At 42.9% G+C, this 144,179-nt stretch overlaps 2 protein-coding genes across 15 annotated transcripts; one reads left to right on the top strand and one right to left on the bottom strand.

Annotated features, from left to right (window-relative positions):
- The first annotated feature begins 62,134 nt into the window (after positions 1 to 62,134).
- Positions 62,135 to 120,290, top strand: SYBU (syntabulin). Of its 5 annotated transcripts, none has more exons than XM_081117367.1 (8): positions 62,135 to 62,280; positions 66,009 to 66,083; positions 67,814 to 68,015; positions 83,691 to 83,888; positions 108,699 to 108,801; positions 114,962 to 115,165; positions 116,791 to 116,940; positions 118,461 to 120,290. In XM_081117367.1, the coding sequence occupies exons 2-8, from the start codon at positions 66,060 to 66,062 to the stop codon at positions 119,563 to 119,565; spliced, it is 1,986 nt and encodes a 661-aa protein (XP_080973493.1). In that variant the 5' UTR covers positions 62,135 to 62,280; positions 66,009 to 66,059; the 3' UTR covers positions 119,566 to 120,290. The 5 variants fall into 5 exon arrangements, with proteins under 5 accessions (XP_080973493.1, XP_080973492.1, XP_080973495.1 ...); XM_081117366.1 differs by lacking the exon at positions 62,135 to 62,280 and adding an exon at positions 64,579 to 64,796; XM_081117369.1 differs by lacking the exons at positions 62,135 to 62,280; positions 66,009 to 66,083 and adding an exon at positions 67,278 to 67,500.
- A 9,448-nt stretch (positions 120,291 to 129,738) lies between these two features.
- EBAG9 (estrogen receptor binding site associated antigen 9) lies at positions 129,739 to 143,839 on the bottom strand. 10 transcript variants are annotated; one of them, XM_081116368.1, is made up of 8 exons: positions 143,569 to 143,801; positions 142,364 to 142,448; positions 139,863 to 139,960; positions 136,890 to 136,968; positions 135,966 to 136,124; positions 134,201 to 134,308; positions 133,022 to 133,113; positions 129,739 to 130,250 (listed from the first exon to the last, which is right to left on the bottom strand). In XM_081116368.1, the coding sequence occupies exons 3-8, from the start codon at positions 139,943 to 139,945 to the stop codon at positions 130,130 to 130,132; spliced, it is 642 nt and encodes a 213-aa protein (XP_080972494.1). In that variant the 5' UTR covers positions 139,946 to 139,960; positions 142,364 to 142,448; positions 143,569 to 143,801; the 3' UTR covers positions 129,739 to 130,129. The 10 variants fall into 10 exon arrangements, with proteins under 10 accessions (XP_080972494.1, XP_080972498.1, XP_080972493.1 ...); XM_081116372.1 differs by lacking the exon at positions 143,569 to 143,801 and adding an exon at positions 143,040 to 143,356 and having other exon boundaries at positions 141,205 to 142,448; XM_081116367.1 differs by lacking the exon at positions 143,569 to 143,801 and adding an exon at positions 143,040 to 143,356.
- Between the last annotated feature and the right edge of the window lie 340 nt (positions 143,840 to 144,179).

Below are 144,179 nucleotides of genomic sequence, written 5' to 3'. Positions count from 1 at the left end.
AAAGCTTCCCTGCTGGTTCTATCATCTTTGTATCACGGTCTCATCTGGTGTCTTCGGCAGACCCTCCTTTGTGTCCTATCCTGACTCTCATCCCCTGCACATCTGCTCTGGAATGATCGCTCAGTTGCAGAGGCATTTCATTTTTCCTGAATATAATGCTCACAATCATCACTCCAACAGTTTTTATGAATGACATGTTTATAGTTCTGCTCGTTTCCAGTCTTATTAGTTACCACACAGATCTGTCTAAAAACCAAAGCAATGGAGATCTTGTCTCCTCAAATTCTCTTAAAAACAACTGCCTCAGTTACCAATTTTTCTGGAAATGAGTCCTTTAACTGGACTGCATCATCCAGGCTTTCTGAATATTGCTTTCCTCTCTTCTGAGAAACCTGCTCTGTAGGAGGGTTTTTAATGTGGCTTTGTTGGAGAGAAAAAGCCTTCCAAGAAAAAGAACCCCACGCTCAAGATGCCTACTCCCCTTTTTTAATCAACTTTGTGCACCCTACATTCTCTCAACCTTTTTTTTTTATAGCTATGTCTATAAAATTGGAAAGAAACAGACTCCCTAAAGGCAATCATCATATACCCAAAGGAAAGGAGACTAAACAGAGCCTTTCAATTTAAACAAATCTACATGGAAAGCTATGGCCATGGATAATGACATTTGAAGGTCATGAGAAAAAACTGCACAGCAAAGGCATTTAAAGAACAACTTGAATGAAGCATGGCAGAAGACTGCTGGGAAGTACTCGCTACGTTCTATAAAGGATGGCTGGATAGGTTTCCCTTCTGTCATTAGGAGGCATGCACTTACTTCTCCTGGGTATTATACCAAGTCGCATATGGAGACAGGCCTCACTATCATTCTTGTCAGTACAAGAATGTTAAAGATTGGCTCTATCAAATTTTCAAGCAAAGGTGTAAATGATAGAGTTTTATTTTATTGTTGTTAATTCTCATCTGAGAATATTTTTTCTGTTGATTTTTAGAGAGTGGAAGGGAGGGGGAGGGGAGAGAGAGAAAGAGAGGGAGAGAGAAGCGAGGAGAGAAACATCAGCGTGAAAGAGGCACAGTGATTGTCGATTGGTCGTCCCCCACACACTCCCTGACCGGGCCGGGGATCGAACCTGCCAGAAACAATAAGTTGAAGACAGTGATGAGATTAAAGTACACGTCGCGAAGTCATATATATTTTGCTAGATACAAACCATGGATTTAACTCAGAGCTGCCTAGAAGCTAGTGTGAAGAGGAAAACACAATCAATTATATGACTTAAAAAATAAAAATACAAAACCGTGTTAAAAAGAAACCCAGATATTCTGAGAAATGTGTGTCACACCTCTAGGTCCTCAAAAAAAAAGACACTGTGTAAGGTGTAAACAATTCCCTCATTACTTATTTACTTGTTTACAGTAAAGCACATTGAAAATAGTTTCATTTTCTTATACTATCCCTCAAATCTGGCTAATGTAATCACACGAAAATGCAGTTTAGTGAAAGTAATTGTGAGACTGTGCAGCCTGGGTGCCTGGCTCCCTGAACAGAAACAACGCATCGATAACCTTAGTAATAACTAACTTTGTGCAGCATTGTGAAATCCATGACTATTTGTAATTCCGAAAGCTAAGTGGAGCAGGTGCATTCACCCTCCCTTTACTAACTTGGAAGCTGAGTCTCCAAGAGGCTCAGGGATTTGCCCAGAGTTTTACAGCAGAAAAGTAACAGAACAGAGACCGAAGCCCACCTTGTTTTTTATTCTTATTAAATTCATCGGGGTGACACTTGTTAATAAGATTATATACATAATTTTCAAGTGCACAGTTCTCTAATACATCATCTGTGAATTGCACTGTGTGCTCTCTACCCAAAATCAAGTCTCCTGTGACCAGAAGCTTGACCCCCTTTACCTTCATCGTCCCCAGGCCTCCCTTCCCCTCTGGTAACCACCCTCCCACTGTCTGCGTCTGTGAGCGGTGTGCCGTTTGTTTTGGCATTTTTTGCTTTCGGTTTTATATTCCACACCAGTGAAATCACACGGTTCCTGTCTCTTCTGGTCCGATTTTTCTCATCTTGTCTCTTAACCTCATGCCCTTTCGCTGCTCCCACGCCCTCCCCGCAGCGCTGCTGTGAGACGCGCTGACCGCCGGGGGAGCGCAGAGAAGGCTCTGGCCTCTGACCCTCTGGGCAGACACCATCCTCGGCAGCCTCGGTTGATATTCAAGGGCCATCTGGAAAAGTTTCACACAAGCAGAGTTGTTTCCATGATGCTACTAACTTGGACGGCATCCCAAAAGTAATCCTTAAAATGCAAGTCAAGCATAAGAAAAGAATGACAATAATGTTTTTTTTGGTTTCATATCACTACATTTCTCAGAGCACTGGCCTATGATAGTTTGTAGTTCCCTAGAGAAATCTGCCTCCGTAAAGCAAATCAACTTGTTTACACCAAATGAGTTGCTAATCAAGTTTACCTTTTGCAGAGAACTGCAGATTAAGCAAGAGAAAATAAAATCTGATTATGGGCACTCTGAAACGAGCTCCCCTTCCACAGAATAACCTTAATTGGGGGGCCTTTCGCAAATACACTCACACGGCATAGAAATTACTCAGATATGGAAAGAAGATAGTACATAGCAGCTTACCAATTTGCAACCTGATATTTTATAGCACATAACAGAAGCAATGGCAAAACTGAGCAAAGAATAAACATTTTAAAAGGGAGAAGTAATAACCTAGGTTCAGACTCCAAAAAGGTTGTAAGATCCTGATTGCAGTTTGAAAAACTTACACTGCTATTTTCAAATGCAACTCGCAACTAAGTGAAAATCTGGCTTCGGGGAAAATATTTGCTAAATTCTTAAATTATGGAATATTCTGGTTTCTAAGGGATGCAAATATTTGTTTTTTGCAAATAATTAAGTTTCTGTGTTTCCTGTAGACAGCTGGTGCAGGGATAAAAAGTGGTGGTATGAAATTCAATAGTTACTAAAATTGAGCAGCTCGGAATGAAAATGGGCTTTTATAATCTCATCTAATATCAGATCGGATGTAGCAATGACCTGAGGATTACGAATATGAAAAACATCTCATTTTGAGCCTCACGTTTTGATGCTGGCACCTCATCTTTTTCCAAGAAAACCACATAATCGGTTTGAGAGAATACAGGCAGAGCGAGGATTAGCCAATTTTAACTAATGCTGTCTGGAAATGGTGCCGTGTACGAAATGGGCCTCCGTGCTTGGGGTGACAGGTGCTTGGTGACAGGCACCTGACATGGTTAATTACCTCAGGATTCCACCTGGTGGCAAAGCATGTTCCTTCTTCATTCTACCCAGGCTGAGATCTTAAGCCAGCATCTGTGGGACAACTGTCTTGGAAAGAATCAATCCACCAGAACCAGGACCTCTCAGAGCAAGACGGGGTAAAAACACTTTCCTTTGTAGTCAATCAAAACTCCAAACAATAACCCCCCAATTTTTTTCAATTTTTAAATTTCCAACTGAGAAAGCAAACCACTACCAAAATTGCATTTTAGAGATTATTTTAAAAGGGTACGTTGCTTTTGTGCTTAAACAACATTTAGCAAAATATACACTCAACCCATAGCAATTCCTCATGACATTATACTTGCAGTCCCAGGCCTCCCCATGCTCCTACACTTAATCTGGGACCTATGAGAGTATCATTTGTTTCCTTTGCTTGTAATTTTCTCCTGCTTTGTTCCTTTGTTCCTCGTGTTTGCTTTGTTCGTCTATGAACAGAGTTATGTAATTAACAGAGTAAATTTATCAAAAATTTAATGTTTTTTATCTAAGTGTTCAAGAAGCTGTTTCCAAAGGTGATAGAAAGGCTCATGGAAACACAAGGGGTTCATTTTGTATTCAAAAATCATTTGGGTTGCCAAATACTGTTTTGACATATGATACCACTTCTTGATCGAAATGCAGGCTCTGCTCCTATGACAACCTAAGCACAAAAGCTTTTTCTTTTCATGCCACTGAAATAAGTTCTGAGGACTCTTTGTAAGGTACCATCATTGTTCCCGTGACCCCTGGTCTGGAATGATAAAGTGCAGGTGACACCTTAAAACTGGATGACATTTTCTAGGCTTTATTTTATTGGAATCAATATGAAAGAAAGGCGAATAGAGAGAAAAGTGTTCGCCCCACCTCTAGGTCCTGAGGTTCCAATGTTAAGAAGAAAGCACAGATCTCCACTTAAGGATTGAAGGAGAGTAAGTACCATAAAGGGGAGGCCAAGTTGCTCTTAGAAAAAGATGAAGGGGATGGAAATGGGCAAAAATAAGATGAAGACAAAGGGAGTTTTTGTAATGGCAGAGCACACAGCGAGGGTTTGGGGAGCCCGTGAAGAGAGGAAAATTGGGTCAGACGATCGAGGCAGATGAACACGGTCTTGGAGCAACATGGAGATGAGAGTCTTGGTGATGGCAGCTGAGGTTCTAACGGTGACTAATCAGAAAAGAGATGTGAGTCATGATGGGCTCAGTCCTGAGAAGGTCCGGGGACATGTCAGGCATGTTCATGTTGGATGTTTTGAGACCAAGGGATGAGTGAACACCTTCTCAGAGGACTTTGGTTGGAACTACCATTAACTGAAGATCCTCTCTCTTCACAGTGAAGGGGTGCCACAGCCTAGGAAGGGGCAGATCCTAATGGGGTGCGGGGCCAGGATCCACCTCTTCCCTTAGTGAGCCTGGTGTGGTCGCTGAAGCACTTACATCGCAGGGGTGATGGGAGAAGTAAACCACTGCAGGGTGACTTGTTGTTGGACTAATGTGTATATTGTTTTCACTAACACAGAAGGCGCAAAGAATGAGTGTTAGTGTTCCCTTCTCTCCCACAAAAGTAACCAAAACTTGGCCTTCTGCTTCTGAGCACCTCTGAGATTTGCAAGTAAAATCTGCTGTGCATGAGCAGTAATGAGCAATAATTCCCCCACAAGTTTAATTTGAGGGGAGGGCCCATAGACTAAACAGAGATAAAAACTATTGCTGGGAAAGGAGACCCGTGAAGAAGTTTCTTCAAGCAGGGTAAGGCCCAGGGGTTTGGGGAGATACTGTAAGTGCAAGTAATGTCCCTGATGGCAATTCCTTGCGGGACCTCCACGGAGGCCAGGAACTGACCAGCAAAGGTCTTCAGTGACCATGACCATGCCTATGGTCAACGAATAGGATATTGGAGAAGGCACCTCTGAGCTTGCAGAGGGCATCAGTGTGTGGGGAGTGGTGAAGGGGAAAATGGAAAGTAACTCCCCTCCCCCAAAAAAAACAGAGCTATAAGAACAGGGAGAGCCATTCCACCTCCCATGCCTTTTTATATGCACAAAGCATCCTTTCCCCTTCAAACTTGGAATCCAAGGAGTGAGAAGACACTAAAACACATGATGAGTTTTAATTCCTTATCTCCTGTGCTGAGAGTTGAGTGCATAGATAGATTTTATTTGACTTAGAAAATTAAATCAAGATAACATTTCTTATACTGATGTGTGAGGGGAAAAAATCTATTACAAATATAAAAAGTCCTTGCAAGTTATTTATTTCCATTATTATTACAACTCCTCTTAATCTTCCAAGGTTGCCATCAAACCGGGAAGTACTGAAAGCCAATCTTGGACCAGGAACAGCACACACAATAAGTGATTTAACTGTCCCAACTTTCCTAAATAAGTAGCACTCCTCATGTTTATATAGAGGAAATGAGCTCAGACAGATTAAGAAGCTTGACCATGGCCCATAGATGGGAGGATGCTAGTGAGGATTTAAGTCTAAGTTTGTCTAACTCAACAATTCATGCTAAAAACAAAACAAAACAAAAATGTGGAAGTATTTTTCAAATGCATGAAATGATACATAAATGCAAGCATCATTATTGTGTTAGAGGCTCTGGGGAATCAGAGAACATAAACACAGTGCTCTCAAAGCTTTTTCTCACTTCCAGAATAACAAGGGTACTGTGCTTTTGAAGGGCATACCTTTGGGACTAGGATGTAAAGAACATGTATCTTAAAAAATTATGTAATGGTCAGATATGGTGTGATAAAGTCAGGTATTCAGACAGGCTGTCATTAGAATAGCTTCAATTCTCTTTGAAAAGGTAATCAAATCAGAGCCACTAATGGAACCAAGGTTATATAAAATTAAATTTACCAGTAAAAGTCAGTTTTAAACTTAAGCTACGGGGGGGGGAAATGCGATAAAAATCTCTCAGTTCTGATTGAAAGTGCAGGGAAAGGAGCGTTGTTCCTTGTGGAGAATACATGTAAGATCTATCATTGCTCCTAATTCAATACTGAAACTAGACTTTTGCTGGTGAGCACACTACAGCGTATACAGACATGGAATTATAATCTTGTACACCTGAAATTTATGTTATAATGCAATGTTACCTCAATTTAAACAGAAAAAAACTATAAGTAAATATGAATCTTATTTCCGGATGGGAATGTACTTACTAAATATAAATTAAAGACAAAGGAAAAGGGGGAAAAAAGATGTTTCTGACTTTAAAAAAGCTTGTGAAATTGATACAACTTCAGTGAAAGTGAGCATGAGCCTCAGACAGGGATTTAAAATTGTCTTCCACTTAAGTCAGGAAGTTAAAATTTAGTATTAGTTAAAAATCCAAGTTTTATAGTGTGTGAATGTTAGCATATTTATATTTATTAACTCAAATTATCTAGATGATTGAAAACCCACATATTCCAGAAGGGAAGTGGAGGGAAAGTAGGAGGTAGAATGACAGCACTGAGCTCCGAACAAGGCAGGCAGAGCCTGGGGAACAGTTTTCCCGATTGTTCCAGAGTGGACCCCCATGTGGTCAAGACATAGAGTGTGAGGACCCAACTCTCACAACAGAGGGTCTAGAACTGATTAGCACTATCATCTCCAATCAAGAAGGTAGAACACTTGATTGTCAATCAAGAAATATTTTATTTACAAGAGATCTATAAATATACAGTAAGATCCTCAAGCAGAAGTATGGTCCGATCTAAGGAGCACTGGTCCAGCTAGTGACATGATGTATATTAAGATCAGGACTCCAGTTCTGAAAGTAGGGCACTAGACTGGGACATGACTTAGGTTGAATGAGAAGAGAATTTGGGTCAATACCTAGACATGGGGATTGGACCAAAAAGGTGGGAAGAGGTAAAAAGGTGAAGATGTTTGGTCTTCAGAGCTATTGAGACACCAGGGTTCTTCCCTTGTGCCCCAGCTCCCAAGCCTATGGGCAGAGAAGAGCAAAGTCAAGCTGAGGAGGAATCATGGTACATAGAGAACAAAGTTGAAATCGAGAGCTCGGTAGTCATCGCTACCGAGAATGTCAGATTTATTCCAGCCTCCGATAAATCATGTAGAAGATGGAGGAAATTAGAGAATGGGGAGCCTTGATGAAGGTTTTAAAGCCATGCACTGGTCCTGTGGAAATTTATTCACATTCCAGGGAGAATGTAAGTCCATCGCCAGTGGCTGTCAGGGGGTGTTGACTTGGAAGAGCTAGAAAAGCCAGAAGTTGACCACAAATGTGTTATACCAGATGAGACGAGCACATGTTAAAGCACCTTATCTCCTCTTCGGATATTGCTCATCATAGATCCCATCTTCATTAAGCTAAATTCCATTGTTTCCTTCAGTGTTTCAAATGTAAAAGTGTCTGCAGAGATTTAAAGGCAACCACTCCCCAGTACTGTTACTAAGCAGGTGTAACAGGTGGGCTCCGAGTTCACTAAGAGAACGAAAGGTTAAGGAGCTCTTTGCAAAAGCCCTGGTCAAAGGCTATGTCTATGGCCCAGGCTCCTGACTTCAATCCAGTTGCCTAAATTTGTCCATTACTGGGGCTGCTGCCTGCCGCCTATCTTGTTCAGAATGAATTAGCATCTTCAGGGCATTGTTATGCCCTTTTTACTTTTTTATCACATTAACTTTCTCCCACAAAAGAAAACTCTTGCTGACATAAATGTTTGATTAGAAGCTTTCATATATTCCAATATGAAATGTTCCCTCCCAACCAGGGCTCATGAAATATACATCTAACAAGTTCTTTGTGCAGCATAAAACAAATTTCAACTCCTCTTCAAATAAAATAATAACAGAGTTAGACAGTTTCTAATTCTTATAATTGGCTTCCAGAGGTAGTTATTATAGCCTATGGGTATACATGCAAATTCAATTTTTCAATAACTGCCCTGCAGCCCTGTGAATTCCAAAAACCAATGATAATAACTTTTTTTGGCTTTGGCCCCAATTATTTTACCAGGGAACATTTGACTAGGGTGTTTTTTAATCATCTTACTTGTAAAATTTTGCTAAGCAATTCTTCAAAATCCATTTTATTTATAATAACCTTAGCTCCCAACTACATTTAAAGTTGTGGTACAATACAGTTCAGTCCCGAGATCTTATCTCTTTTTTATCTGCACTCATTCTTAGGAAATCTCTTCCACTGCCAGAACTTTAAATATTATCTAGGGGAATACAACTCATCCTTTATACGTCCAGTCCCAGACCCTCTCCTCAACTCCAGATTCATATATCCAGTCATCTACTCAACAAGTATTTGAGATACCTCAGGCTTAATAAGTCCAAAACTAGGCTCCTGGTCTTCTCCCAAAAAGCATCCTCTTTCCTCATTATTCTCTGATTCAGCAAATGGTAACTTCATATATTTAATTAATACCTCCCAGAAATGTAATCTTAACCAACCAGTCTGGAATTGGCCGGTGAACACCAGTGCAGTCATCTGTCACCTGGGTCCTCTCCCTGCCCCCACAGGAAGAAGAGGCAGTCTGCAAGATGAAACCTTTTCTGTTTCCTTCCTCCCAAAAAACATGCCCAGGCCTAAAAATAATCCTTTCTTTTCTCTTGTTAATAGTGCCGTTAACAAAAGTGCCCACCTTTCTTCCTATAAATATGTTCTATTTTATAAATCCCTCTAAAAGCCCTTCTATTTGCTAGATTCAAGCTACCTGATTCATGAATAGCTTAAAGAAGCCAATTAGATCTTCAAATATACTCAGTTGAATTTTGTTTTATTACAGCTGTGTGTGCGATTGGCTGTCCTTAGGTTCCCATTCCTTGGCTTTGACTCATTGCAAGCTGAGGTTTTGGTTTGCGTACATAGATTACTAAGACCTTAAAGCCACGTCAGTGTAATGGCCTCTTTGTTTAAGGAACACTTCTTTTCTATTTCTCTTTTGGAATGAGAATGTCTATCCTATGTCTGTCACAGCAGTGTACTTTGGAAAAACATGATTTAGTCTCACAGATTCACAGCCGTAGAGAAATTTTTTCTCAGAATAAATCACACCTCAAGTCTCTGACTTAAATGATATTTTAAAATGAGACTTTGGACTTTGGCCCTTAGAGTTGATGCTGGAAAGAGTTAAGACTTTTGGGGTTGTTGGGGTTATTAAACAAATTAATGTGCTTTGTATGTAAGAAGAACATAAATTTGGAGGTACCAAAGGCAAAATGCTATAGGTTGAATTTTTGTGTCCCTCCCAAATTCATATTTTGAAACCTAACCCGAAATGGTGGGCCTTTGGGAGATGTTTAGGACTTGAGGGAGAGCTCTCAAGTGTCAATTCTTTCTGTTTCTCTGTCTGAGAGCTTTCTCCAAAGCCACAAAAGCTTGTTCATCTTGGATGCCAGGTAGCCTAAAATTCCAAGTAATTACACCAAAGAGGGATGAGAGTTGATGGGTAAATAATCCAGTTCTCTCTTCTTTTGTGAGACAATACTGAAGTACATTCAACATAGCTTCTCAAAAGACCCCCAGAGGAATTGAGCCCCAATTGTCCACACTGGTAACCCACTCAGTCCTGCTCTCATAATTGGCTTTTCTCATTTCTCCTCAATTTCCTCACACCTTCTCTTATACTTTATGGGATCACCTCTTAAATAAAATAAATGTAGTTATTTCCCTGCCTCACCATCTGATTTGAGGTAAACCCAAACTAAGAAAATATCCTTCGTTCCTTGATAAACATAAATATTTCTTAGGACTAAAAGTTAGATCAAAAGAAAATCGCCTGGGACAGATTCAAAAAATACGTGGGTCTGATACATTACCTAAAAGCAGATAGCTTTAGTGCAAGTTTCATAAACATCTTTGTATCAGATGCCTACTTATAGACAAGGTAAATTCAAAGCAGATACAGGAATCTTAATCTCAGACTTTTTGCCTTTGAAGTTGTCATGTTTAGACCACTTAGCATAAAGGAAAACAAAAAGTATTCCAGGAACCAGTACCATGAGTTTGAGAAAAGGCTATGGTTTGGGGAACCAGAAGACTTATCTTGTTTTCCCCATGCCTTTGTTCAATCATTTTAGGAGGCTTGTCATTTTCTGTGGGGCGTGTGATTCCTCTCAGAAGCTTTCTCCAAGCCAACAGAAAATGGAGATGACTTTAAATTTTCATTAGCTTCATCATGCCTCATCCTGCTTGCCTGCTATTACAGGGCAATTACTTGATGAACTGTTTTAGAAGAATGAAAATGCTAAATGATGTTCACTTAGCAGCGACTTAAAAATCTGACCTCATTTCAGACCCAGAGTTCCTGCTATAGGAGAAACCCAGAGAGAGGTTGGAGGCCCTTTATCAAGGCGGAAAGAAGTTAATTCCTGCTGGAATAAAACATTGTAAAAAATTCCTAAAGGCATCTATCTCTGAAAAATTTGACGTTGATTCTTCTCATAGTTCAAGAGATTCTTTCATTGGTTTCTAGATTATTCTAATGTTACAGTGACTTTATTTCATAAATTAAAATTTGCTAAAACACATCTTCATTTTATCCCTACTTAAAATAGACTTACTCTTTAAGTTTGTTATACCCTGTTAGCAACTCATCATTTTGACTTTTCTGTGACTTTCGGTGACTCCCCCAGGACATTGCTCACAGTTTTTATTGTTGAATTGACGCCCCTCCCTCTTTTAAAGCAAAATAAATAGAAATTGCTAAGCCAAATGAAAACAGAGAAATTAAACTGAGAACTATAAGAAGACTCCTCAGAATCTGCTCAGCTAGAATGAGAACATTGCTGCACCAGCTTGGACAGATGCTGTGAATCATTAGCATGTTTAAACTTTGGGGAAACCCATTTCAGTATTTGCTGAGTGCTTAAACTTGCCTGGAGACTCCAAGTAAAAGGAGCACACACAATGAATAGACAACCAGTTGGAAAATAGGTATTATACACCCAGAAAAGGAAAGAAAATCAGGACCAGACCCATGGAGCAAATGTGCTGTGCAAGGTGTGTGTCATTACCAGGGAGACTTCCGTATGGAGACAGCACAAACGATCCTGTGCAAAGAGAAGTAATATTAACTGCATGCCCACCCAATCTGTCTGCACCTCAGAATTTCCAGTTAATCAAATATAAGAAGAATCATTCCATTTGAGGCAGGACTTCTGAACCAAAGTCTTTTTATGAATGTTATTATTTTTTAAGGCAGTGATCCAAACATTGAGTGTTAGAGTAGACTAGTGATTATACGAACAGCTCCAGCCAAGCTAGAGAGAAGGAAGGATCACACATGTGCTCTGACTTTCACGCCAGCCTTCATTCCTGACACCAGCCCTCAGAGAGCAGAGAGTGGGAGGGCTCGAATTGGGTACCATATAAATTAATTGGAGTCAGCTAGCTACAAAGTCACCCAATTTGATATACCTCCATTTTAGCAGAAAATGAAAGAATGAAACTAAATGAGCAATGGAGTTCCATTCTGTACAATATTTTATTCACTCTATGAATCTTTAATATTTTAAGTAGTGTATAGATATAATTTAAATTTTTAAACTCATTTAAAAAATACTTTCCTCTATTTATGAGATAAATCTACTGCATTCATGGGGTAAAGAGGAAAATGTTGAGAATCATGTTCTTTTTTAAGAATGAGCCAAAGTGGAGCTCCCTACCTTGCTGCTCTTTAACTGTATAACCATGGACAAGTTGTGTAACCTCTCTAGGACTCAGATGACTTTTTTTTTTAAATATGTCTTTATTGATTTCAGAGAGAGGAAGGGAGAGAACTGAAACATCAATGATGAGAGAGTCATTGATCTGCTGCCTCCTGCATGCTCCCCACTGGGAATCGAGCTCATAACCCGGGCATGTGGCCTGACCAGGAATCGAACTGCAATCACCTGGATTATAGGTTGATGCTCAATCACTGAGCCATACCAGCTGGGCTCAGATGACTTATTTTTAAAGAGTGTAGATGATCCTAGATCATATGTATGAGTCCCACTAGCTCTAACATTCAATAATCATTTTTACGTCTCACAAATTTTTCTCTTTTGACATCATACTTCAAGTTATTTCATTTCATTCCAAGTCAGAGGCAATAGTTTCTTTACAAAACTGAAAACAGAATTAAATGTTCACCCAGAAGTATTCTGCCCAAGATCATCTCCACATGGTTTTGATACAGAACAAACATTCACATTTTTTAGGTAGAGTTATAATTCAAGAGGCATAACTCATAGTTATATCTGTGCCACTCTGTGCCCAGCATCCTGCAAAGTGCTTTACACATATTGGCTTGTTGGATGTGTGTGACAACTCTGTGAGGAAGTCAACTAAGAAAAATGAAAAACTCACCCATTACCTTGGTTTTAGAAGGTGACTGGGACAGGAATGGCTCTTCAGTGCTGCATTCTAGTGACAATAAAGGGAAGAAGAAAAAACTTACAGTGGGCACAGCCTTTCATGGGACAATCCAGCGGCTCATTTGAAAGGTATGTGTTGGCATTTCCTGAGGAGTCAAGAAGTACTAACAGTGTGCAGTAAATTCAAGACAGACATCCTCAAGATGAATTACTAGAGTTCTCCTAATTCAGAGAGATCCAATGGCAGATTGTAAACAATGCATTGGAACGAGTCACTTAAGATATGAACTATTTGAAAAATGCAAGCAATTCTACCTGATACATTAACATTCATTTTGATTCCATAACTTCAGGAATAGACACTTGTATTAAAGGAACTCAGATTTTTTCCCATTACAGACCATGAGAATGATAAGAGCTTAGGCTGAGTTTAAAAGAACAGGCAACAATAACAACAAAATATTTCCTATAAAACTTAATAAGAGACAGGAATTTTTAGTAAGATTGATTTATTTCTGTAGATAGGACTTATTTTGAGAATCACAGTTAATTTTCTTTAAATTTGGGACAGGGCAGTTGTTGAGAGAAGGGCTGAATCAAGAGGTGTATATGGTGGGAAAAGGGAGTGTGGTGGGGTGTTCATGGCACTAATAATGTCTAGTTCTTCAATTTTGTTTTTTGGAAGATATATAACATATTTGTATGTAAATTTCACAATTTAAAAAATCTTAAAATATAATTCATCATATAAAAAAGTCAAATCTTTTAAAAAAAGATTTTTATTCTCGTATCTTTAGGGGATTGCTAGATTGACTTGTGTGGCTAACTTGAATAACAAGTGTCATTAAACACTAACTGGTTTTGTTTTCATTAAATAAACATATTAATTAAATCTAATCAAGATGTTCAAAATGATCGAAACAACGATCTGTGTAGAGTAGGAACTAGAAAAAAGTAAAACAAAAAAGTAGACAAATAGAAACACATCTCAAATAATCTTTCCAAATACAAATGACTCCTAGGTAGTTGAGATAAATTAAAAGTGGCCAGTCACTTGTGCAATTAGGAGAGTGAGACATGTAAGATCCCTTTTAGTCTAAGTCTGATATGCTTTACAAATAATTAAACCACAAATTTTCTAGGCACACAACACTGCTTATTTCTAGTTGTAGTATGTTGATAAATTCTTGTTCAGATTTTATTTTCTCCCATTACAGACCATGAAATTCAAGCTGCAATTAAAGGTTAGCTCTCAGGTATAAATGTGTTATCTATTACTAAAAACAATATTCCTACTACAAACCAAATTCCCTATTGAAAGCACTGTGGCTTTATGACATAGTCCTCATAAAAGAGCTGAATAATTACCAATTTTATACCTAAGTCTTTTAAGTAAGGTGCCATCTCTCAGCAGCTATGTTCTAGGATAAGACTGTTGGAAACACTAAGTACCTATATGTATATCACAGGGAAATCCTGCATGATAATAAAATTTAGAAAAAGCCTCTAAGATATTTTCAAAGCAAAATATCTAAAGTCAAGATCAGGGGAATGTAAAGTGGTTTCTTCCACTGTGTGTGAGAGCCACTCTCCACCCTACAACCCTTATTTTAAGGACATGGACAAGTCAGAAAATATCCAGGAATATATTTGAGATGGTTATGGATATAGACACCACTATCTTAATTTCTTTTTAAAAAGCCTGCATGGCCTAAGAATATTTATATTATAGAATAGGAAAGAGAATACTAAGAGGAAACTATAGAGATGCCCTCAACTATTCAAAGGACTATAAGAAGAAATACATATTTTTCTGTGTAGCTCCAAAACATAGTCAGTGTATCTTTAAAGAGATGTAAAAAGGACAGGTTTCAATTCAATAAAAAATAAGAGAATGACAGCTGTCCAAGAATAACTGGACTCTCTGATGAGATAGTAATCTTCTAGACATGGGAGAGGTTTAATCAAAAACTGATAGACCATCAGGCACATTGTAAATGAGTTTTCCTCTTGGGTGGTAGATGGACTTAAATGACTGCTAACATCCTTTTGTAAATCAAAGATTCTCAAGTTTCCTCCCATGATGATTCATTACCCTATTTTCAGATGCTGCTTACCAAAATGCTATGAGTTTACATAAGAACTAAAGTTGTGTTATCAGAGCATTCATTTTCGACAAATAAGTTAGAAAATAGGTGGTTTTCATCTGATCATTGTGATTGCACTCAATAGTGTAATCATCGTTACCAGATTTGGAAAGGATTGATCTGGAACACAACCTGTGCCTTTTAAATAAGAACTGCCATCGTTTTTAAACAGCGCAGATGAAAAAAACACATTGCAATTTCAATTCAAAGGGGAACTGACACTAGCGAGTACCTGTGTGCTGATGGACGCGTATGTGCAACCCTTGTCTGGAGGTAAACACTTCAGTCAAAGAGAACCACAAGGACAGACTTCTCTCCTTACAGTGTGAAATCTGAACTTCGCTGTCAGCGACAAGGTTAGAGCGGCACACCACCCACTCGGAAAATGAATCAGACACAAAGAGCCAGATTCTCCCAGGATTTAAAGCACTTCTGAAAGCTGCCTTAACTCTTTCAGGATACTAGGAAACAGCAGCTACAGAAAAGCACCCAAAAATACTTCTGTAGCTATAAAAAGTTAATGCATTTAATGCTGCTACTCACGTTGGGACAACGCAAAGCATCCCAAATGTCCAACAGTAGGGGATAATTAAATAAATTATAGTTTGTCCCGGTAACGCATCACAGCATTCTACAGTCATTATGCTCTGTAAGTGTGAGAACTGTGAGCCTTAAAATAGCAATGGCAGGTGCTAAGTAGACAATCAAACATTGCAAAACTATAGGTGTGCTATGTTTAGAAAATCCTATGTAGAAATATTAGGAGGTCAGATAAGCTGGCAGACTACCATGGGATGCTGTTTCTGCCCTTGTTTAATCCTAGAGAAACTGCACCAATGAGAGAGAGATTGGTGGATCTCAGAACATAAAACTGCAGGTGACACGATCTTAGATAGTAAGCCTTAAAGACTAACAAAACCTGTTATAACTAATTAATTAATTCAGTGAAGTTCAGGATACAAAATCAACATAGAAAAATCAGTTGTGTTTCTATACACTAACAACCGACTACCTGGAAAAGATATTAAGAAAATAATCCCACTTACAATAGAAAAAGAAAATTTGAAATAAATGTAACCAAGGTGAAACATTTGTACACTGAAAACTATAAAACACTGATGAAAAAATTGAAGAGATAAATGAAAAGATACCCTGTGTTCATGTTAAAATGTCCATTCTACCCAAAGTGATCTATAGATTTAAAGCAATCTCTTTCAAAATCCCAGTGGGATTTTTCATAGGGAAAAAAAAAAAAAAAAAAAAGAAGCAATCCTAAAATTTGCATGGAGCCACAAAAGGCCCCAAAGAGCCAAAGCAATTTTGAGCAAGAAAAACAAAACTAGACACGTCACATTTCCTGTGTTGGGAAAACTGGATATCCACGTGCAAAAGAATAAAGCTGGACTGAGAGGTCAACAAAGAGGTGCTGGCCCACTATCTGCATCTCCTGTTTTCTGCTCCTCAGCAGTTCCAGGGTCCATCCCTGGCTGGATATTAGCCTGAAGCTGCTATTTGGCTCCGACTGGCCCTGGTGGGCCTTCCTGCTGTGATAGTGCCTGGTGGTTCTGACGCATGTGAAGCTGTAGAACCGCTGGGCTAGGCGATTCAACACAGGAGAAGCAACTATCAGAAAAGAGCAGTGCCCTGTGGAAGAGAGCGAGTGTCACTGAGAGGAGGGGCCGAGTCAAGTGTGGGGGAGGGGAGAGTGGAAAGAGGGGGGCTACCCCAGCCGTAACACCAGAGGCTCTTCACCAAACCCACTCCCTAAATTCCACAGGAGGAGCCCAAGTTCCATAGAAGGAACAACGCTGTCAATACTCTGTAGTAGAAGCGGCCAAATTAAAGGACTGGCTGAAATAAGAATTTTAAATACAAATTTGAAAATGAAACATACATCCTCAAAGAAACAGGGTGACTATTAAAAACATGAGCCAGGAACAGAGTCACAGGGAGGTAGAATCTGGAGCTTCGGAGTATGAAAAACATAATAGTTGAAATAAAATACTCAAAAGGGGAGCTGAAGAGCAGAAAGAAGAGTGCTATGAAGAAAGCATCTTAAATACACAGGGCGAGGTGAATGAGTCCTGTGCGGCACCATTTAGGCGAAAGGAAGCCCCGATAAACAACCAGAACTGGGTGGCTTTCCAGAACGTGCACATGCACCGTCTCGGGAGCACAGATTAGCGTGACGAAGGGGGGTGTGAAATCAGCGTGAGGAAGAAAATTAGAATAAAATGAAATGCGAAAGGCCTCGCACAAGCCACTGATGTCCTCGGCGACGGCAAAGGGTGTGACGAACTCAGTCCTCTGCCTGTGAGGGCGAAGATGATGATTCTTTTTACAGAATGTCATTCAAACAAGCCTCAAGGAGATACACAAAATCATACTACTGGTTGGGTTAATATAGAATAAATTTATGGGTGTGTTTTTCCATGATTTAAAAATATTCTCATTTTTTTGTTTTATAATAATGTTTAAGGGGGAAAAAGGAATGTTTTCCTCCGGGAAGCAGTTCACATGCTGGATAGCCTGACACTAATCAATTTACGCATTTGCAATATTGAACCGACTCTTTTTTTTCCGGTTATGAGTCACATGGAAAACAATACCCTCCACGACGCAGTGCCGTTTTACATAACCCTCCAGATAACCGCACACACTTTGCAGTCAGTGAATGTCATCAGAAAAAAAGGGAGATGTACCTTCATTTAAATTACATAAGCTTCTGAATCTTGTGTGTCAGTTGCTTTGTTTCATTCATCAAAATTTCCATTTCTAGTTTCCAACCAGGTTAATCATGAGCAACCTTTACATTGTTAAGATTCAAAGGCTCAGAGAGTAACCTCAAGTCCTCTTCTTATACCGTTTCCTCTGTTTATAATAGTCTTTTCGTGGCTCCCAGAAAGGCTCTGAATACCTTCCTTTTCATCCCTGTCTCCTGAAACTCTTTCTAAAATAGGGCCTGTCCTTACCATCTACCTCACTACTTTGTGTTGGGCACTGTTTGTATTAATTATCTATTGCTGCCTAGCAAATTACCCCAAAACTCAGTGGCTTAAAACTATACAGTGCACATTACTTCTCTCATAGTTTGTGTTGGGTCAGGAGTCCAGACATGGCTGAGATGGGGCCTCTCACAAGTCTGTAATCAAATTTCAACTGGGGAAAAATCCACTTCCAAACTCATTCAGTGGTTGCTGGCCAAATTCAGTTCCTTGAGGACTGGACTGAAGGCCTCTGGGCCTTTGCAAAATGCCACAGTTTCATCAAAACCAGCAAGGGAGAAAGTCTGCTAGCAAGACGGAAGTCACAGTATTTTGTAACTTAATCTTGGACATGACATCCATTCACATTCTTTGATTAGAAGTGAGTCACTAGGTGCAGCCCACAAGCAAGGGATGAAGTTAGCACAAGGTCATGAATACCAAGAAGTAGAATCATTGGGGGGCCTCTCAAAGGCTGCCATTCACATGGTCTTAAGCATGTTTCCTGTGCGTGACTGTATTCCTGCAAGGGAGCTATTTTTCCCATTTTAAGACAAGGTTGCTGAGATAAATGAGGTTAATTAATTTGATCAAAATCACATAACTAGTAAAGATGTGGTCAGAATTTGAACTCAGGTCTGCCAGATGCCACCATGATCATCTCAAGGGTGACATATCTAATCCATGGATTAGATGTTTCCTAATTCACTCTTGAGTGTCATTTTCACCACTTAGAAATAGTCTTGTCCCAGATCTTAACTCCTTTGGGCCCCTTTTCTGTCATATGTTTAAAACTGAATTAAAATTCCTCTTAAGACTTCTATGAGGAATTTAATGATACAGTGTGATGTTGAAGACATAAATGGATAATAAATTCAACCAACTCCCCACTCCCACCCTGACCCTAATTCTGAATCCATTAGGACTATTCTGCTCCTTCCGTTGAGGGAGGTTGCAAAGGATATAGTTATGCACAGATATACCTCATGGATTTTTTAAATTATTTACCAGATCAACAGAATTTCAAGCAGATGGTGTCTATGGCCTTATGTCCGGTGTAAACTGAACAGGGAGATGACGTTTAGCTCTTGTTTGTTATTGTTTCTAATTTTCTGTTTTATCGTATGTCCTGGGGAAATTCCCATATGCTTTTCCATGGAAAGAAGCTTCAGGCTGAGGGACCATTACTTCTCCTGCCTTTGAACTCTGAACTCTTCATTCTCGCTTTTCAGAAATGTATGTAAGTCAGATAAGGAAAGAAACAAAACTACGTTATGAAATAAAAGGAGACCACCACTGCATATGTCCTTCAATAGTCTTCAATTAAATTTCTTGGAACATTTATTTCAGAGACCATATGTATGGATGATCAGGCCCAAATGGTTATTCACAATTAAAATAAAATCCAACTTGAATAGACTAAACTTGGTCTTCCTGAAAGTGATATTAATTTCTGGTTTTTCAAAATGATTTATGTGTCTTGCACATAGTAAATGCCCAATGAACACGGAATATTTGAAGAAACGTGAGAAAGGCTATCAAGGGATTTGTGATCTAAAGTCAAAGCTTTTGCGTGTTTATTTCCAAAAATGTCTCTGGAGTGCCTATTAAATACTAGCAATTTTATAGTGCTGGGAAACTAAAAAAAAAGTAATAATAAAAGAATAATAAATAATAAAAATTAATCAGTAAGACAAGGACACTGTCCTCAAGTATGGCCAAAAACAGAGGGTAAAAAGCAAGTTCTAGAAATACCAAAGGCCAGAGCTTTAAACAATGTGGCACATTATTCAAAAACGTGTTTATTTTGCCCTGCTGGTGTGGCTCAGTGGGGTGAGCATCTTTGTGCACCGCAGGGTTGCCGGTTCTTCCATGCTTTTTTCACGCATCTCAGCATCCCCCCCCCGAAACCCAGCGAAGGCAGCACCGGCCCACCTTGTGCCAGCGAGCGGGCCGGGAGGAAGGGCCCGCGGGTCTCCTTCAGCCCCAGGCCCGGCCGAGGCCCGGCCGGAGCTCCTCTGCCTGCAGGAGGAAGGGGTGGAAGCTGCGCTTGCCGACAGCTTCCCGCCTGCTAACCCCTTCCATTTGGCAGGGGCGCTCCGTGTTGCTGACAGAGCCCAGAGGCTGGTGAGTCATAAAGAAGCATTTTTTCCCCTTCTTTTCAGAAGCCTGGGCCGCTCTTCCTCAGTGGATGGCTGTTCAGATGAGATGAAATGATGACAGTGGTGGGCTGAGAGGGTTCACCCCGTTCGCCTTTTCCAATGCTGGCGAGAGCATCTATCACCCGCTGAAGTCCCTGAAAGCGAGATCTTAACGCTTCATCCGAGTTTGAGGCAGTGTGAGGACGGTTCTGGAAGTTACCAGTTGGGGTGTCTGTAGGCTTGGGGCCTCCCCTCCCTCGGGCCCCCCCTTCCCCTCAGCTGCCTGAGCTCTGCTGTGCGTCGCTCCCCAGCAGCCAAGGAGCCCAGGGCAGCAAATGAGACCTGCAGACAGCTGTCAAAGCGCCTCCTTTACCCAGACGGCACATCACAGGCTGGACCCCGGTCCTGATCGGGTTAGAACCAAACGCGAGTGAGCACAACCTCGAGGGGAAAGTGTGGATTAGCAGGAAAAACTTACGTCGCTGCTAGGAGACAAAGGTCCCCTACATTTATGCAGATTGAGTTGTCTCTTTGCCTCCCTCCGGAGCCTTGGAGGCGCGTATCCCATCTCATTTCTCTCTCAGACCCTGGCAGACCCCGGGTGTGTGTGGCACGTGGTGAATGCTCAAAATCGGCCCAAGGAACCCATGGGAATGAATTAGTGCACGCGCGCCGTTTCCTTCTCTGACTTGAAAGAATCTCTTTTTTATTTTATTGTTTGATTGTGGCCTCACGGCCAGAAATGTCAGCTTTCATTCTGCTTTAGCGCTCGCTACCTCAGTTACTACTCGAGCTGTGCTCTAGGTAACCGTCAGAATTTCCCTATCCTGGTTCTACATTCCGGCACCAAATTCGTCTTCTCCAGTCCTGCCCGAGTCATGTGACTTCTCTGCACAGAGGCCTAGCCGGGTCCCTCACCCTGTGGCAGATGAAGTCCAAAGCCCCACGTGCAGGGGCGGGACACACGGCTCGCCCGGCCCGTTGCCTGTCTCTCCCCCCTGCCCCCATCCAACCAAGTTCCTCCAGACTTGGCATCAGTCTGCAAAATGCCCTGAGATGCCCATTTCACTCTACTTGTTCAGCAACAAAAATTTACCAGTGCCTGTTATTGGCAAAGAGTTGTGCTAGATGTTAGTGTTCCTGAAAACGTATTTACTTTAATTTTTCATCAGTAAAATCGTGTTATATTCACTAATGTCATTTGATTTCAAGGGGATCGACTGTGAGTCCTGTTATGGATAGGAGGTTCCTTATGTACTTTTCCCTTACTTCTCTGTGTGTATGTCTCTCTTTTTGTTACTTAATTTTTACCTAATATTTCCTATAAAGAATGATTGTGAGGTGGCTTTTATTTATCAAGAGTGCTGGAAGCTGACTGTGCATCAATAAAAAATGGAAATCTATAAAATATAGAGAAGTGGAAACACAAAGACAGGGTTAGAGGTGAAATTTCCCCAAAAGCAAGTTTCAAGATTTATAATCTTTGAAATGTTTTACACCAAATGTAAAATTATAACCATGTCAGAAATTAAAACCTTTAGAACTCACTCAAGAAGCAAGAGAATTTTTAAAATAGAACCACTCAGAATCTTAAAATATAAATATTTATTTGCAAAGTGTATCAGATATATCAAACACCGAAGAAAAATTCAGTATCGTTACTTAGAACAAATGTTGTTTACTTATCTCTAGGTGAAATAAAATGAGTATACATCTCAGGAGCAATGAAAAGCCCTGCACAACAGCTGTAACAGTGAGCAGGAGGAACAGGGATTTTCACAAAGACGTATTAGTGATACCAATTGTTGTTTCCTGCTTCATTCTCAAATCTGTGGCTTTCATGGCTCTTTGTAGGATATAGGAAAACTCTGGATATAAGAATCTATTTTCAAACTATAAATACTGCTGACCAAAACACTTCCAGAAATTCAAAATATTCCTTACTTGTGAGTTTCAAAAGGATCTAAGGGATATTCTTCTAACCAATTCATTTAGTAAATATTTATTTGATACCTATTACATCCAGGCAGTTGATAAAATACAGTCTCCCTTTTCAACGAGCTTAGTATCTAGCGTGATAATTAGAAACTCACAAGACAGTATCCACAGTCATATCTGAACAATGAGCGCTTGGCCTGCTGGGAATATCTTACATCAGAAAACTGACGGTGATTAAACCCATCAGTTCACACCGAGTCGTGCGGGGTATGAATACTGATTCTCAGCCGTACTCTCTGTGTGACCTAAGCAGGTCACTGGACTTCTCTGGTCTAAGTTTCTTCACCTGAAAAATAAGAACTTAAGAACACTTACCTTGTAGGGTTGTTCTGAAGGTGAAACATCCCCAGGCACGAGGTAATTGCCCCGCGTATCTGTTGGTGTCTTCTGCTGCTTTTTTGGTGGTGGGAGTGGCAGTATTTCAGAAAGTAGCGCTGGGCTCTGGAAACATCTGGAGTTTTGCCTAACAAAGAAGAGAGGGAAATGCATGTCAGATACAGGGAACAGCAGGGAAAAGGGGCTTAAAAAAGTATGTATGTAATTTTTTTAAAAAGAGGGAAAGAAAGAAAGAAATTCTATATTCTCATAGTGGGTCCTGCCAGGACACTGGCCTGAGAAGAGATTAAAAGGTAAGTTAAAGCAAAGTTGTGAAAATTTAAATTGTCACACTCTCCATCCAGTTCAGACTGGATTTCCAGTTGTTAGAGAGGAGACACTGGTGCCTAGAAACGTTGCTCCACTCAAAGCAACAGAAACTTTGCGGGGTGAAGGGGGGCGCATGCCAACTCCATTCCCTCCCTTCCACAAGGCAGGTTTTAAAAGCACTTGGCATCTCCAATATTTTGAAGAGAAAGAGAGAGACAGAGACAGAGACAGGTATGGCTCTTCCTCAATTCCCTAATTCCTGGAGTCTGAAAAATCTAACAGCTGGACCTCGCAAAACCCCTGGTTTAGCAACAGTGCTCGAGGAGCGCCCCCCAAGAGGCCTGCTGACCTCCAAGAAGCTCTCGGAAAGCCTGCCTCTGAGTGATTACGGGATAAAATTCAAACTCTGTGCTTAAGAAGCCAGAACCCTTGTCTTCAAAAAAGAAGCCCTTTAAGATTAGAAAGATAAATTTTGAAATGAAGGGAAGATTTACTGAGCAAAGAACAATCACTGGGAGAGAGAGCAGAGAGCCTAAATCACGCCTCTCAAGCACGGGGCCCCTGCGTGGTTGTCACCCACGCTGATGAATTCTCCTGCACGAACGGATTAGGAAAGTGGGGGCTCGTTCCCCAGGTGCTGCCTAGGACCTGGTTGTGTTGCCGTATGGGGGGGGGGTAGGTTTTCTGTTTTTAAAGGAATAACTTCAGCACAGCACCTTGCTCTTTGACCACCCCCTTGAGAGTATCACGGAGAAGTACTAGGGCTGTGGGTTCAGTCCTGCTCCTCTGCACCCCCCACCCCGCCCCACCCCAAAACCTGCCAGTGGGAGAGGGCCCAGCTGAAACAGGAGGCTTCCTGAGCCCCCGAAGCCACTGACACTCTATCCCCAGCTCAAGTAGAAAGCAGCTGTAAAAGGCTTCTTGAATTAGGGAAAATAATTTGTGCTTTAGTATTTAAATTGTGCGGGCCTGGGACTGACTGGTTTTCATATCTGAGTCTGTAGCATCAGCCATGTGATTCTTGAGAATCCGTTATTTAAAATTATAATTAGAAATACAGATACGGTGACGGACAAAAAGAGGGAAGTGGAAGAATTAGGGAGAAGACAAGCACTTATAAGGAGGGCGGGGGAGGCGAGGGCAGGAGGTAACAGGAAACTAGGTTTTTCTGTTAGAAACCAGGTTGAGTTTTGTATGTTGTTCACTCCTGCCATCTAGTGGTTGTCAACAGTAATGCTTAGCTCTGACCTGTGAAGTCACAAAGCAAGAGAACTTTAAAAATAAAGACGTGATAAATCAGCCACCCAACAGTTTACCTGTGGGACAAGTTCCATTCTTTTCTCTCCCGTTTAGACATGATTTTAAATGTTCCACATCCATTAATGTCCAGAGAATTTCAGTAGAAAGCCAAAGCTCCAAATACAGAGTGAATTCTAAGAAGTTCCATGATTTCCACTTGCCCAGTGTCCAGCTCAGGCTAGTTCCCAGAAAACTGTTCCATTATGGAACCTAGCATTTCAACAAGGTCCCTTTCCTAAATATTGAATGACACACTATAACTGTTTCTTTCTTGCAAAATACTATTAAACTCCAGAGTTAAATATACTAATAAAAGAGAGCTGTAGTCTCTAAGTGCTGATTCAATAATCACTAGCATCTCCTGCCTTTTTTAAGCTTGATGTAAAGAAAGCCTCAATTGTATACAATATAGTCTCTAGTTTCAATTTTTTTTTAATTTTTCTTATGAAAAACTGGCTTCAAAACTTCTTTCTCAAAGACAAGTTTTTTCCATTATAGGGGAAAAAATAATGTTTCCTCCTAGGTTCTTGGCTGAGACCCCCTGTAATAAAAGACAGATTAACAGGAGAAAAACAGACAGAAATTTAATAACACGTATACCTCCTGTGCCCATGAGGAAGACCCAGGGAAACAGTCACTCCCTGAAGCAGCCCAAGCCACCACCTTAAATCCCATCTCCAGCAAAAGATGACAGAAGGTGCTGGCAGGGGAGGGGGCACAGTTATGGGGGGGAGGGTACTGGAAAAGCACAGTAAACAAGGGAAAGGCTGTTTGCAGATTCAAGCCTTCGTCTTCTCCACTGATTAGAGTTTTTAGAGATTTGGATCTTCCACTCCCCGGCACAGAGAGGGGACACCCTTACAAATGGAGATTTCCCTCAAGGCAACTGTCTCTTACCTAAGGGTAAACTTCTACCGGGTTTTCAGAGCCTCACCTGTGTTTGGTGTTTCTTGAAAGTAACCAGCCAAAAACAATCACTGTGCCCGGGAGGCAGTCTGGGTGGTATATTTTGTTCCACTTCCCCGTCTCTGTGGTCGTCGGGACACTCAGGAGGTCCTGTTGCAAACGCAGAGTAGACTCAGCCGCTCAGCCAGTGTTGGAGGCCCCTGTGTGCTGTGGTGTATTCATTGCATGGGGGCCAGAGGGCTGAGATCCCTGCAGAGCGGGGCCTGGTCTCTCAAATGGACTCAGAGGCAATGCTTCTACCTCTCCTAAGGGGGAAAACACACGGGAAGCTCAATCTGAGAGGTAATGAGCTGCAAGTGAAACGAGGGTCCTACTCATTTTGGTTTGATTTGTGACTAGAGCTTTAAAAATCATCACCACCCCACCCCGTGTATACCTACCCCTTCCCCTGGACAATCAGTAACCCCTGAGGCAGAGAAAGACAATAGCCAATCCTGACTAATGGCTAACAATAACATCTTGGCCTGGGTTAAGTTTCAGCTCCTGAGCCCCAAGGTGAAACAAGCCTTTCGGCTTCTTTCCTGTGAAATCAAACGGAGGGAAGCAGGGTCAGACCTGAGAAGTGCCTAGGCCTGAAGAAATTTTATTACTCTCACCTCCCCTCCCAATACAACCCAAACCCCAAACCCACAGCATCTTGTGATTTTGTCCTATATTATCTGTCTTTAGACATGTAAGCGAAAGTAAAAGTCTGTTCTCCTGTCTTTCATTTTTTAAAAATACCAGCTTAAAACCATCAGTATCCCAAAAAGGCACATTTGGGGGTCACAAAACTCTGTTTCCCCTCCAGCCCTCAGACAGCAGCAGACTAAAGAGACCTACTTCCCAGGAAGGCAGGAGGAGGGCAGGCTAAGCGGCGAGCCGGGGACAGATGTGGGGTGGTGCAAGTATCAAAGAGGCCATGGAAACCGAGCTGAGCTATCGGATCGTGAGACATCTAACTTGGAAGAGAGTAGATTAGATTAGAGAGTAGAGTAGGCATTTCATTAACACTATAGGCATCTGTAGAAGGCTTTGCAGCTCACAGAGAACCCATAGGTGCTGCCTCATTCAAGCCTCGAAGTTTCCCAGCAGACAGCAAACCATGAGGTCATTTTACAGATGAAGAAAACTTGCCCTGGTCAGGCTTGGTGTCTTGTCAAGGTCGTTCAGCTGGACAGAATACATAGTCACACAAAGAGTAAGAGAAAAGCACCTTTTGGGTAAAAAATAAAAATAAAAATAAAAAAATCCTTTAAAAAATGTAGGCGGAGGCAACTTGAGGGAAGACCTGATCTGACCAGGAGTTTTAATGTACTGTTCTCCTATTCTATTGCAGTAATTGCCTACTTTCATGAGAGTCTTTAAATCAAAAACATTAGGCTGCAAAGTAAAAATAAAACAGGACAGACAGCACGAAAGAGAATAAATCAGGAATCCGGAGCAATACAAAGCCTGGGGAGATGGCACCTCAATAACCAAATGCCTCTAAAGCTGCTGCTGTCTTTCCTGCACCTAAATCTTGGCCCCGGGAAGAAGGTAGGACACAAAGAAGTCAATTTTAAGTGACAGCGACCCCTATGAAACAGAGAAGAAGCAGGACTTCTACTTCTCAGATACTAAATCTCTTCCAGTGGTGAAACTCCGAACGAGGAGGCAAGGCACTGAAACAGAAAACTCATTTTTTAACTCTTTGTATTCACCTTTGGTAATAGATGATATGCTTTTCCTCATTACCATGAAGTCAGAGTGTTATTTTTCATATGCAAGCTGTGGAAGGCACGTAAGATATTCTTACTAGGACTAACCCGAGCCCCTCCAGAAGAGCTTTAACATTCCTGCCTGCTCTGAGAAAACTGAATGGGAAGGAACCCCGCAGCACGATATCCTGGAGATTCTGATGGCCGTGGCAATGAGCCATGGTCTCAGCCCCAACAGTTAGGATATGAGCTCCAGAGTAGCCCCCGTCACTAGGCTTCTTGCACCTGCCTCAGGCTTTAGGGCCCAGGCTTGTGGGTCGGGGAGATAGATCCCCCCATGTTCAGCCATCAGTGAAAGCCATTCATGGGCTAACACTGACTTATAATGGGGGAAAAATCCCCCCAAATAGAATAACTAAATGCACTTTCTTTAAAAATCTGGAGGTAAATCCTTGAGGACATTGTTGAAAACCTCCTTTAGAAAGGATTCAATGGAAGCGAGTCTCGCATCCTGCCTCGCAGTGTGCAGGGTGCTCTGTCCCGATGGCTCTGAAACCCTCGCTCCCTGTCTCCCCGGGAGTGGATGGGGCAGGAAATGAAACAGCTGGAAGGTGAGCCCTCCCGCTTCGTTGTTATGAGCTGCCTCCCATCGCGGGGTCCATGGGTAAGTTCCTTCTGAGACCCAAAACGATTTAGCCCACAGACACTTCCTTCTGAAGCGCAGCAATGGGATCGAGAAACTCACCCCAGACCGAGCAGAAGCCTGACGCCGCGAGGCTGCTCCTCTTCTTGACCACGTAGCCCGAGCCTCTGTCCCTGCCCCTTCCCACCTGCCAAGCCGATGACCTGGTTTACCACGGTGTTCCATACAATATGCATTATTCCTTTTAGCTTTGGTTGATATCTCCCTTCAAAATAATGTTTAGTTCTCTGTCATTAACAGATAAAGGGAAAGAAAGAAGGAAGGAAGGAAGGGAGGGAGGGAGGGAGGGAGGGAGGGAGAGAGAGAGAGAGAGAGAGAGAGAGAGAGAGAGAGAGAGAGAGAGAAAGAGAGAAAGAGAGAAAGAAAGAAAGAAAGAAAGAAAGAAAGAAAGAAAGAAAGAAAGAAAGAAAGAAAGAAAGAAAGAAAGAAAGAAAGAAAGAAAGAAAGAAAGAAAGAAAGAAAGATAGGAAGAAAGAAACTCCTTCAAGCGCGCCTCTAACTCTGACACTCACTTCCCTCTCCTGCGCGGCAAAGCCTCCCCAGTGAACACCAGTAGGCCATCACCTCGTTTCACTCTTCAGGCAGCCGTGGTGTGACTTCTGTCTCCATCTCTCTACCGTGTCAATTAACCTGGTGGATATTTTTCAGTCTCCTTCCTTTTGTCTGACCTGTCAGCAGCTATTGAGATAGTTAATGTTATGTGTCAACGAGACTGGGCCATGGGATGTCCAGATAGCTGATTAAACATTATTCCTCATGTGTTTGATAGGGTGTTTCGGTATGAGATTAATGTTTAAATCCAGTAAAGTAAACAACCTTCCCTCGGGTGAATGGGCCACATCCAGTCAGTTGGAGGCCAGAATACAACAAAAAAGAACGACCCTCCCATGAGCGAGAGAGAATTCTTCCTGCCTGACGGCCTTTGAACTGGGACATTAGCATTTTTCCTATCTTTGGAGTCTACCTGAAATATCGGCTTTTCCTGGGTCTCCAGCCTGCCAATGTCTTAACGGGAAGTACCATGAGCTTTCGACCCAACTTGCTGACTCATCCTGCAGGTCTCGGGACTTGTCAGCCTCTATAGTTTCATGACCCAGTTCTTTTAAACAAACAAACAATTGGTTCTGTTTCTCTGGTGAACCTTGACTAACAAATTCAGTAACTTTTCTGTTCTCCATTTCCTTGCCTCCTCTCTTTAACACAGTCTACTATCTGGCTTTCATCACCCCCCACACCACTGAAACTTTCTTGCTAAAACCATCTAAGACCTTCATGTAGCTAAATCCAACGGACACATTCAGCCTTACCTTCCATGACCTTCTACCTTTCAACTCCTTTGTTTCTTTTGCAAGCCCACCTTCCTTATTTGGCCATTAAATGGTAGAGTTCTTCCAGGCTCATCAAGATCCCCTTCTTACTATGCTCTCCCTAGGCAATCTCATCCACAGCCATTTGTACTTCAGTGACTCTGGGGAGACCTTCTCCTGTTTCCAAGTGTGAGATAGAGAGGGACATGACAGAGAAGGGGCTGTGTGTTGTATGTAGTCAGAAGCTAGGCTTCTAGCCTGAGCACTAGATGAGCCTTTAAAGTTTAGCAAGACATTAAGGACTCAGATGACAGAGCCAGGCTGCCTGGAGTCAAATCCTGGATCTACAATCCACAGCTGTGTGACCTTAGCAGGTTACTCAACCTCTCTCTAGGCCTCAGGTTCCTCATCTATAAAATGAGGTTAAAAATAGGCTCTACTTCATAGGGTTGTTGTGAGGACTGAAAGAGTTAATGTATGTAAAATCCTTAAGAAAGAGCCAACCATATAATGGCAATGATTATTTATTTAACAGTGTAGACCACTGCTGCGTGCGCTAAGAATTTCGTGTTTATTTGTTCAGATGCATTTATTCCACCAATAAGTTGAGTGGACTGAACTGGATTTTTTAAAGAGCTTTTGAGTTCCACCATTTCAGACTTATTTAAGCCATCGATACAAATCACACCGGCTTTCTGCTGGGTCACCTAATATTTCTGCTTCCTTGCATTTGTACTGAGTGCTTCTCAGAGCACTCCTTGTATACTTTCTGATTTGATGTTCACCACGTAAGGAGAGAGCCCTAATGGAAAGGCCGTGGATGATAGTAGAAAGAGCCAGGGCTGGCCAGAAACCCACAGGCTCTGAGTGACTTACTGGCCTTTTTCTTTGGGAAAGCCACTCAATCACCCCAACCCTCAGTCTCCTCACTTGTAAAATAAAATAACTGGGTTACACAATCCTTATTGTTTCCTCTACATCTTAAAAAAAAGAAAATCCTTAGTCTTCAACCTCATATCCTTCATGCTTTAAATCATCATTGAAGGACAACCCCCTTCAGACGATTGCTTGCCAGGCAGTTCCAGCAATTCCCTGATCAAAAGAGCAAGAATTTCCTACTTCCACATGGAGCCATTGTAGGTTATTTTCGTCATTGTTGTTAGTATTGTGAACTTCAAGCCCAAACCATTTCTATTCTATGAGCCTGTACAACTAATACTGAGGTCCGTACATTCTATTTGAAAATGTTGGTGGCTGATGAGAACAGCATTATGCCAAAACATTCTAAAAATAAGCCCTTGGCCGGCCATCGTGACTCAGTGGTTTAGTGTTGACCTATGAACCAAGAGGTCACGGTTCGATTCCCAGTCAAGGCACATGCCCCCCGGGTTGCGGGCTCCATCCCCAGTGGGGGGCGTGCAGGAGGCAGCTGATCAATGACTCTCTCATCATTGATCATTGATGTTTCTATTTCTCTCTCCCTCTCCCTTCCTCTCTCTCTGAAATCAATAAAAACATAAAAAATAAAATAATAAAAATAAGCCCTTGGGAGAGAAAAAAATCATGCCCCGCAAATTTAAGACTTGCCACAAGAGGGCAGGGCTGATCCAATCCTGGACACCTCTAGGGTTCGTTGTTAATTCTGAAAAGCAAGCAGCCAAAATATGATCCCATTTACTGAAAATGTAAATACGTACGTGAAAAAGCATAAAGAGAAGACTGGAGGTTGCAAGCCAATTTATTCGCCCTTCAGTGGTTTCCCCTAAGGAAGGAATGTCCCGTGTGCCTTTGTACTGTTTGTGTACAATTGTGACTGTATCTTTTAGGTACTTTTCAAAGAGCTTCAGCGCTCCCCTCAAGTGAGCTTGTTTTGCCAAAATATTTTCACCCCACTTGTTAAACACAAACACATCGTTCTTAAGAAATATAATACACACGTTTATATAAAACTTGGTTTTGAACATAATGTTTTTGAGAAATATTTTTGAAGAGGGGAAAGCGTGTTTATACCTGAAAAGCTAGCAGTGAAAAAACTTCTTTGGGTTTAAATAAAAGTCAGTGGGGCTGCCCTGGCCAGGTAGCTCAGTTGGTTAGAGCGTTGTCTCAATGTGCGGGTTCAGTCCTGGTCAGGGCACATACAACAATCAGCCAGTGAATGTGTAAATAAGTGGAAAACAAATCAATGTTTTTCTCTCTCTCCATTTCCTCTATCTCTAAAATCAATAATAAAATTTTTACAAAGCCAATACGGCTAACACTTCTTGCTGCTGTAGTTTCCTGCCCACTAGAAACTCTAGCATAAAAGCAAAAGTGGGGTCACCATAACACCCCTGAGCCCTAGCGCCCATCTCCCAGCATCTACAAAGGAGACACTGGGTTGGGGCTTTGCAGACTGCAGCATGCCTCCCGGGCAGAAGGAAATCCTGCTAGCAGAGGTGCCTGACGGATCAGCTGAGAGCCAGCAGCAGCCAGGTCATGAGACACTGACCCATCCCCATGAGGAGTGTGTCCCCATCTGTCTTCTCGGCCTCGCTGCCTGCTTCAACAAAGAAGGAATTAAATGCAAGAGTTGCACTAACCTCAAGATTAGTGTGTGTGTCATCAATACCTTCTCTCGGTATTGCCTACCCTTTGCATCCTAAACCTAAGAATTTTACATTTAACCTTGACTCAGAATTAAACAGCAATGCAAACAGTACTGCTTATGATTTAGGGACAATGGGAGAGCAGAAGGGACAGACAGAGAGACTCCAGGATCAATTAGACACAGGTTCAGTTTCAGACTCCAGCTTAATGCCTGTGTGTCCCTGGAAAGTGAACGTAATCCCTTCATTTCCACATATGTAAACGAGGTAGAGCGGACTGAAAAGTAGCCCCCACACATCCACAAAACTATCCATGTTCCTAGTCCTGGGACCTGTGATTGTTACCTTATGTGGCAAAGTCTTTGCAGGTGTGATTAGGTTACGATTTTTGAGATGGGGAGATTATCCAGGTGAGTCTGAAATGCAATCACATATATTCTTATAGAAGGGAGGCAGAGGGAGATCTGACACAGAAAAGGCACCAAGACCACGAAGGTAGAGCTTGGAGTAAGGTGACCGCAAGCCAAGGGGTGCCAGCAGCCACCAGAGGAGGCAGGCACAGGTCCTCCCGAGGGCCTCCAGGAGTGTTGCTGGCTGTCCTTCACCTTGACCTCAGCCCAGTTATGGACCGCTGGCCTCCAGGACCTCGAAATAATAAATGTTTATTGTTTCAAGCCATCCAGTTGTGACCACTTGTTACAGTGACCACAGGAGACGAATACTGTGAAGAACACACCAGCTGTCTTGCAGAGGGGCTGTGAGAAGTTCACAGCACAGCAACAGCCACCGGATAATCAATACACTATTGATTATTGAGAGAGGGGAGTAGCCAGAGACAAACTGAAAAAAAAAAAAAAAGTGTTAAAAATAAGAGAACCCAAGGACTTCCAGGCCCTGTAAAGGCATTTGTTTTGCTGTTTGAACTTTGATTTTTTTTCTTATAAGAGAAATGCATACGTATTCAAACCATTCAGGAAAATACAGAGAAAAAGAAACTGACTTCCCATGTCCCAACCCCACTTCCATTTTTTAATCTTCATCTTTTCATGGTTACTTGAACCCCAAATAATGCATATTTATTCCTATTTCTCAATAAAAAAAAAAATAAAGTAGTTTAAACATTATTTACCGGTGCCTCACTGTAAAAGATGTGAAAGCTAACATTTCGCACTGGCTGCCTCCAATCCCGTCCCTACATCCATGAATCACATCTTCAGTTATTTTACTGTTTGTTGATGCTATTTATAATCAGCTAAAACCTATTTTCTTGATCCATCAACTTTAGAAGAATCAGGCCACCTCCTCTACGCGATGAGTTTAAGCTCCACGAGAGAAGGACCGTCTGTCTTCATCTTTTAACAGGAACGCATCACAGTTGCCTGGCTCGTAAAAGCGGGTGAGCTAACTATATAATTTAGAACATATCCCCGTACATTCCCCCCTATATTTCTCCCCCTCACGCACAGGGGTTCCAACACTTCAGAGCCTTTGATTCCGTGTGTCCATCCTTCCTGAGAACAGGAGCAAACCCACGGAACCAGGCCTAACCCAGAGCAAGTCCGACCGCAGCAAGGGAAAGCTAACGGGCCTAGGGATGAGTTTAAGAGAAATGAAGAAATGGCGACATTTCTCTCTGAGAATGAACCCCTCGATCTGAGCTCCAACTAGAAATCCATCCTCAATTCTTTTTTTTTTTTGGTCTCCCATTCTCCAATCCCTTCATAATGTCATCGCTTTAATGTGATTTCTGAGGGTAAAGAGCTCCAGAGGAACTTGAATTAAGCATTACCCCAGGGACCAGCAAACACAAGCTTGTGATATTTACTTAAAATTCTCAATTCTGTGGATATGTCAAAGTCTTTATAAACAAAACTGACTTTTTTCAGGGTTGGCAAATTAACGCCGTGTCTGGAATAATCATTTCCACGAGGGGCATGGCATGTCCTTATTTTCTGTCCCTGTTCATCGGTGACAGGTGCCATTTCAAGTAATTTGCAAAATAGATTCTGAAAATTGTATAGAAATGTTGCTTCGGATATCTTGTTCATGAAGCAAAAAATTCTGTGTCATGTTGAAAGGGAACAGGGTCTATGAGATCTGCAGTGGAGATAAATCGAAAAGGAACGATCTTCTCGGGTGGATTTGGTTTCTATGTGTTTTGCAGGCAAGGCCGTGAGAGAAGGCGTCACTGGAAAGCAGGAGGTGGCAGAGACCACCCAGGTGGCTTCACATCAGAGAAGCTGCGGTCAGCGAGCTGATCAGGGAATGGCAACCGGCTTTGGATAGTTCTGTGGCAAAACTCTTCTTGATGGCGAAACAGAAGAAACTGACTTTAGAATTTTTAATCTAATGAAAAGAAGTATTCCCAGCAAGTCCACCCTTAGGCATAAAATCCAAAATAACTGAAAGCAGGGACTCAGAGGCTCGTACACCAATGTTCACAGCAGCACTATTCTCAGCAGCCAAAAGGTGGAAGCCACCCAAGTGTCCATCAACAGAAGAATGGATTACGAAATGTGGACAATCCACATAAACAGCATTATCCAGCCGTACGCAGGAATGCAACTTTGATATGTGCCACAACATAGATGCTCAGTGAAATAAGCCAGGCACAGAAAGACAAATATTGTATGGTTTCACCTATACGAGCTACCCAACATAGGCAAATTCATAAAGATAGAAAGTAGAATAGATGTTTGCAGGGGCCGGGGTGCAGAGGGTAGTGAGAGTTATTGTTTAATGGGCACAGAATTTCTGTTGGAGGAGATGAAATATTTTGGGTGTAGATGGTGATGATAGTTAACACACCATGGTGTACGTATTCCATGCCACTAAATTATGCAATTACGAAAGGTTACAAAGATAAATATTATGCTATGCATATTGTGCGTTAATATATAAAAAAAGAACTCTTAGCAATCTCACCATAAAAAGATTTAGAGTCTCCATAATGTGGAGGCAGTCGCTCTAGTACTTGCAAATTAAAGCAAAACGAGACATCACAGAAGCAGTTCTCAACCTTTTAAAAATGATCGGACCCTTGAGGAATCTTGTGGAAGCTATGGAAACCCATTCCTCAAGGGGGAAAAATAAAACACTTTTGTGTATAATTGGGGGGTATAGAAATTATGGCGCCCCAAGGTGTCCCCACTGACTTCTGGGCACGAGAAGTCATGTGAGAGTCAACAGCACTCTAGGGCCAGCTGCTGAGGCTGCCAGGTGGCTCTCACTGAAGGAAGGAAACCTCACTGGCATGTGATCTCCCTCTTCAGCTAAAGGCCTGGAGAGATGCTGAAATCACAGACAGACTAACAGGACAAAGGACAACCGTCATCGGCCCCAAAGCTCGGTGGACTCCTGAGTGCAATTTCAGCTGAGTCTAAACTAAACGCCTCTCTCCCCACCTGAGGTCACAAATGGTGAATGGTAATGAAATTGGAAGGAAGGATAGAGTTAAACAGTGTGACTTCATCTCATTAAAATATTATTACATTCGTCTTTGGGTCCATTTTTGAGGCCTGCCTGTGCACAGCTGCTTTTTTTTTTTTTTTTTTTTTTTTTTTTAAGGAAAACTTAATAACATCCTTTCTGAATAAAAAGAGGTTTTTGTATCCGGTTGTAATTTGAAAAGGAACAACTAAAATTATACATTTGGGTGTAATGCAGGAAATAAACACCCCTTCATTACTGGTCACGAAGTTCTATTTTTATATTTCTATAGTACTAGCTAATGCTTACTCTTCTCTCTGAAATTTCTAGGATTGGCAGCACTTTTACGCATTTAGTAGAAACTGGTACTTTATCACCCTAGGATGAGAAGGGTAACAAACTTGAAAAGTTTTAAATAATAATTTTCTTTGTTTCTAGCTCTCTACTTATTAGATGTTCAGCTTCTATGCGGAATCATTCTTAGCAAATCAAACAGCAGCAGCATTCGAATGTAGGGGATCAGCACCTAGAGATGAAAAGAAAACAAGAAGGAAGAATAAAAATTAGTGTGAATTGTATACTTACAGTTTTACAATAAATAATGGACCCCCTTTGCGATTTTTATTAACAGTGAAATGGCACAGGTAGTTAAGTCTAGCCCAGCAAAAATCCTTGACCATTCCCAAATCTTCATATATTATATTTATATCATACTGTGTTTTATTCTAAGGTCATTTTCATCCCACTATATAATCAAACAAATTTAGCCTGACAGAGTTTTCTGCAACATCTGTCCCCTGAGGCACAACATCCCACTTTCACTGCCCTGCTGATCTCATTCCTCTCCTCTGTATTTACTACTTTCCCTCCTGAATTAAAACAAAGGCCATAGGAAAAACGCCCTAAGAAACATGTGGAAAGCTTTTCATAACACCGCTTAAAACGGAGTGAGTCAACCAGGACTTGCTCCATTTCCACATGGTTAAGATGAACACTTCTTACTGTGACAATAACTAGAAATAACTGCGATTATTTAATGATACGTCCAAACCCTTTTACAAACTTGTGTCTTTTATAAGCTACAATGGTCTGTAAATCTGCTCCAGAAGAATCTCTCTCTCTCTTTAAAAGTCTGCTTTTGGGTGATTTGATAAGCGGTACAACTGAGCGGTGCTTTCCAAAAGTCAGTGTGTGCTGACCGGCGCGATGATTGTACATGGGGCACAGGAAGACGGCTGTAGTGGTTATGCTTTTATTTTTATGGTCTTCAGTCTGTTGCAAGCAACACTGCATCTCCATTTACAGCAGAGATATACAATTTCCTTTATGATTAGTTTTATTTAAATTAAGAATGGGTGTATATTACAGAAAGCTATTAAGTAAGTCAGACTACAGGTACATTGCTACAGCAGAAATTGGGAAAACACAGCAAAGGAGGAATATGCACCACATGATGGAGTAAGGAAAAGAATAACACTGTGCTGGAGCTGGGAATCATGAGCAGGAATCCCCTGAGAAGACAAGGGAAAGGGAAATCAGGGGTGACACGGGGACGGAAGTGTTTACAGACTCTGACATGAGCTGCATGGGGCGATGGGAGCTGGTAGGGGCGAGTGGCAGACGGAGTCGGAGGCACCGGACCACAAAAGACCTTCTCTGCCGTGCTGACATCAGTGTAGACTTTCCCCTGGGGACACTGAGAAGCTACTCAAAGATCTTTGTTGTTGTTAATACTCACCTGACTATATTTTTTCCATTGATTTTTTAGAGAGGGTGGAAGGCAGAGGGAGAGACAGAGAGAGGAACACTGATGTGAGAGAGACACAGTGATCGGTTGCCTCCTGCAGGTGCCCGACTGGGGACCGAGCCTGCAACTGAGGCAGGTGCCCCTGATCAGGAATGGAACCCGAGACCCTTCAGTCCACAGGCCAACGCTCCAACCACTGAGCCAAACCAGCCAGGGCACCCCAGAGATTTTAACGCCAAAAGTAACAGGGCTGATTGTGCTGTGAAAAGACATCCGTGGGACAACCTGGTGTCCAGGAAGAAGGCAGGGAGGCCCCGGGAGAGAGGCTACTTAGACGGTGTTGTGGAGACACACAGGGAAAGACCAGGAGACCGCATCAAAACTACACACAAATTACACAAATTACTTCTGAGTGACAAAGCATGAAAACGCAAGCGGCAGAGTAAAAGGAAAAGATTACTGCACACACACAATCATCCCAACAAGGGTTCATATACGCAACCTAAAGAGCTCTTCCAACTCAGTGGAGATGGTATTGAAATTTTATTCTATCCTCAAGAAAGATTCATGAGGTAACTCACATAATAAAAAACAGAAAGAAATAATAAAATGTATAAAAATGCTAGAAGTTATTGATGATCATGAAAACATAACTTCAAGAGAAACAAGTACAGATTTTGCCCATCAGCTTGTTAAAAACTAATGGTTTTTAGAGTTGGTGAGAATGTGCATAAAAAGGACACTTTCATATCATGTTGGCGGGACAATTTATTGAGGCAAAGAACTTACCATCAACAGGTAAATAGCTAGTCATTCAGTTCAAAGTAATGGACAATCTTCTGAAGTTATATTCACTGAAGCTATACAGGAAGAAGAAATATGGCCATGTTAGTATATTCAGGGTCTTAACCCATCTACAAAGGGTGTGTATTATGTCTGTGAAAAACACTCATCTCCCAATCCTCTCACTCCCTCCTCCAAAAAATAATAAAGAAATTCACTGACTTATCTAATGTGGTAGAAGTGGTCATGGAAAACAGAGGAATCTGAGATATGTTTAGGAAATAAAATGTATAGAATTTAGTAACCTGGATTGGGGGAGGTGACAAGAGGGAAGAATCCATTAGGGCTCCATTTTCGGCAATTGGATGCAATCTCTCCCTCAGATAAGAAACACAAAAGAAGGCGGATTTGGAGAATACAGATAATTAGTTCATCTGAGATGTGGTGGTTTTGAGGAACAATGGTGAATTCAGATGGAAATATCCAACAGTGTTGAATACTGGAGGCTGCAACTCGGGAGAAGGTGTTTTTGAAGAGTCATCAGATGACAAAACCAAGGCTTTGGTGGAATTATCACGGAGTTTATGTAGCATGGAAAGAGAGGGAAACCAAGGAAGGGGCAGACGCCGTAAAGGGAAGGCAGAGGAAGAAAGCACGCTGCTATGGTCTGAATGTTTATGCCCCCCCCCCAAATTCATACTTTGAATCCTACCCCCTCAGGTGATGGCATTAGGCAGTGGGGCTTCTGACGGGTGACTGGGTCATGAGGGTGGAGCTTCATGAAGGGGACCAGCATCCTCACAAGAGGCCCCATAGCGCTCCCTCGCCTCTTTTGCCAAGTGAGGACACAGCAAGAGTGTCTGCTCTTGATTCCCTTGTAATAACCTGGTTGTTATTTAACAGGAAAGGAGGAAGGGGAAGACATATAGACCAGTAAGGTTGGAGGGAAGTGGGAAGGTGCTTGCCCGTCAATCACACCTGAAAGCAATTCAGTGGCCAGAATAGGCGTGGCCACTGCAAGTGCTCAAAACCTGAATATTTAAAACTTCCAAACAAAGGAAGTCCCCTTTCTTCTCTCTCTGGCTCTCAGCATTCCTGGCTCTCCTGTGCCAGGGAGATGTGGTCCCCTGCACTCACACCCGACTGCCACAAAGGCCAGCAGCTCTGGACACTGGCCCTGCTTCTGGCTCTGCCGGAGCCCCAGCTGCACCTCTCCCAGGACCAGCTCAAGGGAAATGCGACTCTGGAAGCCAAGAAGTGTAACTTCAACCAAATAAAGCCTGCTCCCACATCTCATTCTCCTGTGTGAATCTTAGAAAATTCATTTTCTAAAGATATCGCAAGAACCTCGCTCCACGAGCGTCGGGGAAGTTTAATTCTCCGGTAACACTGTGAACCGGGAAGAGGGCCCTCACGGGAACTCGACCACGCTGGAAACTTGATCTTGGACTTCCCAGCCTCTGGAATGGTGAGAAGTGAATTTCCGTTGGTTATAAGCCACCCAGTCTGTAATATTTTGTTATAGTAGTTCCAACAAACTGAAACAGACACCAAAGAGGTGTGTGAGAGGCCTCAGGAACCCACACCCAGGCCCAGCCAGAGGGCATGTCCTTCCCTCCGCCCACTGGCCTGAACACCCAGGCCGTGGTTCTGCCACCTGGTGGCCCAGTGGGACCCTGAGCCTACAAGGCCGTCGTCACTGCTAGACAGACAGGTGTGAGTGAAGGCGAGCCAGTGCATGGTCTTCTTTGTCTGAGCTAGAGGCTGTATCCTTGTTTCTAGAGGAAGAGAAGGCATCATTTCTAAGGAAAGACTTGGAGTTAGCAGCCACAAGGGTTCTCAGCTCACAGACACTTTCTTCCCCAGATCCAGATGCAAAGAAGCCGGGAGAATTGTCATCTCCCTTTCCTCATATGTTATTAAACAATCTATGGCCTTTTGCATACACACACAAAAATAATCATGTTACTCCAACTGGATTAGTTCAATGCATATCATTTGTAAATCTCCTGGGAAAAGGTGAATACTTTCCTTTGTTTTCAGGAAATCTGATTGAGGCAGATCATACATATGTTTACAAAGGATAAAGAGCCAGATTAATTTAAAGAGGTGAAGCCACAGGGAGCATTAGTCACAGACACTCATCAACAAAAGCCATCAGAAAAGAGTAGAATAAAAAATCATCAATGGGTAGTTGAAATTCATTAAAATATACCCTAAGCTACAGTCCTTACCTGGTAAATCCCAAGGTAAACTTACTTATAATATCAAATCCTATTCCACTATCCTTTTATAGTAAATCCCAGAGTAAATTTAGTTGTAAAAATCGAACTCCAGTGTGAGGAAAAAATATTGAGCATATTGAAAATTAAGTACAGGTTTAACAGTTATGGAATGGTATGAGTAACAGAAATGAAATCAAATATTTCAATCATACAGTATCTATTCTTTTTTTTTCCTGTTCTTAAACTTAAAAACCACATTTTTGATCATCATATTCAGTATTTGCTGTTATATTAAGTAATAAAATTAAAAATATTAGCTGTTAGAACCATCACTATTTCTACATATAGATTATCTAGTCTTTTAAAATAAATTCTAGTAGAAACAGGGCTATGGAAGCTTGAATTTGGATAGGATTCTGAAATATTTTATTACACAAGATGTTTGTTATGATGCACTTTATTGCAACTTTACTTAATGTTCAATTCTTTATGAAAAAAAAGATTTTCTTTATCCAGGAACATACTGAAATTCTATGCCAAATTATACATCCCCTTCTCCCAAAAAAACACAGATAAAAAATTCTTTTAACTCTGTTAAATCAAGAAATTGCACTATTGCTATATTTCAAGAAAAGACAATGGACTTCCATCTATGCTGGATGACATTTAAAATCTCTGTGTCCTCTTGGTCTTCCAAACATATGTCGCTCACCACGTGAAAGAATCAGAAAAGAATTAAAGACTAAGCGGGGGAAAAAATTGAGGCAGGATGACAGGCTCATTAAAATGTGCAGAAAGCAGCTCTGACTCCCTCGAGAAAGCTGTTATCGTGAAATAATCACATGGATGAACATGGAAAGAGTGGACTCCGGCAGGGGCCTTATATTGCACCCAAGAAGTTGGTGATTACATCCTGGAGATGTGACCCCTGTGAAAGCCTGGCTGCTTTGTTGCTTAATAGAGTTCACAGAAAATGCTTGTCTCCAAAATGAGATTTCTCTCCCCTTCACTGTGCAGCCTGGGAGTCCAGACAGGGTGAGCAGGAGGCCATTTCTCCTGATCAAGGTGGGGGGCAAGAACCCCTGGGGGTGGAAGATTGTAAACAATCAAGCTCAGCTCTTGCAGGGGAGAGCTCTTGCCTTCTGTTTGGTTGTCAAGTGGTCATAAAGGAAGGATTAGGGAAGCTGCTAGAATTTGCTAGAAATAAAGGATAATGGGTGAGAAGGACCCCTTTTTCTTATCAATTATCCCATTTCCATCTCCAAGGCTACAACAAATATTCCCTTGTTGCCTAAGTAGCCTATCTATGTATGCATGCTTAGCTCTTAATTGAAATATTTGTTAGTGTTTCCTTTTTTTCACTCTGTTGGTTAAAAAATCTTATTTATCCTTTCATCTAAAGACACAAACAAGGCTTTCTAAATTGTTGCACTGAAGAGAATGTTTTTCCTCTTGTTGCAGCTGGACTGGGAGGCAAAGCGAAGGACTATGGGCAAAGGGGTTGTAAAATGAAATAGTACTGTCTGGGCCACAGGTGAGGGAGGCCTTTGGAAAACTCCAACTCTGGGTTTGTAAACAAGGACCTATCCCAAATCCTGATGGTCTCTGGTTTAAATATAATTGCTTTTTATTTTTAATAAAAAAGCAACACCAAAAAAAAAAACAGCATACTCTGTGATTTCTTTAATAGTTACTAAACTAAGTATTTGTATGTGTTTATATGCATGAATGTAAATGCATTAAAAAGATCAGAAAATGATGTTCTGCTCTCAATGACGCCATTTAGGATGAGGTCATCAGGAGCGAGCTTAGAGGGCGAAGTAAAGGGAGACTAATCATTTACTCTTGAATATAGTTCTTCGCTGTTGGAAATAGTCCCACAAGATTGTATTCACATATTATCTGTGTAAGCTAATAAGTGATTTTTATTTTATTTTTTAAAAATATATCTTTATTGATTTCAGAGAGAGGAAGGGAGAGGGAGAGAGAAATAGAAGCATCAATGATGAGTCATTGATGGGCTGCCTCCTGCACGCCCCCTGCTGGGGATCAAGCCCACAACCCGGGCATGTGCCCTGCCCAGGAATCTAACTGTGATCTCCTGGATCCTAGGTCAATGCTCAACCGCTGAGTCACGCCAGCAGGGCTAATAAGTTCTTTTTAAAAAGATTTTTTTAAATGTGGTTAAGCCTTGGCTGGGTACCTCAGTTGGTTAGAGCGTTGTCCCCATACTCCAAGGTTGCAGGTTTGATCCCTGGTCAAGGCACATATAAGAATCAACCAATGAGTGTATAAATAAGGGGAACAACAAATTCCCTCTCTCGCTTTCTCTCTTTCCCCCCCTTCCTCTCTCTCTCTCTCAAAAAAAAAAAAAAAAGAAATCAATAAAGTAAAAAGAAAAATGAAGAAAAAAACATGATGAGCCCATGACTAGATCTGGGCATGGCTGTGGAAGAAAATTTTACCATAGACCCAAGGATTCACAAACACAACTATAATCAAGGGAATTCTCAAGTGAGTATTCACCCCAAGCAGGGTCCTGTCCCTCTGAAACTAGGTCAGACATCCCTATAGTGCTTAAAGACCACATGCCTTGGCTATCTGTTAACGAAAATAATCGTATGTGCCCTGGAATCCCACAAATGTCCCCGAGCTACAGTAAACGAGCTCTTCTACCAATGTGTGAAAGTGCAGGCCCAACCTTGACATGCTGCCTGAGTGACTACCACAACTGGTGTCATCTCCCTGTTGTGGGTACACACTCTGTATATTAGAGACTAGAAATGTCCTGTTAGTTCACTCCAAAACCTTTACAGTCCTAGGGACTGGCATGTCAGGATGAAGATAGTTCAGGACACATCCTGAAAATTCAGGTGCAGCTCACTTCCTAACATAAGGCTAAAAACTGCCTAACAAATCTCATACAACACTCGGAAATGCAAGCTAAGAGGCCAAATGAAATATTTTTGGTGTGGGGTTTCAGCCTGAGAATTAAGCTCCAGATTTAGTGCACCCCGGAGTTAATAACTTCCTACAAATACTTTTGTTTGTTAGAGGTAGGCCAGCCCTAAGCCCTGCACATGCCAGCCAGCATGTTGGGTGGCAAATGAGTCGGGAAACGTAAATAAGCAAGCCAAGGGTTCCAGGCTTTCACACGGTCCTCTCTCCGATTTCAAGGGGCAGATTCATACGATGCCACATGCAGCTTCTAGAACAGGGGGCCAATTTGGCCCAAATGTCTAAAATCCTTTTAGCTGAATCCATTATACTAATATCTGACAATTACGAACTAAGTCTCATTCAACATGCTTGGATGCTCTCACTTAAAGGCAAAATCACTGAAAGGAGTTGAGTTGTAGACGGCTGGTCCCCAGCATGTTGGTTGAAAAGACACCCCACTGGTTATAATGCAACCATCAGGCTGAGCTTTTTATATTTAATGTTGAGCAAATTATCCTTTGTAAATGGCAGATTGAGGATTCTGTCAATCTTGTGCTCCACTCAGCCACATTTAATTTCACAGAACATCTTGCATCTAGCTGATGGAGGTAGGAGCCCCTAAAAATACAGAGCAAGAACAAATCCAAAAAGAACAGGGAGTTATAAGAACCACTCTGCTAAGCCAAGGACAGTAAAGTACCCTTTGGGCAAAAGTTCCCTGCAAGGGTGACTGCAGGACCCTTAGGTGTCTGCCTCAGCATCCAGGGCAAAGACCTCAAGAGGACTGGGGCTGGGGGATTCCACCTCCAGGGAAGAATTGTTTGCGCTGTATCCGGGTGTCTTACCTTATAGAATATAGAAATAGAAATACGGAAGTATAGTCTATAGAAGCATAGAAAAATATAGAATGTAAAGCTGCAAGGCCCTGTTAGAGGTCATCGCATCTGACCTACTATGGAAATTTCCATCCAAATGGAAATTCCAACTATGTGCAATTACTCATGGTAAAGGGTCCTCCAGGCATCCTGGAAGGAGTCTTGGCGCCGTTGGCACCTCCCTCTACATGTTCTTGGTCATGAGCCACAACCTGCGGCCTTTTAATATCTAATTTGTAACCTTCAGGGCTACACACCCCAAATGATTGTGTGTGTGTGTGTGTGTGTGTGTGTGTGTGTGTGTGTGTGTGAGAGAGAGAGAGACAGAGAGAGACAGAGACAGAGACAGAGAGAGACAGAGACAGAGAGACAGAGAGAGGGACAGAGAGAGAGACAGAGAGAGAGACAGAGGGAGACAAGAGAGGGAGACAGAGAGGGAGACAGAGAGGGAGACAGAGAGAGACAGAGACAGAGAGAGACAGAGAGAGAGACAGAGAGGGAGGGACGGAGAGAAACATCGATGAAACCGCAACCGCGGCGCACCGGGCGGACGCTCTAACCAACTGCGCCGCCCGGCCAGGGCTTATTTCGTTTTGAAACCCCAGCCACTGTTCTCTCCTGAGAGCAGGGAAGGGAGTGGCCATGCTTATCCCCAGGGGCAGGACATTCGGATAAAGTCACCTTGTTTAGACCGGGCACCCCAGGTCACTGGGTGTGGGTAAGTCTGGCTGTGGCCAAGTCTCCGCCCGGTTTTGGAGCCGCGTCTCCGTGGCTGCTCCGGGACGGGCTGCGGGCGGGAAAGGCCTTTTCCCGGGGCCACTGGCCTACGGGGTGACCTCGGGCGCCCCGCGGTTTCCAGGGGTTTGCTCCCGAGCGGGGGCGGTGGAGAGCCCGCGGCGGGCTCCGGCCGCGAAGCGCACAGCCTCCCCACCCAGCCGCTGCCCCGCGGGGAGGGCCGTGCGTCGCCGCGCCCCGGGTGGCCTCGGGCACAGGGGCTGCGCGAGCGGCGGGGCCCCGCGGACGGGCGCCGAGCCTGCAGGTGCGGAGCTGGGGACGCGCGACCCCCTCGTCGCTGCGCCCCACCCACCGGCGACCGCCCCCCCGGTCCCCGCCCTTCTCCCCGCCCGGTTCGCGCCCGGCCTGGGCGGGGCTGCTGCGGGGCTGGAGGCGCCCAGGCCTGAGCGCGCGGCGGCGGCGGCACGTGTCCGGCGCGGGGGCGCAGGGGGCGCAGGCCTGGCCCTGCTCCCCGAGCCGAGCGCACCCCGCGGGCCTGGCCCTGCTCCCCGAGCCGCGCGCACCCCCGCGGGCCTGGCCCTGCTCCCCGAGCCGAGCGCACCCCCGCGGGCCTGGCCCTGCTCCCCGAGCCGAGCGCACCCCGCGGGCCTGGCCCTGCTCCCCGAGCCGCGCGCACCCCCGCGGGCCTGGCCCTGCTCCCCGAGCCGAGCGCACCCCCGCGGGCCTGGCCCTGCTCCCCGAGCCGAGCGCACCCCGCGGGCCTGGCCCTGCTCCCCGAGCCGCGCGCACCCCGCGGGCCTGGCCCTGCTCCCCGAGCCGCGCGCACCCCGCGGGCCCCCGGCCCTGGCTCCCCGGGCGCGCGGAGGTGCCTCTCCCTGGACGGCGGGATGGGGCTCCCCTGGGAGAGACCGGGTAAGACCCGCGCCGGCGAGGGCTCGGGGTCGGCGCCCGATCCTCCGCAGTTCAGGGCGGGCGGAGACGGACCCGCCATTCCGGGCGGGGGCGGGGGGGCCGGGGCGCACAGGTGACCCACAGAAGGAAGTCCTGGAAAACGGGGGCTCTCAGCCGAGGAGCCGAGGGGACGGTGTCCCTGTTTGGCTGGTTGTCCCGGCGGTCGGGCTGGACGACTCCGCGCGGCGGGCGAGGTCTGCCCAGCGGCCGCCGGGGGTCGCCCTTCGCGGTGGTCCTCGCGCGGCTCGGCGGCGGCGCCTTTTGATAAGGGAAGTTCGGTGATGAATTGATGGCCGCCCAAAGGAAGGGCTCTGCAGATCTGCGCAAGGACGTGGCTGGTCCCAAGTCCCCAGAGGGACTTAATATATAAATAAAATAGTTTTACATATATGTAATTATTTTGAAATTTAAAAAGGTTTTTTTAAGTCATTTTGCTAGTACATCAAATTCCAACGTTGGTTATCCCATCACCAATACGGATGCAAAAGCAGAACTGGGTCAGAATAGACTCCTGCCAGCCTGTCAGTGGTTTACCGTTTCCCGCCTCCCTGTGCATCACAGTCTGCTAAGCAGGCGGCGATTTATAAACCAAGACGAGGTGTTTTTCCTTCGGGGCAGTGATCCTGATGCTGGAACAGCGCTGTCAGATGGCGGACGATTTCGTCTTCTCTGCTTTATGTGGGTTTGTGAAAGGATGGAGATAATGCAGGACTTTGGGGCTGTCGAGTCACCGGAGTCTTCAACACAGTGGTGCACGTAGAGTGTGACCATATATCCCAGGCTGCACCTGTTCCCTCTATATCCCATGGGGTTTAGCATTTGACAGGCGTATGTATAATATTTAGAAGTAAAATTTAAGTGAATGAATAAATGTATTAGCTAACAACATCCATTTCTCACAGTGTAATGTGCTTTTTTACCCAACAGAATTTCATCTTATGCTGAATGAATAGGAAAATGTGAGTGTTCATATAACTTAATGTCCAAACTGGGGCAAATATAAAATATAAAGGCCTTTAAGAGCAGATATTTTATTCCCAACACTTAGAACAGTGCTTGACAATAGTAGGGGGTTTTGTTGTTTTTGTTTTAAATATTTTTAAATTGATTTTGAGAGAGAAAGGAAAGGAGAGGGAGAGAGAGAGAGAAACATCAGTGTGAGCGCAAAACATGCGTCGGCTGCCTCCTGCAGGCCCTCTATAGGGAGTCGAGCACCTAACCCAGGCGTGTGCTCTGACCGGGAAACTTTCCGTGTACAGGACAACGGAGTCATACCAGCCAGGGCAACAAGAGTAGGTTTTTAACAAATATTTTCAAATAAATGACTGAGTATAAGGAGACATGTATATATACAAATAAGTACATTCACATTTATGAGAAAATATTAATATTAAATTCAAAATCCAGCCCTGGGGTTTTCCGTATGATCATGTGAATTGCCAAATTGGGGCTACGGTGAATACTTCTAGTTAGTGTAAGAGCAGTCTGTTTCATCAATGGGAAGAGCCAGTTATCCTTACATTGAGATTAAATTAGAATTTACCTAATTGTAATGTCTCTATTGCCACCCAACCAGAAATTCTCAATAATGGTACCACATGAAACTTTGCCAGATGCCTCACCGAGCTCCATATGCTTCTCCACAGGTCCCAAGCTGGCAGTGTACAGGCTAGATTCAGTCTACAGATGTAGTTTGTTTTGTTTTAAAAATCAGAGGAGTATTTATGAATAAAAAAGTCACAGTTAAAAATTTTTTTAATCAAAAAGGTTCACCAGCATAAGGAATATGGTCAATAATATTATTATAACTCTGTGGTGCCAGGTGGGTAATAGACTTATGAGAGGGATCACTTTGTAAGTTATATAAATGTCTAATCACTGTGCTATACACCTGAAACTAATATAATATTGAATGTAATTTAAAAAAAAAGATTCATATAAAAATCTCAGATTTCTGGCTTTCCTGGGAAAATAAATAATAAAGTTAGGGCTGAGTGGTGGTAGCTGGGCACAATCTCTTTTATTCACAGTGCCCATTATCATTTCATTTAATAGCATACTGGGCCACTTAGCTCATGTGTGTTAATGATCTGGACTAAGTAAGCTTCTAAATTGGTGACTTCTGTCCTAACCATTTCTCAGATTCACTAGTCTTAATCCACTAGTCTTGTCTTCTTAAAAAAAAAAAAAAGAAGGAAAACAACAACTAGGCTTTCCCAAATTATTATTTGGAGGCCCAAGCTGATCTTTAAGTATCACATTTTGCTTTTCTAAGTGCTCAGAAACGATCCTTTTATTATTTTTCCCCAGAATATTGCCTAATATTTCATTTCAGTCTTACCAGTGTTTTAGAGACTTTTCTAACTTTTGAAACTCAGAACTATACATTTAATTGCTAGATTTCTAACCTCATGGCATTTCTCCTTATATCCAGGATTCTTAAAAAACATTAACAGTGTTATCATAATCCTATTTGTAAAAGGTGAGATTATAAAGCCTGGACATAATTTATCTGTCAAGTGAACTAAAAGTTTTAGAAAAAGTTAGTAGCCTCACCTGGCCTGAGCTAACCCTTTTAGTTTGGAGATTACTTTGCCCAATAGAGAAACAAAAAGAGTAGCTACAAAGTCCTGGCTTCTCTTAGTCACCCATCAACATTAAATAAACTGCAACAAGTGGTGAGCTTGTACTTTTTTTTCTACAAACATAATTAAAATGAATATTTTTTTCATTCTTAATGTTTTTGCAAATCATGGTTCAAAATTAGATTCTAGTCTTCCTGATACTATGAACCAGCGTTTTGATATTTCAAGTGCTCCTGGGGTCAGAACCTTGGGTTTTTCTATTTTTCACATGAATAATAATAGTATTATCATAATATTTAACTCATTTTTTAAGTTGATTAAACACCACTCTTTTGTGTGACACATGCTGATGCTGTGAGGGAGAGATTACAAAATAAGAATATCCTGAGTGACCCCTAAGCTGAATCTGTAAGATGAATTCGGAAAGGGAAGGAAGTGACAGGTATCTGTTTCTCTGAAATCATGGAATACAATATCAGTTTCATCTCAGAGGTGCACATATTTTCTTATTCCCTGAAGAAAACTGCAAACCTTTGGTGACCCAACCAAAGACAGTTACCTGAGTTTAAAACCATAAAAATCAATTTAAGTTCAACTTACTAACAGTGAGCATTTCTTTCCCAGGGGCAGGGTTGACAGCTTTTGTAGCACAAATGAATGGGGTGGAAGGTAATTTTAACCTGTCTTCTTCCTTCTTCCTTGATTTAGCTTGTGCCCAGGGAAGCTCAATTCATAATTTCCTCAATTTCACACCATTAATACGCATTAGATTAACTTTAAAAGGGCTGGTATAAGAGTCTGAGAGGGTAGGAGCCATTAACCCTAATGACACCTAAATGCATTTATCACAGTGACGCATGTCTTCAAAGGGGCCATTATGTTTTTTCCATAAGATACAGAGGGTTTGAAAGTGTAAACTTTATATTATCTGGCTGAACATTCTTTAGCATTCATTGGGTCCTTAAAATATATGAAAATGGAAGGTGGCTACTCTAAAGTTATTTCTTATATTTTAACATCAGGGGAACACGTCCTGTGGCCCCAAGAGTAAGGCGGAGGGACTTGTCCTTGGTGCTGAAACGGGCTCTCTGTCAGTGGTCCCAATACGGGGTCAGACGGAGGGATTGAAAAGGAACCATACTTCTTTCAGTTAATGACTTGTAAGAATACAAATACTGACTCAGAAATGAATGTACTGCTCAACTTTACAACCAGCAGAGCAAGAAAATTCGCACACATTGCAGGCTTGTGCATTTGAATGAGGTGCAGCTTGGAGGCTGAATTGGTGAAAGCTTTTTCATATTCATAGCCTATTTGAACTACAGCTTGGGAATTTCCATCATTTTGCTCCTACACTTGATTTATTGAGATATACCAATAGCAACAATATTCAACAGTGGTCCGTTTCTTTTTGATTGGCAAAAACTTCATTTTGTATTTTCTTGGGCCTATAATAATGCCTTTTCTCTTCGACTTGCTTTATATTCTCCCAGTACGATGGGAAACTAATTAGCATTAAACTAATTAACATTAAACTAATTTGAAATTAAACTTCTTCTATACTTTAAAACACAACACGTTATCACACGAATAAGTCACTGTTAGTTATTTTTCTCCGATGGCCTTTAACTTTTTCACAGCATTTTTCATTCCATTAGCTATGCCTTGATGTATGTTCCACTGCCCTGAGGAACTTCTTCCTCTTTTTACACCGCCTGTGTGTGCCTGCCCGTGAAAATCCCGCACACCGGGGAGGAAAAGGTGGAACAACTCAGACACACACAACTCCCTTGGTGGACATTCACAAGGAGTGGAAAATTTCTTTTCTCGGTGTCTCGAATACATCTTTCAAAAGGAGGTGAGATACCACTAATTGACTACACATTTCCATCTGCTCAGATTTACACATTAATCGTGTGGCTTGTTTTACTAGTACACAGGGAGGTTCCATCTCTGGGGCTTCTTTTTGCCCCATTAGGGTATTTAAGCTGGAAGCTCTGTCAGACTGCATCAGTGCTCCCCCAGCAAGCAGGCCTTCGAACTGCGGTATTAGCATTAGCATTCTCCTTAGAACAAAGGGAGGCTCCAGGAAGCTCCACACACCAGCAGACTCCTCTGGCTTCCCGGCAGAGGGTAGCCTCTGCCCTCTGACTCGGGTTCATTAAACAAGTCTTCAACCTTCGGCTCCAGAACCGAAGCCTCACAGAGCTCTTTATAGCTCCCTGAGCCAGAGCTTTCTGATTGCTTCTCCTTGCCAATAGGTAAGTTTGCTTGAGATGAGGGAGGAATATTTGTTTTGCTGGGGGGGTGGTTGATTTTTGTCAAGGATTTGCCATAAAAATATTAAGGAAGGTGTCGTGAACAAAACCACATTTGGGAAACATTGCTGATTTTTCCAGAGAGCCTAAATTAGGAAGTTGGAAGGGACCTGAAGAAAATTTGAGTTTACAAAAGAGCCTTGAAACAGCAAAGAACTTGCTCTGTTTGATTTACAGTTCCTGCAAAAAAATTACAAATCATGTATTATAAAAAGTAACCCTAATTTTTCACTTTGGTAGAATGCAGCTTGCCTTTTATCAAGCCATGCAGAACAACTTCCTGTGTTCTCCACTGAGTAGTTCTGATCTGGTTGACAGGAGGGCTCTGCTAACCACAGTAGCATGGAGCCATTCCTGTGCCGCTGGCTAAGTGGCAGTTATGTGAGTGATCGAGTTCAGTGAGCTTCTATCCAGAGTTTATTCTAGACTGCAGGCTTTGTTTCATCATGTAACAGAAAGACTTCTCTTGGTCTAGAAGCACTGTAATTAAATTAATATTAATGTGATGTTAGCTGTATTGTGGTTGTACAAATTGGATGCTTCTGTAGTCTATGAGAGTTTATACACATGCTTGCCTGGTTGGAAGTTGTCACAAATTAGGATTAAAGAGTCATACCCGCTGTTAAGTAGAAGTGCTGTACTATTTATTGCTAAACTATCTAGTATGTATTAAATTTTATATATTCATACTGTGTAAACGTAATGATTTTATGGGTATTTATGCCAGGGCCAATAAATATCTTCAGTCTCATAGATCAGTTGCTGCATAGAGTAATTAAATAAGTCAGGGAAATAAGCCTGCATGTGGACGGATTTCAGTCCATTTGTACCTAAAAATCTAATTAATTGAATTACATACACATATTTACTATTTTTCACAAAATACACAGAATACTAATTAAGAGGATTTCAAGTTACAAATCATTGAGCTTGAGTAAGCAGCATAATCTTTTCCACTGTGACTCTTTTCAAAGACTATCCAGCCTTTCAGTGTTACCCTGGCTCGGCCTGAATTGCAACCATCTTGGGAAACCTCTAAAATATAGTCATCTTTGCCAGCAATGGTCTGAAAGAGTAGATACTATTTTGCTATTTTAAATGATACCATGAAAAGTATGGGGTGTTTTTTCTTTTCTTTTTTTGCTTCATTTTTCTTATTGGAAAACTGTGAGGTGACATGCCCCTTGAAATCACCTCTTACCCCTACCTCCTACCATGCATACACACGGGCTGAGGCTTTTACAGAAAGCATGCAAAGTAAACAACAATAGTAATAAAGTTCAGTTAATCTTTGAAAATTCTTTAATTTGGCTATAAATTCACTATTTAGCCAGTTTTCTCTGAGCATAAAAATAGGCCACTTTTTGCTAGTTATATACCAGAGATAAACATGTTGGTTTATAGTCAAAACCCTTGTATAAAATTATTTGTATCTTTAAACACTAGAAACACACATGGTTCAGTGAGACATGAAAACTAAAGAAATAATAGATTCACGTCTCCCGTTTCACTTTAACTCCCAGGCCTAAGCTGGAAAATGCCTACACTATTAAAAATCTCTCTCTTTCTGCCTCTCTATCCCTTCTCTCCCAAATTGAATAGTTGAATTTGATTAATTTAAATGAGAATATGACAAGACTCCACTGTTTTGCCAAAAAGTCCATTAGCCTCTTCAAATGACAAGGCTCATGGTATCAGGCCAGCTCTCGTTAAGAGTTGTCCAGGAAGCAGTAACACACACGATGAACTTGAGCCTTGAATTTGGACATCACTTCTGCCAGACACATCAATTTGGACATGTTTCTTCAACACTTTGAGCTTCAGTTTCCTTAATTTTCAGATGTGGGTTATAATACTCACCTCAAGCAACTGTTAAGGGTTAAATGAGAGAATTTTCATAAACCTACTGTCATGTTTACCAATGAATAGTGGCTATTGATATTATCAGGGATTAGAATAATGGTTATTTTTTTTTAAACTGTTTCTTTTTTTAAACAAACCACCAGAGGGTAGTAGAGAACAAATAGTTTATATATGTTGTTCCAGGTGCTGCCTCTGTGAAATCACCATGTTCTTGTCCTCATAATACATCTGCCTGCCTTTACTGTCATTTCAAAATAAATATATAAGCCTAAAAACGTGGGATATGCTTTCACTATTCTTAAATTCTCCGAGTTTTACATATGACGAAGAATAGGCTATACTAGTTATAAGATGGTGTATTTCTGAACTGTTTTAAGTGAGAAAAAGAAATATAAATCTTGCTTTGAAGAGTTTTATGTGGTCGAAAAGGTGTTAGGTACTATTTAAACCTTGAATTACTGCATCTTCCTTGTGGTGCTATTGAAAGACACCAAATTGATGGTGGTGAAGTTTTAGTGCCCATCTTGCTTGCTTAGGGGGTGCAGGTCATTATAGAAACAACTGCAGTACACATCCTTGAAATATATCTAAACAATTTCAAGCTGCTACATCTTTTCGCCCTCTGTTGCGTGTAATAATTGTGTGTGAAAGTTGATATTATCATGATAATATACCAATATCAGGTAAAAATGAGGTGGGGTATTTCAATTGAGGGCAAGCTAAAACAAGATCATTGAGATTGAGAAGGTGGGACACAAGAGAAATCCATTTTTCAAAGGCTACAAGCTCTTAGGAAAAGCAGATGTAGATATTAATATTAATGGGTGTGTTCTCTGAAACTAGAGCTCATACTACATTTGTACATATATAATCTTCAGATTTTGAATAGAGCAGTGGTTTTCAATTAGGGGCAGTTTCGTCCCCAGGGGACATTTAGCCATGTCTGGAGGTACTTTTGATTTGTCAAGACCTGGATGGGAGCGTGGAGGGAGGATGCTATTGGCATTCGGTGTGCAGAGGCTAGGGATGGTTTTAAACACCATACATTGCAAAGCAGTCCCCATAACAAAGAATTATCTGGCCCATTGTGTTAATAACACTGTTCAGAAACCCTGGAATAAAGCCATGAACTTTCAAAGACTCTGCTGTGTTGTTGGGTGTTTGTCATTCCTATTTCACGTCATTTAGAGACGAGCTCTCTACTGAGAAGCACAGCAGTTGCCTTGGCACCCATCTCCCATTTTTAAAGCAGCAGATTTTGCAGAGCTTTTATTTAAGGAATGTGCCATGTTCACGCAGCTTCTGATGGGTATTAAATGTGCTTTGGAAACTAAGCAAGAAATGTACAAGCTCTCAGTAAAGAAAATTTGTAGAAAACAAAAACAAGAGCAGGTTTCTCGTTTCTCCCCCCAATATGGCCTTTATGGATTCCCCAAAATGGGAAGTGTGAATAGAAGCATTTGGAAGTTTTGGTACAATGCCTTCAGGACGTGAAATCTTCAGTTACATGACCACTTATTTAGAAATGTGACGAAGTGCGAAGAAGCTGCACCAGCAGGAGGAATCATTTAAAATTTTAAAAACCTGAAAAATAGTTTCATAGAGTGTGTACATGGTTACAAATCAGTGGTATGTGTAGTAGAGCCTTCGTGTTTAACTGTCACAAATCTACAAACTTTTCTTAACTTGCTGATAGTTAAAAGAGAGCCAAAAAAGAGTGAGAAGGTAATTCATTTAGATTAATTAGTTGACTTGGAGGGAAAATTGAGATTTTTACTTTTAATTTGTAGTTATACCTGATTTGCCTATTTTAAATACAGCTAAAAATATTTCTGAAACCAGTAAAACACATCTTAGCCATTTAAAGAGTTTAAAATTTTCATTTGTGGTTAACATTGCTAGAAAACTATCCAAATTGACTGTTTTGTCCAACTAATTTATGTCCAGTGGGGTAGGGTTAGGTGTGTTATAAATGTCAAAAAGAAACTGGATTTTGAAGGTTAGGCTAAAAGAGAGAAAAATCTCATTAATAATTTTTATATTAATTACATGTTACGATGATAATATTTTGGTTATGTTGGGTTGAATAACATATTGTTAAGTTAATCTGTTTCTTTTTACCTTTTTTAATGTTCCTGCTTGAAAATATTAAATGTACAATTGTAACATTATTTTTATTGGATAGTGCTGGCCTAGACCGTTCAAGTTTTAATTAAGTAATCACTTTTATGACCTAAAAAGAATTTAAGAAATTATAATAATATGAGGGGAAATACACAAAATAGTTTCCTAATCATTCTATTATGTGGCATAATTTATATAACGTTAACATTTCTCCATTTACATAAAATTAATATTTCTTTGTTTCCCCATTTCTGCCCTATAGGAACCTTCTGATTCCCCAAACAGGTTCTTCCAAACAGTGGCATCAAACATTGTGTTGAACCAAAAGAGTGGTTGTGTGTTTTTTTATTTCTATCTCAGAAATCAAGAGTGTATCTCAGAACCTAAGTTTCCCTTAATCCTGGATACATATCATTCATGGCTTTTTCTGTATTGTAAAATATATTAATCAACTGGCCGACAAGTGTATATTTACCATCTGTTTACTATATTTGGGGACAGGTGCCTTGGGAGGGTAAAGAGGAAATAAAATACTCCCTTCCTTTGCCTTCAGGATTGAGAAGAAAAGACGACACATTATTAGAAAACAAACAGAGACTAAGTGCTAAGTTCTGGGGCACATATACTCCAGTTTAGAAATGGGGATTGAAAGCAGGCTGGAGTAGCCAAGGAAGTATCGAAAGGAAAGCCAACTTCGAAGGTTATTAAAGCCAGAAGCATGGTTCACATTATGTTCTAGTAGACATCAGAGATCCCAGGAAGATTTTTGAAGAAAGGCCACAAGATAAATCTTATGGAAAGATCAGACTCGGATAGCCCAATCTGGAATTAGATTAGAGTTGGGGAGAGGCTGCTTAAGCAAGACCAAGTCAGGGACTGTTGGCTTCGGCCTAAGTTGGAAGGATGCCCATCCCTCTAGGGCAGTGGCCATGCACTAGGCCAGGAGCAGCTTTTGAGAGAACAGACGGAACTTGGTGACTGGCTGGAAACGGGAAATTAAAAGATGTGACTGAGATCATCAAAAATGACCCCAGGGTTTTGAGGGCAGATAAAAATAATAATAGCTAATAATGTTTTTGAGCATTTGTCCTGTGCCTGACATTGTTTTACGTTCTTTGTGTGAATTTTGCTGATGTGTTTATTGGTGTAAGCACTATATTTTCCCACTTTATAAACAAATTCATAGAGGAAATGTTCCTTGTCCAAAGTCACAGCTGAGCACAAATTTTAACCCAGACAGCCTAGACCCAAATCCTATGCTCTGAGCTTCTGTGCTATTCTGTCATAGTTCAGAAAGTCTGTGATATACTCATCTTTCCAATATATAAAAAAATAATTAAATTGGTGTTAAAATAGCTTGTAATGCTATCAGGTGCTGATGGAAGCCACTTATGATGACTGTAAATGGAAAAAATTAAAGAATTTATGAATAGCTGTGGATGAACTTTCTTCCTTGACCAGTAGGAAAAAGGGTTTTTACTGTTGGATTTGTAAACAAAAATATGGTTCTGTTTTTATTTTAAATTTGATATCAATGTTAGAAAGATGTCTTTCTCTATATATTTTTTTATTAAAGTAAATGCAGCCAAATGGATAGTGCCAGAAGATGACTCAGAATTCAGTGTATTTTAGTCATTTCATCACAGCTGTCCAGCTAATTGGCTTTTTGGCCGCTTGATTGATAAACACTCAGTTGGATATGGAAGTAAAATTAATTGTTCTCTCCTTTTCCATGTAGCACTTATATTTTCACATTTCAAATGAAGTTAGGATCTTACCAATGTAATTTTTAAAAAACTGACTTGATGAGCATCTTTACAAAAACACCCACTTCTCTTTTCTAAAACTAACTAATAATAGTAAATGCATATTTTCCCCTTTTCATAGGAACAGTTCACTAGGTTGCACCTGTTTACAGGGAAATGGAGTTGTGGTTGATAGAATTTATTGTTCTCTGTGTACAAAAGAAAAAGACAAATTGGGCCAAGGTAGAATATAGTGCTGCTTTTGTCAACGAAACAGTGGAAAAGGGCAATGTAAATAAACACTTCAGCAGGGAAATGCAACAAAGGGCTATCAGCTTCGACAAGTCCCTACCCAGGCACACCAGAGAGCTGCAACTTGGCACTCATGAACAGACGGTAGGTGCCGAGGCAAGCAAGGCCCCGGGTTGCCAAGCTGTTTGTTACTCCCTACTCGATGGCCAAACTGGAAATTCCTTTGGCTGATTTTCTCTCCTTGCCCAACCAGATGTTCATCCTGGAGTAGACTTGGGGCAAGACGACCTTTCTGAAAGTAAATATAAGGCTCACCCACATCACTGGAAAAGTCATCAAACATGATCTATGATCACTGTTCAGCAAGCTCAGTACTTTTCCTTCCATCTTTATTACTGGATCTGAAAACACAAGGACTGGTGACCACAAAATGATGTATACGTTTCTATGTGGGTAAGACAGCTTTGCCAAATGTTAAATTATTGAGTTTAAAAGAGGCCAGGCAATCGTTCAATATCCAATCCAGATCCCCTTCTTTGTCATCTCTTACTGTCTTTCTGTCCACCACTGATCTCTGTCTGTGCCCCAAGCTGCCCTACGTCCCACTGTGCTGCATCGTGAAGGGTGCTGCTTGTATGGGGATGGAGAGGTGATTTGCAGAGTCATCTGTCTCTGACCACATTGCCGTGTTCCATCACACTAGTGATTTCCCCCTAATTTGGTTTGTGTGGACTTGTAAAAAAAACAAAAAACTTTTCAATTACAGTTGACATTCAAAAAAAAAGAGGGCAGGCAAGTGAATGCAGAAGGTTTGAAGAACATAATTCTTAACTCAGTCTTGGAACTTGGAATGGATGTAAATGACAAGCATATTAGTTTAATGGGTAAAAGCGTTCGCTCCGATCTCCAAATGAAGACAGAAGCGTCCGACCTGCTCAAGCGGGAAGTGCCCTTCATAATTACAATGCCTCATCTTAGTCACCATTTAGAGAGCTAGCAGCTATGGACACATTTAAAACACTGGCTCCGTTGATGTCTTAACCACACTTCTCTTTATAGCTCATATCAAACTGCCTCTTTTTTGTGTGAGTTAAAAACCTTAGCAAAGTTTGTGGAGGACCGTTTAACAACACTGAAGAAAGCAGATGGAACACACTGGTTATAGCATAAAAACAAGACAGGCACAGCCCTCCTCCATATAGTTCCTGTGTTAGTGCCTCGTTTTAAAGGCATGGTCAATGGGCCCTGGTCGGGTGGCTCAGCTGGTTGGAGTGTCACCCCGTACACCAAAAGGTTGTGGGTTTGATCCCCAGTTGGGGTGCATACAGAAGGCAACCAATCAATGTTTCTCTTTCACATCGATGCCTCTCTCACATTGATGCTTTTCTCTCTCTCTCTCTCTCTTTCTCTCTCTCTCTCTCTCTCTCAAAACCAATAAACATATCCTCAGGTGACGATTATAAAAAAAAATAATAAAAGCATGGTCATCAGGAAGAAAATCACAAGTCCAGGCCTACAAATAAGGATGTTAAGTAGCCTAAAATTTGTCCTACATCTTGTACTTGTCATTGAGATATTAGACCTACTCTCCAGATGGCATTGTCCTCCTGAAGGACAGTGCTGTTGGCTCTTTGCCCCATCACGTGTAAAAAAGTGCTACTGTACCCTCAAGAGGATCCAGAAAGGGACCTTGTACGGTGCACTCAGCAATTTACTGGTGAGGGCAGAAAGAAACCCAAAGGTAGCATCTTTCAGCAGGATCAGACTAAATGGGGGATAGCACTGTGTTTAAATATTTTAGAGAAAAGTGTCCTGCGGGTATCACATTTTGAGGGGCTCCATAAAGAAGATGCATCCCAGTGTTTAAAATTATTGGATATATATACAATCCAACAAATAAACCCTAAGAGAATATGCAGTCAGAGAATGTGAAATGTTTACTAATCCCTGTGAAGGGCTGCTCCCCAGTTGACTAAAGAATGGGATCGCTCAAGGGTTTCAGATTGAAAAGCCTCACGCAGCTCTCTAGGCAAGACATTTGGCAGAAGTGCTGGAAAACTACAAAGAGCAATTCCCAAATATTTATCATATGATTTGTATTCTGCAGTCATTTCCAGTTTCAGTGGCAACAGTGGGAAGGAAAGGATGGCATCAGGTTGCAGAAACAGGATGCTTCAGAAGGGCTTGACTATCTAGTGTCCATTTGTACAGAAGGCTCAAAGCCGGCAGGACACAGCTGCCGAGCTTTTCATATTAAAGCTCACCAGAGCAGGCACGTTACCTTTCGGCAAGAGGCTGTCAGCAAACCTCAGTTTTGAAGGAGAATCATATTCCTTCTGATAAAAAAACAAATAGAATTTCCTGCTTGACCCCCCTCTGTAAATCACCATTATTTCTGGCTATATTTGTAAATTATGGAGAAGCGACTGTTCTGTTGTTAAGTGTAATAATAGAGCTATTATGGGCAGAATAAAATGAAGAAGTGAGTACATTTCCTACCACCAACGGGTTGTTGTGTGTCTGTTTAGGTTTTAATGTTTATAGAAACAGCAGAGCTCTGTGGGAAAGGAATTCAAGGGATCCAGCCAAGGGGAAAAGGCCTGCTTAATTTTCACTTGACCACATTTCTTCATTATAAAGATAAAAATACAGCATTGGTTCTGTATTAATTAATAGAGTTCTTTTGTCATGTTTATTTCTGTGTTTTTATTCTTGGTTTATCTTAAAATAGAATTTAAAGCTAGAAACTGAAGTATTAGTATTAAATGAGTCGCCATTATCCTGTGTTAAAAATGATCATATTTTATTGTGTTATTTAAAAATTGTCCAGAAAGGATGCTTATGGCTTAATACTCCGTTGGAGTCCACCATGCTAACCTTCTGTTAACTGACCATATAACAGTCCAAACACTGCTCAAGGCACCATGCAAAGGCACAAAGTAAAATTAGAAAATCACACCTTTCCTACTACCTAGGCAAACTACTTACAATTTTTCCCAATATTTACCAGAGCTCTTGGCACATAGCAAGGAAAACCTCGATTAGTATTTGTTGAATAAGTAAAATCACTTATTTACAAAAAGTCTGAAATTCACATGATAAAATTTGCAGCTGTAAAAGTAGAGCTCTGTAAGGCAGTTCTTAGGTGAGCATTACAGAAATTGCCTAATTATTACTTGCATCAGATCCACAGTGTTTAGCAATGAATAATCTTCATATTTTAAAGATATCCATTATTGCATAATTAAAAGCCAAAAATGAAAAACAGAAGATTCTTAATTCTATATTTAGTCCCCATTTGCAACATTTCACAGTCCTTTCCTATAGAGCTGTTTCTGAATTTAGAACTCTGGAGAGGACTACTGACATTAGTGTAGGCAGAAAAAAAAAAATTGAGTAATTGATGCAAAAATTATAGGTGTTTACTATGGGAGACATAGCACATTGGTTTTAACGAACTCACACTTCTATATTTAGTATGTTAAGCATTAGGAAATTGGCTGCTCTCAAGTGTATTTAAAAAGATTTTGTAGTGTTGGGGTTGTAATGTTCTCTTTCCCAAGTAGCTATTCATTATAAATCATAAGTTTTGAAATAGATCTACCTAAATCATATATACATTTGAAAAATTTGCATTTCCTGAGTTTATTAGAACATTAAAAACATAGCCATGCAACCATATGAATATTTAAAAATATGTCACTGTCTTTAAAAAATAAATTCTCATTTAGAACTGTTTTTTATTTTAATACTAAAAGTCAAATAAGTAGTAAGACAATATAAGAAGAAAAACTATAACCAGGAATCATGGGAATACTTTTTCTTTTTTTTTACATTAAATTTATTGGGGTGATATTGGTTAATAGGATCATATGGGCTTCAGGTGAGGATTTCTAGGACACATGACCTGTATATGGCAGTGTGTGCCCACCACCCAAAGTCACATCACCTTCTCTCACCATATGTTTGGCCCTTTCCTCTGGCGACCACCATAGTGTTGTCTGTGTCTGTGAGTTTCAGTGTTACATCCCACATATGAGTGAAATCACAGGTTGCTCAGCATTTTCCGACTGACTTATTTTTCTTAGCACAGCATTCTCACGTCCGTCCATGTTGTTGCGAATGGCAGTACTTCATCTTTTCTGTGGCACACAATACAATATACGGGAATTCCAAGAGACTTTACCCGTCAGAAGAAAAAGTCACTAATGAACCAATAGGTGGCAGTATAACAACGCGTTCTTGACATTTTAACTACTACTGTTAATTAACAAAATATTACCAGGTACTGTGCTTGATGCTGTGCTAGGTAATCAAAACTCTGAGACAAAATGCCTTTCTTCCAGAAGGCTACAGCCAGACAATAAAGATTCCCTCTGCATCATTCTATTGTGGACCTATGGGGGGGGGGACGACTTATCAAGTATATGATTTTCTAAAAATATTGAATGTAAACTGTAATTGAAAAATAAAATTTAAAAAAGATATCATGGACCAGTATGTAGGGCAGCAGAAGTCTCTCAAAGTGGAAAGAAGATCTGGGGGTGTGGAAAGAAGAGGAAGGAAGGGGAGGAAAGGGGAGAGAGAAAGAGAAAGGACTCTGAAGGAGCCAAAATTATAATAGGACTTCCTTACCCTCCAAAGTTCATCTCAAAACAGCCCTGGAAGCCTCAGATCTCAGTCTAATTCAGAAATTAACAAGCCCCCAGATCGCTCATCTGTCATGGGACTAACCCAGGGAGTAGTGTAGCAGCTGATGGACATGCCTGTGCCTCGATCAGACTGAGATGCTTGAAGGGAGGAAACACTCGTCATCTTCGAATACTCTGAGGCCAGAGGCTGATCCAGTGCCTGGCTCAGAACAGGAACAAAACAAACATTGATGAATGAATGAATGAAAGATAGGTATCAGGACATTTATCATGGCTTTTACCTTTTAAGTCTACCTTTGGGCAGGAAAGTTTCTTTGTATCTTATAAGTCATCTGAGAAAAACTTATAGTTTCCCTTTAATGAAAGTTAGAATAAAAACCTTTAGGAGGTGGAGAATGTGACACAAGGAAGCAGGAGGCAGCAATGATGGTTGACTCCCCAGGGTTCCTGTGGCCGCTGTTACAGTAGTTGGCTTCTAGGGGTGTTGTGCTCCACTTTGCAGCAAGTACTGTACTGCCCTTGTCCTTTCAGTAGAAAATCTCGAGTCTTCCCCTTCCCTACCCAATCTTTTAGCAGGAATAAAGGCAGAATTATTATTATTTTTTTAGCAATTCAAAAGCATGTTCACCAGAAAGTTGAAGGGAAAACAAGTACAAAACCGTGGAAATAACTGATATAATGGAGAATAGATTTCTTTATTTTAAGGTAATTCAAATCTACTCACAGAGCTGCTTTCTGGGAACCCAGATTATAAATTTCTTGTCTAAGCCTAGACGGCTGTGGATGCTAAATGAAGCCCTCAAAGCCTCTCACCTGGACTACCTGCCCCGCCCCTGCAACATCTGAGAAGAGTCTCGGCCTTCATCCTGAGTCTCTCTAGGGAGCTACCTGCTGGGTTCAGGTAGCTTTCACTGCTCCGACCTTCTCATACCTTCTGGTCTCTTGATTTCTTGGGAAAGGAGGGTGCTTTTCTCTCAGGCTCACACGCCAGCCCCCAGATTTAGGCCTTCCTATGCCTACTCACAGGTAGCATCCTTTGCTCTTTCTGTAAGTCTGTAAGACCCACACCTCCCTGTCTTGTCCAGTCGGTTGAAGCATCCCATTAGGTAAATGTCAAGATTCAGTTTCTCCTACCTGGATGGCAACCTTTCCACTCATACTTTTCAGAACATATTAATTTCAGTCATTCTAATCTACTGTTCCAATAAATCAACACTTATCCAACCGTGTGTCCCCAATTTGTTCAATACAATCACCGTACTCATGTCTTTGGCTAGTATCTTCCCCTATTCTCACAAATGGACAAAAGGTCACAAATAGCAGATGGCATTCTGGAAGATACCCCATGTCGCCCGCCCCCCCCCACTAAGCAAGCAGAAGACTGTATTCTGACCAATCTTCAAAGCCCCCAGCCCCCATCCTCTGCCTCATCACGTGGACTTGCCCTGAATTCCTGTTCTTCTGAGAGATGCCTCCGACTTATTTGCAGAACAGAGATAACTGACACACTCTGAACCCAATGAATGTTTGAACCAGCCTTGCCTCAGGTTACCCACTCCCCTCTCTACCCCAGCTATTCTTTGGGTCCCCTCATCAGGGAGTGATCATGCAGAATTCTACTCATTACATTTTTACAACATCAAAATCCCTTAACTATATAGTAATAATAACACACATACACTAAGAGGAGGGTTAATCACTCACACGCTCTCCTATGGGAAAACGGGCTCTTCCTGGTAGGAAAAATATGGGTCTGTCCCCTCCCCCCAAAAATCCCAGGATGCCCAGAATGCAGTTTCTTTTCTTCATGACGTGTTGTAAAGCACGTCAGCTGCTCCTTGTTGCTGTGCAGATCACCCAACATCGGGTCACTGAGACAGAAGGCAGCTCTTGCTCGCACAGCTGATAGGATTAGGAGATGGTGCCTTGTCAGCCCTGACTGAGTCCCAGAAAGCCACCAGCATACTCAGGTGAGCTGTGAGGAAGAGGGGATGTGGGGACCACGCTGTGTCTGGGTTGCATGGTGCAGACGTTTTCTGTTTGGCAGTGTATTTGTATTGTCTTTTCTGTGAAGTTTGCAGTCTGGTTGGGGGCGGGGTTTCCTATACATAAAAACCTGTCCTTTATCACTTATCTGGTTTCAGGGGTGGACCACATACACCTCACAGGATTTTTGTGAGTCTCAAATAAGATTATATGTGTGAGAAAGCTCTAAGATATATAAAGTTGTGGGGAAATGAAAGGTATGAATCATTTAACTACAAATTTCACATAAACAAAGAATCACATAATTTATACCAGATTTGGAGGCATAGTTACATTGACACATTTCTTTCTCCCCAATCTGCAATGCCCTGTTCCTTCCTAGATCTGGACAAGGGTGTTGTTTATAATCTTGAAGGGTTCTAGCCCTTTAAAGCAGCTGATATTTTCTAAAAACCAGCATGGCATTCATTTCTAAAGGAAAAGCCACAAAATTACAAAACCAGACCATAAAATAAGTATGTAAGTAGAAACTAAAAATGATGCATGGGAATATTTTAAAGCAGATGAAAGATGAATATAATATGCTGCATTAGATTATATCTCTTTGATGGTATAATCCAAACGCTGTAAGACATTTCTCTTAATGACACAGGAAACGAATGAAATTAAAGGCAACATAGATACTATCATTTGTAAAACTTGCCTTTCAGAACAGTGGAAAAACAGGGTTGGGTTCCAAAAGTACAGAGCTAAGAGGCATTTGAACACTAAATCATCAGCCTTTCCCTCCGCAGGGTTGCTATGGTGACAACAGGGAGCCTCTCACCGCACAGCCTCTCACTGCCTGCACTTCTGCAGTAAAAGCTTTCACTGAACACATGTTGGATTTTTTTAGGCACACACCCCATCATCAAATACAAAGGCATAATGGAGGCAGCTTTCCCTGGGTCATTTTTCAGAACAGAAGTTGTATCTATGTTCTTTCTCCTGTACTGATGGGCCCCTTATGGGGTAATAGAACTCACTCATTCATTTCACTGGTCTATGTGTGTGCCCACTGGGTGACAGGACCTGTACCAGGCACAGCCTACGATCCCTGGTGAGGACAGACAAATAAATAGGGAATTCTAATGCAAGAGCGTAACAGCTCTCCTGGGGTAAATTAAATGCAGGTGTCCTCGAAGTATGTAAGGGGGGGGGGATCTGCCACTTCTTGGGGGATCAGGGGAGGGTTCCTGGAAGAAGCTGTCTCTACTATGGAACTAAATGTATCTTTAGGAGTTGAGAAGGATGGGTGGGTGGGGTACAAAGGGACCGGCATGTGCAATAAGAAAAGAGAACAGATACCTCCAGGGAACTGAGCATTCTACAGTTTGAGGGTTATCCCTTTGTGGAGGGAGGGGGTAGTGAAGGAGGCAAGGAAGGGGGAAGGATACCTGGTAGGAGAGAGGAGTGGCAGGAAATGAGATCGGAGAGGTCAACAAGGCTAGATCACGAAAGGCCTTTGTGCCACATAGAGAGTTTGAATATTACTTGGAGGACATCTGGGAAATCATGGTCGGGTTTTAATGAAGAAGCATGTCTTGATTTGGCCTTTCAGAAAGGCCTTGTGCAAAAATTGAAAAACTGGCAAGAAAGGAATGAGACAAAATCAGAAGCAAGACAACTCTAGTTAGACCACTGCTGCAATAATCCAGGATGTTTGTGGCTGAGACTTCAACCAAAGATAATGCCGTCGATCAGTGGACAGAAGTAATCAGCTCGAGACCTTATTACTAGGGTAGCATCGAGATCACTTGGTGGTTTATGCTATTTGGGGACCACGGAGGGGAGGGAGAAGTGCTCCAGAATGACTCTGAGGTTCTGACTTAGCTCAGTGGAGGATGCTTCTGCTACTAGGCCCCCAGACTCAGTTCTCAGTTCTCAGTAGGGAACTCAGAAGCACCTTGTGACCTCAACGGTTCAGTCCCATCTAACAGTATATGTCCTCAGGCTCATAATTTTGGAAATAATAAACTGTAGGAATCATCGTGGACCACCATTTTCCTGAAGTCCGTATCTGAGACAGCTTATGAGTACAGAAAGTATTAATTAACCTACCTCTACCCCCCAAATAAAGAATTCTAAGATTACCCACCTCACTGTTCAAGAGAGCTAAGTAGGTTGAGAAGGCGTGAAGATGCACAGCGTAAAATTTCTGCGGAGGTGTAGAAAAAAGGCAAATGGATTCCACTAATCTTCCGACGTCAGGCTCTCTCTAGACTCATACTGTACATTTGCAGACTTGACAGTGGAGGACTGAGAAAAATGCTGTTTGGAGGACAGACAAATGGGGATGCTGGAGATTCAAATACGATGCTTACGGATCATAGTTCTCCCACGCAGGACAGACACTTGGGTGTAAGGATCAGGCTGTTGCCAGCCCACTGCCACTTAGAATACGCTCCGATTCTGAATCAATGGCATCTAAGCTATGATGCATGTGGAGTTCCATCACCCGGTAAGATTTAAGTATGCCCAGTGTAAAAATAAATCGAGGCCCATGATCCAGCCCCTATTCTAAGGCCTCAGTGGCACAGGTTCGGGAGCTTTTTTGAGTACATCTGTCTGCCTCACAAATGATTTTTCTGCCGGTCATGTAAGACAAATATGGATGGACAAGCTGGGGGTGACTTAACAGCCCTTTGGGAAGTTCCCTTCCGTCCGTTGGGTACAGCTCCTTTATTTTCCTCCTCGGGTCCTCACAGCCACCCTCTGAGGCACACATTATCATTATTATTGTTCTCCCCGAATTTCACGAGGTTAAACTGGAAGTTCCAAAAGGCCAGGTTCAGATGTCATTCATTCAGCCTTGGTCGAGACCTTCAGGCATAAAGGCACTAAAGGGAGTGGAGCGGTGCCTGAGCCCGGCGTCCCGAGCTCCAGGGCGGTGCCGTCCTGCGCCCCGCGCCTGGCCCGCTGGGGCTGGGGCTGGGGCTGGGGCGGGGCTGGGGCAGAGCTGGGGCAGGGCTGGGGGAAAGGCTGCCCCCGCGCCAGCGCCTGGCTCCCTGGTGCCCGCTTCGCCTGGGGCGCTGCGCGCCAACCCCAGGGCCTCCCGGTGCGAATCCCCCCCAAGGGGAACCGCAGCCTTAGAGGTCCCGGAGCCCAGAGGCGGCGCCCGCCGGGCAGCACTGGCCTGGCTGCGGTGCGCTGGGGGGGACCCGCCCTGGCGCCCCCGGGCGAGGTAACTGGAGGAGCTGAGGGGGCAGGGAGCGGCCGCGAGGGGAAAACTTTCCCTTCTCCGTCTCGGCTCCCGGCGATGGCGCAGCTTCTCCCGGCTCTTCCATCCGACGTGCACAGCGTTTCACCCGGATACCGAGCGCCCAGAGGCGGGTGCCGGGCGCCTCCCAGACGCAGAGGCTCCGAGCCTCGCCGCCCCCTGCGGGTCCGGATCCGCAGAGGGGGAGGGGCGCACAGCTCCGGGGGCGGGTGGGGCGAACCGGGGTGCGGGCAGCCGCGGGGGGCCCGCAGGTGAGCGAGACCCGCGCAGAGGCGGCGGCGGCACCACGTGTCCGGCCGGGGCGGGGCGGGGCGGGGCGGGGCGGGGGGCGGGGTTGCCGGGCGCGCCCTCGGAGCCGAGCGCCAAGCGCGGCGGCGGCGGCGCGTGAGCCCCGCAGCAGCGCCCGCGGGCCGCGCGCCGGCTGAGCGCAGTCCCCTCGCCCCGTGCGCGCAGGTGCCTCCCCCTGGACGGCGGCGGCGCGAGGAGCGCGCGGGCAGCAGCGCCATGGGACCCCTGCGGGAGAGCAAGGTAAGGCGGGCACGTCGCGCGGGCGCGGCGGCAGGTCCCCGGGCGCGGGAGGGCAGGGACGGAGGGGGCCGCTGCGGGGCGAGGGGCGGCCAGGTGGGAGCGCAGGGGTGGAGTTTGGAAACGGCCACAAGGGGTGGTGGGGCGATGGCGAGACGCAGGGCCGTTTGCCCAGGTGATGCGATGGGTAGGTGGTCCTGGAGGGACAGATTCGGGGGTGGCCAGAGGATTCCAACGACTGCCTTTGGAGGGTTAATCCCATTTCCCGAAATTGGGGATTTGGGATCTAGCGCTCGGCGGGCGCCCTGCGTGTGCGATGTGATTGAAGCCGTTTGATGTGTTCCTGGCGACTGGGATCTCAGGGCTCCGGGTGTCGGCGACCCGGCCGCGGCCCGGGCGCGGGGAGCCGGGCGGAGCGGCCGACGCGCGGTGCCTGCTGCGTGACCCACGCGCGAGCGGACGCGAGGCGGGGCGCGGCTCTCGCCCCGCGCGGGCCGGACCCCCGGCGGCCTCGGGCTCCCGCGCCCGGGCTTTCCCTGCAGGGCGCGCCCGGTGCGGGCCTCCCGGGGGTTGACTTTGGCAGCGACCCTTCTTGGTAAGCAGCGTGGAAAGCAGCGAGAGGTCATGTTTCGAAACAGTGTTTGTTACCTAATCCAAAGCCTGTTTTCAGTGGCAGAGGTTGGAGGGAGCAGTGGGTCTTTTGCAAAGAGCTCCTCCTAGGAATCCATTTTAATAAGGCAGGGTGGGGGTGACTTCAAAAGGCGCTGGACTTCAGGCCGGTCTGCTTCTAAACGATGTGCTGTGCCGACTGAGCATCTTTACCCACCTCCGTTAGCCTCGGTTTTCTCATCTGTAAATAGGGACATAGATTACTGTTCTCTCTGCGGCCTGAGTTATAAGTATCAAATGAGATGATGGTTGGGAAAGCCCTTTAAAATTGGAATAGCGTTGCCGAGATATTACTTTTTATGCATTTCTTTTTTAAACCAAGGCATGGCCCTCTGTATTTAATGCTGTGTTTTAAAGAAGAAACAGAAAAAAATCTCTCTGAATGGGTATCTGTAATGAAAACAAAAGCTAAACATGGTGTAATAGGTGGAGCCACCTTACCGGGTATTGGATTTTTGTTTACTTTTCTGTTGGCAAGTAGCCTTGTGTACCAGGATATTAATGAATAATTAAGATCCTGGCCGGAAGAGGAGGGATTTGAAAGATAAGGCTGCATGATCTATCGGGAGAGAATCCTTCCAGGTATAGGGGACTATGTGAGGAGATAGGATAACAGAAGTCAAATTGTCACCGCTAAGTCAGGGACAGCAAAATGGAAGACTAGAGGAAATCAAGGAGTGTGCTGAGAGTAATAAAAAGCCTTTGAGACAGCTGAAAGCTTGAATAGGACCGAAAAAGCCAGAGTGGGAAGGTGAGACAGAATGGCATGGGAGTGTAGAATGGCCTTCCTGGGAGTGGTGGAAGCGTGTGGGCCCGTGTGTGTGTGTGTGTGTGTGTGCATCTGTGTGCAGCATCCTTGCTGGAGTGTGTGCTCCTCAGCGGATCAGGAGAGTTAGCTCAGTGGAAGAGTTTTGGAATTCATTTCAGCAACTGACAAAAGGGCTACTCTGTGAAGATTCCATATTCAGAAATGTGACTTCTTAGAAACTGGGCCCAGAAGGAACAGACTGGAGTTCAGACAGGGAAACAAGTTTCCATTTTTCTTTTTGCTGTCCAATTTTAAGAAGGAGCAGAGAGTGCATCATGAGAAGGAGCTGTCCCGAAGCCGAATTCCCCGTTTGATCCTTCGGCCCCATCTGCCCCAGCAACAGCACAAAGTGTCCCCAGCCTCGGAGTCCCCCTTCTCTGAGGAAGAGAGCAGAGAGTTCAACCACAGCAGCTCTGGGCGCTCAGCGAGGACCATTAGCAGCAACAGCTTCTGTTCAGGTACAGTATGAAATGTGTGCACTGCAGGCCCACTGTGAAGGGACCCGGATGGGCCCCCGAGAGCCTGGAACTGGATTTCTGTTATTAGAATGAACGGTCTGTGGTTACACATTTTTGGCTGTTTGACCTACAAATACAGCAGTTTCATATGTTCAACCCAATGGAATTTCATTATAATTTGCAACGTACACATTTTAACTTCTTGTTTCTATGGCACATTAGCTTGCGTTTCATACTAACAACCTTTATAAGCCTGTGGACTGCTATTTATGGAATCCCCAAAGATAAAGCAACTCATAACACTCAGAATCAAGGAGGTTTATGTCCTAGGACTGGCCTTGGAGTTTTGACAGAGAAGAAGAGCACAGGCTTTGTAAACTTCCAGGCCTGAGCGGGAACCCCTGGCTTTTTCACCATGTACAGGCTGTGTGACGTTGGGAAAGTTGCTTACCCTCCTTAAGCCTCAGTTGTTACATCCATAGAATGGGATGATAGTACTTGCCTTGTAGAGTTCTGTGAGGTGAATGAGACCACACACCTAAGCATATTCCTAGCTCAGTGCCTGGCTTATACAGGAGCTTAACAAATGATAGTTCTTAATATGACAATCTAGGGATGTCAGTTTTGGTACAAGGTTAAGGAAGTTTCCTTAAAGTTCTCAGCATATTGAGTAAAAATACAAATCTCTTCAGAGCAGTGGAAGGTGCCATCATTATCATTTGACAGAGCCTGTTATACGTACTCACTGAAGCACATCACTTAGAAGGACTTGAATTCTTTGAGAAATATTAGGAATTTGGGTAAAAATTAAATGAGTGACTGTCTTATGATTAATGAAGAATGTTTCGTAGTGGATAATTTTTAGAATTGATTCAGGGAAAATGTAATTTGAAGATTAACTCATTAAGAAGGGAAATGTGGATCAAGATGCTGTGATTAATGCCCTAATTGAACAGGATATAATATTTCATTATACTTACTATTGGTAAACTACATTTTTCAGGGATTTTTAAAATGCGACTTTGGATTCAGTATATACTTTCACAGAAGAATTACTTTCATCACTTGTATGTTGGAAATGCTGTGCTGCCTGCTTTATATCTTTTCTCTGTAAAGCCTTGGAATATCTGCTTGATTCTGAAAAAAGTTCTAGCAAAGTGTTGCATCTTAACATTTATTGCTGTTGGAATGACATAAATCTAGTTTAAAATGGAAACCCACCGATGGTTTGCTTGATAAGGAAGGAAACTGACAGGCTGGGGCAGTTGAGACCCTTGGAAACTGGAGCCGCGTTTGCAGAATGCGTTGCTGCTCACTTTCACTCCACTGGGAGCTCAGGAATCGCCCTGGCTGAGGGTGGATGGGCCCGGGGATATCATTTCAAACTCACACAGCTTTGTTTACATGGCTCAGTTCCACGTTTATTATCGACACTCTCTCCACATAATCATTTTCTCTGTAACTGACTTCAGGGTGAGTAGTGTTACCAGAAAAAAAGAAAAAGTTGGTCAACACAAAAGGAAATCTCCAAATATATTTTGGAAAATATATTTGACAAATCAATAAAATTATTACTTTGGGTCATGAATCACTCTCTCCAAGACCCATTCCCCGGATCAGCGCCCCTTCCCAGGAGACCCGTCTCCCACGAAGGCCATAATGCTGTACATGAAAATCGAAAGCAGGTATTGATCCTTCTGCCATTAACTAGCTGAGAATTGAGTGGCAGAGCATCTAATGATGGGTGTCTACACCTGCCTTTCCGTCCTGAGCCTTGCATCCTGTCCCCTGATGGGATCGCCTTCGTTCCTGGGCCCCATCTCCCGTGCTGGCGACTCCCCAGGGTTTGGGCTGGTGCCTTTCCCTCCCTCGCTTGCCTTCCTGCAGAGCCCTGCTGAACCCCACGAGGACCCTGAGTGCTGCGCTGACTAAAATGGGCAGAGCAAGGCCTTTGGGGGCGTGTTAATGGTGCTGTAGGTCAGTCGGTGGGTGGGAAATAAATGGGTTGGTGCTGTGGGGAGCATTAAAGCTGCAGGCAGAGCGGTAGAAAATGTAAAACAGTCCAACCAGCAGGGGGAAATAGCTGGTTTTAATCCAGCCACTTGAACACTAAGACCAGAATATGTGTTGGTTGCTTAATCATGGCAGTTAAGTCAGCGACAAGGGTCCATGCGAACATTGCAAAAGCCATCCTCTGCTAGAATGAAACAAATTATTTAGAGGCGTCCGTTACCTCTGTAAGTCACCACATTCACTGATGTGACACGCAGAGTTAGGGGGATTCTTACAATCCGGACATGAAATGATAGAGGAAGGTGCCATTTAATTTGAAAATGACATTTTAAGAACTGCAAACTAGAGACTCTCCCCAAATCTGAATCAAAGGTTTTTTATTACTTTCGAGGAGCATCACATATTCTAAGACAGCCAGTTATTAAACGAAGGCTAATGTGAGTTCACACAAAGTTTAAGTTACTTAATATAAAGGATTATCCTTTATTTTGAGAGCCTGGCTTCATATTATAAGAAAAAAATCAGGATAATGGATTTGTTCTTTACCCTCAAATTTTTCTTTTAATTTTACTGATCTGTGAAATTGAAAAACTGGAAGCTGTTTTCAAAGTGACCTGTCCAGTTTTACTTTTCTCTGTTCTTTCCCACATGCCCCTGCCTTTCTTCCCCCTTTCTTCCCATGGGAGCCTTGACAAGGCACATTTAATGACTTGATATTCTATATGCTAATTTGTATGTTGCATCTATCATTTCAGGAAGGAGTTGTGCGTGACCTTTTGCAATTCATCTGGGGTGTATCCCCAATGAGTTCTTCTTCTAATAGCTTCTTATAAGCAGAATTTCTTTGAAGATATGCGTGTGTGTGTGTGTGTGTGTGTTTTGCAATGTATTCCAACATCATTCTCCTGTTAAAAGTCTGTTCCTTACAGTTGATATTCATCTTGGTCACTGATACCTTAGTTGGGTACAGTTAAGTTGATATTGTACATATTGGAGGCCAGGCCCTATTCTGTGTGCATAGCAATAAAATGTATATTTTTAGTAAATATTAACTAACGCTTTCTTAAAAAAAGGATACATAAGCATAAGGAAGTACAGTTAATAGCAAAAAAACACCTGCTTTCATGTTTTATCTTTTAATCAGTTTTTTTAAACTAATGTTTTGGCATAAAGTTGCCCTATCTTTTCCCCCCCAAACCCCTTGCCCATGTTTCTAGTTTTAACATTCCCATGAGAAATGTTAAAACCCATATTTATGATTTGTGTCCTGGGTGTGGCTCACTGCCTCTAGGTCTCTGTCCATCCCTCCTCCCTTTTCTTTTGGTTAGTTAATTGTGTTTGTGATCGTACCAGGACTCCAGCCACTATTAGCAAAGCTGATGACCTGGGTACGTAAGCCAGTCACATACATCAGTCATCTGACATGGTTAGCAGCATGCTGGGCATTCCTCTTGGCTTAGTTGAGGCAATAATTGCCCCTCAGAACTGGGAGGCAGATGGATTGCTGGGTTTTAAGCTAGTTCTCCTTGGGGTGCCTTGTAAACATGGCAGGTGGAACAAATTATGCATATAGAACACTGGTTGTTTTATGGGAGACCAGTGATTTCTCTGAGTTATTTCCATGTTTCTAATCTGCACACACAGATACATACGCAACTTTGTGACTTAACCCATTAAAAACGATGTACCCGGTCAATACACTAAATGTTCAGAATCCAAGATTCTTTGCAGTGCAGTCCTGAGTAAGGCATTTGCAAGAAGTGTTTTGGTCTTTACAGTGGCTGTGAAGAAATCCTTTGAGTGCCCATGACCTAGAGGGAATCACTGTTGCTGTTTGTGGGAACAACAATTAAGGCAAATTACAACCTGACTAGTGCTCTGCCACAGCATGACAACGCCTCCAAAAATTTGCCAGGCCTTGCCAAGCAGAAATACTTCTGCAATGCTTTTGTCCAGTGGAGGAAACTTGGCATCTGGATAGAGTAAGCCTTTGAACATAATGAACAGAATTGAGATGAACTACTTAAAGTAAAGTGAGCTGCAATACCGAATTACAGCATCATTGAATGACTGCCAACTTGCTGTGAAGAAAAAAAACCCCAAGACCCTAAGACTTCAGTATCATTTTAATGAGGCTAGGACTTGGGCACAGTTGCATAATATATATTTCAGGTACTTAACTGCCTCAGTCACAGAAATAAGTGCCTAATGAAATAGGTTACATAGGCACTATTTCTGTGAGGATGTGGTAACTGCAATTAGGAACGCAAGAGAAAATTTTCTTGACATTTAATAAAAAAAAAAAATACTTAGCAGCAGGGACTGTGAAAATCATCGCGATGGACTTGGACCATGCCTTAAAGCAAATTATAGCACTTAATATAAAAATATTTTATGTTCCAAAATACCCTTATGACAGTATTTCTCAGCTTCAGAGTATGGTGCATGTCTACTTTAGAATCCTCAGGAAAATCTGTTTAAAATGTGGATGCCTTGGCCCCACCCTGTGATCTCAGAGTGGGAGGGCCCAGGAATCTGTATTTTACAGGTTTTCCAGATGACTGTTAAGTCAGCTGAAGTCAGCCTCCCTGCTCTGTGTTCTGTGTGTGTTTGGGGGTTTTGTATGAGAAATGCAAGGGGTAGGCCTGAAGTGACATCACAAGATGAATGAAGATCGAGATGGTGGAGGCGGTGGCCAGCCAGGCTGTTTACACCCACGGCATGGACAAGGGAAGTGCCTGCACTGTCCTTGGAAATTGTAGCTTCTCACTGTTTATTTACAATTCCTATGCTATTAGTCTTAACAACAATATTATTTCTATCTACATAATGGATTTAATTTGGGTTTAAAGCAGGAAAGGAAAGGGGAGCAGAAAACATTTTCTTCCTTTATCTTCCTGTATAATCCTCTCTCTCTGGATTTACTATTTCAAGCCATGTCTTTTATTCTGTTGTATTTTCTTTCTTTGGTATTAGGATGATTTGGGGTACACCAAAAGTGGATTTACTGGGCACACCATGAGTGTACCCTCAAGAGCCAGTGGGTACCCTGAAAGAGATGAGAGAGAGAGGGAGAGAAACTGTGGCCTGGGAACAGCAAGACATTCAGAATTTTGTCAACTTCCACAGAAATGTATTATCCAATAGGCACTTATTTAATACCTGCTAAGGATCAGGAATTGTGCTAGGGCTACAAAGATGAAAAAAACACAGGGATTGGAAAAATCTATTACTTTACTGACCTAATCGTGGCACCGAAATAAATGGAGAGCAAATCTTGGATGTGGTTCCCACATGACTCTCTTTACTCACCTGTTTTGTTTTCCTGTCCCTTTTCACCACACCCACTCCCACTCCACAGACACCCCTTCCTTGTCATTTGAGTTTGTTGCTCCACTTATTACCACATTGGCCGCTCACGTTACATAAGCCCAAGGATTCAAAGAAGTGACATAACTACTGTGGTGGACAAGCATGAGCCTTGTTGGCCTCAGAGGGCCTGAGTTAAAAACATGAAGTGAGATTAGCAAGGCGGGCAGGTCCTGTCAAGGGAGGCTTTGTGTGCTGTGCTAAGAACTTGATCCATGAGATCAAGGCTCCATACAAGAAATACAGCAGTAACGTAAAGAGTGAGGCTGCCTGGATAGATGACGATAGCTGGGGACTCGAGAACCGGATGGTATTCAGAATACCTTCTAACAATATTCAGAATTTTAAAAACGTAGCTTTTTAACCAACTCTGTAGGCAAAGTAGCAGACAGAAATAGTGGGATATGGCTGATGGCTGCCACTGTGCAGTTCATAAGGGTCTTGCCGAGCCAGTGAAAGGTTTTCAGCAGAGAAGAGTTATGACCGGATTTATAATTTAAAAAATCTTTCTGATTATGTGTTGGACAGTGGATAGGAGGGGCAGGAACTGGTGCTGAGGAGCCTGGTTTGAAGGCCATTGTGGCAGCCTGAGCGAAGACTGATAAAGTGATAGCTATGAGGTTCAGGGGCTAGAGCATAGGGTCTTAGTCACCAGATGCGAATGGAAGGGGAAAGGGTTGTGTCCAGGTTTCCACTGGTTGGGCTCCAGTGGAGCAACATGACTCGGGAGAAGGACTTTGAGTCCAGTTGATGAGCTCAGGTTAGGCTTTGTTGCACTTGAGGTGGAGGTAAAGGTCTGGAGTGAAGAGAAGTCGGAGATGTCCGTAGCTGAAGTTAAGGAAGTGAGTGGTATTACCCGAGGGGAGTGCATGGGGGGTTAGGCAACCAGGCTAGAGCTCTGAGATAAGCAAGAGTAGGCAGGATGAGGGAACCAAGGCACCTGAGAATGAGCACACAGGGGAAGGAGGGCCAGGAATGACCGTGTCTCTGTGAATGGGAAAGCCAGGGATAACGGAAGACTCTCTGCATATTTATTGAAGGAAAAAAAACACCACGTAAAAATAGACCCAAGCAGTTCAAACCCATATTAGTGAAAGGCCACCTGTGTAGGTAAGTGTATTTATAGATCAGGGTAGGTAGCTGAAGGATACATTTCAAAGCCTGGGTTAGGTGCCCGTCTCTACTCTTCCTCTATCATACCACATGACCTGGCTTTTCATACTCAGTGACCTGACTCCCCAGTAGACTGACTGACTGACTGTAAGCTCCAAGAAGCCAGGGACAATATCGTTACCTGCACCATACCTGACAGTTACTTAGTATTTCTTGGAATCTGGTAGAAGGCATAATTATGAGAACAGGACAAGTGATGTATTTTCATACATTTAATAAGATCTGTTGAGAACAGAATACCACCTTAATAGTTGGGGAAATAAAACAACTAGAGCCATACCCAGCACTCAATTTAATAGGTTTATTAAATGAAGGAAACATTCCTGTCCTGAGAAGTTCCTGTCAAGCAAAAAAATAATCTCAATACTAGAGCCATGCCCCCCAGTGCTGTGGGTAGCTGGGAGAGAAACCTCTTGCTACGAAAATCAGTAAATGCCCCACTAAAGAGTTAGCACTTGAAAGCCCTGGGGAAAACCAATAGCCCAGTTTAGAGTGAAGAAGGAATGTAGCACAAGGCCACATACCCACTTTCCCAGGACTCCAACTTGACACTAGCCACCACCCCACCTTGCTCCACAGGTGCTTTTTACTCTGAGAAAGGGCCAGTCCCCTCCCGCTGACCCCGGGGGGACTCATGCACCTCAGGTAGGCAAGGCTGCTGGGTGCGCCTGTGTTGTGAAGTGGCTCTGCTGGTCCTGGGCCCAGTAACTGCCCCAAACCCCCTCTGCTGCCCAGCCTGGCGTCTCCTGCTTTGGAGACACAGTCTAACCCCTCCGCCGAGAGAGACTCCCGACCCAGCTGCTCAGCACCCCCTGGAGAGCCATCGTCACGTCCAGGCCCTCCGCTGCCCGGGGGCCACTGTGGCTCCAGGAGGCCTGTCATTTCAGATGGACTGCTCTCCCTCTCGAGGAAGCCCAGATGGAGCTTTCCAGTGACCCCAGTGCTCGTGAGGTGGGCTCACCAGCACTCGTCCCCCTCAGGTGAACTTCCCGGGGTTCCTCTTTCCTGGCTGGCTCACCCTGCTTTTGCGGGGGCGGCCCCGCAGGTAGGACGCCCTAGGTGCTGGCCTGACCCTCAGAATTCTCCGCACCCTGCGGGTCCTGACCTACCCCTCTCGATTCTGAGGAAGCATAATGTCTTTAATGCTTGTTGTTATATAGTTTTAAATTTAAAAGTAATAGACACGTACAAACATACGTCAGTGGAGGTCGTCACATTTATAGGATTTACTTTGTTTTGATTTTTGCCAAAGTGAGCTTGTGCTGTATTAACCTCTGGTCCTTTCTGTTCGTTTGTTAAGTAAATATTTATCGAACGCGCATCGTGGGCGAGGGACCAATCCTAGGAGGTGACTGGGGCGATGAACAGTGCTGCCAGGACTCCTCCTGTCCAGGCGTGTGTTCCAGGCAGTCCCTGCGCTGTCATTGCGGCCAGTGCATGGCAGTCCCCGCGTCCATCGCAGTGACCACACGTATTCCACTCCACGGGAGGCATCATGTGCTCAGCCGTGCTTCTCTGGGTGGACGTTTCACCTGTGGGGCTAACTTGCAAAATTCAGACTATTATTTCATAGATGTTGCTGGAATTAGACTATCTCTGAGCATATTTTTTCATTTTTTCTCTCTCTCTTTTCTTTCTTTAAAGTGAAGTCAATACCATGATACACACGTTATCTAAAACAATTCTTTTTCCGAATAGAAAAAACCCAAATGTAGCAATTACGCAGACTGTGTAATGAGCATTGTTCCCCCAACGTTCTTCCGTTTTGATTCCTGTTGACCATCACTGTCTTCAGTTTCTCAGCGTGAGAAGAAACAGAAGAGGGGGAATGTTGTCGTTGCCATAAGGTTGCTAACTAACTCGGGCGTCCTTAGAGTGGCCTGGCTTTACCTTGTGCAAGGTTTTCAGGAGAACAAGAAAGAGCTTCTTGGTGTCTGTCTTTGTCTCTCTCTTTTCTTTCCTTCCTGGCTTTCCAGTTCTCCCTCTCCCTCTCCCTCTCTGCTGCCTTCTCCTGCCAAGGAACCTAAAACAAAAAACCCTGAGTCTTTGAAAAGGCATGGCTTGGAAACTGCAAATAAACTCACATTGCTAAGGAGCGGGAAAGTCAGAAGTAGCAACAACAGGCTTATTTTGGATAGATCATACCCTCAGAAAGAAAGAGCAAGAGAAATAAAAACAGAGAAATAACCCACCCTTGCTGGGTTCGCCTGTCTTCTGGCAGTGATAGAGCCACCCTGTTCCCCAGTTTCAGCATCAGCAACTCCCTCCCCCAAACTGGGCAGATTCCTTGCTCCCACCACATTGCCTATTTGGACCAAGATATTTTCCCTTCCAAACTCCTTCTTCTTTGGCTGCTAATGCAACTCAAGCAACCTGACTGATGCTTGGTAGAAAAACCAAGGAGAGACCCTTGTTCTAGGGAGGAAAGGAGACCTGCCTCACTTCATTTCACTCCCCTTCCTCCTTCACTGCCAGGGGCTGCACCAGAATGACTTTTATGGGAGCACTCAAGGCTCCCAAATAGCTCAGAAATCCCGGGAATGTTTATGTGTGAGATGATTATTTTGTCTCTAAGAAACCAGGGAGACGTTCATTAATTACTTCACTCTCCACTGTATTTTTTAAAAAATATATCTTTATTGATTTCAGAAGGAGGAAGGGAGAGGGAAAGAGACAGAAACATCAGTGATGAGTAAAGACTCATCGGCTGCCTGCTGCAGGCCCCCTACTGGGGCTCGAGCCCAAAGCTGAGGCACGTGCCCTGACTGGGAGTCGAACCGAGATCTCCTGGATCATAGATTGATGCTCAACCTCTGAGCCATGCCAGCGGGACCCACTGTATTTTTATAGATGTGGGTTGCATGTCTTAGTGGAGGTGCTTTGTTTGAATTACCATGGACACATATGCTCATTCCCATCAGCACACACCTATGCTCAAGTACACACATCTTTGGAAGAAAATAAGCTCCCTTTGATCCCTCATCAGCTTGCAACTGCCAGCTCATTTCTCTGCTCCTCTTCATAGCAGAACTTTTCCAAAATCCCGTCTCCACAATTTGCCCTTGTTAAGCATGTGGTGACCTCGCTGGCAAATTTAGCATTCTCTTGTCTGTGTTCATTTTCCTCAACTCCTCAGCAGCAGTCAGCACAATTGAACAAGCCCCTCTCTTGGGAAAGATTGTCCTCCTTGGCTCCTCTGATCCCACCCCTCTGAGTGTTCCTCCTGCCTCTCAAGTCAGTCCTAAATCACCTTTGCTGGCTTGCCCCCCTCCCCTTTTCCCCACAATGTCATAGTGCCCCAGGTCCCAGTCCTCAGCCCTCTTCTCTTCCTCCCCTCCCCAAGCACTCACATCTGTAAATCCCTCACCTGAAGGATGGTGATGCTCCCGACCTCTCCCTTCAGCTTCAGGCTCACATGTCTAATTGCCTGTTTGATATCTCAAAAGTTGTGGATAATTCATCGCTCAGATTTAACACATCAAAAACAGAAGTCTTAATTTCACCCCCGGCACACTCATAAACCAATTTTTCTCCAACTTGGAAATGACCCCCATAGTCCTTGCTGTTTAAGCAAAGAACCTGGCAGACATTCTTTATCCCTTCCTATTGTTCATTATAATAAATTAGTGCTTTCAATTATCTTTTCAAAATCTATCCCAAATCCATCTATTTTTCTCATTTTTCAGTACTACCTCCCTAGTCAAACCACCATCATCTCACATTTCTATGATGGCAGTGGCCTCCTCCTAAGTAAAATTAGTGTAGAGCCTTGCAGACTTGTGAAGTCTCACTCCAAAAAGATGCTAAGATTAAATGAAGGAATAGAAGTTCAGATTTTGCTATTGGAAACTGAGAATACAAAATTTTTTGAATGGCAAGCATAATATGGTTACTGTGTTGAAGCAAGAATATTGAAAAACTGGAAACATCTAGAATGAGTTTCTTGCCTCAGATTTTTGTGGTCTGCTTATTATGGGATGGCTCCTTTTAACAGCTTCCTTTGTCTGTTTTTAATTTGAGCATTCCCAGAATTGCTGCTGTTTCCACTTGGAACAAACATGCGTAGAAGAATTTAGAAAACAGCTAGCTCATGGAAGTTAGAAAAACAAGGACTTTATAAAGTGTAGGCAAACCTGAGTTTGAATCTTGAGTCAATTACTTCGTAGATGTGTGAGACCTTAGCTTTAAAAGTGGAGTAGATTCAGGGGTAATTTTTTGTGGCAAGAACACTTCATGGATGGAGTGCTGTGTGCTTCACCTCCCCTCCCATCAGAAGGTACATGATGTCTGTTGTCTTTCTCTACTGTTGGTGATGCTAAGAATACTTAGTGGGTACTAATCCCTCTATGGTATCGATTATGTTTGTTGCCCAGATAATTTCATTAGAAATAATTACAAAATAGCCCTCGCTGGGTGGCTCAGTTGGGTGGAGCGTCATCCCATACACCGAAAGGTTGCAGGTTCTATTCCTGGTCTGGGCACATACCTAGGTTGTGGGTTCAGTCCCTGCTCAGGCACATATGGGAAGCAACCGATCCATGTTTCTCTCTCACATCAATGCTTCTCTCTCTCTTTCTCTCTCCCCCATCCCCCCTCCTTTCTTTCTGTAAAATCAGTAAAAAAAAATCCTCAGGTGATGATTAAAATAATAATAACAAGAAAATAGTAACTTTTTATTTCTATTATTCCATCTTTCATTAACCAGAATGCTGCTATAAGGAAGAACTTTAAAACATCAATATACTGAAATATAGTTTGTATAGGAACAGTTTTTTGTAACCAGAATATATGCTAATTTTCCCCCCTTTTAATTTTCCCCCCTTTTAAGTGATCCCCCTGGATCACTTCCCTTGATTTCCAGTGAGTTGAGATTCTTGTGAGTGAAAGGGGTAGTTTTTTCTCTCTTTAGTTTTTCTCTTTTGTATGACTATGAAGTCATAGATTTTTAAAGATATTCAGTGATTATCAGTCAGTCGCATTTATTATTCTTTTTCATGCTCAAATTATTCCATCTTTGGCCAACTGGGACCCCTTTGTGTTAGCTCCTTTCAGTCTTTAATAGCTTTTTTTCTAAACTAACAAATTCCAGGGAGAAATTATCAGTAACAGAATAATGAACTGTCTATAATATATGTTGAAATTTTAACAAAACAAAAAGCAAACAACAAGGTCAACCATACACATTTAAGAAAAGAGCAATAAGAAATATGCCAAATTATTAAATATTTTTTCTTGGTAGTACAGTTATAGGAAAATACTATCTCTTTATTTTTTCTCTAGTGTTTTGCACTTTTTTGCTCTCCAGATTTTCCACAATGAGAATTACTACTTCTGTAATAAAAATATTAAGTTAAAATTTTAACAACCCCAACAGATATTTAATTTATTAATAAGTTCTTTTAGTGCATTTACAATAAGGTTGAAATTATTTTGAAAGCTAATTGTACACACTTTTTTCAGAACTGTAAGTGGAGTAATTAAACAATTATTAATTATCTCCCATATATTGAAAGAGCTGTAATGTATGCAAAGAGGAAAAATAGATAAACATTTTTTTAACAACCTCTAGGTTACAAAATTAGATGCCTGTTTCTGCCATCTGTCTTTATAGACCTTACTTTTTTTTCTCCTTAACAACAATTTAGAAACTAGTTAGTAGGTATAGTACTTACAGCACCTTAGTTAGGCCTCACCTTCTGGGGGTTCCTGGATCTGGAATATTCTTCTACTGTTCTCAGTCCTGCATGTTGACAGGTTCAAAGCAGATAAACAAAAACAACAACAACAGAACCACTTATTCCTTAATGTAAATCAGGGAGGCTGTGTAAACTTGTCTCCTTCCCTGTAGATAGCGATCATTTAGATGTGGCCTCGATGATGGTCGCTTTTACCTGAGTTTCACCAGTGGCCATCCTGGGCCCTTGTAAGTGGGATTTTAAATTATTGACCCCATGAAGAAATCACCCTATATTTTCAAATGGATCACACACTGTATAAAGCATAGAACTTGGTTCTGTGTATGTGTGTGTGTGTGTGTGTGTGTGTGTGTGTGTAAAGGAGTTATTCTCACCATGAATAATAGAGAAAGAAGTGTGAAAACTCAACAATATAAGAGCTGGTGTGTGAGTGTGTGTATGTGCGCTCGCTTCTACGTGTTTTAAAAGAAAAACTCCTCCCTCTCCAGTGCTGACAGCCTTCTGTGCTGACTTCCTAAAGTCCTTGGAGCAAAGCTTCCCTTGTGCCAAAACCAAACTGAAATGTTCTTACTTTTCTCTGGCATTCTTCTGGGAATTTGGAACACCCACACTTTTGGGGTAGATCATTCAGGATTTCTGCAATTCCTGCCCAGAAACAGTTTCCTCATGGTGTCCTAGTAGAAATGTTTTTCATTGATCATTTCTTTATGCTAACATAATGCATAAAAGCTATGATTATAAATCCTGAGTCTATAAATCTATGGATTCCCCAGGACAAATTCAGGAGTCAAGGCACCAGCAGGAAACAGCAGGCACACTCAAAGGGTTTAACCAAAGCCAATTTAATAAGTAAATCTCTTCAATATGTGCTTGATCCACATGTAGTTTGGCACATAGTAAGATTAGACATGAGCAGCCAAAGAACATCAGCGTGTCTCCACCACTCGTGGAGTAAATGTGAACGAAGACTATTTTACATAGAATTTTGGAAAGGAGAATTATCTTCACCTGGACTGGTGATCTGCTTCCAGCTGTGACCATGAAGCTACAAAGGAGGAGCAAGAAGAGGAAGGGGGAGAGTGGAGAAGGGGCCTTAAACGTAGTGATTCAAATGATGTGTGAGGTAACTAAAGTTAACATTTTATTTAGGTAGCCCTAGTGGGTGTGGCTCAGTTGGTTGAGCGCTATTGTCTGCACTGAAAGGTCACTGGCTCGATCCCGGTCTGATCAGTGTTTCTCCCTCCCCCTAAAATCAATGAAAAAATATTTAAAAATTTACTTAGGTAATCATCTTCTCAATACCTGTCCCTGGAGATACTGGCTGTACATATTAGTGACAGGTGAGGCACACACTCCAGGTGAAAAATTGCTACTGCCTTCCTTAAACTGTTACTACTCTAAATTTCAGTTTCCAATTTTTAAAACCCCAGCACTTATTCCTTGAAATGACTAGCACTGAGGACACGGTGTGTACAAATTCTTTCGTATTTAACTTTAGCAAAATGATGGTAGAACCAAACAGAACACATTTGCTTTCCATTTATCGAAAGCATAATTTTGATAGTGTTTCTCAATACTGGAAATTGTTTAATAGAGTCTAAGAGTCTCCAAGAAAAAAAATAGTTTTTAGGGTAGAGAATCTGAAGCATGGGTTTTTCTTTATTTGGGCCATCTCTCTTTCTAAAGAAGTACTTTATGGAACTGACTCATAAGGAAATCATTTTAAAGGCAGTGGGCAATTTTGAATGACCAGACCTCGTTCTTTCGGATGGGAATCAAGGAGAGACTCCCCTGAGGCAATGCGCAGACCTGTTGAGCCTTGTCAAAGTGCTGGAATCTGTCAGAGTAATTAGCAGCTTCGCACCTTTGGAGGGGAGCTCGGGTTTCTTAGTGAAGCATGGGACCTGCAAATGTAAGAGAAAGGCAGGGGTAATAAGCGATGAAACAGCTGAGCAGGAGCAGCCAAGAGGGGTTCTCGTCACTGTAATTCAGGGCCAGTTCCTTCAGGACTTCAGGGAGAACAAAGCACATTGAAAGGAGCAGCAGACAGCAGGCACGAACAATGTGCGAAGCACCATTCACTTCCAGAAATGGACAGTTGAGGTCCTATGCACACTGATGTGTCCAAAAGCCAAAAAAGGATCTTAGAAGAAATCAATCATTTTACCAGTGCCAAGTTCACTTATTCCAGGAACTGGGATATTTCATAATAAAAATTTAAATAAAGGCCAAAAATGAAGCAATGACAGTTCTTTTTTGGATGGATTCTAAATTCAGGCAATCATTATATTTTATTCAGGCCTAGTTCTATTTCTGTCTTTATTTGAGCTATGGAGTTTTAAGATAGCTTTTCATAGATGGCAAGTTATTTTTAGTTCTTTTAATATTCATAAAAATGTAATAATTCTAAAAGTTATTTGTACTAAACGTCTCTTCATTTTTTTTTTTTTTGGTCCAACTAGTTACTAAGGTAACTCTGGCATTAAAACATTTTTATGTAACAAAGATATATTTAGTAATGAAAATTACCACTAATTGATTAGTTTGAATGGACATACTTTTAAGTAATATTGATTTTCGTTAAATTCCCATACAGTTTTCCTCATCAAAGTCTAAATGAATTAGCCAGCCATCAAAAATGTTTAATAAATATGAAAGCACTTACAGGAAGGAGTCAGCAGTACAACTTTCTTGTTTGCTGAGTACGTGTCTACACAGGTCACTTCATGCATATTAATTTACAATAATGACTGGTAATATGTAACATGAAAGTTAAGGGAACCTTTCTAATTTGAATATAAAAATTCATTTTGCCTGTTTACCCCAGCCTGCAAGATATCTAATTGGTGCATTTTGGGTTGGGTGTGTATAATATAACAGGACCACTTCTGTCTGCTCCTTTGGACTCCTAACACCAGCTCTTATCTGTCACTCTGTTATCCAAATGCTGGGCCACGTAAGTGATCAAAAACCAGGTGTGGTTGATAATATTCAGGTAACTTTTTTCCCTAACACAAATGCCTCTGAAGAGTTCCCATTAATGGTCCGGGTTGCTGTGCTGAACTTTTTATTAGTAACCCCATCAAAAATCCATGGACAGTTATGACCCAAAAGTGGATAACCTAATATGTTAAAAGAGACAAACCTTTAGGTTTTGGCAACATGAATGTTACAGAAACATTTGTGATTCAAAAGGCTTATAAGGTATTGCCTTAAAATATGTTTTCTGATTGTTGACAGTTTCTCTGTTAAAATGATTGGCCAAAATATGGAAAATAAAAGGAGAGTCATTCACAGGCGTTAACCTGGGGCTTGTAGGCAAGGGGTGTGTGTGTGTGAGCACACACGCGTGGCTCACTGCGTGCTTCCCTTGGCCACCATTGATTTCCTCCTCACTAAACACTTACTGGTTCCTGTCTTCCAGATGACACAGGCTGTCCTAGTAGCCAGTCAGTGTCTCCTGTGAAGACGCCCTCGGATGCTGGAAACAGTCCTGTTGACTTTCGCCCTGGAAGTGATGAAGACTTGACCAGAAAGAAATGCACAGTTGGAATGGTTGGTGAGGGAAGCATCCAGTCAGCTCGCTGTAAGAAGGAACCCAAGTCAGGCCTTGTAAAGCCAGGTAAATGCACTTACATTCATGTTGTTATCAGCGCGGCATGACTGGAGTGAGTTCACATTTGAAACGAAACACCTGGATATCAAGACAGGGAACACTAATGCTGTATCCAGTAGCCAGAAAGATCTGCTTTTGAGAAAGTCTCTGTCTCTGTGGATGTGCCTGTTCTGGACATCTCATGTAGATGGAATCATACAATATGCGGCCTTTTCTGTTTGTCTCCTTTCAGTTAGCATAATGTTTCCAAAGTTCATCAACGTAGCGGGTATTAGTACTTTTGTTCTTTTTTTATGGCTCAGTAATATTCTATTATATTGATATACCACATTTTTAAACAGACTCTTTTAAAAAGCAGATTTAGGTTTATAGAAAAATTGAGTGGAGAACCCAGAGTTCCCAGGCGCCCTCTCACCAATACTTATTGCCTTGGAGTTGTGATATACCACATTGTGTTGCTCCATTCACGGTTGGTAGACATTTGGGTTGTTTCTACTTTTTGACTATTATAAATAATGTGCTGTGAGCATTCATGTACAGGTTTTTGTAAGAACATGAATTCATTTCTCTTGAGTATATACCTAGGAATAAAATTGCTGAGTCATGTGGTAACTCTATGTTTAACTCTGAGGGATTGCCAAACTGTTTTCCAAAATGTCTGTACCGTTCTGCATACCTACCAGCAATGCACGAGGCTTCCGATTTCTCCACATCCATCCTTGTTAATAGTTGTTACAGTCCACCTTTTTGATGATAGCATTCGAGTGTGTGTGAAGTGGTATTTCATTGTGCTTTTTAATTTACATTTCCCTGATGGCTAATGATGATGGGTGCCCTTTCACGTGCTCCTTGGCCATTTGAATATCTTCTTTAGAGAAATGCTCTCATTTCTTTAAAGCTGGGAATAATCACCAATAGAATCTGCTTCTCTAACACATGGATGTAAGTTTCCGAGCAGGATCCCTGACGTCCTCTTTGTATTCCCAGCACACAGGGTCGGTGCATGTTGGGGGCTCAGTGAGCATTTGTTGACCTCAGCGGTGAAGGTGGACTCTGGGACTGAGAAGCTAAAATGGTGCTGCACAGAATGTCAGCTTTGTGGATTGCAAAGAAAAAGTAGATTTCTTTGTGGAAGTAATGCAGTATTTGAATGCAACCTGAAATTATTTCATTTTTATTGACCACACACACCAAATTATCTACCAAAATATCTGCCACTCATTCTAAAACCATTTTATAGTGGTGACAATACAGGGAAACAGGGAAACGGGAGACAAGTGTGGTTCAATAATCTTCCTTGTTTCAATAATCATAATAAAGGGTAATAATGTTGGTATAAAACTTAAAACTCTTTGTGTATACACAAAATTTACACTTAGCAAGTCCCTGATTCTGTAGAAGGTAACTCACTTGGTAAGGATCAGCCACTTGTCTTGCTGAGAATGTTTAAGGCCTTAGATTTTCATGAAGAAAATGCAGACAAAAAAAAGAAAGAAACTAAGGGGGGGGGGGAGGAAGGGAAGGAGGGAGAGAAACAAGAAGAGTTGTTCTTAATGTTGTTCTGATTCTTGGATCTTTTGAGAATCATGAAGGCCATGGACCCATACTTCAGAAGACTACCCATATGCACAAAATACTGCGTACTATTTCTGAGATGTCATGGATCTCCTTTATTAAGACATATAAATCTTAGTTTAATGATCCTTGCCCAGAGGCAGACCCTGAAACACCTTTTGTCAATTGCTTCTAATTTCATTGCTCATAGGTATACTGTCACCTAAGCAGGTAAGGACCCTGTGCTCTTTTTATTTATTTGCATTTAACCAATGTCAAAGGGATCCCTAAAGTTTATTTTTTAGTTGCCTAAAATGCCTAATGTCATCCTTGAAAAAGTTGCTCAGGCGTTTGAATGGGACCCAATTCTGTACAGTAAGCTCTTTGTGTTTAGAAAAATCTGCACCATGACCTATAGTTCTCTGAACTTTCAGCAGAATAAACCTGTCAGTCACATAAATATGAAGAGAGGAAATCCTGGAAATGAGGCTCCTGGATGACTCCAAAATTTATAAAGTGCAGAGACATAATTTGTTACCCACAAGTAGACACTGTTCTCAGGTTAAAATGTTCCGCTTCCTCCTTAGCCCCGAGTGGCCCTCTCTCCTCAGCCCAGACTGATCTTGGTGCACGCTCTACTTTTTTAAAATAAACGGTCTCATTAGAACCAATACCATTTTATTAAAATAGCAAGCAATTAGTGTCTCTTAGAAGGATGCTTGGGGGCCCTTGAACAATAAATAACACGAGCCCATTTAATTTTAGGTTCTTTGTTCTAGATTCTGGAAAACTGCTGCTCACCTCAGAAAGGAGTTATTGAAATGCCCCTTTGGTCGTTACGATAAAGAGCTAATAGTGCTGACTGTACCTGATGCAGAAGGGAAGGGAATGTGTCACAGGCTGGGGGGGGGGGGTGAGGTGCACAAGCCCGCCCCTTCGAGCAGGGCGCAGTGGAAACCCTGCCTTTCTCCCAGCATGACTCCTTCTGGAACTTCTCAGAGGCAGCAGCCTTCTGTCATTTTGGCTCCTAGCAATGCCTAGGCAGATTTAATTAAAAATCGCCACCAAAGAGCGCAAGGAAACATCCCTGCAGTCCAGTTGGATAATGGCTTGATGCTTTCCTTCTATCTGCAAGTCACTTTAGCTGACACTGAAACGGACCCTCCAGAGCTTAACACCTCAACACGGGGTCTGTCATACTCTAGGCGCCCAATAAATCCTTCACCGAGAAACGGAGTGTCCACTTTGTGCAAGGAGTTGTGTCTGCTGGGGGAGGAGCGTGGGAACGACTCGGTGAAGATGACCTCGGTGTCACCCTGCTCTTAGGGAGCTCGTAGTTTAAGGAAGAATACTGCGTAATAAATCTGGCCTGCAGCACCGATTGAAAGGAAAGGAATGAAGGTTGAAGGTGTTCCAACTGGGAACTATTTGAAGACTCAGCGCTGGCAGCATTCCCTTGCCCAGGTGCCCCTCCTATATTTAGTTTGCAGTTTTCCTGAAGAGATTGCTTTACTCAGAAAGGAAAGGCCTAGTTGGATTGCTGCTTACATCAAGTGACATTCCTGGGCCTCCCTTTATGTTGATTTACTGCTTGGGGAGTACTGTATCTTACCCCGGGAAGAAAAAGACTCAGTGCCATTGTTTTACAAGTACAAGCCCTAAATCCTTTCTCCAGAGCAAAGGAAACAGACAATTTAAACAAATAATTAGAAAATGTGAAAGGGGAAAAAAAACACACCACCACCTGTGATTAAGGAGACGGGTAAAGAGCAAATAGTTGGGGCCCCTTTGAGTCAAAAGAAATCCACATTTAAGAACTGAAATGTTGAAATCTGCATTTGAAAGATGTCACTGTATTTTATCAGCATTCAAACCAAGTTAGTATTCCCTTGTCATCAGATAGCACCCAGGCTATTGAAATTGGAGAGCTGGCCAGATGAACTATAACTTCACAACAATAACAGAGGATTGGTTCCTTTAAAAAGAAAAAAAGGATTTCCCACATTCAGAGGCATTTGCTAGCAAACCCAGAAGGGCACCAACTAGGTTAGTGACTAATCAACACCAGTTCCCTTAATAGATAGAGGTTCTTTACACACAGCCCATAGGCTACAGAGGTTCCCGCGCATATCTCAAGCATCACTCTCACTTCAAAGTTAGTTCTGTGAAAAGAGAGCTAGACAGCTTACCTAGGGGAGGCCATTCTTACAAAGTTCGGGCTATCTAGAGGAGAGTTGAGAGCTTAGAGTTAACACAGCTTCTCCCAGGTTACCTAACTTGCCCTATCTTGGGGAAAAAGCGGGGAAGGGGAGACACTTTCTAGCTACCAGATTCTCGAGTCCAGCATGCTAGGTTCAAATCTTCATGCCACCACTTTATAATGTGTGCTCTTCAGCTACTTGTTTTTATCTTGAAACTTGGTGGTTAGCATCTGTAAAATGGGTTGTCGTGAAGATTAATAGACTAATGAATGTAAAGTGCGCAGCGTTGGACCTGGTACAAATAATTTCTCAGTAAATGTTAATAATGGTCATTTGTTGTTCTTAAAATATACATGCCACAAATATGATGCACTTTATTTACAAGAAACCCCTTTAAACTCTTACACTGAACTTAGGTTTATTTGAAACAAAATCCTAGCATGTCATGTTATTCCAGTTCACATAAATCCGGAGCAATGTTTGCTATAGACACTGACAAGAGTACGGATTGACAACTAATGGATTGACAGTAAGGAAGGAGATGGGAAAATATGGAAGAGCAGACAAAGGACCACTGAAAAGCACTGAAATGCTTAAATGCTTTGCAGCACTTAATGCAGTAATTAATGTTCTAGAAACAGACTGAGTCATTGTGATGGTGGAGTTGGCAGAAAATGATGTGTGTGAGGGCAGAAAAATGTCATGAGCATTTTAGAAATATTTTCCTAGAGTAGAAAAAACTAAACTTTCAGTGCCAAAGGAGATTTTGGTTATATGGAAATCTTCTGCATTCTTGGCAAGGCATTGTATTTCTAGTACCTTATAGTTATAATAAAAGGGGTTGCAGCATCTAGGCCCAGCCTTAAATAAAGGCTGTAACCTATTCTGCAGACTGAAAGCCTTATGAAAATAACTGGAAGGACTTATTACATGTAATTACGGGCTTGGATAATGCTCTGAAATTGGATTTCAAATTTTTTTAGCTAATATTTATTGAGCACTGACCGTCCCAGGCAAAATACCAAGCACTTTACTCATTTTACCCTAACATCAGTGCTAGGAAGGAATATCATTATCTCCTATTTTACAGATGGAGAAACAGAGGCACAGAAAGGTTAAGTAACTCATCCAAGGTCACACAGCTTGTAAATGGATTTTGAACAGAGTAGTTTTGCTCCTAACTCCTAACCATTGCACTGGTTGTAAGGCCTGTCTTCAAAGGATGGATTTTAATTGCGGCAGAGGAGAGTGATAATCGAGAAAGTTGTGTTGACATAAGACAGAAATTATTTTTCTTTAATGTTTGCATAGCCCTAAAAATTCTTTTAGTAAGTTAGCCTATACAGTCCATATGTAGACTGCGCTGGCTGTTGCTGATAACAGGATCAATGGACCTTAGCGTAACGTCAGTGAAATACAGGAAGCTGAACACGTAAGGCTGCTTGGATGCAGATGAGTGCAATAAGCCATGAGGATGTGAACATCGAAGGAGTGTTAAGGTCTTTAGTGTTTTCCACTTAATTGTGAACTGGTGCTTGCTCTACTTGTTGAAATGTGCTATGGGCTGCCTGCATATCACGAATACTTTCGTAAACAAAGATCATTAGACTTTCTCAGCTTAAACAAGAGCTTTGCATTAACACTGAAACTTGCTTTCACCCTGAGAGAAGGCATGCTCACGCAGCACACGGCAGAGAATGTTCTGTGAGGGACAGTGGTATCATCTGTCACCTCTCCCCGGCAGAGACCAGACCAGTGGCATCAAGCTGAACTGCGATGAGTGGACTTAGTGTTTATGTTCACGGCATGGCTAGGCATTCACTCGCATGCCTTTCTCCCATCTGTGCTTCTGATGATGCCCCAGTCAGCGCAATGCTGCCAAATGGTCCCTTAATGGTTCTTCCCTAAGCATTCGTCGTGATAATCCTCAACTCTGCAAGGTGACTGCCATCCAAATCCCGAGTCCGCTAGGATTTATTGCTTTTACAGTGTTCTCGCCACCGGCTGGGTACCTGCCAAGCGCTTACTGCGTGCTGTACCGTGTAGAGAGCGAGGCGCTGTAGATCTGTCACACGGCCAGACGCTGCGGCGGGCCACACACCCACTGCTGGACATACGTGTCAGAAATAAACCTGGAAACTTCTTTCACACACAGACTCATCAACCCAGAGCTGTCAATCACGCAGATATATGATCTTTTTCCTAACTGAGGGGGGAGTTTTTTGAAGAGACCGTCTGCATGTAAAGACAGAGGCGTAGTTCAGGAGGCCCAGCAGGGTGGTGACCTGCTTGGCGCTGCAGCAGCCTGATGTATTCAGGGGCAAGAGGAGGGTGCAGTTACCCAGGCCCCGGATGGAGGGGACTCCCAGGCTGTATGTGGGGAGAAACTGCCCTTGCCCTGGCAGGTAAGGAGCCGGAGGGATAAATACCATGATCTCTCGGTCTTATTTGTCGGTATAATTTGTAGTGTGGCATTTTGGTGTACTGTAGGGTCATGGACAGAAAGTGATGTGTTGAACAACATAGTGTGTTCATTTGGGTAACTCAGCGAGTTAGAGTCCTCCACCACCTAAGCCTGCACCTGATAGCAGCCGAGGTGCAGCAGTAAGCTGTGTGAACGCAGGTTGTGGTTAAATGAGGTCATGCTCAGGAACCTGGCTTCAGTGGGCTTAGGATCGAAGATGCAGAGTCTGCAATGTTTGTGGCATTGCAGGAAGGAGATGGCCATGTAAGAGTCTAAAGGAAGACTTTCTATTTCTAAAGAAAGTATAAACCTCTTACTTCACCGCCTATAAGGTTTGCCCTGAAGCGAGGTTTGAATCCCAGCTGTACATTGTCTAGCTTGCCTTCATTCATTCATTCATTCAACAAATACGCATTAAGCATTCACCGTGCGCTGGCTGCGTTGTTCCAGGCATTAAGGGTAGAGGAGTGAAAAAATAGACAAGGTGACTGTTCTCAGGACACCTGCCCTTAACATGGGGCGACGGCTGATACACAAGCAGACAAACAAGATAAGTTCGGATGGCGACAAGTAACACAGGGCAGTGCTATGTAGACAGTGACTGGGGATGGAGAAGGGTGTGTCTGGGGAGATGACCTTTGAGCTGAGGACTTAGCCATACTCCTCCACACTTGGGGGGGTTGGGGATGGGTGGCGGGACAGAGTTAGGAGGCGAAGAGAGTGGCGGCAGGTGAGGTCTGTATTCTTGCAGTGATGGGAAGCCATGGGAGGGTTTTGAGGAGAGAGACATAATCTGAGTTATACGTTAGGGATCCTTCTGACCACTCGGGAGCTTGGGTTATGAAGAGACGAAACTGGAAGCAGGTACACTAAATGTAGATGGTTTAGGAAGGAGGCAGTGAAAACAGAAAAGTACAGGGTGGGGCAGAAGTAGGTTTACAGTTGTTTGTATGGAAAATAATACAATAATTAATAAATACAAGAATAATAATACAAGAATAAACTCTGTGTTTCCCATACTCACAACTGTAAACCTACTCTTTCCCAACTCCAAATATGGATACAACATATATGACAGAATATAAGGTCCCCCGTTTTCCTAATGAGATTTAAAATGTTTAATTTATTCGATAACTCTAGTAAGCCTTTAGAGATATGGGCAAAATAGTCAACGTCTGATGGGCTTCTTTATTTGTTAATATTAGTTGAGCATATTTATACTCTATTATTAATTTATATTCTTTATTAACCATAGTTAATATAAAAAACATTTATTCAGTCTTTCTCATCCCTAGGGCTACTTTTCAACTCCTCTGTCTTTGCTAGAGCAAATCATCTTCACTTCCAATCAATTTGTTTGATATAAAGCAGTTTTGAATCCATGTCTGGTGCATATTTTCAAGACAACTCCTGTGAGGGTGTGAATCAAGTGACTGTAAGAAGAGACCCACCCAAAATACAGATGCTAAAAGTAGACAGACATTTATTTGTCTCCTGCAAAACAGCACATAGGTATTTGGGTGATCCAGGCTGGTAGGCAGCTATGTTGTTGATTGTCACCTGTTAGGCAGAAGGACGGGGGAAAGGACCCCTCCCCCAGGACACAGAAGTGATATGTGTCATCGAATTACATCCCAGGACATCTTAGTCACCTATTACTATATAAGACATTGGAGATGGACATTGGAGGACAAGAGGCAGGTTATGGCAACATCCCTGTATCGCATGGGGACACTGGGTTTTTCTGTTTTCCTTTAGATGTGTCTGAGCATCCTTCACTGTCCAAAGCTACTCAGTTCCTGAGTTCAGTTAACAAGGGATATGAGTTCTTGTGATCTCTACAACTTAACCATTGACTGCATTGCTATTTGAGTGATCTTTAAAAGTCTGGAGGAGTCATACCACAGGAATAATTAAAAACTCGTTTTCCAGTTTCTTGCCCCGCTTCATACTAAACAATCCTAGCAGTTGACCTCTGAAGGCAGCCCAGGTTAGCGCTGATGGAGGTCCATTCAGACTGATGTGTCTTTTTCAAATGGGGGCTTTTTGTTCAGAGAAGGTAATTGTAAAGAGAGCTCTATAATAAGAGGCTTTGGAAAGACACAAAGGGATTTCTTTTCTGGGAGGTAGTTGTGGGAGGAGGGAACCTCACCTTATATTTAGACGTTGAATGGGGTGGACCAAGTCACCCGCAGAGCAGTGGGGGGAAGGGGAGTTAGTGAGTGGAAAGGTTTCTTTTGTAAAGTGAGAAAAACAATTTCTTTATACTATGGAGGAACAATGAATACTTAGCCTTTTCAGGTTGCTGTGAGAATCAAAATATGTTTGGTATATAGCAGGCTATATTCATCACATCCTGTATTTTTTGCAAAAATCCTTGTCAGCTTTGGGCAGGAAGCTGGGTTTGTAGTGACAGTATTCGCCCAGGATACAGTAGGTGCTCAATAAACAATCCCTGTCGTGACTGTTACAAGATGCGAGATGAGGCAGGTGTCCAGATAGCACGACCCGAAGGCACTCGAATGTCCACTCACCATCATGTGCGCATCGGTCCTATGTTGTCACGGCTCCCTCCTTAAGAATTATTCTGATACAATGGAGGCCTTTGGTGAAAGCTTAACAAATGTGTTTACAACACTGTTTGGAAGGAACATGCCCACGGTTGTCACAGAGAGCCCCCATTCCACGGCCTCCCTTGGGCCCCGCGGCTCTCTCCTGCGCTGTCCCCCGGGCGGCACCGGGAAGAGCCCATGTGCCCAAGCAGCTGGAAAGCATGGGCTTCGCGAACCTTCGCCTGGGAGCCCCCGAGCTTGCCGTTAAATTAGGCATGTGTGAGGCTGCGGTGCAGTTTCTTCCTTGCCGTTGGGGTGCAGCTGTTGGAGGAAGATTCTAAGCCTGCTGCCCCGACGTCGGAGGATCAGCCCTGCCCGTGGTGCAGGCGCTGACTTGGGCTTGACAGCCCCGTATTTCTTTAAGCGCTTTGTGTCCATTCAGGAGGCGACGGTTCCCTTTGAAATGCTGCAGTCACCAGGGAGAGGCTCCTGTGCTCTTCCCTGATTGGCCGGCCTTCCCTCTGCCTCCTGTTGCTATGGTGCCCAGCCGAGTAACTTCCTCGCCCTGCACAAGTAGGAGGCCGGTCTCCATGGATACCCCACTCTGAGACTGTACTCCACGGAGGGATGAGCTGCACACACTGTATTTCTGCACAGGACACACCCCAGCCTGTGGCGGGAGGCTGTTGGCAGAGGCAGGGTTTGCCATGCAAGTCCACGGAGCTTACCTCCTAAGTAAGTAGTATTAGTCACAGTAAGTAAATAATTCTGTCGGATCCCAGAGGATGTGCTCTTTGGGTACGTGTGTGTGTGTAAAGTCAGTTGTGGTAGGCTAAAATTGTAGTCTAAAAGCAAATTTTCAACTCTGCCTTTCAGATATTCCGAATGCAGGGTCTATAGCTAAACTCTAAAAAATACACACATGCTTTGTTTTCAATAACCCGTCCTAGGTGAGTCTGCTTTTGCAGTTTGAAACCCAGACTAACAAATAAAACAATGACCAGGGATGCTTACATCTGCTCCTGCTCTTCTAACCCTGAGTACTGCGTGCTGCATTTGTAAATGCAGAGCCCGACCTTGCCCGGTGGTGTGCTGTGGGAATAGATGAGCGAGCACAGCCGCAATTAATGCTAATTGGCCCTGCACAGAGTTTGCAGTGGGCCTCTGTACGCGATGTATTTATTATCAAGAGAGAGCCCGCTCATGTGATCATGTCTGCCAGTTCACCCTGGAAATTATTCAGAGCACATCTCTCTGGCCAGTTTTAATTTACTTTTCTCATGTGGCATCCAGCAGAAATTCTGCAACTCTTCGTGTCCATGGGACTGGGATGTGGAAGAGTTTTCCTTTTATTAACTGACTTGATCTAACACTTCCTCTTTACTGTACACTCCAAGAGCATAAGGGGTTGGATTTGCAAGGTTGTAAAACACATGAGTCATCTTAAAGTGATTTTCATCTGCTGGGTGAATGATTAATGCTGGTGGTGTTAAAACTAACTAGTAGAATCAAAAGAGAGACTATACTTATGGTAACCTCAACCTCAGTTCAGTAACTTTAAAATTGTGTAAAATTTGATTTTTAGACTGTCCACAGTAGATAGCTGGCATCTAACAGCTCTAAACAAAAAACAAACCATGAACTGTATTGGTATAAGAGAGATTCATTTTGATGGTATAAAAGACTGAGCACAGAGTATTAAGCTAGATTGTAAATTCCTTTTATTTTCTGTATTCATGCCCATTCAGGCAAAGGACAACCAGTATCATGTCATCTTTTCCAACTGTTAGTCATGGCTCAATTTTAATTGCCTAAAATGGTGAAAAGGTACCACCCTTTGAGAATGTGCACTTACTGATGACTGCTCTGGCTCTGACTTGTCATTGGGGTCAAGTTTTAAGTCATTGCTTTGCTTTAATGTTTTATAAATATCATTTCCATCCAGCAGATGAGCAAGGGTACATGGTATTCTCTGTAGAGATTCTGGTTTTAGAGACTTGGAAAAAACTTTGATGACCCTTACCCCAAAGTTTTTCACCTCATTCGTAAGCAGTACAAGGCCCCATTTCCCTTTCTCGATGTGTCTATCTCTGAAAACCCACCTAGTATGGGACTTTTTTTCAACCTCAAAATATCCGAACTCCTCTCTAAAATGGTTTCTTCATCTGTATAGTATAATAATGATAGTACTTATGACATAAAGCTGCTTTGAAAATTCAGTGACTTCATGGCACTTGGCATGCAATAAGTATTAGCTGCTATTTTATTATGATTACTATACGTATCATCATCATTTCCCCAATGCCTTGTAGCCGAGAGAGACTGTCACTAAGAGCTTGAACAGTTCTTTTGGTTTGGTTCCATTCAGCCTATCAGATTTCCTATCAAGTACTTACTTGGCACTCTGATGGGAATGATGGTGTTCGATGTACATGAAAATGTAGCCAACAAAATGTGAGATATACGGTTAGTTTTCTCTTTTCAAATGTGTGGCTGTATGATGTTCCTAAATCAGTATAACACTTATATAAGGAAATGTTTGCCAGTTAATTTTGCTGCCAAGAACACAGCAGATATGTAGGACGCCACAGTGGGTATGTAAGATGAAAAAGGCGAGGCCACATAGCATAAGTCAGCTAATACTTAAAACAAATTAAAAATGTGACAATTAAAAATCTAGGTCCAAACTTTAAGCTCACTTCACTTCCTGAAAGGATTTCCGCTCAGACTGCAGTAATGACATATTTTGAAAAGAGAGCGGTTTCATTAAGTTGAAAGTTTGGGGAATGATGGGAGAGGAAGAGATGGGAAATGATTGATTAATCTGTATAAAAATAGGCCCCATGCTGGGATTTTTCCTTTTGCACTAATCCTGTGTGACAATCTGAGCCAAGAAAAATATAAAACCAGTGCCATATGTGCAGAGCCTGCCCGAGCTGACTTTCAGATGCATGAAGAGTTGACCCAGATTATATTTTGCAGCTTTATTTTTATTTCAATGTCCTTTTCATTTCCCACTTCTTTCTGGCATATTCTCTTCCTTCCATCTGTTTGCCCTGGAAAGAGCATGGCATGTGCAGCAGGGACTATACCAACTCACTTGAATGGAAACAGGGGAGGACATTTGTAGGATGTGATTTAAAATAAGGCCTCTATTACCAGACGGAAGGGCAGGTGGAAGGAGGTAGAAGACGGTGAAGGGGGAATAGATGCTGATGGAAGGAGACTTGCCTTGGAGTGGTGAACACACAATAAAATATACCGATTATATATTATAGAATTCTACACCTGAAACCTGTATGATTTTATTAACTAATGTCACCCCCCAAAATTCAATAAAATAATAAAAAATATAAATAAATAAGTAAAACGAGGTATCTAGAGGCTGCTGTCCCGGGTCGGGGGCCATGTCCTTTGAGCTCTCAGCTAACAGCCCTGTTTGCCAAGGTCTTTTTCGTCAGAGGGCATCGTGGCAGTTTCAGAGGGAAGGATGCCCCTTGTCCTGGGTGGCGGCAGCATTACGCAGAGAAACCGGACCTTCCCGAGCCTTTGGCTTCGGGCCCTCGCCCCTGCGGCCGAGATAGGCGGGCTCCGCAGGCCTCTGCCAGAAGATCTGATTCCTGCCGAGACTCCTGGCGGCCCGACTGTTCTCGAGAGGCTGCCTGAACCCGACACTGGGCCCCTGCCTGACACCCAGTGCTTTTCCCTCCCAGCGGGGGGAAGAAGTGAGGAGTCCAAGCCGAGGCTGAGACGCCTTAGCGCACACGGAGCAAGGCTTAGGGCCTGTCTGCAGGCGGTGCCCTTAGGGGGTATCCTGCCAAGCCCAGCTTACGGGCACAGCAGAGGGGTTCGTCTGTGCTAGGCTGGGGCATTCTTTAGTTTTGGATGGGATTCTCCAACTTAGCATTTCCCCCCTTCCTTTTCTCTTGAGTCTCAGCCAGCATTTAACAGAACTGAGCCCAGTATGCTACTCATTTGTTTTTTCAACAAATATTTATTTATGTGCCTGACAGTGGGCCACTCACTGGGACACAACGGTAACCCAGGGGCTCCCTGTCTGTACCTGTGTGATATGTTTCTGGGGCAAGTGCAGGGTCCCATGGAACCCAGACTCTGGGGGTCTGGGAAGCCGCCCAGAGGAAGTAATGCTGTGTCAACACTTAAAAAGGGTAAAACCAGGTTTTTAAGTGAAGAGACACTTGGGGATCTGAACTTCATATGCTACTGCTGTTAACTTAAATACTGCGCACTTAGAGTTTTAAAAAATTCTTTTGTTATGGTTACCATGTTCTATTTAACATCTGTCTTTTTATTTATTTATTTTGAGGTAAAGAATGTGTTAACAAACTTTATTGCAGTAAACATTTTGCAATACATAGGCATATAAAATCATCTCATGGTGTATCTTTTTTAAAAATTTACCTTTATTGTTGAAAGTATTACAGATGTCCCCATTTCCCCCAGTGACCCCCTCCACCCTGCAACAGCCCCAGGCCTTTACCCCACTATGGTCTGTGTCCATGGGTTATGCATACATGCATGTAAGTTCTTTGGTTAATCTCTCCCCACCATTTCTAACTTCGCCTCTCCATTTGACTGCCATGCAAACCCTCCAGTGCTTCTGAAGAGAGTGGCCTTAATATTACTGCAATGGCCTGCTTTGCCTTTCCAGTCTGCTTTGGTTTTTCATAGAACATTGGAGGGTGGAGAGAATAGAGAACACTGAGTACACTTGAATTTAAAAGTTGACTTGTTTGGGGGTGGGGCAGAGCAGCTGGACAAGCAAAGGGTTGGCCTGGGAACGAGTGCTCCGTGCCAGATGCCACTTTGAGTTGAGATCCTGGGGAACATTCCATTAAGCCAGCCCATGGAAATTCAGAGCACAGTTTGTGTACAGAGTATAATCTAATCGTAGGTGTGCTCCATTCTTTTTAAGTGCCACAAGAGTTAGTAGAGAATTTTTTAGGGAGACATTCAGTAACATTGTGTTCAGAACCTTGAGAATTCAAATCATTTTTAATTGATAAACAATGGTGTGAGATGAGATGCAGGCACTTGCTGCTGGGAGCTCAGCTCTTTTGCAGAATTCCTTGTCTGTCCCCAGCATGTACCTCCGGAAGGCCACCGTGGCAGTGGTGTAGCGTCCCAGGTGAAGTCATCTCCCTGAGCCAGTGCTAGGCTCCCTGGGCCTTGAACAGGTGTCCCAGGGCAGGAGGGCGGGAGCTGTTCCACCTGCCTTGCACCTGTTTTCCTGCAAGCCCATCCCCTGACCCAGAATTTTCTGTTATGCTGCCAGGCCTTCTCCTGGAAACATTTTCATGTGACTTCATTATTTCCCTTCCTTCCCGATGCTCATATTCATTCCTTGAACACATGTCTGAATTAAAACAAGCCCCACCAGGCCTTCCATTTCTCCACTTGCTTTTTTTGAACACTCTGTACAGATGCCAGAAATTACCAGAATTTACCCAACTTATTTGTTTTATTGACGTTTGTGCTTGCATCAAAGATTGATTGCACAGTCGTAAATGTAGCAAGATCTTTGATCTTGGAGTATCTCAATCCATTCTGATTAGATTATTCAATTTTTCACACTGTCCTCAGGCAATATGAGAGACGATTTTTCCCTTTCATTTCACAGAGACAATTCCTGTTTTGTTTTTCTGCTCTTTGGTTGTACAGAAAACATACCTTCGTTCAATTGTTCTTTTAGGCGTTAGCACTGCAGTAAGTATATAACATAAGATGAGGTGTTTCTTAATGTTTAACTTACTTTATGCTTGTACTATTTTAAATCCTTTCGTTCACCTGGGGTTTTAAGTGATTTTCAACCTATGCAGGTCATTTTGTGAACCTAAGAGCTATGTGGAAAGGGACTCCATGGTCTGGGCTTCCCCCCCTTACTCTACAACCCATCTCCTAACTGTAAGAGCCACCTGCCTTGCCTTCCAGCCTCCAGCCCCTCCTCTGGGTATTGCTGCCTCCATATGTCCATAAAGCACCACTCTGTTCATATTGCCAACCTGTTCAAGTCTCGTCACGGCTCCCTCTTGCCTTCAGAGTAAATGCCCTTGGCATAGTGTTCCATGTGCCCATGCAGTTGCGTTAGCATCTGGTTCGCATTCTTAGCTCCCTGGGTACAACTCACCAGTTTGGCTGCATTTTCTCATGTGATCACTATGTGCCAGCTAAACAAGGGATTCAATATATTCTAAATATCCCCTCTGTTTTTTGTCTTCCATGTTTCGGCTCACGGGCATCCCTTTCACCTGAGGTCTGCTCCCTTCTACACCCCCAGCACTTGGTCATATTCTGCCTGGTGCTCGAGGCCCATCTCAGGTGGCATCTCTGCCACACCATCTCCCCTGCCCTCTCCCCCCCCCCCAGCTGAGAGTATTTCTTCCTCCCCTGCGTCCCCTAGTGCCCCGTCTGTCTTGCATGCCCCGTCCTGCCTCGTATCCCAGGTGTTCGCCTGTGTAGCTCACCTCCCAAAAGGAGCCTTGAGCACCAGAACTCCACTTCTCCGTGACCCAGGGCCTTCGCACGTGCAAGGCTCAACGCATCTTTGAAATGGACTGCATCGAATATCGTGGATGTCACCTTGGTTTCCAGTTCTCAGATCTTTGTGAATTCTGACCACGAGGTACCCAGCAGAATGGGCAGAGAAAAAAGCAGACTCTGGAGTCCAACAAGTCAGCTCTGCTGTTTACTCGTTGTGTGACTGGGGGCACATCTCAGCACCACTCAGAACCTCAGTTTCCTCGTCTGTACCCTATATGTTTTGAGAGGAAGGATTAGAGGAAATAGCAGATGGAGTGTTCTTGGCAGGTTTGGTTTTAGTACACAGCGACTAGTAGCATTAGACCCCGACTCTCTCATTCGTTGTATTAGTTGTGCCTTGAGGGCTTGTGTAATGTAGTCTGCCGTCAACACTGTGCCTTCCATGTTTTCATTCGGGTCATTAATAAAGCATGTTAAGTAGGATAAGGGCAGGGACGGAGCCAGGTGACACGTTACTAGAGATTTCCCTCGAGGTTGACAGGCAATCCATTAGTCTACACCCTTCGGGTGCTGAACTGCGCTGTCATCCAGCACACATGCCAGCCTTGCTCGTAAGGCTCTCCTAAGTGTTTTGACTGAGTGCCTACTGAATTCCCCATGTGCCATGTATGGGGCAGCCGCAGTCACAGCTGTCAGAGAAGGAAATGAGAATTGTTTTTCGTATCGGTCACCAGTGAACTCTTGCTGCTCCTATTGCCTTATTTAAGGGACCTTTTCTACAGATTTACTGAACAAGAGCACCAAAGGTAGCACATTGTGATCTTCAGGATTTGTCTTTGTCTCTTCTTTGATAACCTGAACGCTTTTGTTCACCTCCAACCTCTACCTCCTTCCTTTGTGATTTCTCAGAAATTAGTGCTGCTGTTTCTACAAACCTATCTGTAATTTCTTTCAGTACCTTTCTTCCTTCGTTTCATAAATATTCTTCTGAGCCTATGCCGGGCCCTGTGCTTGGCTTTGGGGACACAGTGATAAACAAGACAGAGGTATTTCCAGGCTGCAGGGTTTTGCATGTTAAATTGTGGGCTGAAAGCTTGAGTTTTATGAACCTTGGCCAATGGGGTAGAGGTGTGAATGGAGGGAATATGTGTCCTAATTGTCAACAACCCCAGTCTGTCAACCCAACCTAAAGGGAGAGAAAGAAGATGGTAAGTCAGTAGAGAGCCTTCTGGGAGCCATTGCAGAATGCTAAGAGTGGAGGAACCTTTAATGCTTAGAAATCTTTTAAGGTGACAGCACCTACTGTGTGCTAAATGCTGCGTTAGACACTGGGATACAGTGTCCCTCAAGGAGCTGACGGTGCGCTGGGACATTGCAGTGCAATGTCGAGTGCTTGTTAAACTGTGGGTGAGGTGAGAGTGCCTCACCCCTTCCTGACGGCGTTAGAGGCGGAGGCTCACCTGCCGCCTGAAGAGCAGGTAGTAGGTAGCCTGGCCCAGAGGGGTAGGAAGCCATCCAGGTGGAGGAGACAACGTGCGTGCAAACGGGGCGTCCAGAGAGCCATGAGCCTCCTTCAGGAAGGCTGCTGGTTCCTCGGGCGGGGCGCAGCGGGCGCAGAGTGATTTATAAAGGGCCTGTAAATCATGCTGTGGACTGAGGGCTTCATCTTAAGGACACGGGCTGCTGTGAAAGGGTTTCTACAGGGGAATCAGCTAATGAGATTTCTGCTCCGGAGCAGTGGAAGATGGAGTGCTCCGGGCCACGCCGAGCAGCTGGGACACAGTGTGTGGCCGGCTCATAATTTGGGGATGAGAGACGATGATGCCCGGGGTGGAGCGCTCAGGGTGGGAAGGAGCAGCCAGAGATCACGGATTTACTAACCAGACAGATTGGAGCGGGTGGCTGCCATTCATAGTCAAGTATGGAAAACCAGAGCTTTTATTACAGTGGTTCTCAAACTTCAGTGTGCCTGGAAGATCAGCTGAGCAATTAGTAAAAATGTGGCTTATGGAAATGACTCCAGGAAATTTCAGTTGACAGATCTGGAATATGAGTCAGGGCTCTGTGTTTTCAGCAAACAGTCCAGGTGACAGTGCTGCCTGGCCCTCAGCACTGTGAAAAACCCCTTTTTGTTAGGTGTTTTAATATAGCAATATGTCTTTTAGGTTTATTCACAATATGTTAACTTTTCATTTAAGAATAAAGATTCAGTCCTATTATCTCTGTTGAAAATAGGAGAATGGCTCAGCCTTAAGAGTTAAAATACAAAAATTTAAAAAAGAGCAGCCACCTTGCTAGTGCTGTCGGTGTCAATGTTCCAGGTTTTGTGATGGGTGACGAAAGGATGTCAGATATGAAAATGGAGCATGGCTGAGTGCTGACAAGGTCCAGTGATGTAACCCTGCTGGCAGACTGTTAAATGGAGTGAAGGTCAAGGTCAGTGCTGCTGAGAAAGTCAAGGGAGTGAGCAGCGGTGGACCCGACTTCAGTGTGGGTTGGGGCCTGTGACACCTGGGGCTGCGGCCAAGGGTGGGAAGGAGCTCCTCTGTACTTACCTGTAAATTAACTCTTCTTCTGGTTGCCTATCTGCCTTCACTTCTGCTCACTCACCTTCTACTTCCCCCCGAGGAAAGCCCTTGTCATTTGACTGGACCTGGAGAGAGATGCCATGTGCTCTTATCTTTGGAGCGCTCCTCCTCACAGCATGGTCCATGATCACTTGCTTCATTCATAACCATCTATGGAAATGATTAAAAATGCAGATTCCTGAGTTCCCCCTGACCTCCTGAACTGGAACTTCTGTGAGTGTTCCCCAGAAATCTGCACCATTATTCACCTTCCCAGGTGATCCTTATGCACAGTGAGGTTTAAGAATCATTGCATTATTAATATTAATTATAAGCTTAATGTTTATGAGCATGTCAAGCACGTGACAGGTGTTCAATAAATTCTCGTTAAATAAACAATAAATTAACCTTTAAAAAATATATACATATGTATGTGTATAAAACATAAATGAGGAAACTAAGGCTTAAAGAGGTTAAAAACACTTAGCCAAGAATACATTAACTAGTGAGAGATAGAGCCCCGTTTAAAGGGCTTTCTTTAGATAGACTTCGTGGGTGTGTGAATTTGCAGGCCAGCGCCTCCTTCTGGTGATACTGGGCGGTTCAGGACACTGGAGAACGTTAGGGGCATCTGATTGGATGTCTGGTTGAACTGACTGATCGCTTCCCCAGCATTCTCCCCTTGGCCATCTCTGGTAAATTGCCAGGGCCACACATGTATTTACTACTAATAAAGAGAGCAGGCTCAGGGAGGGTAGGTGGTCACCCGCAGAGCCAAACAGAACCATTCTCCTTCCCTGTGCTCTGCTAAGCTTGGCCAGTGCAGTCTTATTTTCCCCTGGGGGTGAAGCGGAGGGAGACTCAATGTATCCTGGGTCCCTGTGGGAAATTCATAAACTCTCCTCTTCCTCCTCTTTGCCTGCTGTCCCTTTACAACCTCTTTTATCATTTCTTTCATCTGTTTTCTTGGTCGTCAGGTGCATTGTCTGTATCTCTGCCAGGACAGGTAGCTGAGCCATCTCAAGATAAAGGAGTGAACTAGGTGGAGTTGTCCTTGACCCTGTTGGCCCTCTTGGGCCTCCCCTCCCACGCTCCCTCGGTCCCTTTTTCAGAGGGTCAAAGCTACCTGGCTCAGGAGACTGGCCTCTGCTAAGACAAAGTTGTAAATCTGTGTGCATTTTCCCTGGGGCTCTCTGAAGGCAGGGGTCTAATCCAAGGGCAAGTCTAGAGACTTTAGGAGGAGGCCATGGGAAGTTTGTTTTAGGATCACAGATCTTCAGACAAAGTCTGTTGTGTACACACACACACACACACACACACACACACACACACACACAGACTGTAAAGATAGAAACATGGTCTTCACTGAAGAATGGTTGAGGGAAAACCACCTTTTGTAAAGAGTGTTTATAAAAATGTATGACTTAAATGGGATAAGGCACTTTCTACTGTGGGGCTTTTTAAGGGAAAAGTGTTTGAAAAGCCCCATTCTGGCCCTTGAGCCACTGTACCTGTAGTTTCAGCTAGAAATAGTAAAAAGCTAACTTATGTTGAGTGTTTGCTATGTTCCAAGCACTGTTCTAATTTTTTTCATATTTCACCTAATTCCCACAATCCCTTAGCAGTACTTACTATTAACATCTTCATCTCCATTTTACAGATGAGGAAACTAAGGCAGAGAGAGAGTAAATAACTTGCTCAAGGCTCCACAGATAAAGGAGCCATTATTCAAACCCATGTGGCTTGACTCCCAACCTCTCTTAATATTGTATTACATATATTACATTACATGCTATAGTTACTTATGTTATAAAATAATTTTCCTTTCAAAAATTTAGATTTTTTAAAGAAAAAACCCCAAAAAACTAATTTTCCATCATTGCACTGGACCCCTATTTATAATTTTTATAATAAAAGTAAATGCTCATGGTTGGAAAAGCCAAATGGTTCAGAAAGATATAAAATGAAAACGAGTTTCTTTATATTCCCGCTGTCCCCTTCCCAAGGGAAACCACTGTTATTAACAAGTCTTTTTAAATCCCTCCAAAAAAGTAGATAGCAGGTTATATATCACTTAATGATTTATTTACACAAAAGCAGATATCCCACATTCATCTTGTTTTTCTTAACCAATAACCGATTTTCCAGATCTTTTCAGATCTTTTCACTTCAGCAAGCACAGGTTCATGTCACTCCTTTTCATGAATACAGAGTCCTTACTGATAGACAGTTAGGTTGTCCTTTTGGATGCTTCTGTGCAGGATAAATCCTTAGCAGTACAGTTTTCTTTTTATGTGTGTTCCTTCAACTCACACTCTCACTCACTCTTATCAGGGTGTTTCCCCAAATCCTTAACAGAACCACTATTAGCAAGCTTTGACTTTTTACTTTTTTGTCAACCTGGGCCCCCCAAAGCCTTGCAGCTAATAGTCAATTCTACTGAATCTGCTTTATAGAGCAGCTTCTTTGACAGTGTCTTCTATAATTACATCTGTCCACTGCTCCAGCTGCTCCCTAATAGCTCTGCTTGGCTTCAGTGAAAATGGCTCATCTCTCCTCCCTAGAGACCTTTAAATAAAAGATCTGTGTATCTGCGTGTGGGGACAAGGAATAAGATGATGAAAGGATGAGGGACTGGCTTTTGTTTTATTTTTATTTTTATTTTTTAATTTGCTGCCTCTGTTTGAGGTGGGGATATAGGTGGCCAGCCTGAATTAATTTGATAGCTTTGTGGTGACACATCAAGGATACAGGAAGGTTTGGGGTTGCATCAATCTCTGGTTTAGAATGACTTAATACAGCTTTGTAGACATCGGGATTGCTCTGTTCTCAGAGCCCCATGATGTTCTGATGTATGAGGACTCCACAGTATCCTAAAGGCAGCCAAAAATAATAACGTCCTGAGAGACCAAATCACAGGCATTGTCTTTAAAAAAATAAGTCTAGCTATCAGTCTTTGCACATATTCTTTTTGTTTCCATTTTTCCTTCCCTAATTCCCAGCCTCGCCGTCCCATGCAGAGAATGCTTAGTACCCTAGCGTTATGAATAAAGTAACTCCTCTCAGCAGGATCCAGCAAGACTACCAAAGGAAAAAGCACCGGGACTTCTGGAGGCCAGCCAGCATAGTTTGTAGCTGGAAAATGCCCCTTGCTGTGGGGTTGCTCAGCACCAGGACTGGCTCCACTCAGTGTCTTAAAGGTCAAGTTCATCCTGTCTGTTCAGTCCCAGAATCCTGCTCTCCCAGCCGCAGCAGCTGATCAAAGACAATATTGATAAAGAACAAAGGCAGTATTGATGAAGATGACTTGGATATGATACTTTAAGTTCCCTTCAGTGTTTCAAGCATGACTCTTCCTGCTTTGTCCAAGTATTCCCTGTGACATCAGAGACAGCCAATTGGGCAGACCTTAAATATTAAAAGATTAAAAGTCTTTAGTATTTAACAATGTTGAAATATTAAGAATGTTTAAATTGAGCATATTCTTTGGCTTAAAATTTCTACCTTTAAGAATTTATTAAAGAAATAAACAGACAAAGATATAAACTCGCATGCGCAAGTATACACATTGAACGTTAGGCCTTTATTTAAGAACGTAAACCCTGGGGTCAGACAGCCTGTGTCCCAGTCTTAGCCCCACTTCTTATTAGTTGTATCATTGCTTGTATCACCCAACTTCTCTATCTTGTCTGTAAAAGGGGCTGATTGATAATTGTCCCTACCTTGTAAGGTCTGTGCTACCATGAGAAATAAATTACTTAATATGTAGAAGATGCTTAGGGTGGTTTCTGGCATATAATGTTTGTTACTAATAGTAGGAAAACTGGAAATTGCCCACACATTCATTGACTTAATGAAACAAAATGTGGGATGCTTCAAAGATATTCACATATTAAAAGAAAAACAATTAGGTTACATGATAGTGTATTAAATCTGAAGTCTCAAGAGTTGTATATCAAAACATTAACTATAGCTATTTTTTTGGTGATGGAATTATAGACTACATTTTCCCTCTGGACCATTGTTATTTTCTAAATTATCTAGGAAGGAAATGTATAGCATAATAAGTGATATCTTTTTAACCCCTTCAGAATGATAACAGCTAATATTTATTGAAAGTTTACAATGGAGATCATGGCCCTGTGAGGCAGGTGCTATAATTGTCATCTCCATTTCACAATTAAGAAACTGAGGCACAGAGAGGTGCCAAATGGACCTAAAGTGCTCTTTCTAGTAAGCAGCAGAGGTGGAATTTGCACTGCTGTCTGACTCAGGGCCTCTACTTTTAGGTTGGGCACTCTCTGTAAGATTTTAGTAACTCAGAAGAGCAATCAACGACAGCATTGACAGCAATAACCTCGTTGCCTTCACTGTTTAAAGGAAATGAATAGAAAGCCCCTCTGCTTCCATGTGTCTGTGTTGGCAGCTAGTAGATAAATGGGGGGTTTTCAGATCTCCAACCTTCCTCTTAGTTTCTTGCTTAGTAAATGGGGAAAGTAGATGAGATGATGTAGTAAAATTGACTTTTCTGTGTATCCCTTAGAGTGCATTGACTTTACATTACATTAACCAAACTGGAAATAGTTATATTTTTGTAAATCATAAACTGAAATAGTTGAGAAGTAGCATATATATTTTTCACTGTCATATTATTCAGATAGTCCTGAATGCATCTCTTGGGTGCCCTGAATGAGCCTTCTAATCTCTTTCAGATGTGCAGAAGATAAGTTCAGAAAGTACAGGAACACAGTGATCTTAGGCCCTGCAAATACGTAAGAGTCAATTATTTAGTTCCTGTAGCAATAAAGTGTAGAACAAAGTCCCTTCAGTTCAGAGAACTTAATTACCACAGATCAAGATCAAAGGCATCATGAGGGAACAGCAGATTTTTGGCAATTGTCTGTTTCTCTTCTAGGATTTCCATTTTTATGCAGGCAGCGAAATTACGATTGATGGCCATTGTGTATCTTTTAAGGAATGAAAATTGGGTGTGTCCGAGTAATAATTTTACATTAGGAAGTAATATCTGAAGCCTGGTGGCTGCAGCCACAGTATCTATTTTTGAAAATCACCCATCTTTATGATTTAATAACCAGCCTGATAATTTACTAGCAGACAAGGCTGGTTGGATGAAGCTGTCAGGACTAGCGTGTTGTTGGATACCACTGCCAATCAGGAATCCTTGAGACTGTAAAATACTACAGTTTAGCGAGTGTATTTATCAGAGGCAACTAATTAAGTCCAGGGGGCTTCTAGAGTTCATTATATCATTAGACAAAGTCTCTGAAATCCAGAAGGAATAGCCCATCCCGTCCTGAAAAATCGCCACCATAATCTTCGCAGAATTCTGCTGGGAGGTGAAATTCAGTCGCCTCTTGTGTGCTCAGGGATCATTCTTGATCTCTTTCCCAGAAGAGGCTGAACTTCCTGAGAGGTCCTAGAAGCCAGGGGAGGGGCTTCTCTCTCTCTGCCTTGCTGTTGCCTACCTTCCCCTGTAGCAAAACTAACACAACCCGCCAGTGACAGGATCTGTTCAGCAGTGGGCCAGTGTGGCCACATCTTGCAGGTATGGCTCATCTTGCCAGTTAGGGAGATGGTAGTATCTGGTTTATTCTAGAACTCTCCTGTGTCCCTGCTTTCTCCACTGTCTTCCTAAGGATGCAGCGCGGGTCATAGAAGTAGCACAGGGTTTTGGTCCTGGGCAGGATTCGTCGCTCACAAACCTTGGACAAATCAGCTTTCGTCGCCTCAGATGTAGAATAGTGAGATTAATGCCTGCCTTACAAAGTTGTTAAAAATATAAAGAGTAGAGAGCATCTCCTATAGGGCCTGGAACTTACTAGGCACTCAAGAAATAGTTTTTATTAGAATCATTGTTCACTGACTGCTAGAAACTCAAGGGATTGAAATTATTTATGTTTTCCTCAACTCAGAAATGCGAGCTGGCTCTGGGTTCTAGACCAGAGAGTCAGAAATTGTGTTGTAGGAGTTGAGAGGCAGGGTCAAATGAATTGTACACCAGATTTGTTTTCTGAAAGCCTATGGAATGTCATCGTTTATTTTCAATCCTCTCTTCTTTACACTTGTTGGCTCTTGCCTCTCTCTTCCCCTCCCCTTCACTTCCTTAGGAAACCCATGGGATATTTTCAGTACAATTTCAGAACTACCCTTTTTTTTGTTGGAGCCGAGTTCATCTTAATTATTCTACCACACACCATGTTTCTAATTACGTACCCAACTCTAGTCTGTACTCAAGATATAATGTGATATTTGTAAACTAATGAACAATCCCTCCCCCCCCCCAAAAAAACCCCTAAAATTTCCAGTTTTACTCTAATTCAGAGGTTCGGTCACTGTGAACTGTTTTCGTCCTGTTCGCGAGTGTTCAGTTCCTGCTTTTCCTTAAGGTCCTGTCCTTTGCAGAAACTCTGCAGCTGCAGTCAGAGAAAGTCCGTAAGCAGATAGCATGGGTCCAGCAGCTCCTGGAGCCCAGGCTTGCTTGCTTACTGCATCTAACCGGCTGATCACCTCCAGGCCCTGAAGTGCCAAGTGCAAGTCGGCTAGCTGACTACGACCCGAGGATAAACTCCCTTGGAAAAAAGCCATGGGACTGACAAGCAGGCTTCTTGTTTCCCTGGAAGCCTGGGCCGGCCCGCCGGTGTCCTGCAGGGAGCGTGTGACTCCCGGGGGGGTGCGCGTGTCTGCCACCCGTGGGTCACGCGTGCTGCGGGTCTGCCGGGAGACGGGCGTCTGTGTGCAGCCAGCCCGTGCCTCTGAGCTGCGTTTACGAAATGAAGCCCTTGTATCTGCCCTTCCCTTGTCTCCTTCGAGGAAAGCAGACGAGGGACCCGGGGCCCTGGAAGCTCGCCGCCTGCTGAGTTCGGGCGCCATCGGGGGAGCCAGGGGCCTCGGGAGGCAGGGGCCGGCCCGCGTGTCCCCGGCTTCCGTCCCTCACGCTTCTCCCCGTTGCTTTGCAGGCAGCGAAGCCGATTTCAGCTCCTCCAGCAGCACCGGCAGCATTTCCGCGCCTGAGGTCCACATGTCGGCCGCGGGGAGCAAGCGGCCCTCTTTTTCACGCAAGTACGCACCGCCTTCTGCTCTGTAACTATTAACACACTGCGCAGGTGACTTCCCTGTACTTTAGGCTTCTGTGGAGCCACCCAGATGACTGTCCGTTCCTATTTGATTAGTGAGTGATTTTTGTTTTTTTTTTGTAATTTATCTTTATTGTTGAAAGCATTACCGATGTCTCTCCTTTCCCCCCGTGGGCCCCTCCTCCCCACTCGTTTGTTTCTTAGTGACTTGAAATTGGCGATTCTCTCTCCCTTTCCCCCTGCGGCCCCATGGCGTGGCTCGTGTTCTCTCTCACCCCGCCCTTGGCTCTGGGCCCCTCCGCTTTCCCTTCCTCGCTCAGCTGTGCACTCGCCTGGGCATCAAGCTAGTCTCCCTCCTCCACGCCGCCTCCCCCGCGTGAACCTAGACTCTGACTTCGCCCTTTCTTTCCTCTAGCCGAGCTGCTTTTTTATCTTTGTGAAAGAAGCATAGTGTCCATCTGGGCACCCCAACATTCGCTTGGGGAAGGGGTGAAGGAAGTGTGACGTTCATAGGCATGAGTGGCCACCACTGGAAGAGGCAACAGGGCAACACAGCTAAGTGTGTGGCTCTGGGGCCAGGCTACCTTGGTTTGAATGGCAGCTTCACCTACAGGCTGCGTGGCTCTGAGTAAGTTGCTTAACTTCTCTACGCCTCAGTTGCCTCATCTGTAAAATAGGACTATAGTCCTACCCCCCTCATAGGGTTTATTGTTAGGATTACATTGGTCAGTACAGGTGAAGTGTGGGCTCAGTGTTTGGAGCATAGTAAGAGTCAACAGGGTTTGCCATGGACTGGGGGAGAAGACTGGGGGAAATGGGAGCCTGTCTTCACATTTGGTGGGACAGGATTCTCTGCCGTCATCAGTGACTTATTCGACAAGTATTTGTTGAACATCTACCATGAGACAAGTTCTGGAGATAGGACAGTAAACAAAACGACATGACAATTATATTCATTCTAGCAGGGAAAGAAAGACAAGAAATATATAAGTAATGTAATTACTTTTAAAACGTGCAGGGCACGGCTATACGAGAGTAACGGGGTGTGTGGGTGGTGCAGACAGGCGGGTTCTGGGAGACTGCAATGAGGGGAGCTCTGAGCAGAAACCTGGACAGAATGATGGATGAGCCATGAGACACGGGATGATTTGTCTGTAGACTTTGGGGAAGTCACTCTACTCTCCTGGGCCACAGTGTCCAAGTTTATATAAAAGAGGTTGTACTACATGATGTTAAGGTCCCTTCCAGGAGAAAAAGTGTTCCATTTCTAAAATCTTGTATTTCCAGGACTCAGCAAATGAATATTTCCCATTCCTCTTGGGTAAGCAGAAGCTTTGCTGATGTTTACAAAAGGACCTGAGACCCACAGTGTAGAGTTTATTGTAAACAGAGCTGGAGCCAGACAAACCTGTAACAGGAGAGTGAAGTTCCCAGTGAAAAAGCACAGTTATTCTGCTCCCAAACACCATCTATTTTGGAAATAAAGTGCCTCTGGGATCACAGGACGTGAATAGAAACATTCGCCATATAAGTCAGATGTGGCTTGCTCTGAGAATAAACCATTTATCTAACCCACTCAAGAAATTAGCACATACCCATGGTACAAGGTATCAAAGAGCAGAGAGGCAAAAGGAAAAACAAATGGCCTGAAGAAGACAGTTTTATTGAGTGTTTCAAAGGAACCTGTGCTTGTGGTTAAATTCCAAGGTACTAATACTGAGTGACTTAGAGAAAACATTTTAGTCTGGAATCCATGATTTCTCTAAGTGATTAAAAATTGAGGTGTTAAACATATAATAGCTAAATATAATTACGTGCAAATCAGGTGTATGTTTAATGTATGGGAAATTGAAATTGGCAATGTTCTATCCATTATCCTCACTTGAACTTGCAACCCAGGTATGTACCCTGACCGGGAACCGAACCTGCAACCTTTTGGTGTACGGGATGGCGCTCCAACCAACCGAGCCACACTGGCCAGAGCCCTCACCTTTTTTTTAATCTGACCCAGGCACAGAGCGCCATGAGTAGATTTCTATGATGGAATATCCCAACATTTCTCATAATCTTTGTGTTCTGTAGGACCACACATTGGGGACAGCTCCTCTCCAGCCAGTGTTCATGCCAATCTCTGTAACAGCTCGTGATCTGTTTCATTGGCTCATTCCTCCTATAATTAAAGGAATTTTCTCTGTGGAGAATTAGCTCCTAGGAGGAAGAGTGGCAGGAACATTTGGTAAGGGTGGGGTGGGAGAAATGAGGGACAGGTGGAGTTGGTGAGAATGTTTTTTTTAATGCTCTCTTCTTATAGAAGGCCAACTCTGCTGATAATTCTGAGGAATCCTCTTTCTTAAACTAAAACCCTATCTGATCAGAGGCAGACGGAAGTGAGAAGAAAAAAAAGAGCTTGGGATTTGGAGGCAGACTGACCTGGACTTGAATTCAGCCTCCGTTGTTTATTAGATGCATGACCCGGAACCCAAACCTCAGTCTCCTATTCTGGAAAATAGGGTGACAGTGGCATCCACCTCATGCTGCTGATGGTGGTAATGGTGCTGATGGTGGTGATGGTGCTGATGGTGCTGATGGTGCTGATGGTGGTGATGGTGCTGCTGATGGTGCTGATGGTGCTGATGGTGCTGATGGTGCTGATGGTGCTGATGGTGGTGATGGTGCTGCTGATGGTGCTGATGGTGCTGATGGTGCTGATGGTGCTGATGGTGCTGATGGTGATCATTGTGCCAGTGTGCTAGGGCCGCCATAACAGAATCCCACACACGAGGTGGCTTAAACAATAGAAATGTACTTTCTCCTAATTTTGGAGACTCAGTATGAGATCAAGATGTCGGCGGGTTTGGCTTCTTCTGAGGTCTCTCTCCTTAGCTCGTAGGCGGTCATCTTGTCTCTTTTCTGCACCTGCCTGTGCTCAAATTTCCTCTTCTTACAAGGACTCTAGTCAAACTGGACTAGAGCCCACCCTAACAGCCTCATTTTAACTTCATTACCTTTTTACACCCCTGTTTCAAATATGGTCACATTCTTAGGTTCTGGGGGTCAAGGCTTCAACTTATGGATTTGGGGGACCCACAGTTTGGCCCATACAGTGGTCATGGTAATGATGATGGTGACGATGGTGGTGCTGATAAGAATGTTACCTGTAGTAAAGGACAGTGGCTGGGGAATAGAAATTCACCTGGGCCCCTCCGGGGTTTTCCTTCTTCATTTCCCCTTTTCTCTCACTTTCCACGTATCGTGTTCCTATTTGCAGGAATGGGTGAGGTCAGTAGAATTCTCTCTCTCTTCTGTGGACTTCAGTCTTGTCCACCAAACCAAGGGGCTGCGGGGGGCTGAGGAGGGGAGCCCCGGGTTTGCCTGTTCACAGCCATGACCGATACAGAATCCCTGCTTCTCCTTTGAAAATGCTTTACCTTCATCCACGATGACTTTGTGCCCATATATGTTAGCATTTGAACTAAACGAAATGTAAGGCACAGAACAGGTATGTTTAAGCATGTAGTTTCTTTTGTACAAGGTAGCTATTACAAACAGTCTGTTAATTCACTTCCTGAAATATATTTGAACACACTTGATTGTGCTGTAGTAATGCTCAGTGGCTTAAGAGTTTTTGCCTTTCTCTGTATAGCAGGTGCGTTCTTACAAAATCCCCCTCTAATTTAATTCATGTCTTAGTGCACATACTAAAGAATTCAGTGGCGAATTCTTCAGATAATAACCACATACATAGCCAGTACTTAATATACCTCTTTACAAGCCCAAAACAGCACATCCCATTTGTGTAAAGTAGGAGACATTTCTGTAGAGTTCAAAGACCTGGATATCATTCCCAGTTCAGCTGTGAGTTCTTGGGCCAGTTTTTCTTTTTCTCCCTGAGCCTCAATTACTTCATTGAGTACTTCACATAACACGAAAGGGAGATAGTAACTGTATGAGCCATATAACAGCGTGATGGTCAGAATCACGTGAGACAATGTTCATAAAGCACCAGGAACGGGGCTGGGGTCACAGAAGGTCCACGGTGAAGGTTAACTCAGAAGAGAATTCCCCAGGCCAACATTAGGGATAGTTCTTTACTCTCTCTCCTAACCTGTAATGGTTAATCCTCTGAATTTTTCACAGCCACGTTAAGAAATAGGCCAGCTGGTGCCAGGCTTAGAAGTGAAACAAGGAGAAGCCAGGCCAAGCCAGAGTACACGTTCTTTTCAGCTCCTCCTGAAGTCTCCCCACCACTGGGCTGCTGAAGTTGGTTTGTCACAAGGCCATCAGCCCATCTGTTCTATATAAAGTGTCCCCTTTTCATGGAAAGGAAGCAGAGTCCATTTGCATGATTTCAAAAAGGGGAGAACCTTTTAACTTTGGAATGTGGTGATGTTGCCTTTATGTGTGATTTACTGGGCTGACGGCTAGTTGAAATTGTATTTGATTTTAAATGACTGTGGTTTTGGAGCCAAGGGTACCCACATGCACTCTCCCGTTCCCGTTCACACACGCTTCTCTTTGAGATGTGTCGGTTGGACACAGCTGTGATTAAAATGGCAAGCAGGGGACCGTCAAAAAGCAGGGCTGCTCTGCGAAAGGTGTCTTATTCCCTTTTGTTTTCTTGTAATGTCATTAAGAAATCTTCCTGACACAGGACTGTTATCCTATTTAAGTAATTTCAACATTCTCAAAATGCTTCCTCTGGAATTAGATTAACAGGGAGGGCGAAAGAAGTTTATTCTAAAGTGTTAGCCCACAAGCGTTTAGTTGAATTGCCCTAAACGCTTATCGAACATACTCATATGCATTCTTTGATTTTCATATCACCTCCATGAGGAAAACAGGATAAGTGATTATATATCCCCATAGAGTAAGGGCTTACTTGCCTAAGTTCCAAGTAAGTGGCAGTGCCCAGACGTAAACCCAGTTTATTCTGTTATCAGTCATTCAGGGAGCACCTGGGGTGTGCCAGCCAGCAGCAGGGGTATGAAAGACCAGGCTGAGTTCCTGCCCTCAGCATGCCCTCGGCTGGTGGGAAAGACAAACAAGTTTGCAGTTGCAATGAAATGTGATAAGTTTCGTGATGGACGTTTGCACACAGTATCAGGGAGCAGCAAGGAGTGGCACCTCCACTGGCCTCGGGAAGGAAGGATCCAGAGAAGGCTGATTGGAGTGGGTTCCCATCAGCTTCGAAGTAGGAGGTATCCAGAGACTTAGGGTAGGGAGCAGAGAGAGAACATTCTAGGCCGAGAAAATTATAAGTTTAAAAATATAAAGATGATGGAGAGCGTGGATCATCAGGAAACTGTAAGTCACGTGGAACCCTGGAATAGAAGGGGTGAGTGGCAGACGAGGGGTGGGACAAGGTGGTGGGATTGGACCTTGTGAGCATGAAGGAGTTTGGCGTTTATTCTGGAGGCAGCCGGGAGCCAGTGAATGGCTTTGGGGAGGGCAGCGATATTCAAATTCCATTTTAGAGAGGCCACTCCAGCCTCGGGGTCAGCCTCCTTGCTGGAGGGGGCAAGACAAGAGATGGGGAGGGAAGAGGGGGCCGTTACAACATTTCAGCAATTAAAAGATAAAGGTTATGCTAAGTTATTGGGGATGGAAAGAAAAGGGAAAAAAATTAGGTGGTTAAAATGATAGACTTGATACATTCACGTGGGCTATGTTTATCTGTGCCTTTGTCTCCCCCTTCTTTATGGGCAACCCCCTTCTCCCCCATCCTCTAAATAAACCACCCCAATTTTCTTACCCCAGCCTGAAGCTGAAAGAGGTATACTGGAGCAAAAACCACATCCTCAAAACTGCTTCGAAAACGAACCTAAACCAAATCAATATTTACATAGTTTGTGTTCCTAGCCAGCAGTTGGGTTTAATCCAAAACAAGCTTTGTGGTCAGAAACCATCTGAAAGAACAGCGGAGGGAGAGGTTGCCTGTGCTGATCGCACAAGGAGAGGAAGAGCTGGGCAGGTGGAAAGAAGGCCGCTCACGAGGGCAGTTCGCACTAATAACAATACTGCCTCTTTCCACTCCGTGAGTTGGATCTCCTTCGTAGTAACTAGCTCTAAGGAGTAAAGCATTAGTGTTGGGCACCAGTAGTCCCAAAGGTTTTAACTTTTTTTTTTTCTTCGTGCTTTTCCCCCAGCCGAGGTCCCCACGGGCGGAGTAATGGAGCTTCATCGCACAAGTCTGGCAACAGCCCACCGTCCGCACGGGAGAAGGACCTTCTGTCCATGCTGTGCAGGAATCAGCTGAGTCCTGTCAACATCCATCCCAGCTATGTGCCCTCTTCCCCAAGTAGCAGCAACTCTGGCTCCTACAAAGGAAGTGACTGCAGCCCAATCATGAGGTGAGTACTGATCATCTTTCAGTTCATGGTTCCTAGTTTGTCCTACATAGTAAGGTTTCTTAAAAAAATAAATAAAAAATAGTGCCCGGCCAGTGTGGCTCAGCGGTTGAGCACCGACCTATGATCCAAGAGATCGAAGTTTGGTTCCAGGTCAGGGCACATGCCCAAGCTGCCGGCTCAGTCCTCAGTGGGGGGCATGCAGGAGGCAGCTGATCAATGACTCTCTCATCATTTATGTTTCTCTCTCTCTCCCTCTCTCTTCCTCTGAAATCAATAGACATGTTTTTTTAAAAAATAGTTATGCAACTCGTGATCCGCTGTCTTATTCTGCAAAAAGACACTTCTCTTTCCCACACTCAGCTCATTGATTAAGGCTGCAGCAGAAAGAACACAAGCCACAATCTCTCCTAAGTTTCAGCGGTCCAAGTAGTGACGGGATAGGGAGGGAAAACGGAATCGCTCATGTTCGTTCAGATGCCAGCTATGGGTTGAGTTCCACCTCGTGCCAGGCACTGTGTGACGTGCTGGGAGTAGAGCAGTCAGTAAACAACAGAGAGGTCCCTGTGCGTGCCACCCAGAGGGGGAGAAAGACCTTACTCATCTAATGACAACAACACATTAAGATGATTCTGCAAGTACATGGGTGTGTAAAAGATGGCCAGGGGGCCCAACTCAAGTCTGGAGGGATTAGAGGAAGCCTCGCTGAGAAAGTGGAAATAGAAATGAGATCGGAAGGCCAAACAAGGAACGCGTTAGTCCTTGGGGGGTGGGGGTGGGGAGGCAGAAAGAAGGAACTGCACATCCAGAAGGGCAGTGACAGGAGGACTGGAGGGCTGGGACCTGGACTCAGGCCATCTTGGATGGAGCGCAGGCGCGGGGGGAGCAGGGCGAGCGCAGTGGCTTGGGTTGGGTCCAGAGTCAGGGAAGAGGCTGCCAGCCATCCTCTTTGAGCCCCTTCCTCTGGGCGTCCTGTCCTCATCAGCCAGCACTCTCGCAGCAGGGAAGCCAGCTCCTGGTCAGGCCCGACGGGGGCCCGGCTTCCCGCTCGGGGCGGTTTGTAGAACATCAGGCACCTCTCTTACGAAACACACTCCGGTGAGAGTGGAACAGCCTCATTCCCGCCAGAAAAAGGCAACTTCCCACGGAATCAGCAGGCTCGCCCCAGGGAGTGATTTCAGAACAATCTGAATTCAACTAATAACAATCGGGATCTTAGGGGCGCATTGTGTGGAAAGTTAGGTCACCTCGCTCCCTGGCTCCCTTCCTCCCCTCCCGCCTGCCCTCACTCATTGTCATATATCAATCAGCCTGTTACTCTGAACTGACCGGCAGGCCCGTGGGCAGTTGTGCATTATTTGGTATGAGATCATCCAGAAGCCGTGGAAAATCCTCCCTCTCCCCTGTCGCCCTCCACAAACGCCACCACAATTTTCCAAGTAATGAGCATCCTAAGACGGGCAGGTAGGTCACCACCCCCCTCACTGTGAGGTCGCACGTTACTGAGGTGTAAGAGCCCAACACACAGCTGCCGTTTCTTCTCAAGCGCTCCTCTGTGCCTTAACTGTTCTTTTTATACAAAAGGAAACGGGGCAAAAAGTAACATTTCATTACTCGGGTGGTTTCAGGCGGTCGGGAAGGTACATGTCCTGCGGTGAAAATCATGGGGTGAAGCCCCCAAATCCAGAGCAGTATTTGACTCCCCTGCAGCAGAAAGAGGTGACAGTGAGACACCTGAAGACCAAGCTGAAGGAATCTGAGCGCCGGCTCCACGAGAGGTGAGTCCGCATTCCTCGCACACGGTGGTTTAGGGCAGTTGGGTTTGGTTTTTTTTTCTCCTATAAAATGAAATATCAAACCACACTATAGAAAAATAGAAAAGGAAAAATATGATTTTATTTCATTTCTGTCATATTTCATAAATCAGTCTCAAAAGCTTTGGCCGTTTCAGGAGTTCAGGGGACCCTCCTACTTTGGAGGGGACGGCCTACGTTCTCCGGGTGTGTGCAGCTTCAACACGAGGAGCTGGGTGTGTGCCTGACTATTTTTAAATGGCAGGAACACTTAGAGGAACAATCCCGACTTCCAGCCCAAAGCGTCACACACAGTGAGCCCCCACTGGGCTCTGTTCATCCCTGTGGGAGCGCGCAGGGCTGTGTGCACTGTGACTCCCACAAGCTATTCCTGTGCTGAAGGAAGAGGCTCATTATTCTTGGCCAAGCATTAAGGTGAAAATGAAAACAAAAGAAAGCAGCCGAAGCTTAGATCTTATCTCGGAGAGAAGGGCCATTTGCCGCCTTGGAGCGGGCCACGTTCTCCACGAGCAGGCCACGTTCTCCGCGAGCAGGCCACGTTCTCCACGAGCAGGCCACGTTCTCCGCGAGCAGGCCACGTTCTCCGCTTGATGGTCTTCTCCTGGGACGTCGTAGGATGGATGGGCAGAGCTCTGACCACGGTAACCCAGGGCAGGGTTGCCATGAGTCACACCCTGCTTTCTGGAAGCATTTGGAGTGTGATTTGAGGAAACCATGGGAGGCTTTGAGCAGTCACGGGAGGGAGGTATGAAGGCAGAGAAACCGGAGACCATTCAAGCCTAAACTTAAAGCAGCAGCACTGACATCTCTTCAGGATCCTCACTTCCCAGTCTTCATATCCACTGAGAATGTGAGAACACATGAAGAAATTATATTCAAGGATCTTTTTCACCAAAGATCTTGAAATAGAGTCAATCTGGTGAGGGATCTAAGAAAATAGGATAGATTCTCTTCAGTGTAGGATGGAGCTGGTATCATCCTACCTGAGAGGAGATAGAATAATCAGCTTTTCACAAAGACCTTGCAACATGTAGCATGTGATGATTTAATTTTGTAAAATTATCATCGGCATATGATCAGAACAGTTCTGCCGTCTTTGATAGGTGATTAAAAGTGAGATGGACTTTTCTCCCACAAAGTGTAGGTATATAAAAGGGTAACTAAGAGACTCTAATGGGTTCTAATAATAAATTTTCAAATATTAAGTATTAACTAAAGTACAATCTTTGTAAAGTACTAATGCAATGTCTGACATGTAGTGACGCTCAAAAAAGAAAGAAAAAAACCCCACAACAGTGGCATTTTTTATTCCGATTCTAGTTACTATGATTATTTTAGCTATTTTACAACTGGGGTGGGGTCATCTAGGGCTAATGCCTGTGTTTCAAGTATAAGAGCTGGGCTCTTGGCTGTGTGTGGGAATTGCTTGCCACCTGGCTCCGAGTGGGCATTTCTCTCAGCCTCTGCCCCTCTCCTCCCTGCAGGGAAACGGAGATTGTGGAGCTGAAGGCCCAGCTGGCCCGCATGCGAGAGGACTGGATTGAAGAAGAGTGCCACCGCGTGGAGGCCCAGCTGGCCCTCAAGGAAGCCAGGAAGGAGATTAAGCAGCTCAAACAGGTCATCGAGACCATGAGGAGCAGCCTGGCCGACAAAGACAAAGGCATTCAGAAGTACTTCGTGGACATAAACATTCAGAACAAGAAGCTGGAGTCCCTCCTTCAGAGCATGGAGATGGCGCACAGTGGCTCCCTGAGGGATGACCTGGGTCTGGACTTCCCATGCGATTCCCCGAAGAAAAGCTTCCCCCGAGAGACCCCTGTTGGCAAGACGGCAGATGGGCTGTCTCTGGAAGAGCAGGGCTCCGAGGAAGGGGCCGACAGCGAGCTGCTGGTGGGGGATAGCCCCGCAGACAGCACAGATCTGCTGGATGAGCTGGGGACCGCCACCACCACAGAGGCTGGCGACCTGGAGCTTCTGCAGTTCACCCCCGGGGCCGAGGCCCTGGAGACCCTCCCCACGGGGCTGGATCTGGAGGAGGCCCGGGTGGCGGTGGAGCGATCGGTGCAGACCGACGTGGTTCCCTACAGCCCCGCAATCTCTGAGCTCATTCAGTACGTGCTCCAGCTCCAGGACCCCGGTCCCTGGAGCCCAGCATCCCCCGACGAGTCTGTGGCTGGCTCGACAGAAAGCTTCCCAGAGTCCACCTCTGCGTTAGTGGTTGACTTAACTCCAAGGAATCCAAACTCGGCCATCCTTTTGTCTCCTGTGGAGACCCCACGCGCCACGGTGGGAACTCTGGCTCCTGCAAACCGCTTCATGAGAGAGCTGGATTTCGCAGGCCCCGCAGAAGAAAGGCTGGACGGCGCGGCCCCGCCGGTGTGGGGGGCCGTCGGGAGGCAGCACTGGAGCCGCAGCTTCCTGGTGGATCTCGTGGCCGTGGCTGCGCCCGTGGTCCCCACCGTCCTGTGGGTGTTCAGTACTCAGAGAGGGGGCACGGATCCCCTGTACAACATCGGGGCCTTGCTCCGGGGCTGCTGTGTGGTTGCCCTGCACTCGCTGCGCCGCTCGGCCTTTCAGGTCAAGACCTAGGTAGACGTGGTCTGTCCCCATGTGCCAAGCTGTCCCATGTGATGTGGTGCCAGGCGGAGAAACAGCTGGTCAACCTAGGCCGGGCTCTGTTCTGTCGTGTTGCTCCTCGGTATTTTGCACTATATATTGAGTGGAAGCCTGTTCCCTGTTGAGGACCAGAGGTTATCTTCGAAGGCATGGAGACCTCGGTTCGAGTCCCAGCCCCACCAGTGTGGTGTAGAAAGCATGCTCGTGGCCCCGCGTGTCGTCAGAGGTCCCCGTTCCTACCCCGGTGGTTCAGGAAGAGAAAATGCAGAGTTCGCACTTTGCAAGACGGCTTCTGTCGGGCCGGCCTGTTACCTCCTTGCTGCGCTTTGTGCCGTTTCCCAGTGTGTGATTGTTCCAGCTTCCCGGTGGGCTTGTGCATAGCAGGGCACTGTAACCAAAAACGAACGTGTATTTGTGTCCTTGGTGTAGAGGAGTCTTGACCGATCCTTTTGTGTCTTAATTGGGGTTGATAAGGTTTGAGTGTCTGCAGTTTTCTACTAAACAGTAGCTCCGAGGCCTAGTGGCTCGTTCGTTCCTAAACCTGTTCGCTGGTGAAACTGTAAGTTTACGATGTATTAACTTATTTTTTGCTTATTATATATAGTGTTTTATTGGAGATTGTTTGTATCCTCACACTTCGGCATGATGACAGTAAAGATTAGTGGTTCCAGTTAAATAAATGTTTTATCTCTCACACCAGTCTTGTGCCGGGGTATGATTCTGTTTTACAGGTGAGGGAGCTGAGCCTCGAAGAGGTCATTGCTCCGAATGTCACAGTTCATCTCTAGAAGCCGGGATTTCAAGTGTCTGCAAAGCAAATACCTTTTCACTTGACCACACAAAGGGATAAGGCCTGGAGAATATCCTGGGTTCTCATTCAGAATTTAAATGTAACACTATACTTTTACCTGCTATGTCTTGGTTATTGCCCACCCCCCACTATAAAATATTAGCTCTCCGAGGGCAGGAATCTGTGTTCCCATTTGTTCACAGATGAGGTCAAGAACTTAGAACAATATGTGGCACATAGTAAGGGTTCTAAGAATAGCTGTTAAATGAAATAATTTATGCAACCAGTTCTCACGGGGTGCTCACATGCTAGGCACCTTACTGGGTTGGTCTTCAGTAGTGGAGGAGACGGTTTCTTCCCCTGTGAAAGACACAGAGTAGGCCAACAAATGACCGAGACCATGCAGATAGCGGATAGGCTACGTGCTGCCAAGGAAATAGGTGAAGGGAAGGAACACCTCGCTAAGGAAGTGACAGCGCTGGATGAAAAAGAGCTGGTCACTTGAAAAAGGGGGGGGGGGGTAAAATGTTGCAGAAAGAACAAATGCAAAGGCCAGGAGGCGGAAAAGGGCTCAACATGTCCTAGGGCATCAGGGAGACCAGTGTGGCTTGAGCAGAGTGAGGGGAAGGGGAGGTTTGGAGAGAGGACAAGAAGCTAGTTCCTGCGGGGCCATGGCAGTCACGGTAGGGCTGGTTTGAGTGTATTCCCAGTGCAATGAGACACATTAACAGACTTTAAACAGGGCAACGATAGAATCTGGTTTCTCCCTCCTCTCCTCTCCCCCTCTTCCTCCCTCCTCCTTCCCTCCTCCTGCCCTCCTCCTGTCCCCCCTCCTCACCCCACTCCTCTCTGGCTGCTTTGAGTGGAAGACAAAGGCACTGTGAGCAGGTAGGAGCAACAGAAGCAGGGAGGCCACTTAGAGATCTATTGTAAATAGCCCAGGTGAGTAATTATGACAATTTGGGGGTGGAAGTAGATCCAGAGATTAAGTTGAATAACTGGAGACACGGCTTTGAAGATAGAACTGTTGTGAGTTGCTGATAGGTTAGGTGTGGGGAGGGGGTGAGGTAGGGTCTAAGGAAGAGAGGAAGAAACTGAGGACGATTCTCAGGCTTTTAGCTTGAGCACCTGTGTCGATGGCGCCATTTACTGAGAACAGGAAGAGATCAAGAAAAACAAGTTTGGGAAAATAAACTTGAGATGTCAATTAAATACCCATGTGGAAACGTCAAGTATGTATGAATGTGAAAATCATGGGAGTTGTCAGGGCTAGAGCTATAAAATTGGAGCTCTTCAGCATTTATATACTATTGAAAACCACGGGATGGGTGAAATCACCCAGGAAGAGTGGAAAGAAGGAAAGAAGGCCAAAGACTGGGTCCAGGGCACCTCCAGCTTTAGACAGAAGATGAAGACCCAACAAAACAGCCGGGTAGAAGGCCGCGCGGGGGGCGGAGGTAAACCAGATGAGTGGGGCATATGAACCCGAGAGGGAGAGTGATTCAAGAGCGGAATGGTCAACTGTGTTGCGAATTCCGAGTAACATGAGAACAGGTACATGTCCACTGGCTTTGACCACAACACCTTAGTGACTATTAAGATCATTTCTTTGGAGAAATGGGCATGGAAGCCAGATTGGAGTGGGTCAGAGTGCCTAGAAGAGGGAAAGTAGAAATTGATGCATGCAGCTAATTGTTTTAAGTTTTACTGGGAAGGGGGGTAGGGGAGTGGGTGGTAGTTACAAGGGGATGTGGATTACAGGGGCTTGTTTTAGTTTTCAATAGCGAGAGGAGATGGAGCACGTTTATACACTTTGTGATCCAGCCCTAGAGAGGGGAATTGATGACCTGGAAGAGAGGGTTAACTGAAGGAGGGAAGCCCTGGAGAAGATGGGAATAGGATGTCGGGCACGAGGATGCACGTGTGGGGAGGTGGTTCGCCTCTGAAAGGCCATTGCTTCCATCGGAACACACGTGGGCACTTAGCACACAGCCCTACAGGGATTTGGCCAAAATGGAAAGGAAACTATTTTTGGAGGTGAATAACGGGAACTGTCCCAAAATAATGAGCCATGCTGACTCAGGTCCCTTCCTGAAGTCCAGCCCAAACCAATACCTAGATGCAGTTATCTTCCTTACAGTCCCTCCTTGTGTTTATTTTTAGTCATTGCTAAATCGATGCATTTTCACTTGCAGAAGAATTTTAAGGGTGTTTTTGGTCTCCACTTGTTGCTGCAGAAATGAATATAACCACATAGATTCAGCACTGTTTGTTGTTGTTGTTGTTGTTTTTATCAAATCAAGATGGATGGAAAGATGGGTCCTGGTAAAGAAGAATTCTCCACGAACCACAAATATTTATGCTGATCAACAAATAGCAAATTGCTTTGTTGTCTTAATGACCTGTATCCTTCTTTAAACCAAAAGATAAGTTAACTACATGTCCTATCCACAATGACACAAATCTGTGCCGAGGTGAAACAGGAGGTCCTGGAGCAGCTACTCTGTTTTCCTTCCCCATCCCCCACCCCCAGCAGCTACTCTGTTTTCCTTCCCCATCCCCCACCCCCAGCAGTTTTCCTTTTTCTCCCCCAGCCCTACCCTTCTCCAAGGCTTCTGTATGTATAGTCTGTGGAAAATTACTGCTTTTATTCAGAACAGCCTCTCACAAATGAGTCCCTTGGAGTAAATACAAGATGGAACATAGCTTGCCTTTCGGAAGCCCAAGGCGTTGGCTGCTTTTGTGGACAGGATGACCCGATCCCATAGAAAGAAACTCCTCTAAGTTGTTTCCCGTAATTTGGGTGCCTGTGATGTACAAACAGGCAGGAAAATGGAAAAAAAGAACAAATCCACTCTAACGGACAAATCGCTTCCCATCAAAGCAAGTGTTCAACATTTCCTACAGTTATGTGGACAAACATTCCAATTTATAAGAAAAGGTTTTTCCCAAAGGGATATGCTGGCCTTTCCAAGTTGAGCTGTACAGAAGGGAGGGGAAAATGCAGCGTGCTCAGATGCCAAGCGTTTCTGACATTTGTGGCAGGAGAAAAAGGAAGTCTGTGATTTGCATTTATCATAGGCCCGCCCTAAGCAGTGGTTGGATCTGATGTGTTTTTCTTTTGAGGATTTCTCATTTTAAAAGTCTTGGGGTAGATCCTGACTTCTATTTTGGCTCTGTGAGCACTTTTACAAAAGTTACTTATTTCCAGTCTTACCAGGCAACATGTGCCCCAGGAAGCAGTAACCTAGGCAGTGAAACGCAGCAGTGTATGGCAAGGAACGCTTGAAAGAATGTCAACAAACTCCCAGTTGTTCCAAAGAAAAACAGAAAGTCCAAAGAGAATAGAACAAATTTATATCAGGTAATTATTTTTAAAGCACTGGAAGAGATGCTGCGCTGTCTCTCCTGATTCGGCCACACTCACAATGGTTGGAATAACTAATGGTTATAACAATAATTCCACAGAACTTTAAAATTCAGAAAAGTTTTAAATGCTACTCAGAAGTTTGTATTTAAAAAGTAGCATATTTCAGTAGTGTTTAAGTTTTGCAAAAGGTGTATCTGTTTCAAAAAATGTATTCAACATTTAAAAGTGGAGTTTTTGGAACAGGGGCACCAGGCCCCACCCGTGCTTCCCTCTCATCCTCTGTGGTGGTTACAGGGTCACCTCTGAGTACAACTTGAAAACCAGTTCTTTGAAAACTGCCACTTCAGCCCTGGCCAGGTGGCTCAGTTGCTTGGAGTGTCACCCCATACACCAAAATATTTCGGGTTCAATTCCCAGTCAAGGCACATACCTAGGTTGCAGGTTTGATCCCCCGTCAGGCAATTGATGTTTCTCTCTCACGTCGATGTCTCTGTCTCTGTCTGTCTCTGTCTCTGTCTCTCTCCCTTCCTCTCTCTCTAAAAATCAATTTTTAAAAAAACACACCAAAACACACAAAAAACCCTTGCCAGTTCATGTAAGATCTCCTGGGTGGTAACCTTAGTTCATTGGAAAAGATCAGCAATTTTCAGCGGGTGTGCCACAAGAATTTTTAAAACATGCAATACCTGACTATTTAGTCAGGGCACAGACCTCTTTTCCCTTAGATTGTAAAAAAAAAAAAAAAAATAGCCACCACCACAGTAGCCATCCAGTGTGAATGAATCAATATTATACTTTCTTTTTGGTCAGATTGGCAAGAAATATATTTTTTGGTGTGCTGCAGAGTTTTAGTAGTTAATGTGCCATGAGATGGAAAGGTTGAAAATTGATGGAATAGATCGTAAGGTCTCAACCCTCTACTGTCCTAAACAAATGAATGTTTATTCTGACCTTTCTCCCTGGTTTGACTGGGAGGAGGATCTCTCACTCCCTGTAGCATCTGGGATTACAGTGAAGTGAAGTGATGACGCAAAACCCCCAGCCTGGCTCTCCTGGAGAGTGCTGTGATAGGCGCACCATGGCTCTGCTACCTGAGGCCCTGCAGTTCCTCCCCATGCTGATCTTATCTGACCCACCTTCAGGGCTATTTTCACTCTCCCTCCCTGTATGTGTCATTTCTGATCAAAGCTATTTGAATAGCTTTGAAAAATTACATGTTTGCCAGACTAGAACTGTAATGGACTGGAACATGAAAACTATTAACAATGGCAATATTCCTCTAATTTGATGGTTCAGTAAGACCCTCCCTCCCTTCCTTGCAATCAAATAACTCAGTGTCTGAAATAGTTTGCCAGCCTCACTTTCTACAGTAAACAATAGGTGCTGGCATTTTAAACTGACTTTTAATTCTTCTGAATCAGCACATTATTTTTAGCCTGTTTGTTGTAGAAAGAGAATGGATATCGAAAGCAGTCTTAATAATTTTCACCTCTCCCACTGAAAGCAGTACATGGAAAAAAGTTTTTAACATGATCACCCTGTACAAGCTGATTCCACAAGGGCTCCTTCTAACCAAGACAGACAGTAATCATGAGGCTGAACACATTGCAGAGCTTCAAAAGGAATAAAAAGCACTTGTGTACTTTAAACTTAAATGAGGCAAGTGAAATATATCTCTATTCTTGTACACCTTACTTTACTTACCACTACAATAAATATTGAGCCAATTTAAAAAGAAAAAAAATTTTTTCAGGTAGCTCAATTGGTTAGAGCGTCGTCCAGATATGCCAAGGTTGCGAGTTCCATCTCGGGTGAGGGCATGTACAAGAAGCAACCAATGAATGCATAAATAAGTGGGACAACAAATCAGTCTTTCTCTCTCTCGCTCTTCTTTTCTCTCTGTCTGTAAAATCAATTAAAAAAATGTATTTCAGGGGCCAACATATCTAATGGTGATGTCATTTTCCTCCACAATATACGTATACACTCATTTTACTCAGCAGTAGTCAACAGGTTTGGAGACTGCAGTGCTACAGAAATTAAGGTTTGAATATATTAACAAACGAAACCAATTATAGGTAGAAGTTAATGTCTTATAATGAGCCAAAACTGACCTAAGAATAAGAAACCATAACAATTTCTCTCAACATACCACCGACTCAGAGTACATCCTTCGAATTTTCCATGCACGAAGATGATTTTTTTCTGTGCCAATCACTCTCTGAACCAGATCCTGAAGACATGTGTTAAAAAGATAACTGGATAAGGTCAGGGACACAGTCTGTGCCAGGGAGGTCTCTGGGTACGGTACTGGTCTTCACATACAGGAAACCTGTGACCTTGGCCTCAGTAGACAATGGCCCAATCATGTGAACTAACTGACCTGTCCAAATGTATGAATATAAACCACATCTCATTTTGCCTTGGTTATACTATCTGACCAAGTAACCTGGAAATACATAATTCCATGGCATTGACCTTCAAATACAGTTGTTATAACATGAAAATAGAAGCCAAGCTAATTTCTTTCATATTCATTAAATAAATCTTAGAAAACACGAATGGGGATTATCTGCTGTAGTTTGTAACATCTTCACAGAGTTCTTCAAAGCTAAAGAGGAAATTCTGAAGGCTAACTCTGGCGGTTCAGTTTCAGTTGAAGAGAGGTCTTTGAAGTCAGAGCCCACCTAGAATGCTGACTGACCACTAGCACACCCTGTTTTCCTTTCCATTAATCTAGCCCACAGCTGCCCTGAGCTTTGGGTTCCTTATATGTAAAATGTCTACCTCACTGGGTTGTAAGGAGTCATTGATATAATTAGACTTTCAGACAGTGCTGAGCACATAATAAATGTTCTCCTATTAAACTTGCAGGTCAACTTAAGGATGTGTAAAAATTAATATTGCAACGTCTCCCACTCTCCATATATAAATTAAGGGGCTGCTGTATCAGTGCACCGCCAGTATTTGGGAAAGTGTGTATAGGATCTCATAAGGAAGTGTACAGAACCTCATAACAACTACCATTTGTTGAGCACTTATATATGTGCCACTTACAGTGTCAGTTAATCCTTAAAATCATCTGCATTTAAACAACTCCCAAACTCAGGGAATTTAATACTATACCATCTCTGCAACAGCTCTGAGAACTCTGAGATGCTCTCAAAATTGGGTGTGATCAGATCAATATATAGGCAAAGTATCTGCATAAATTGTCATGGCTGTGATCTCCGGTTTGGCACACTGTACTGAGTTTCTCTGTAAAAGCTCCTGCTTGTGGATTAGCAGTGTCAGCAGCAGCTGTGCAAGGGTAGAAATCTGTTGTATGAGGTGTGGTAAGAGGGGTTCCTAGAACAGTGTCTCTTCCCAGCCCTGAAGACTGAGACTGCTGATGAAAAAGCATCTTTACTCTCCAATCTTACTCTAGTTACTGAGCATGCCCAATGGCCATGACTAAGGGACACTGAAGATAAAAGGGAGGAAGCAAAGTTAAAAACAAACAGTTGAATGTAAGAGTCATTAGCTGTTGCTGTAACCTTGAACAGCTTTGGTTGTATTAAGGTGAGGTACATTACACACAAAAAGCCTCTCTTTGATATTAGGAGAGCGCAACTCAAGTTTTAAAATATCTATGTAAATGGTAAAAACAAGTTGTTAGCTACTAAAATAAGCTCTTCATGGACCCACCATCTCCTGCAGCCCTCCAATCCACCTGAGAGGGAGAAGCTCCCTCCTCTGGAACAATTCATAGGCCCTAGAACCGCCCCCCCCCCTCCAATCTGGCTTCAGCCAGAACCACTCACCTTTGTAACGGTGGCATTTGCTTACACATCTCATGAAAGATTTCCTTTGAACAAGGTGCTAAAGAATGAAAACCGTTGTCGTATGTTATCCTTAAGGGTTAAAGAAAATGTGTATGTTAGCTGTATCTGGTTCAGACCAACCCTGCAGTAAATACATCAGTATTGACAAAATTTAGGCTTTTTGTAACACCGGAGTCGGTTAGATTTACACTATAGTGGTAGCTCATGGAGTGAGTGGTGTTTGGAAGCTCCATCCAGGTGCCAGTTTCTAGAGCTACCCCCTCCCTCCCAACCACCAATCTTCATCCAGGAACAGTCACTGCCCTGGCCAGAGGTGACTGCATGTCAAAACTGAGGAATCCAGATGTTGAATCTTAACTGTCAGTTCTAAAATGTCCACTGAATTAAGTATGTTACTTACAAAGAGCCAAGAGTCAATTGGTAGATAGCCCTAGCTAAAGCTTAGTAAGAGAAAATAGCTGGAAACCATGAATGAATATATAAAAAACGTAAAATAAGTTTACACACCTTTGATTACTTATCTCAGTACATGAAATGCACAATCCAGACGATGGGTAGCACTTCACTTATCCTATCTATGCCTGTTTGTATTTCTTTTTCACTAGTACTAATAAGCTTCTATAACTGATAATTCTTTATGAAAATCAACAAAAACAGAAACCATAAATTTAGAAGTTAAAGAGCCAGTTTGCTACCATGAAATGTGTATATGTTTTTAGATCCATGATTTCTTTTGGGACAATATACCCAGTTTAATACAGGAATTTAGTTCACATACCAACAGAGGTGAGAAAAAAAAAAAGTCCAGAACTGTTATTTATTCTTTTCACAAGAAAAATCTTTCTTCCTAATTAATCAAACTATAATTCCTAAACAGTCTTTATTTCTAAATAAAACCCAAAATCTCACATAGATAAAAATGACAAAAGCAGACTTCAATACTTGTCAACTATGAGGGAAAAGCAGTAAAGTGTATTGTGCTAATGGGGAGGTATATCCTTCATGAACCCCAAATTTAGAAAATCATGTAGCATTCCCTTAACTAAAAATAAACAAACACAAATGAGGGAAGAGAATGTACATTTACATATTATTAAAATTTTGAGTCTAATTCTCTTTAATTGGGAGTTTATTGGCAAAACCTAATAAACATGGTATCTGAAAATGTGGTCTGGGACTATAAAAAGCTCTTTACCAAAGTTAAATTTCGCCTGATTTCACAATCGCATTTACTCCGGAAGATTTGTCTAAGGACTTAGGGAGCCCCTCATTATATAGTTTGTCATTTTATTATGAAATATCACTTTAATTCAATATATTAGCAGTATTTGGCCTGTAGAGTATGACATTTAAAAAACACACAAAATGTTAATTTTGGGCAACAACTTTTAACAAAGTATAAACCTTTAAAAATTCTAAAAGCCCTAGAAATCAGGCTGGATGCATTTTAATTGTGGATAAAAAATTAATGGGATTTTAAAATACTAAATCTACACTTTTCCCTGTGAACATAGTATGTATCTTACTTTCCTTAAAACTATTTTGGAGCTAGTCAACACCCAAAAATAAAATCATTGTTATTCCTATCTTGGTTTATAATTTAATAAGTCAATGTTATCTTAGCCAACAACACAGGCAACCTGCATTATGCCAGATATATAAAACTGATACAGAAATCTAAAAGCTTTAAAATATTAGAACTGAAGGCTTTCTGCATTTGTAAATTAATGGCTTTTGGGAAGGAGGAACTACAGTGCTTAAAGAGACCAAACATCTTAAAAATCTACAACAAAAGGGAAAACCTACTGATACTAGTTTTTAAAACTCACAAGTTATAATAATGTAAAACAAATTTGCCATTTTACCTGATTTTCAATATGCTTATACATGCAATATAAATTATAAATATTTATAACATTATAACACCATCTAAAAGAAAACAATGATGTACAAAAATCTTTATGATAAATAAAATTATTGCATTTAATGTCATTTTCTTAAAAACTGAAATCATTGAATTCTTTAATGTTGTATTGAATATAAACAAGACCAGTTCAAATTAGAGGAAATGTATGCCAACACCAGCTTCTGACAACAGAAATACAAAAGTTAAAGCCCTGCAAGTTCGTCTGATTTAGGTCGGGTAATCATGGAAACAAGGGAATACTTAAAATTATTTATTTTATCATTATGCACAATGAAGGAGAGGATTATAGACAGTAGAGTTCTTTCCCACCATAAAATTATTTACACCCATTTATTCCGCTAGAAACACTAGCTTGAAGAGGTACTGGTAAATTCCATTTGAAATAGTTTCCCTACAGCAAACAACTGCCCTATGATGGAGTGCGTTGACAAAAACATTGTCTCACAATCCTTTTTGTTCTTCTGAGTCTCAGTCACAAGAGCCAGGTGCTCCACAGGATCCCGGTGTCCTGCACGGCATGGTGAGGCGTGGAAGTCAAGGGCGCGTCTGTGCCCTGAACATCCTCAGGCCCGTGCAGAGCCGCCTGGGCGCCTGCACCCCGCTGGCGCGGCACCTGCGGGACGCCGCTAGGACAGCTTCACGCCGATTTTGTTGGGCTCCTTTTTCATGAGCCGCTGCGCCTCCTTCTCCATCTTCTTTCTTTGCTGCTCTGCGGCTCTCTTTTCTCTGTCTGCTATCTTCTGCTGCCTGGAAGGAAACAGATTCTTATTCCGGCTTTCAGGAAACACCATGCAGGGAAAATGGCACATACGTTCCAGGAAGAAACAGTGCCTTTTACCAGCAGCTCTTTTCACTGCTTGGAGAACCTCAAAGATATTCAAAAACAGAACTTCTTTTAACCCACAGAACACGACTTACAAATTAAAAGTGGTGTTATTTACATTTTACAAACAAGTGAAAGGGGGCAAAGGCTAAGACTAAGTACAGGGCAGTAGGGAGCCACACCTCCTGGCCCTGCCTCAGAGCATTTCCACCAAAACACAGCTTCCAGTGGACCTTCCATTGGGCCACATCTTTTTTTTTTCATACCACTCAGAAAAGCCTGATATTGAGGATTCAGTCTCTTGTTATTAAAATAATTAAAAACCAGTCAGTGAAGGGTGTCAAGAACACAGATATGCCTTCCAACTAGAAGCCAGATTTCAACTGACGGGTTAGCATTTGATCAGCTCTACTAACTAAGGGGCAGAATGGAGGGCATTTACTTATTACACATCGTGAGAGTAGAGTGGGTGATGCAACAGGCCACAGGACAGGAACAGAAGCTGGTCCTACATCTGAAGGTTAAGGGTATGAGGAAGAAAGCTGTAGGTCACAGCTGGGCCCCCATAGGCCACGCCAGGTTATATGCAGAAAAGTCTAGTGTGGATTACCTATGTATGGGACAGCAGGCTGACTACAGTGAGTGAAACATGTACACAAATCTCAATCATACGTATAACTGGGAGTAATAAGAGTTATAAATGATCAAAATTCAAGAAAGTAGAGACTTGCTTTAGGCAACATTTTGACCATCACCATCAATTAACTATAGTTTCAAAAGAATAGTTTTTAAAAATCTAGTTTTCACTAGCTCTTCCCACTTCAAACAAAGGTGATAATTTGCACTAAAAACATCAAAATGCCCATAGGAAAAGAATGATAAAAGGCTGTTTAGGTTACAAACAAGTAAGATAATCAGGCTTTGACCTGATCAGTAGCTGAAATATAAACATCAACAATTAATGTTTCTAGTACAAGATGAAACTTAAGGATCACTGCAGACAAAACACGTATTCCCTGTTGATACACGCCGGGAACTTCTGAAGTACCCAAGTGTTCTTCCTGAACGAGGCTGATCACAGCAGTGGTGGGAGTTTAACGTGGCAGCAGGAGACAGGCTGAGTGAGAGGGTGTGGAGCACGGACATACTTGTAAAGTTCTCAGTGCTCCTTCGGGGGCAGTAACAACAGACGGAGGCTCCCTGTCTCTGTGCTTCTACTTACGCAACTTTGCAGCCTGAAGCATGTCTTTTACTGACTAAGGCTCCTCTCAAGCTGTCGTAGCATGTAAAACACTGTTTGGGTTTTTCGGTCTTATTTCGTTCAGGGTATAAGATGACAGGGTAGGAAAGAGAAGGTTTTGTACAGTAAATGTTCAGATACTTGTGAACTCATATGCTCTCCAGTGCTGTCACTAAGATTGCTGGATTCAAATGGACAGCCCTTTCCTTTATCCTGTGTTTACTAGAATCCCTGATATAAAATACTCAGAATTCAGTATCTATGATTTAGCCCCCCCAAAAAAGACTAAAAAATAGATGGTTTATCTTTTTTGATGACCCATACAATATAAATGCTGCCATTTAGAATTTTGGAAATATTTCCTTAATACTGGATAATGATGAAACAGGAACTAGATATTTAGAACTCTCAACATTACTGACTTTTAAAATGGAACCCTTACTGTGGGGAAAAAAAATGCTGAAAACAAGGACAAGACCAAAAAAGAAAGTCAGTTAGGGCTCTCAGTTACTTAACGGCACCCTCTGCTGGTTGTTCGAGGCAATAGAAATTTATTGATAAAGGCAGGAATGAAAAATACAAAAATGAAATCAGTTGTTTTGTTAAAATAGTCAGATAAAGGGTAATTCATTTTCTATCCCTATTATAAAAACAATCTTTTAAAATAAAAACTTATACAGCTGTATTTTATTATATCATCTTTCAAAATGCAAAAGTAACTTAGACACATTTAAATATCTGAGTTTTCATCAATGATGAGTCGCAAACTCTCTTAAGGTAAATTTTCTTTTTACTCTTTGACCTCATCCAGCAGTAGCAAGAATTAAGTTTATTGCTCACAAAAAAAAAAAAAAAAAAAAGAATGTACCAACCAACAAAAATAAACTTGAAAACCTCCAGTATATTTTCTTTTCTGTAGAATGGGCTATATCTGACTTATGTTATCTATCTCATAGGGCTTCCGAGTGCTTCAATTAAGATACATATACAACTGTAGAATGATATGTTATTTTACTTCAAATTTGAGGGGCTAGGCACTATGCTAGATGATGGGGAAACAAAAATAAAGGTATAATTTCTGACCTAGAGGAATATGTAGTGGTGACTCACATTTCATAGTAGGATATTTCAAGAGATAAGTACATTTTACAGGGAATGAAATATAAATATAAAGTATATAGTGCAATATGGTGTATATATGTAAAAGATCTCATTTGCCATTAATAAAAATTATTCTTTTGCTTATATAATACTTTCAATTCTTGATTTCTGTGAGGTTATATAAAATAGCATATGTGGTCTGAAATACAACAAAAGTATCCCATATTATCTAAGGTTCAGATGGGAATGAAGACAAATGTAACACTTGGCAGAATAAGCTTTCTTGACCGCAAGTGTACCATGAACAAACCTAGCCCTTCTATTCAGGTAGCAACGTAATCATTATTCAGATACCTCAGAACTTCTTCTGCTTGCCAGGCTGCGTCGTCTCCTTCTTCCCAGGCATTGGTGTTTTCCTGCCAGGTGTCCAAATCACCTAATTCAGGCTACAATAAAAACAAAACAAAATTGCAAGAGTCAAGAGCCATTCTTTCCTCCCCAGCAGTCAAGAAGAGCACCTTTTAAAACATAACCCAGACCCTGTCATTTCCTTGTGCCTGCTCCAGGTCCATTCCATGTCACCATGTCCTTCTACACAAGGCCCAAATGATTTGGCCCTGGTTTGCCTGCAAATTCTTTGGTACACCTTTTTTCAAGAGGTGGATCTTTATTCTACTCCCCTTACACGTGGGCTAGATTTAGTGACTAGCTTCCAATGAATAAAATAATGTGGAGGTGACAATGTGTCACTTATAAAGTTAAGTCATAAACAGGCATTGTGGCTTCATCCCTGCATGCTCTCTTTTTCTTGGGGATCACTTGTTCTGGGAAAGTCAGCAGCAAGGAACTAAGGCTTTGTGCAACCAACCAGCATTAATTTTCCAGGCATGTAAGTGAAACACCTTTGAAATGGATCCTCCAATTCCAGTTGAACCTTCGGGTGACTACAGTCCTAGCTAATGACCTGTCTGGAAACTCATTAGAAACTCTGAGCTAGAATCACCCAGTTTAGTCTCCCCTGGATGCCTGACCCATATAAACTACAAGAGAAGAAAAATGTTTGTTGTTGTTTAGGTCTGGATCTGGGAGTTTTTAAAAAGTTCAAAGGTGATTCTGATAGGTTTCCAAAGTTGAGAACCACAATTATATACTGTTCTCACTACTTTTGTTGCATTTAAGTCAAACACGTTTAAAGTCACTTTAAAGGTAAATAAAATCTACTAGGGAAACAATTCACAACTCACTTAAAAATAACCTGCTATTATGGTTAAATTTTACTAGTAATCTCTTTAAAGGTCATATTTTTAAATAACATTTTGTCTCTTTCATGTGTACAATGGGACTCTGATGCTCATATCTGATGTAATTTACAATCTCAAAGGACAAGAATAGTAAAACTCCAGATTAACCTCTCTCAGTCTGCTAAACCTGTTTCAAAGTAATAGAAATACAAATACTATGTGCAATTCATTTTGATCTTTTAAGAAAACAGAATCAAAACAACCCTTGCTTAGACACCATTAATATACTTACTGATTGATGAATAAAAGGCATATCTTGTGTAGCTGCTAATCTACTAGAAAAACCTGTGCTACCATCTGGGATGCCAAAATTTAATGGTTCTCTCTTCTTAATAATGATCTGCAAGATTAATTGAAATAGAATTACAGGAATATTTTATACATCACTATATAAAAAGACAAAATAATTAACTGACCAAAGCATTTTATAATTATTTAAAATGTTTTACCTTTCTTTTAAAATGTACAATTTTAAATAATTTTTTAAATAGTGTATAAAAAGTACCAAAATTCCTAGGCAATTGTCATACAAATCAGTTACATACTAGAAATACTGTATTTCTCTTAAAAAAATAATAATAGTTTCCCCTTCCTCATTCCTTTTTCCCTTCCTAGACCCCAGACCCCGAAAATGTAATTAGGTACTTTTGGTCATGGTATTCAATAAGAACAAAAATTATGCTTTATCAAAAGTATAACTAGCTCTCTATGCATGTGGATATCTAGGAATACATTAACTCTTTCAAGCCAGTAGTATTAGCTTTGTAACTTAAAAGCATTTCATTCTAATTAATTCATTAAGGTACTATAGTAACATACTAGGTTACTATTAAGAGCAACAATATACTCCCAAAATACTAAGAAACTCACTTAAAATTCTTAAAAGCTACACAACTTAATGGTTTTCAGCACTGAGGCATTTGGACAACTCAACAAAAACAATTATGATTACAGAATATAAGTGTTACCAGCCTTGAAAATATAAACATAAACATACAGCTGGAACTGGATGAAAGGTAGAAGAGGGTGAAAACCCAGTTTGAGAAGTATGGAATAAATAAGATCCTCATTTTATATAAAGCACTGTATTTTAAAAAAGTATTTTCTATGCTTGATCGAACAAGAAATGAAACTTTAAGTGTGTGGTGTGCTTTTTTAAATAACAGAGTGACTGGTGAGGTAGGCTGGAATAACAAATTATAAAATTTGGAAGAGGGGAAGAAGGGTAAGGGTAGTGTGAAATAAACCCTCATTTACCATAGTATGAAGTCAACGGACAATGTCTGTGAATGGTAAATCAAGACAGAGCAATATATATATTATTGCTAGAAGCCCAAAGAGAAAAAATTATCAGCGGCTGCTTCTGAGAAGTAGAACTACCTATGAAGAGTAACAGGGCAGAAGTCTGTGGCTTTTCATTGTAAGCTCTCCTGTATTCTATGATTTAAAATTTTTTTTTTAAGTATATGTACTATTGCTTAAAAAAAGAAAAGAAAAATACTCAGCCATTGTTCTCTTTCCAATAATTCTCTGTATCTTTAAGTGATCATTCATATTCAACTCAAAAAGTTTTAAATAAAGTACGGATGACTAACACAGACCAACTACAATTACTCCGAGTTCTCAGAGCCTTGCAGTTTTATAATGGTTACAAACAACGGAAAGCACCTAGCACACATCACTAAACTCTGAACTCTTTTAAGGTCAGAACTGTATCTTTTTCAGCTTAGTCTCCACAGCAGGGACTGGAATCTAGGCTCTGATATACAGAAGAATTTCAATAAATGTTTAGATATAATTTTAAAAGGGGTACAAATTACTAGATCTCTGTCTAGGTCACTTGAATATATAAACTCATCTTTAACATGGCAGACACACAATTTAATAATTATAAATAGTCTTTCTAACAATACTAATTATACTGTCTAATTTTAACTATAGGAACCTGAAAAGCAGTTTCATAGTTTAATTGCTAAAAGCACAAATCTTGAACATACTTTCTGAGTTTTCCTTATAGTTGGTGTCATGTCCTTAAAATAGTCAGGTTCCAGTTGTTCCAAAGCATTTTGCTGTGTTGCCACATTCCCATTCCCTCCTTCAATCTTTACACTTGTGGGCGCATCTTCATCCCAGGAAGTCCACTCTTCAACATCTGTCTAAATTTAATTGATCAATATTGTCAGCCAGATAGGGAGAACCTAATTAGCATCTCATTCGCTGTTTATTAGAACAATGGGCCTTCTAAAACATGAGGTTTCAAACTTTTTTGACCAATAGAGAAATATAAGTTTTATTTCACATACCAAAACTACATCAAAAGTTTTAAAAAATACTTTTACTCTGAGTTAGACATTCTGTTATATCCATTAAAAAACAAAAAACAAAAAAAACCCAAAAGCAAATGCTTTGAAAATTGAACTAACTACAGTCCACAAAAGGAGGAACTTGCAACCTACGCCTAACCTGGTTGATTTCCCGATAAAATAAAAAATATCAACATTCTTGATAGGATTTAAGTAAGATAAGAGTCTCAAAAATATTCAAAATGTCCATGAAATAACCCAAAATTATTCAGCACACAAAGAATCAAGAAATCTCAACTCACATGGAAAAAGTCAATCAGCAGACACCAAACCTCAAGGTGATATAAATGCTGGAATTATCTAAGACTTTAAAATAACTATTATAAAAACACTCCAACAAATAGCAAACACTCTTGAAACCCATAAGAAAAAAACCCAGAAAATCCCAGCAAAACAATAGAAAATAAAATAAAGAGCGAAGTAAGATTTTAGAATCAAAATATGTAACAAAAATCAAGACCATGACTTCCAAGTTAATTTCATGACATACTAAATGATCTGCAATCCAGTCTGAAAAATACGGTTCTGTAACATTTTTCAGCCTTAAAAAAAAATTACCTGTTTTGGAACTGACGAATAATCAACTGTAGTTGGCAAAGTTATTTGGTCTCCACTTAACTTCCGTCCTCTGCCAGATCTAAAACAAAAATGAAATAATTTATTTCAAAAACTACCAAAACAAATATAGGTAAAAGCACCATGGACAGTAACTTAAGGCTTATAAAAGATCTTTTTCAATTTTAGAATTATTTATTATTAATAATTAACTGTTGCTCATTAAAATATAAACGAAAAGCATGCTTCAGGTATCTTACAAATGTTTTTAAAATCTTGGGCCATACAACACAACTGCTTTTTGGCTTAGGACTAATAACTATACACAAACTCAGGAGGACTATAAGGCCAAAAACAAAAAAATGCAGTGTGTTTCAAACCATGCTACTTAGATTACTGTGAGTTCTGTAGGTGAAGCTCTGGGACACTTATGCTGTTTTAACCAGGGTGGCTTGGCTTTTGTTTTACATATTTGGTTTCTTGGTAAGATTACCTATTAAACCAATAAAAAGTTTAAAAATCACTGGGTTGAACTAAACTGTAATTGATAAATTTTAAGGATTAGTAGGAAAAGCACTTTATTAAATAAGATAGGTATTATAACTCAGATGTTAAAATCATGGGCTATGGAACCTGTGTAAACCATGATTTTCAATGTTATTTCTATTATGAGTCTAATTGAAATTACCTAACCTCTCAGCTTCAATATCCTCATCTGTAAAATGTCGGTATTCAAACCTACTTTTGTAGGATTGTTGTGAGGATTTAATTAAGTGATAATATCTAACGCAGCTAGACACTAGACAGTACCTGCCATATAACAAGACATTTTAAAAAAGGTAGCTATTCCCGGCTGGGCATGGCTCAGTGGTTGAGCGTCGACCTAGGATCCAGGCGATCAGGGTTCAATTCCTGGTCAGGGCACATGCTGGGGTTGTGGGCTCGATCCCCAGTCAGGGGCGTGCAGGAGGCAGAGGATCAATGACTCTCTCATCATTGATGTTTCTATCTCTCTCTCTCCTTCTCCTTTCCTTTCTCTGAAATCAATAAAGATATATTAACAAAAAAAATATTTTTTTTAAATAGAAAGAATAAAAAGGCAGCTATTATAAATGATTAGTCACTTCATTTCAAATAATCTAGAAGGCATCTACTTAGATCTAATTGCTAAAGGATAAAGAGAAAAATAATAGTCTACTACTAAATGTATGATGTAAACCTGGTATTTTAGAGCACATAATCTAGGTTCCTTCTGACACTTAAGAAAAGCTTATTCTAGAAAGGGGTTCATTTTCTTAAAAACTGAACATATAATCAATCCTAAATATATTTACATTGACAACAGAAATTTGTGACAACAAAAATGTCCTTAATATTTTTTAATCAAATGCAATTTTTTATACTAAAAGTAATCTATATTCAATACAAGTTTTAGAAAATACAGATTCAAAAAGAAAAACACTATAATCTTCACTACCATTAACACAATTACTTCTTTTAAACTCTGGCCTTCTGGCAATTAATATCCATTCTAATCTGCTTTACCTGGCCATTGTCCTCATGCTATCAATGATTTTGAGTACTTTTTCCTACTTCCCAAATCCTGTCCTCTTCCCAGGTGATTTCAACAATCACCTAAATTTCCCATTTCTTGCTTGACCTGTCCTCTAGCAATCATCTCCATTCATTTCCATTGCCAAATCTTAGACTTTTTTCTTTTTTAATCCCAGACCACTCTAATTCTAACAATAAATTCAATGACACTTTAACCCAGAGTTTTAGTAGCTATAAAATGGCCATTTTGCTAGAGAATGCATTCCCAAGGTCCCTTGCAGCTAGGTGGCCATATATAAAGCTCTGGACAGTACACTGAGAACAGAATTGCTCTGTGCAACTTTTAAGTCATGTCCATTAAAAAAGAGAGCTGATTGCCCTCCAATTCCTCTTTTACTCTACTCTTAATGTGCCAGTACTTTTTTACAGTACCCTTAGGCCAAAAGAAATACCCAACAGTTCCACTGATTATATAGGTAGGTCCACACAATTTGCCACTTATATATGTCCTAACTGCTTAGTAGCCATTTGAAAAAATAATACATATCAATTTAAAGAAAAAATTTTTTTTATTTCATTCTTAACCAGTTACTTACTAATGGAATATGCATGCCTGTTGGACATTGTACAACTTTCCAAGCCTTGGAATTATTTTCTGTTCTACATTAATTTTGGTTCAGTACTTGCTTTCAATTACAACCTAAAATCCTAGCTTTGCAAGGATAAGTCACCAAAAATACAAGTAAACAAAAGCTTATCTCAAACATTCAAGAATATCATCAAAAGTAATGCTACAAGATCTAACGTTGCAAACATGAGCTACCTTGAGCCAGTAGTTTGTGCAGAGTTTAAAAGATATTGACTATTACATTCATCGTGTTTTGCTGAAAATATCCTTTGGCACTCCTATGAGCTTAATGTGAAGCTCTGAAGTGCCTTAGCACACAGTTTAGAAACTATAGTTCTAGGGTACAAAAGTGTGAAAAGAGAATTCCAGTCTCTGGATGACTTACTGAAGCAGAATGACTTATCTGCCCTAGGCTACCTGTACATTTTGGACACTATTTCTATATTATTTATAGAAATACCTATGCCTAATTCCACTTAACCATCTTAAGACATTATGATAATGAAACAATTTGTATACATAAAACCCTCTGATAATTTTAATAATGAAAATTGTTATGCTTATTTCTGATATTCTATAGTATTAGGAATGTTATTTTAATGGCGTATGCAAGAATTAGAAAGAAAAAAAGATCTGAAGTGGAGGAAAAATATTTTAGAAATAACAGAGATTAGTGAAAAAATACTATAATCAAGATATTTAGTTTAAATATAATCTGTCCTGCTGTTTTATAGTTATGAAAGTATGCAATCAGAAAGAAGATAAACATCAATTTGAACAAAAAATTTGTTTACCTGCATATTAATCTTTTTAGGAATGAGAATAATGTTGCTAAACAGGTACAAACTTTAAATAACCGAAACTGTGTGATAGCCATGATGGGAATCAAAACCTGTGGAAAAGGCACAAAAATAAATGCATTAAGTTGATTTCATAAGCTATATTCCTGTTCTGAAGTAAAGCTTAAAAGTCCTATTATAAGCTGTGAAAACCAGGCATATTTTTAACTTTTCTTTATAAACCATAAATATAGCACAGTAAATTTAAAATTAATATGTAAATCATGGGAGGTCTAGGATGGTGGTGGTGGAGGACACTGAACTCACTCCACCCCTGCCCATGAGCAAACTCAAATATATACATATATAGACAACAATGATTCCTCTACAACTGAGGGCTGAATGAACAGCTTCTGAACAATAAGAAAGAGACCAAATAGGGCTGGGAAGACATGGGAGCCCTCAGGAGCTGCAGTAACTCTTATGGTCAAGAGTAGCCAATAAGCACCATTGTTTAAGTTTCCCTGCACTTCCATAGGGTGGGTGGGAGCTCTATTCCTGGGCTTTGGATTACAAGCAAGATCACCATAGCTGTTCCCAGGTACATTGCCCTAAGCCTTTTACCTCCTCAACAATGGGATCAAGCAGAAAAAACAGGGTGTCACCCCAAAAAACACTAAAGAAAATTAGCAAGCCACAGGGAAGAGATCAAAAGAAGAACAGAAAACTACCAAAACAAAAAAACAATTAACAGAATAGCAGTAAGTACATACTTATCAATAATCACTTTAAATGTAAATGGATTAAATGTTCCAATAAAGATTTACAGTGGCTGAATGGATTAAAAACATGACCCATCTATATGCTGCTTACAAGAGACTAACTTCAAATATAAAAACACATACAGAATGAAAGTGAAGGAATGGAAAAAGATATTCCACTGGAAAATAAAAAGATGGTATAGCAATACTCATATTATATAAAATAGACTTTAAAACAAAAAATGTATAAAAAGACAAATAAGGATATTACATAATTATAAAGCAGTCAATCCAAGAGAAGGCTATAATAATCATAAATATGCACCCAGCATAGGAGCACTGAAATTATCTGCAATTATTAATGGTCACCAAGGGAGATATCCACAGTAATACAATAATAGGTGATGATATTATAATTTCCAAGATAAATTTTCCAACCAGTTGTACTGAAGTGGGGAGAATGCAATCAAGTTAACAATCAAGCAACACTTGATTTTATCAATTACAGTGGTACCTCGGTTTTTGAACGTCTCAGTTGTCAAACATTTCAGTTTACGAATGCTGTAACCCCAGAAGTAAAGAGTTTCTGAACATGCCTTGGAAGTCGAACATGCCACGTGGCATCCGCTGAGGGCAAGATCCTGGGGCCTAGCTGTCAGCTGTTGATCCCCTGGTTTTCGATCATTTCAGAACTTGGAACGGTCTTCCGGAACGGAGTACATTTGAAAACCAAGGTACCACGGTACACTGATTTGCAGACAGGAATATTCTTTGGGACTCATATTTACTTAATGCTCCAATTCAACTCAACTCAACTCAACTCAACTCAACTCAACTCAACTCAACTCAATTCAATTCAATGAAAATATATATTTAGCACCTACTGTGTAACAGATTCCACCAAGGATGACAGGAAACACTACTGACCAGTACTGAGAAACTCTATGCTCACTGCTCGTGACAATGCATGAGAGGGAGGCAGAGCCCTCACCAATCTCGCTCAGTTTAACATTTTAGGTCTTAGCCAATGCCAAGCATATAGTAGGTGATTCAGATATTTGTTGAATGGAAGACAATTAACATTCCTTGAGCATTCACTATGTTCAAGACATAGTTCTAGACCAGCGGTTGTCAACCCTTTTTATCTCATGGCACACATTCACTAATTACTAAAATTCTGCAGCACACCAAAAAATATTTTTGCCAGTGTGACAAAAGAAAAAAAAATAGGTGTAATTTTGATTTACTCACACCAGGTAGCTATTGTGGTGTTGGCTACTGTCATTTTTTCTATTTGACAATCTAAGGGAAAAGAGGTCAGTGCCCCTGACTAAATAGTCAGGCAGTCCACATTTTAAAAATTCTTGCAGCACACCAGTTGAAAATTACTGTTCTAGACAATGTATGTTCTATCACCTCACTGGAATCTTAAGAACAAATGAGGATGACAGTGAAGCTCAGATCCACTCACCCAGAATTTAAAGAGACTGAACCCAAAGCTCTCCCCACACCAAATTCCATTTGGGAAACCTGTAATTTTATACTCACTGCCTCAGTTTGATTTTTGGAATGGCCTTTGGGTCACCAACTTGATAAGCATGCATCTTACGCCAACTTGCACTTTGGTTGCTTCAAAGTATTATCTAGAACTAAGAAATGCTAATATCATCTAATTTTAAAATTAAGATGTCATTAAAAATTACTAGAAAAACTTGAGATAAAGCAGAATAAGTTTCAGAACCACAAGCAACCAACCCTCAGGGCTTTTGTAGAAATGAAACGTCTAGGAAATCAAAAGGAACGACAGACGCGTCAGCTACGTCAAGGGAAAAAGACTCACCTGCAATTAAAAAAAAAAAAGAATTCTGCATCAGAAATTGAAAGATTAAATTATCTGTCCTCCCTGTCATTCCATGTAAGCTGCTGGCAAGACCCTTTGAGTAGTCGCCGTATCACAATTTGTTGAACAAGTCAAGCCACCATAGTCTATGCTGGTACACGCTGGAGCAAACAAGTCACCAATCGCTGTATTTCTAAAACTATACATTTCGAATTTTCTTAATACCCACACTTGCAGAACCGTGCGATCCAAGACAGTACACAACATCTTCAACGAAGTTTGCAACTCTCTTAAGTAGGTTTAAGAAATATCACAAGGTTCCAAACATAAAAGTCACGGGGACGCACTTAAATGTCAAAAACCAAAGTCGGGCAGCGCGGGAGGCACGGGAGGGGGCAGCGGGCCGCGAGCGGGCTCCAGCCCCGCACCGACCCGCCCGGCCGCTCCGAGCGGGGCCTCGACGCGGGCACCGCGGCTGCCACAGAGGCGGAGGAAGGCCCGCGTGGCGCAGGGGCGAGGAGTTCCACTGCTCAAATGCTTTAGGGCTTCAGATTACCCACCTCGAACTGCCCGATAAAAACAAGATCATACCCACTGTACAGATGAGGAGGACAGGGGCGCCCTCGGGTTACACAACCCGACGCCATGCGCGCAGCGCCCTGTGGGCCGCCCTCAACTGCTAAGAGTGGGGGCCAGGTGGGCTGGGATCCGGATTTCGGAAAAACCGGCCCCGGGAGGCCAGGAGTAAGGGCGGGCGGACAGGACGGGCCAATTCCCCTGCGGGGGGCAGGTAGAGGGCCTCGGGGGTCTCGGCCGATCTCCAACCCGCCAGGGCGGCATGGTGCGGGCCGCACGCCTGGGGCCCACTCGCGATCGCCGGTCCCGCAACCCTCGGGTCATCCTGACCCGGAAACAGTCCCGCAGAATGGCAGTTGGCCGTGCCGCGGGGGGGGGGGGGGGGGACCTGCGGGAGAGGCGAAAAGGGAGGCGGCAGGGAGGGGAGTGCGGAGCGAAGAGGAGGGCTGACCAGAGGGGGGCCGAGGACACCCCGAGGCCCCGGTGGCGATGGGGGTGGGGAAGGGAAGCCCCTCGCGGGCGCGCGCGAGCCGCACACACTCACCTGCCCCTCCCCCTCCCCGCCCGCCCGGCGGAGGCTCCGAGCAGCCGCGGGCCGCGCACGCAAGGCGCGCGCACGCGCGTGGCCGGTCGCTTCTTCGAGCTCGCGCGCCGCGGGGTTCAGTCCCAGCCCCGCTCATTCAAAGCCGGGCGCGCGCTCCGTCGCAGGCGCCGTTGCCGCCGCGCCGCTGCCATGGCCGCCTCCGCCTCCTCGGGAAACCCTCCCCGGGCTCCTCCCCCGTCGCCCTCCTCCAAGGCGGCTCTGCATTTTCTCCGGGCCCACACTTCCGCACCCCGCCCCAGGTCCTGTTGGGACCAATAGGCGAGAGGCTGCGGGCCGGGCGTCGGGGCTGATAGCCAATGAGCGCCGGGGGGCGGGGCGAGCGAGCGGCGGCCGGCCCGGCAGCGGCCGAGGCCAGTTCACACGGAGGGTCTCGGGGACGGTCGCCGGGCCGCCGGGTTTGCGCCCTGGGGCCCTGCCTTCCCCAGCGCGCCTCCGCTCGGACCGTGCCCCTCACTGTCCCACCCGCTACCGCGCTGGGACGGAGGGGAAGCAGCGTTTAGACCGCAAACAAAGACGGAGCGGCGCTCCGGGGGCATTTGGGCGCCGGGGGC

Source organism: Miniopterus schreibersii, assembly GCF_964146895.1.
Source record: "Miniopterus schreibersii genome assembly, chromosome: 17".
In the NCBI taxonomy this organism is placed as follows: domain Eukaryota; kingdom Metazoa; phylum Chordata; class Mammalia; order Chiroptera; family Miniopteridae; genus Miniopterus; species Miniopterus schreibersii.
Note: the sequence above shows the minus strand (reverse complement) of the source record. Positions and strands in the feature narration are given on the sequence as shown.

What these genes read in the sequence shown, in the direction of transcription:
- SYBU (XM_081117366.1), top strand. Translation starts at nt 64,770, where the DNA reads ATGATGCATGTGGAGTTCCATCACCCG. An exon ending in CGGCCCTCTTTTTCACGCAA is followed by an intron (nt 108,802 to 114,961) that starts GTACGCACCGCC and finishes CTTTTCCCCCAG; the next exon opens with CCGAGGTCCCCACGGGCGGA. An exon ending in GAGCGCCGGCTCCACGAGAG is followed by an intron (nt 116,941 to 118,460) that starts GTGAGTCCGCAT and finishes TCCTCCCTGCAG; the next exon opens with GGAAACGGAGATTGTGGAGC.
- EBAG9 (XM_081116363.1), bottom strand. Translation starts at nt 143,095, where the DNA reads ATGGCGTCGGGTTGTGTAACCCGAGGGCGCCCCTGTCCTCCTCATCTG. An exon ending in TTTTTATCGGGCAGTTCGAG is followed by an intron (nt 139,961 to 143,008) that starts GTGGGTAATCTG and finishes CCTTTTCCACAG; the next exon opens with GTTTTGATTCCCATCATGGC. An exon ending in ATTCGTCAGTTCCAAAACAG is followed by an intron (nt 136,125 to 136,889) that starts GTAATTTTTTTT and finishes AATTAAATTTAG; the next exon opens with ACAGATGTTGAAGAGTGGAC.